Raw genomic sequence first — 144,179 nt, forward strand, 5'->3', positions numbered from 1 at the left:
AGAGATTAGTGCATGGCAGCCTTTTTTGTACACATATGAAATTTTAAGCATGAGACAAAAACTTTGTATTTCGGGTCAAGACAATGTACTAATTACTTGTGGTGAACCCCCCTGGCCAGCAGGGAAGAACGACTACCTACCGAGTCGAGGATGCTTCTCAAATCTCGCTTTATTGGAGCCTCTTGGTTGAAGGGAGAGCAGAAAGCGAAGGGCCCAGAGCACTAAACGGCAGCTGCTTATATAGGGAGAGCAGACAAGGGTCGTGCCTGGATTGGCTACTCGCTAGTCTTTCGATGCCCCCGCCACGGGATTGGCCAAGATTACTGTGCACTACTGCGCATGCGAGAGGTTCCGTCTATAGCCTTGCCATATATGGAGTTGTTTATTTGGTGGTGCAGGGGCTCCACGCCATCTTGTAATGCCAGCCAGCAAATCGGCTCCCTACAATTACTCTGCTCTTAAGTAAACTAGGCAGTGACTATATGTAATTGCTGTGAAGAGACACTATGACTGAAGCAATTTACAAAGAAAACTTTTGATTGGGGGAGTGGGGAAGTGCTTACAGTTTCAGAGCGTGAATGCAAAACCATCATGGCAGGGAACATGGAAACAACCAAGTAGACACCGTGTTGGAGAAATAACTGAGAACTTACATCTGATTCAAAACAATAGATGGAGAGAGAGAGAGAGAGAGAGAGGGAGGGAGGAGAGAGGAGGGAGGGAGGGAGGGAGGGAGGGGGAGAGGGAGGGAGGGAAGAAAGGAGAGAGAGAGAGAGAGAGAGAGAGAGAGAGAAAGAGAGAGAGAGAGAGAGAGAGAGAGCATAACTCTGCCTAGTGTGGGTTGTTGAAACCTCAGAGCCCACTCCCAGTGACACACACAATTCTACTAACAAGGCCATACCTTCCAATCCTTCCAAAAGAGTCCTACAAACTAAGGACCAAGTATTCATTTATACTACTACAGCCTACTTGAGAGTAGGTACAATGGTAGTAAAGGGTGACAAAGATTAGTTTGGGCTGTTGCAGGAGGTGATTGAAATACTGCGTTGTTGTAAGTTAGTGTTATGAGCTTAGGTATCTGACTGTCATACTTTTCTCTACCATCCAATGTTGAACAGTTCTGCAGCAACTGAGCTACATTCTTGCAGTCAGGAAGAGTCATTGTTTCACTCACGTATTTTTGAGTGGGTGTTTGCTTGCAATATACATTTTTGTGTACACAACCCCCACATTTGCTTGCACATGTTGGTGTCAGAACTTTAGGCTGGCATTTCCTTTTTGCGACACGATATCTTTCTGAACTTGAAGCTCGCTGATTGTTTAGATTGGCTAACAGTGAGCCACTGGAATCAGCTGTCTCAGAGGATCTGGTTTCTATCCCTTCATTGCTACGGTTATATGCCTTCTCAGCTTCCCCTAGCTTTTTGTGAAGCTGCTACTCATCCAACCTTAGTTCTCATAGTTGTAAAGCAAGCAGCTTACCCATGAGCCATTTTTCCAATCTGCTATGCCATAATTTTATGGTGATGAATTCCTGTGGAATGTAAGCACTGTGATTTTCATTTCATATAAGCATATGGCCTATGAAGGACTGGTACAATTCAAGGTAATTTCCTCCTACAAGATTTTACACATAACAATTTCAAATAGTATTATGCATCAAATGATGAACATTTGAACAAAATCAGATAGTATATGTTGTAGGAGGCTGCTTGTTTGTTCCTGGCTGTTCATCCCCAAAATACTCACACAGAAACTATATTATTTGCAAATATCTTAAGCATATTGCTAGCTAGCTCTTACATCTAGAATTAACCCATCTCCATTATTTTATATTTTACCATGAGGCTTGTGGCCTATCAGCAAGGTTAAATGTTTATTACACAACTTAAACCACTGATTGAACACATTCTAATTAGCTGAAGAATGGCACAGAGTTCTAATGGACAATCGTTCAGTTCTGGCTTCAAAAAAAACAAAGAATTATGGCAGTGGGTGCTGCCTGTGAATCATAAGTGCTTAGGATTCTGTGATTATTTCTTTCAGGAAGGTGAGGATCTACAGATTAGTAAACCTGGGATAGATTGTCTCAGTAGCACCAAAGACATACTAAAACCAATATTCATCGAAGTACAAAGGTGTAATTTATAGCTGTAGTGTTTTTTATAGCTGTGTGAACACAGGCATCTATGCATTACTAGCAAACATTTATTTTATTATTAGCTGGGTTTCTTTTTCCAAAAAATAGAAAATATACTTGATGTGGTATTCCCTTCTGTATGCTGTGAATATCATTGATTAATAAAGAGCTGCTTTGAACCTTTAGCAGGGCAGAACAGAACTAGGTGGGGAATACTAAACTGAATGCTGGAAGCTAGCGTCTTTCCTCTTTGGCATCTCTATGGCTTAACTTTAATTATATCTATGAAGTTCTGAGTTAAAGTTCCCAGATTTGGCTTATGCAGTTAGATAGATCTATTTTTTCAAGGTGTGTTTGGCTGTTTCTTTTGGTAAAGTAATCATTTCCCAGCCACGCCTTTAATCCAACATCTCATCTATCTTACCGAACACCAGGCAGGAACTTCATCCATGCTAATGTCATTGCAATTTTCAGAACATCTGGAGACTGTAAAATCTCATTAGGAAAGCCTATTGTGTGATTCTCTACGCTGAAGGGTACCTGAGTCAGCAACTAGGATTCTAAAATCTAGCTGGAGATTACTTTAAATGCATGTGATGAAAAGCTGCAGGTTTTACATGAATTTTCTGTCTGTAGAGTCTTATGGAAATAGATGATTCTCTAAATATTAGACCCATATGCTGTAATTTGTCCCCAAATTTAAAATTACTTAATACTGCAATTATTATTTTGTTCGTAAGTCTTTACAGCATTAGTGTTAATTGCTAAATATATGTCCTAAAAATGTATCATGGGGGTGAGATGGTACAGCAGGTAAGCTTACATGACATACAAGCCTGATGACCTCACATGGATAATTGAAGACCATAGTAGAAGGAGAGAACTCAGACCTCAAATTATATTGCAACCTCCACATGTGTACCATAGCAAATAGGAGGACACACATCTGGACACTCACAAAATAGAATAAATAAATTTTAACTTTAAAAATTGTGCTTTTTTATTTTTAGGAAAAAGAAAGTTTTCCTTTAATATGGTAATACAAATTCCCCAAATTAAACTGATAATAGAAAATTCCATAATTTGTGGCTAATTATATTAAGCAATCTCTGTTTCTTTTTTGCTAGCAGTAAGAGAAATTCTCTCAAATAAGTTTTCTTGGCCTTCTTGCATCCATTGCACTCCATACTGGTTTTGGAGAACACCATGTGTATGTAACCATGCTTGAGCTAGGATTTAATCAGATCACCTGCCCCTGTCCACAGTTAGAATGAAAAAAAAAAAAAAAACCAGACAAGATTTAATGATATAATTCCATCATCTTGGAATAGTGGTGAGTGAATCACTGTTATATTTAGACACCTATGAAAATTCTCAGGAAACCTTAACTTAAATGAAAGAACCAGCTGGTAAATATACAGAAACAAGAAATATTTCTCAAAGTGCATTTCTTTAGGACAGCAGGTCTCCTTTATATACTCTAAGGATTCTTTTCTCATTTATAGAAGAAATGGAAGACAAAATATGGGTCTCAAATTTATTATCACCTCATATGAATGTAGTAGGTCTATATAGCTAGAGATATAGAAAAGATGAATAAATTAACATTATAATCTCCTTTACATTTTTTATAAAGAGGACACTGATATATTTATGGTTGGGGTTTCTTTATCCATGAAAAATCAGACAGGAGATATTTTGTTTGCAATGAAAAGCATACTAATAAGGTAGGAACTCACAGATTCTGTAAATGTGCATGTGACTGTACCTAGTGAATTCCGTTCTATATACTGTTTTAGAAACCAAATTACTCACTCAAGGACAGGGATAGTCTTGTGGTTAGATACTGACTGACTGACTGTGCTGTGCTTTGTTCTGCTTTTGTATATAAACACGTTCTGAAATAATCTCTGGGCTGTTTGGCTTCTTTTGGCATGACCCCCATTAAAAAAAAAAAGAAAAAAAAACAAATTAACTTATTCAGTCTCTAGCTGTTTTATCCCAATCTAATTTTTTATCAACCTTCACCAGATTTCCTATGTTCTGGCAATACAAAAACATATATTCTTTTTATTTTTATTTTAATTTTGTTCTATTATTTTCTTCTTACTTAATTTAAACAAAATAATTATAAATTTCTTAGGTGAATGTATTTTATTTTTATCAAACTCATCCCCCACCCTCTAAATCCTCTTATATCCCTCACTAGTTTCCCCTCCCAAACTCATGTACTATCTGTGAAATCCACCATATCAACTAAGTACTGTCAGTATGTACATGGTTTAAATATATGTGTTTGAACATGTGCAGTCTATCAGAATCAGCATCCAAATAACTGTGACTCTCCCTCCCCCAAAACGCCATCAATTGTCCACATTTCCTCTGTTAGTTTATCACTTACAGATTTCCTCCCTGATCCATGCTGGAATCTTAACTGGTTTCATTTAGTACAGTTCTTATGTATGCAGCCACAGTCAATATGAGTTCATGTGTCCATGTGAACTACAGCAATGACCAATGTGGCATGATAACCCTAAAGAAGCAGCCATCTCTACTTCCCCTCAAAAACATACTTCTAATAGCACATATTTGAGAGACTTGGACTTAGAAACATTACATATTATGTACATTATTTCATTTATATATATTATGTAATAAACATAAAGAAAACTGAAATACATACCAAAATCATGCCAGCTTACAACCTTTTAAAGTGTGTGATATGCTGCTAAATTAGGTCATCAAAGCAATATTTAGAAAAATATATAAATATTAGAGAAAGATCACAATCAAGAAAACAAACTTCTATTGTGAGAAAAATATCTGAAATGACAGCATAAACATTAAAACATAACAAAAAGGGCCATGAGAAAAGCCTACTCCAATTTCTGGTGACCATGCCAACTAACAAAATTATTATTATTTTAAATTATTTACTTATTTATCTATTTATTCATTTATTTTACATCTCTACCAGAGTTTCCCATCTCTCCTTCCCCCTTCTACCATCTCAATTCTGCCTCCCCTCCCTCACTGCATCCACTTCTACATTTCTATTCTGAAAATTGCTGCCCCCCCCCCCCATGGATATCTACAAAACAAGACATAGCAAGTTGTAGGAAGACTAAGCACTTTGCCTTGAATTAAGGAAGGTCAAGGCAACTCAGTATGAGGAGTAGAGTCCCCAAATCCAGTAGACGTGTCAGACAGGCCCTGCTCCCACTATTAGGACTTCCATAATAGGATTAAGCTGCACAATTGTTAAACATATGCATAGGGTCTAGGTCAGTCTCTTGTGGGCTCTTCGAATATAGGTTCAGTCTCTGAACTTCTATGACCCCAGGTTAACAGTTTCGATGGGTTTCCTTGTGATGTTCTTGAACTCTCCATTCTTTTGTAATTCTTTTTCCTTATCTTCAGCAGGAGCTCAGACCAATGTTTTGCTGTGGCTCTCTACATCTGTTTTCACCAATTGCTTAATGAAGTTTCTCTAATGACTGTTGGGCTAGACACCAATCTATGAAATAGTCTCTCTCTGCCTTTTAGTTAGTTTGGATAAAGATTTTTCTATCTTGTTGATTTTCTCAAAGAACCAACCCTTTTTCATTGATTCTTTGTACTTTTCTTTTTTAGTCTATTTTATTGATTTAAGCTCTGAGTTTGATTATTTCCTGCAGTCTGCTCCTCTTGGGTGTGTCTGCTTGCTTTTTTTTCCCAGATCATTCATGTGTGCTGTTAAGTTACTGGTATGATAATTCTCTAATTTGTTTATGCAGGCATTTATTGCTATGAAATTTCCTCTTAGCATTGCTTTCCTCCTGTCCCATAAGTTTGGGTATGTTGTATATTCATTTCCATTTAATTCTAAGAAGTATTTAATTTCTTCTTTTATCCAGTGGTAATTCAATAGAGTTGTTCAGTATTCATGACTTTGTTATTTATTTGTATGTTATTTGGCCTTTCTCCCCCAGCTTTTAATATTCCTTCTCTGTTCTGTATAGAGTTTTGATTATTTTGTGATGCTGAGACTTTCCTTTCTGATCCAGTTTGTTGGTGTTTTATATGATTTTTGTATCTTTATAGGCATGTCCTTCTTTAGGTTAAGAAAATCTCTTCTATGATTTTGTTAAATATTTTATGGGTTTTAAAGCTGAAATTCTTTTCCTTTTTCTATTCCTTTTATTCTTAGATTTGATTTTTTTTCATTGTGTCCCAGATTTCCTGAGTGTTTTGTGTTAGGACTTTTTTTTAGTTCTAACATACTCTTTGATCAATGAATCTGTTTCTTCAATTGTATCTTCAATGCCTGAGGTTATCCTTTCCTTCTCCTGTATTCTGTTGGTTATGCTTGCATCTGTAGTTCCTGTGCAACTACCCAGATTTTCCTGAATTCATGCATTGTGTGTTTTCTTTATTGCTTCTATTTTGATTTTCATGTTTTCAATATGCATAGAAACTACTAACCTGGGCTCATAGGAACTCACAGAGTCTTGACTAACCAGTGAGTCTGCATGGGATTGACCTAGGCACAGCTGCTTTGGACATTCCTATCGTGGGAATAGCAGCTGCCCCTAAAGCTTTGTCTGGATCTTGGAACCGTGTTGCTCATACTGGGTTGCCTTCCTTAGTCTTAATACAAGTGGGGAGAGGGTTCGTGAGTATTTAGTCTCACTGTAACCTGATAAGCCATGCTTTTTTGATATCCATGAGAGGCCTGTCCTTTTCTGAACAGAAACAAAGAAGAAGATGATGTGAGGCAGAGAGGAATTGGGAGAAGGGAAGGGAAGGAGTGGAAGGAGGGGAAACTGTGGTTGAGATGCAAAATAAATAAATAACCTTAATTAAAAATAAAAATCAAATCCTCATCTGAAAAAATCTTCTTTTCCTATGCATGATCAAAATGATAAGACAGGTTTGAAAAGTCAATAGTTGAAAAGTGATCAACTCATGGAAGGCCAAAAGGCTAAAGAGTTGGAGAAAGTAAATTGTTCTAATTTCTCATTTATGTTTAATATATATACACTATTTATCCTGATATTATAATAGCTGTGTATGACACTATTTAAGCTTTCAGAATATTATAGCACAAATCATACAAATTGAAAATTGAACACAAGAAAGACTACAGACATCATGAACAGCAAGCAGATTGTGGTAACACTTTGGAAGCTGCACTACATATGTCTGGAACAACTTCCTGGAAGCATCAGCTCAATGGTACTGACCTTTATTAGTCATTCTAACTGTGATAAAATATGCAATGAAAGAAAGTTAAGGAAGGGTTTGCTTGGATTCACAGAGAAGAGTGAGTCAGTCTTGGCGGGGAAGGCATAAACCAAGTGCATGTAGTAGTGTTTGGCTACGTTGAATGTGAAGTCAGGAAGCACTGAAACAAATCTTGGTTCTCTGCTCAAAGTCTCTTAAAAAACCTTTCTATGTGCATGCGTTGGATATGTAGGTATGTGTATGTGAGAGTGTGTATGCTTGTGTGTACTTGCTTCTCAGAGTGCGTTTGCTGTGATCAGATGGCCAACATGTGATTCAGTGCTTGCCTTTTACCTTGCTTTACACAAGGTCTGCTGCTCTGCATAGCCCATGATGGGATAGCTGGCCTGAGAAATTCTAGAGAGTCTCATGTTTCTACATTTCATCTAGCTGCAGGAGTTCTACTATTAAAGCATGTTCTACTCTATGTGAGTTTGTTTGGCACTGGGATTTGAACTCATATCTTCATGCTAGTATGTCAAGCTCTTAATCCACTGAGCCAACTCATCAACTCTCTTTATCCTTTGTATTCAGTCTCAGATCCAATGGAATAATAATATTGTAAATATCCATGTCAGGTTCCAACATCAATTTAAACTTTCTGTAAACTCCATACAAAGATGTGCAAGAGTTTGTTTCTTTTTTTTTTTTTTTTCGAATGGTGATAGTGCATGCCTTTAATCCCAGCACGTGGGAGTCAGAGGTAGGCAGATCTATGTGAGTTTGAGGCCAACCTGGTTTACAGAGTGAGTTCCAGGACAGCCAGAGCTACACAGTGAAACCCTGTCTCAAAAAAACAAAAATAATAAATAAATAAATAAATAAATAAATAAATATAAAAATAAAAAAGAGAAAAGACAAGAAGCCTAGAATACTATTCTCTCTCTCTCTCTCTCTCTCTCTCTCTCTCTCTCTCTCTCTCTCTCTCTCTCTCTCTCTCTCTGTTTTTCTTTTTTTTCTCTTTTTTATTAAAAATTTCCATCTCCTCCCCTCCTGCTCCCCCTTCCCTCAACTCCCTTCCACCCATACCCCCATTCTACCCCTCTCCAAGACGAAGAGCCATCAGGGTTCCCTTCACTATGTTAAGTCCAAGGTCCTCCCAGCTCCCCCTAAGTCCAGGAAGGTGAGCAACCAAACTGACAAGGCTCACAGCGAGCCCGTCCATGCTGTAGAGTTCATGTTCATTGCCGTTGTCCTTGGTTTCTCAGTCCTCCTCCACCGTCAGCCACATTCAGAGAGTCCGGTTTGGTCCCCTGTTCCATCAGTCCCATTCCAACTGGACTTGGTGGTCTCCCGTTATCTCTGTCCCACCGTCTCAATGGGTAAACGCACTCCTCACGGTCCTGACTTCCTTGCTCATGAACTCCCTCCTCTTGCTCCTCATCAGGACCTTGGGAGCTCAGACCGGTGCTCCTATGTTGGGCTCTGTCATTTTCTCCATCCAATGCCAGGTGAAGATTCTATGGTGATATGCAAGATATTCATGAGTATGGCAAAAGGATCTGGACATTTCTGGCACCCTCTCCTCAGCTGCCCAAGGAACTAGCTGGGGGAGTCTTCCTGGACACCTGGGAACCCCTCTAGAGTCAAGTCTCTGCCAACCCTAGAATGGCTCCCTTAAGTAAGATATATAATTCCTTGTTCCCATATCCACCCTTCCTATATCCCAACCATCCTATTCCCCCAAGCTCTTCCCATCCTCCACTTCACACTTTTCTCTCCCCATCCCCCAATCCCCCCATCCCACCCCAACCCCATGTTCCCATTTTTTGTCCGGCAATCTTGTCTACTTCCAGTATCCAGGAGGATAACTATATGTTTTTCTTTGGGTTCACCTTCTTATATAGCTTCTCTAGGATTTTTTATGAATTATAGGCTCGATGTCCTTTATTTATGGCTAGAAACCAATTATGAATGAGTACATCCCATGTTCATCTTTTTGGGCCTGGGTTACCTCACTCAGGATGGTGTTTTCTATTTCCATCCATTTGCATGCAAAATTCCAGATGTCATTGTTTTTTTTTTTTACCGCCGAGTAGTAAGTACTCTAATATGTATATATTCCACACTTTCTTCATCCATCAAGATGTCATTGTTTTTTACCGCTGAGTAGTATTCTAGCATGTATTTATTCCACACTTTCTTCATCCATCTTCCACTGATGGTCATCTAGGTTGTTTCCAGGTCTGGCTATTACAAATAATGCTGCTATAAACATAGTTGAACAAATGCTTTTGTAATATGATTGGGCATCTCTTGGGTAAATTCCCAAGAGTGGGATTGCTGGGTCCTGGGGTAGGTTGATCCCAAATGTCCTGAGAAACCTCCACACTGCTTTCCAAAGTGGTTGCACAAGTTTGCATTCCCACCAGCAATGGATGAGTGTACCCCTTACTCCACATCCTCTCCAGCAAAGGCTATCATTGGTGTTTTTGATTTTAACTAATCTGACAGGTGTAAGATGGTATCTCAACGTTGTTTTGATTTGCATTTCCCTGATTGCTAAGGAGGTTGAGCATGCCCTTAAGTGTCTTTTGGCCATTCGAACTTCTTCTGTTGAGAATTCTCTGTTCAGTTCAGTGCCCCATTTTTTAATTGGATTCATTAGCATTTTAAAGTCTAGTCTCTTGAGTTCCTTATATATTTTGGAGGTCAGACCTTTGTCTGTTGTGGGGTTGGTGAAGATCTTTTCCCAGTCAGTAGGCTGCCTTTTTGTCTTAGTGACAGTGTCCTTTCCTTTACAGAAGCTGCTCAGCTTCAGGAGGTCCTATTTATTCAATATTGCCCTTAATGTCTGTGCTGCTGGGGCTATACGTAGGAAGCAGTCTCCTGTGCCCAAATGTTGTAGAGTACTTCCTACTTTCTCCTCTAACAGGTTCAGTATGTTCAGACTGATATTGAGGTCTTTAATCCATTTGGACTTGAGTTTTGTGCATGGTGATAGACACGGATCTACTTTCATTCTTCTACAGGTTGACATCCAGTTATGCCAGCACCATTTGTTGAAGATGCTTTCTTTCTTCCATTGTGTGCTTTTAGCTCCTTTACCAAATATCAAATATAGGTTTGTGTGCTAAGATCTGGGTCTTCTATTTGATTCCATTGGTTGACTTCTCTATTTTTATGCCAATACCAAGCCGTTTTCAATACTGTAGCTCTGTAATAGAGTTTGAAGTCAGGGATGGTAATGCCTCCAGAAGTTCCTTTATTGTATAAGATCGTTTTGGCTATCCTGGGTTTCTTGTTCTTCCATATAAAGTTGATTATTGTCCTCTCAAGATGTGAAGAATTTTGATGGGATCTTTAAGGGGATTGCATTAAATCTATAGATTGCCTTTGGCAGCATTGCCATTTTTACTATGTTGATCCTCCCAATCCAAGAGCAAGGGAGATCCTTCCATTTTCTGGTATCCTCTTCAATTTCTTTCTTCAAAGACTTAAAGTTCTTTTCAAATAGGTCTTTCACTTCCTTGGCAGTATTAACCATCTCATGATCTAAGTGACATTATGGATGGGTGTAGACTATAAGTCTGAGAATAATGAGCCATTTATATGCAATGCATTCTATTTGATAAGGACACTGCTTTTCGGAGGCTGAATTAAATGCTCTGATGATTCTGTAGGTAGATTCAAAAATTGGGCTATTTAGCAAATGCAAGAAATGACTGCAAGTAGTTTTCTCAATCTTGAAATGTACAACTAAGTAAGTTTGGGGCAAAAGTTATAGTGAATCACATAGTTTCAATTAGAGCCGTTTTCCCTAATATTCCATAATCATAGCCTCATGGGAAAAGACAGCAGGTAAATCCTATTTAATAAATAGTCTACAAACCACCTGTTCTTTACTCAAAAACATAAAGTGATAAATTGTCATAACATAAACATGCGTATAAGAGAATGTGATGATTAAATATAGCTGGTGTCCTGTATAATCATGAATGTGGGTGGTTTGAATAAAAGCAGAGATTTAAATTAATAATGCATCAGTACAGTCTTATTAATAATTTCAAGTACAGAATTATAATTAAAGATTTCACTACTCAGTTAACGTGATATATAGAGTTTGAAGAAATCTGTCCTGTCTTCAGAATTTTTCTTTTCATCTGAAAACTTTTAGAAATAAACACTAGACTTTCTAAAATCACTGTCACACAGAGAGAACTGGAAGCAAAGAATTTATATACATCTGTTAAATTGTATCAAATCTATTCTTTACCTATTTATTTATTTACCCAACTTGTAGAAACAAAATGATAATCCAGAACTTGCTGCAAGTCTAATGCATTAAAATTATAATGCCCACAACAATGTTTTTAGCATGCAAGCACTATTCTTTGCCAAATATTATCTGTACCAGCTTTTTAATGATTCCAGTTCATGCTGACATTTGGGGCATGTAAATAATTCCAGCAGTTCAGGTGGTACAAACAAGAGAATCTACAATTCCACATCAGCCTGCAGTAGATAAAAGGAGTCTATGCATAAAATGAACAAACAATAACAAAATAAGTATATCAAGAAGACTGCCTGACAGCAGCTCATATCATATTCTGTCCTGCATGTCCTGGTAATTTTGTAGAAATTTATGCAGCACAATTAACAAAGCAGAATTTCCCCATTATTAATGTAATGCCAAACACAAAGTCCTTTGTTTCTAGAAGAACAGCTCATTGATAGTTTTAATTTCTGCTATTGATTATATTCTGCAGTCTATTTGTAATTAAAAATAAAAAGTAATTGAGCAATGGCAAAAGTAAGAAAAATTAGACTTACTAGAATATAGAGTAAATATTTTGGTATGTAACTAATTATCTTTTCACGTTGGTAAATTTAAGTTACAGACACAAATTAACACTTTCATTTTGCATTTTCACACATATGTGACTATATAATGTGATTTGTATAATCGCACCTCCTCATCTTTTACTTATCCACTTCATACTCATAACTACCCTCCTTTCTGCTTTCATATCTGCCCTCTATGCCATTCCTTCCCATTTCTTACAACTAAAATTTTGCCTCTCTTCTAATGATTCTTATCTCTTTCTGTCTGTCTGTCTGTCTGTCTCTCTCTCTCTCTCTCTCTCTCTCTCTCTCTCTGTGTGTGTGTGTGTGTGTGTGTGTGTGTGTGTGTGTTTCTCTCCATCTCATTGTTTCTCTCTATGCACCCTGGAATCATAATCCCTCATACAAGGAAAAATACATAGTACATTTTTTTGAGTCTAGATTATTTAACTGGACTTATGATCTCCAATTCCTCCATTTTCAGCTAATGCCATCACTTTATTTTTCTTATCAGTGAAATAGCCACTGTGCCTATGTACAGTGTTTTTACTCCATTTATTTATTGACGACTATAAAAAAATAGCATACCTATCATTGAGTTTTGTTTCTGAGAAAAATGGAATTACAGAATTGAACCAAGACGATGGTGAAAAAAGAATCTAACAGTGTTTTGTGATCTATGACATCTAATATCGCAAGCAAGTGATGTGGGATTCACCTCTCTATGCTGTGAATAAAATTGGTAATTAATAAAGAAGCTGCTTTGGACCTATAGCAGGGCAGAACTTAGGTAGGCAGGGAAAAATAAACTGTTGGGAGAAAGGAGGTGATTCAGAGAAAAGCTATGTAGCCTCTCCAGAGTCAGATGGAACTTTAGCTGGTAAGCCACAGCCACATGGTGATACACAGAATGAAAGACATGGGTTATATTAATATGTAAGAATCAGCCAATAAGAAGCTAGAGATAATGGGCCAATTTAATTAATATGAATTCTGTGTATTATTTCAGTTCTGAGTGGCCGGGACAAACAAGTGGCCTACAGCAACATGCAAGCAATTAATACCAATGCCATATGTCATAGTTAATGTTGTCAACTTGAAAAGATCTAGAATCACCTATGAGATAAACTCCTTCAAGTGTGTTTATTTTGAGTTTTGGAGAGGGAAGTTCACACCTCAATTTTAGTAGGGAATTGGACTGAATAAAGAGAAAAATCAGTGTCCATCTCTGATTAGCTTATCACTCTGGTTATAATCTGGTCATCTACATCAAACCCCTCTTCCTATAACCTCCATGCCATGTTAGACCATACCCTCCACCGTGGTTCAAAATAAACACTTTTCGTTAAGTGGCTTCCTGTTGGATATTTTGTCACAAAAATGAGAAAATTAATTAATAAAAGCTACTATTATTTTATTACAAGCATAGGTCAGATTGGACCATTCTAGGAAATACTGCAGGAATTTTACCCATTTATTTCCAGACATCAGCCTAACCCCGCTAATCATATGAATTAAGCTTGTAAGTTAAATTACATCTTGGCCATTGTGTAAGATTTACTTGTGACTCCTGTATGTCTGGAATTAGCCCACAAGGATGCATGGAGGGTTGGTAGAGTTGAAGACCCTATTGAACTAATTCATCCACTGAAATTCACACCCAGATTCTATCCTAATGCTGGCAAGTATGAGTTTATCTTTAAAATGTCACTTCTACTCTGCTGCATTTTCCTCTGGTTTCACACCCTGTCTCCTAAAATAATGACCATTTGAACATGATATTTTTTTACCCACCACAACTTTATAACATTCTTTGTTACTACTGTTATTCTTTGAGATTATAATAGAATTACCTAATTACCCCCTTTCCCTTTTTCCATCCAAATCCTATCATAAACCCTTTGCTTTGCTCTCATCCTCATAATATGCATACACAGCTTGTACCTTTCTGTTTTAGAAAATAAATTCATTCCACATTTGAATTTATTTTATAATCTTCAAGACTGTTCCTTTATACTTATTCTTTCTGTATTTTATTTTACATACAAACCACAGTTTTCCCTTCACTCCTCCCATTTACTTCTTCCTGCCTCCCTTCTAACCCAATCCTATCTATCACCCTCCACTTCCATTCAGATGGGGTAAGGCCTCTCTTGCAAATTAACAAAGCAGGGGCATATCAAATTGATGTTGGACCAGGCTCCTCTCCCCTGCATCAGGGTTAAACAAGGCATTCTTTCATAGGTAATAGGTTCCAAAGAGCCAACTCAAGCATCAGCGACAGGTTCTGGTCCCACTACTAGGGGTCCCATAAAAGATCAAGCTACAAAATTGCCACCCTCATACAGAGGGCCTAGGTCAGTCCCATGCAGAAATGTTTGTGGTCTGTCCAGAACCTGTGAGCTCCCACAAGCTCAGGTGAGATGTCTCGATGGGTTTTCCTGTCATGATCTTGGCCTCCGTCCTCCTTGTTCATATGATCCCTTCACACTATTTTTATCTGTAGTACTAGAGCTCAGCCCAGTCCTTGGCTGTGGATCTCTGCATCTGTTTCCATCAGGTACTGGATGAAAGCTTGTTTGTTTTCCTGGGTCTGGATTACCTCATTCAGGATGATTTTCTTTTACAGTTCCATCCATTTGCCCACAAATTTCAAGATGTCTTTTTTTAACAGCTTATTCATACTCCATTATGTAAATGTACAACATTTTCTTTATTCATTCTTCTGTTGAGGGGCATCTAGGTTGTTTCCAAGGTCTGGCTAGTACAACTAATGCTGCTATGAACATAGTTAAGTAAGAATCCTTACGGTATGGTTGAGCATCCTTTGGTTATATACCCAAAAGTAGTATCACTGGGTTTTGAGGTACATTGGTTCCAAATTTTTTGAGAAACCACTATACTGATTTCTTTTTTTTTTTTTTTTTTTTCCTTGAAGGGCAACATCTGATCCCTCATTTATTCTCCAAACAGTTTTTATAGCATCACAGCAATTGAGCGGGGGTGGGGGACACATTGGGCCGTCTCCTAGGTAACCAAGTGAATGGCATTTTGTCGGGTCTGCACCCACCTGTCTGCTAGCCGTCTGCTAACCTGTCTGCTGGCTAGTCTGCTGGCTGTCCCCTAGGCCATGAATTAGCATCTCTATAAGACGACAGCCTCCAAATTACCAAAGGGAGGAGCCCCAAACGTCCCTGGTCAGCTTCAGCCAACCCCTCCCCTCAGGCGATCTCCGTTAATAACAAAAGAAAAAAGGAGCAGCACAACCAGGCTGTCGTCGTTAGGCTGAGCCGGCTCAGTCGGCAAAGCTACCTGACCACCTCAGACCCGGGCCAGTGGCTCTCCTGCCATCCCGAGAACTTTGGGGGCCTATGATCCACTCTCTCTTTTGGTGGAAAAGTTTGCGTTCCCACCAATGATGGAGGAATTTTCTCCTTACCCAAATGTTTGTTCAACAAACTTCTTTTCTTAGATAGAAATTTCAAAAATAATATAAAATACATGTTGAATCGACTCAAGTTTATGGTAGTCAATATAGGAGTCATTCAATATTTTCAAAGCATGCAATCATCTCTGACTTCTGAGAACAGTATCCGTATATAAAGAACAGATTTATAAGCAAAAAGGATATCCTTAATGTATAAAAAAGATTAATAAATTTATAGTTTACTCATTTATAAGACCATAAGTTATTAATTTTGTATATATTCTTTAAATCTGAGAGTATATTAATTTAAAGATTGACTAAATGCTAGATTTTAATTTTTGTTTTAAATGAATTATGTAGCTCTAAAGGTCCAAGCCTCAACTACTCACTGAAATCACATCTGGTCCATTTAAAATGAAATATTTGTCCATTTTATAAAAGCCAAGATTAATAAAGGTTAGGTACAACCTATGCAATTGTATTAATGCAAAATATATTAGATCTTCCCTAAGGATATTCTGATGATTAGCTAAGTTAAATAAGTTTAAATGCAAATACATCATCAGGTAGTTTGATATAAAATGTTCTGCCTAAACAATCATTAATGAGCTAGTGTTCTCTAATCATGGGAATGACAGTTTATCTTTTATAATTAACCCCCAAATAATTAAAGGTCATACAATACTATTTCATATATCACTATTTGAAAAATCAAAGCAATATTTAATGTTTTTAGAGGTATTTTCCTATTTCAGGTTAATTTTTCTTTAGTATGTTAACTAGAAATTTTCACCCAGATCTTTCTGTAATGCTCAGAAGGGCTTATTTCTGAACATTTAAAAGTGTTACTTCTAATTTAATTTTGAAAAACAAATAAAAAAATAGATGTTTCATCAAATGATTGTGTAAGAACTATTAGTATAGATGAGTGGATAGGTAAAAGTTTCTGTTAAAGTTGCCATAATTTCAACTCTATTTTCAGTGTCTAGTATTCATATAAATTAAAAGAAGCTGCTGCTCTCGTCAATATTTTATCTAATGAAGCAGAATATTTGACTATGGATTTGTAGCATTCCAATGCTTCTGCTCAGTTATTTTTGTATAATCGTTTTTAAGAACTTTATACAATGTAAAGTGAAGATCTTCAGAGAATACATTTTTACTCCTAATGCAGTTACAATTTTTCAATAAGAACTGTCAACTAGAACTTTTCTGGAATAAGAAATACATGTGAAGTTGAAATACTTATAATCTAAGGAGCTCAAAAATGTATAAGCATGCATATGACTAACTAAACATTTTTCTGGAAGTGATGAGAGTTTATTTTGGAATTCTTTTATCCCCTTTCCCTTGAGAAATGAAAAAGGAAGATATATAGAAGATGACAATGCAAATATAAAAAATGCAAATATAAAAATGTAGTCGAAGATAGAGAGCCATGATACAAACTTCTTATCTGGACTCTCCTTAGCCTAATATCACCCATGCTCATGGAGGGCATTTTTTGAATCAGTTAGATGACAGAAATTTCTAGAAGGAGAGGCTTATTTCTAGTCTACTCAAACTGTGCATTCCTCTTCTCCATGAGGATGCATTTGTGGAGTTATGATATGAATGTAGGGGACCTAAAACTGTACAAACTGGAAATACTCTTAATATGAAAATAGCCAAGTATACTGTTTTTTGAATTTGTATAATTCTCATTATTGCCACTGTATTTCAAGTCTGTGTCTTAGTCTGCATTGAGTATAAGAGTGTTTGAAAAACTTCAAAGTGAGTTTCCCTTTTTTTCTTTAGTATAAGCTGTTTTAATATTAAATATATTTTTTCATTTATTTTACATGCTACAAACAGTTTTCCCTCCCTCCACTTCTTCCAAGACCCCTCTACCTCCCACCTACATCCTCCATCCACCTCTCAGTCTCCATTCTAAAAGGAGCAAGACAAACATGAATATCAACTAAACATGACACACCACAAGTTGAGACATAACAAGCTTCTCCCTTTCATCAAGGCTGGGTGAGGTAATCCAGCATGGGTAACAGCTTTCAAAAGCCCTAGGAATGATATTTGTAGAGCTTGTAAACATGAACATTACTGTTGTTCAGGTGTTTCTTTTGTAAGAAAAGTTCAGTGTTCATTGTCCCTGATAAAATTAAACAAGTCGTAACATTATTTTCTTAAGTCATGTTAATTTCTGAAATTTCAATTCAAAAAACTTAGGTTAACAAAGTTGCAAGAATATAAAAACAGAACAAAGTAACAGAGGGGAGAAAGTTGGATTTGAGAATATAAAATGTTAACAAGATATATTACTTTTTCTACTTTTGCTATTTGAACTTTTGTTTTGCAGAAGAACAGGTAAAGTTATCACATAAAAACTAGGCATACAAAAATTGTGTTACAACTCTCTGCCATTCTTTAGGGAGTCTCTCAAAATTGTTAAAACCATGAAATTAAAGTTTAACATTTTTATTTCTATATGTATAAATTTTCATTGGTGATGTTTTCAGATAAGCTTAATTAACATATTTCACTCCTCAGAAAACAACCAAAATTGGTGAAAAACACTTACCTCTTCTTTTCTAATAGATGTCAAATTATTTGATGGACAAGGAAGAGAATGTCTTGTCCAAAACTTTTCATGTATTATTTATTTGATTTTCTGTACAAAGAATCACATTCCAGTCTACTTATCTCAACAAGCTATTACTCTGGAATGTAATAATTAACAAGGGTATATGGGCCTACTTTCTTATTTTATTATGTTGTATGAGTATAGTTACTTCGAACACTAAAGAAAAGAATTATTTGGTTGTTGAAATATACCTTCTATTATTGGAAGTAGTTAGCATGGGAAAGGATAAAAAAGCAGATGCTTCTTTAGTAAAGGAATTCACCAATAGAGTCACTTTTCATTTACTTTTGCCATGCTTTCTTTTTTTATTGTAGACCAGAAAAAGAGTAATAACTATTGGCACATGACAGAGTCAATATTATGCTGTCTTGAAATCTCCTCAGCCATATATATTAGTTTAAAACTCTTCATTTTTCTTTGAAGGTTATTGAAGCCACATTCTTTGCATAAATATCACAAGAATTATCTTTATTGCAGTTCTTAATAGCATTCCCCTCTGTAACCATTTTAAGCTACTACTATCCAAATAGCTCTCAGTATTACAATCTTTTATGCTTCTGATAGGATAGCCCATAAATCTATTATTTCTGTATTCAACTGCTTTCCTACTACAAAGTTCCAAAGTCTTCCATGGAATCCCCCAAATTCCAGCATGGTTAGGCCTGTCATAGCCATAACCCACTTACTGGTCCTGATGTGGACCAATAATTAAAACAGATGAGAAAAAAATGTAATTCTCATTAAAAACCAACACAGGTAATTTATTCATTTATTCACAATTTCCACTTCTTGTGTATTTTTTAATCATTTTTTACTTAAGTTGCAGAGAGTTCAACCAACAATGAAGTGTTTGCCTTTGTAGAACTGGTGCAGTTTTTAACTTGCTGTAACTGCACCGTTCCAATGGAATTCTAGAAAGATTCTTTCAGTAAGATGCCATGTCATATTTAATTTCAAAAGTCATATTCATTCAATTAAGGGGATACTAGATACTTGATAAATCATTCATATTGAATATCTCTGTGAGGTTCTGTGGTGGGGGGGAATTCATCTAATTCATTGGTCTGAGTAAGAAAGATTTGCTGTAGGAATTCCTTCATCCAGTAGCCTTTAAGATACCAGTTCATTTGGGTGTGGCCTCTAATACTGTCAATGATGATGCACAGTGTGTGCTCTCTTTTCAGTCTTCTGGTTCCTGTTCCTTGTTCATTCAGAGGGCTGTGATCTGTGAGTCTAGCTGTAAATAAATAACCCCTTTATTATACTCAATTCTGACCTAGTGTGAAATTATTTTTATCTTCATCAGACATCCAGGTGAATCACAAATCCACACCTATAGTGACAGGCCAAAAAAGATACAAAAAGTTCACTACCCACAAGGTCTCCCAGGCCTGCCCACTTGGTTTGATTTCACCTACTAAATAACATTTTTTTCCAAATGCCACCACAGCCACCGCAAAGTTACCATGCAGTAACTTGGAAATTTTCCAGGTTCGTCCGTGCTCCCCTACCACTTGGTGCTTTACTTGCTGCACAACGACTTACACAACTTCCAGTCTGTGTTCTCTGCTTGTGAAATCTGGGCTCCTTATTCTGTGTATGGAGCTGATTTAAGTGCTCTTAATTTGCCAAGCACAGCATATTTGCCAGTATTTAACCAGGTACCAGTGCATGGAACCAAAGTGGTGTGAACAGTCCCTCACAGCCACTGGTAGCATCTCCCTGCCACATGACTGCAACCATGACACCTGCTGGTCAGTATAGATTACCACACCTAAAACAATTTACTGAAATCTAATGGTGGTATGTAAATTAATACATTTGAAAGTTATATGATAACAGCTGGGAGGGCAAACTCCACAGGAGCAAGACTGAGCCAGCGACCTGAGCTTGAGTGGGCCTGGGATGGTCAACTTCACAGGAGCAGGGTGGAGCCAGTGGCCTAGACCAGAGCAGACCCGTTGCAGCAAGCTCCAAGGAAGTAGAATGAGCTGGCGACCTAAGCTGGAGCAAGCCTGAGACAGCAATCTCCTTGGGAGCAGCTCCAGACCAGGAAAATTTATTGTAACAGGACTGAGCCTGTGACCTAGGCCAGAGCAGACCTGAGACAGCGAACTCCATAGAAGCAGGTACAGGGGAGCAACTGCTGAGGGAGTGGACTGGAACCAGAGACCTCTGCAAGTCAGGCGTGATTCTTGGACCTACAAGTGTGTAGGTAAGAACTAGAGAATTCTGTGTCTCCTGACATGAGTCTGGGACCTCCAAAAGACTAGGCCTGAGCCAGGACAACTGAGGGCCCAGGTATGAGTCTGGAACATCTGAGGGAATGGGCAAGAACCAGAGACTTCTGCAGGTCTGGGCATGAGTCTGGGGCCTCTGAGGGAACAGGCTTGATTCAGGACATATGTGGGACCAACCCTAAGCCAGGGACCTACTCAAGACCAACCAGGGACATTTATAGAAACAGTTCTGAGCTGGCAATCTAGGTCAGAGCAGGCCTGAGACAGTGAAATCCATAGTAGTAGAGCAAACCAAAGAGCACTGAGCAACCTCCAGGAACATGGTGGAAACCTGGAGGTACACCGATTAATGGAAATGGGTTAAATTAATATGTAAGTGCTAGTCAACAAGAAACTAGAGCTAATTGGCGAAACATTTATTCAAATAATATAGTTTCTGTGTGATTATTTGGGCACTGAGCAGCCGGAAACCAACAAGCAGCTTTCCTTGCAACAAGGAAGCACTATTTCAACAATTAGTAATTTTCCATTGTACACTCAGAGATCAGTTACAATTAGGAGTTAAAATCATTATGAATTCAACTTATCTGTTGCTATGACACACTTATTTGTAAACTGAATACATAAATTATCCATTCGTTACTAATCTCTTAGAAGTCCTGTAATCTTTATTTATATGAAGGATTACAATAACACAAAATGATGCTATTTAGATTTCAAGAATATGTAGCAGCTTCCAAATGGGTCTGAAAAATCAATGTCTTACTTTTCATATATAATACAACCTTGCAAACCACTTTAATATATATACATTATCTCCACTAAGCTATTGGAAAAATAGAAAGGTGGAAAAGTTATGAAACTCTAATTTTGTTTCATAATTGCTTATTGTTTAATGAAAATATTTTAATCTAGTCTGTCAATACTCAAAGCAATTAGAAAAATTATTCATTTGAATATGTGTAAACAGTCTATGTTTTAGTTTTGTCTTTTGCTAAATAAGTAACTTAGTAAACCGATGAATGCATGAGTAATTTATTTTATGGAATGAAAAAATCTTTATTTATGGTATGTTATTTGTATACAAAGTTGAGATCATCATACCATTTTTCCCTGTGTTTCATTGCTCTTGCTATATAGAGGCACCCCAACAACCAAGTTCATGAATTCCTATGAACTCATGTGTTAACTCCAACAAGTACCTAAAAAAACTATTTGAAAATAATAAATATTTCCAAGAAAGTTCAGAGACATTTTGCTTTAATTCAAGTGTTTCTTAACATGGTACTTCATGTGGCTAGTTTATAACATTTAACACAGTTTCTCTCAATTTTATTTATGTTTCTAAAATAACAGTAATATATTCCTTGTTATATTTGAAAGATATTAAATATATAATATATTAAATTTATATATTAATTTAGTCTATATATCATTGACTAATTATAGGAATATAAGTAATTAATATGCCCATATATTAATAAATATATTAAATTTGATGCGTTAGTGTTTACATATAATTATATTATAGAATTACATAAAAATATTTATACACACAAGATTTATCTCTTCTTATCTATGAATGCATTATAGTTTCCATACTTTCAAAATTAAAGTGTCTTCTGTCATTCTAAGTGCCTCGATTTATTTATTCATATATCTATCTATTGTTGTGTCTATGTAAGTATGTATGTATGTATGTATTTATCTATCAATATCTATCTATCAATATCTATCTATCAATATCTATCTATCTATCTATCTATCTATCTATCTATCTATCTATGTATCTATCTATATCAAACATTAATCTATCCAGATGTCCACCTAGGTTTGTGTAGAAATATGATTATTAAATTTTTTTGGTAATTTTAAATTGCTATTCCCACCTCTAATTTCTCTGTTTTCTAGTTGAGTTTTTTTTCAATTCCTTCATTATTTTATTTTTGTTATAAATTTAGGAGACTAGATTCTGGGAATAAGAATGAAAATCATATTTATATCATATATATACATATAAATTATATATATGTATATTTTTTATTTTCATATTATTATGTATATATATACATATAAATTATATGTATATATATGTATATTTTTATTTTCATAGCATGCAGCATAATCATCAGAATCATTAACCAACATAAGAACTTAAGACAAAGGAACTCAGGGAATTGGCCTGCATCTGAAGATCCTTCATGATCTTTCCATAAATGTAAGTTTCTACCTTGTCTGTACTATAGAAACACAGGATGTCAGACAGCCGTTATCAAGCTACTCACTTCAGGTAATCTGTGAAGTTTCCAGATCGTGCTGACAAAAGGCTTGTCTATTGCCTTAGGGTTCCATTGCGATAACATTTGCTTCATTTTTGCCAGGGTTGTGGTATCCTTTGTTTTTAGTTCCCTGTCTGTACTTTGTGATCTAGATTAATTTACTGACTCATAATTATTTCTATATTTCCTATGCTGTCTCTTTCATTCTCCCTCCATACCCAAATGTTCCGAATTGTCTGGAGTAAAGATTGCATTTTCTGTTTCCTACAGTACTGGGGCTTTTCTGCCAGTGAAGTTACTTCTAGTGCTCAGCTTCACTCCAGGGCCTGGCCCATTAGTATAACCACATCTATTACTGAAATCTACCTTAGGATCAGAGTGAACTGCAAGTTGAAGAAGCAACAAACATAAAGACGTTGTTGGTAGCTGTCTCTGGGCTTCTGGTGTTCCCTGATTTTAGTAGCAAAAAGCCTTCTTTATCATATAAACACTTAATTCCATGCTTCTGCTTTTATAGCACACTGAGCATCATGTGTTAGAAGTTGATCTCTACTGTGACAGGGAGTATAAAGAATAAACATGTTTACAGTTTCCATGCATTGTTTTCAAATCACTACTTCTCTATTTGCAAAGTTCTTTACCTATAACGTCATGATAATGATGGTCATGGTCGTTTATATTCATGAGGACTTTGCAAAATGAAAGTCTTACAGGAACTGGAATGCCAAAGAAATTCAGATATGCAGAGTGGAAATCCAGAGACGGGAAGAACGGTGAGTGGAGGAGAAATAAGAGAGAGGAGCGAGGCTGCAGCTGTAGTCAGCTTTCAGATGCACAGGTAAGGAATCCAGTTTCCTCAGGGCCAAGATTCTCATGCTTTTTTTTTCTTTCATTCAAGTGCTCACATATTTCTGCCCCTGGGTTTCACGCAGTTTTTAAATTCAAACAATTTTTATTTTCACTCTCGGGTTATTAGAATATTCATCCTTCACGGTTAAACTCAAATACCAACACTGCTGGGATGCCAGTTTCAATCTCTCAAGCCCAAATTAATCATCTTCCATTGACATTCTCTCAGAATGGCATTATTAATTTATTAAAGATTAATTTCACTCTACTGTAATCATTTAGTAATAAATCAGTCATGTCTCTACTGTAAGTTTCTATTAAGATAGTGATCAGGTCTGGTATAATGTGCGTGTACTAAAAGTCTTGTGTTTTATTACAAAAACAAAATAAAAGTTTTAAATCTTGAGCTTTTAGTAATATGTCAGATCTATAGGAAAGAAAAATATTAAATTTTCTACTGTAACCACCTTAAGAAATATCTAATTCAGATTTTTAAAATAAGAAAACAAAACTGGAAATATTTTTATATTTACTAGTTAATTGTGGAGTCAAACTTCAAATCACAACCTTTTTAAAGCCAAGTAACATTCAATTCAATGATTCTGAAGAAAACTTTTATTTCTATTTTGTTATTTGTTTGATCACCTAACCAAGATGAAAGGCTGACCTTGGATCACAAAACTTTGTTTACATTAACAGGAGGTGAACTAAGCCACGGTGTTATTGACAGTCATTAACAAGACTTTGATAGTGTCTGTAATCTTTCTTCTTCAGCATCCTGGGAAATCTTAGCTGCAAACACTTCAAAGAAAATCAGGCTGCCTCATCTCATAATGATTCTCTGTATATCTATCAGAGAGAAAAGAAAACCAAGCTTATAAATGAGAGAGTGGAAGTAAAAAGTCTTACAAAAACCTTTTGCTCGCTTTCTCTCTCTCTGTGGGATTCTCTCTGTCAATGTCCACAGAGGAAAGCAAAACAGTTAATTTATGCCTCGATTAAATAAAGAACTAAGATTTTGCTAATGTGAAAAGCATTAAGTTTCAAGCACAGGCTAATTGAAACTCTCCAGCTTAATAGTATAAAAAAATGAAACTTAATAAGGCAAACAAGATTCTAAACCATAGTGAATTTTCAGGAGAATGTTGTTACAGAAAGCTCAATGTGTTTCAACAAGGTTTAACAATCCATGTTTAAATACAGGCAGCATGCATTCATGGTGTCTATTCTTTGTCATTGTTGCTGTTGTTACTGTTAAATAAAACTTAGTTTTTATTACTATTAAAACTTAACTTTCCAAGTGCAACACAGACTTCTACTCTTCACTACCAATTTTGGAAGGTACAAGCCCAATAAAGTGTTCTGCAATTACATTTCCTTCTTATGAATTTTAAAATTACCATACCATGTTTCAAATTTTCACGTAATATTTGCTTCTCTTATATAAAATGAAGTGAATTAATTAAAATAGTACCTTGAGCCTAGAACTGATTTACACACACACACACACACACACACACACACAATTTTTATTTAGTTAGCAAAATTTCATTATACTTTTCAAACAAACTTTGTTTCTATTGCTTCTCCTCTAAATTTTTCCCTATTCCCTGAATGAATTTGATTCATCCATGTAACATCTATAATCCTCCTACTAATTTTATATCTCATGAATCTTAACTGGCCTCCCCATCTTCCCCCAAAACATATTTTACCTCTATGTTTAATGCTTAACTCCACTTACAAGTATGTGTACAAGTATGTGTCAAAATCTAGGGTCTGTATACAGAGAAAAATTTTGAGACTACTTTCTAGATTCAGCAATTTGCCTTTAAGTCTCAGTATTTCACACTCAGTCACAAACACACACACACACACACACACACACACACACACACACAATATTTAGATAACCGAGCTGAATTTAAAATCTTGGTCTAAATTCAAATGTTATATACTTAAATTGTGTCACTCTTTGCTTTGTTCTGTACCCTAGAAGAATGTATAAATATTTTCTGTCTTACGTGGAATACAACATGATACAAGTCAGAAGTGAAAGCAGGACTAAATATTGAAACATACTAGAGTAATCAAAAAACATTAGATGTTTTCTGTACTCTGAAATGTAGTTTCACCCTCTCCATCTGAAAATCAGAGTTGATTTTTCATTGTACTTTATCAACAATTCACTGGGTTACTCAGTTGTAAAGAAAAATAAAGTAACATACCTCCCTAAACAAAATCTCTATTTAAATATTTTAAGATAGTTAATAATTCAAACATTTTATTACTCCAACACAGTTACCTCTTAAGACACAATTATTCCAAATTAGTGAGGTTAGTTTTATCAGTACTTGTGGCCAGTGAGTAAAGACAGTTGTTTGTGATCACGGTGAGTCTATTCAACATCCCATCAATACATATGTAAGCAACAAAAACAATGGGCAACCTGGTGAATAGCATCGGTTCCTTTATATCATAGACTTGGGGAGGATGCAAAAACAGTTAAAATCAGTCACAGCAGATACCGAAATATCAGAGATGTCCCCAAATAGTATGACCTTGTCACAATGCTAAAAATGACAAAGACCTTTGGAATTGTAAAAGCCACTAATACTGTTGAACACAGCTTGGAAGTCAAGTCATGGTGTCAAAAAATGATGAACATATTGAGGAGTCAAGGAAAGTCCATGACTGGTCTGAAATTTTTAAAATGATGAGTCTCAAGGCTTCCAGAACACAAGTATTTTGTAGTTGTCATTTTCTAGAATCTTAAGAAGAAAACATAAGGTTTCCTCTAACCCTGACATGTTCTACTCACTGCTACTTACATGCATGATTGCCAAGTTAGTTGGGAGAGCAATCCCCAGATCATTGGGAATCACTGGAAATGAAGGAGTGTAAGTGTCAAAAGGAGCCTTAATTAAGGTTCATTGAAAAGTAAACTAAATCAAACCTGGCAACGCTGAAATTATTCTTAGGTTTTCAGTAGTATTGAAAGAGAAAAATCAAATATTGGAAAGTGCAGAATGCAGGCCTGGCACAGAGCAGGGTGCTCAATAACTGTTCAATAAAGAAACAGAGCACAGAATAGTGTGTGCAGGCCTGAATACAGATCCCTTGCCTGGCTTGATTTTGTGTTTCTTGGTCTCATGGACACACTATCCTCTATTCTAGAATTTCTGCTCAAGTTGAAAAGAAATGGCTAGTACTTTTGCTAGGGATGTTTATTTGCTAATTGTTTCTTGAACTGTGTAGTTGAGTTACTCTATGTCAACATAAGTAATTAACAGGAGTTAATTTTTGATGTATAAATGTAAAACTATTTTATTTCTTAAATCTTCATTTATGAGAGATTATTAAACAATAGCAATCCACCCTATACCATGAACACACTAATTTTAAGTGCTCTGAAGAGGAGTAATATATATGAGAAGTTTCACTTTCATAGATGATTTATGACTGCTAACTCCTTTGCCACAGGTCAGCTATGGGCAGCACATATTTAATGTTCGTTTTCCATAAAGGCTTCAAAGACATGGTCATGTATTTTTAATTCATCTCTAAATATGACAGGTGTAGTGCAAAACACCCCATCTGTTCCAGGTTGCAAAGAGAGAGAATAAAAATAAGTGAATTCCACCTCTGTACAAGAGAAAATCACTTCATAACAATTTCCTTTTGATCCTAGGAATTATTGAGTCTCAGAGAAGATGGTTCAGTTGATAAAGTGCTTTCCCTGCAAGGATAAGGAGAGAGTTCAGATTGCCAGACCGACCTATAAACATGAGTAGATATGGCAGTCACTTGTATTCCTAGGACCAGAGATGGGGGTACAGAAGATCTAATTTGGGGTAACCTGGATAGCTAGACTATCCAGGATTAGTGACTCCTAATTCAGTAAGAGATTATCTCTCTATTAATAAGGAGGAAATATTTAGGAAATCATTTAGCATTAACTACAGTCCTCCACAGGCAAGTCAACATAAGTGTACATGCAACTGCAAACATGTGTAAAAATGCATATATAGGCATTCATATTACCATAAGCACACACACTTACATGTACTTGCACACACACCAATACACACACACACACACACACACACACACACACACACACACGCATGAGAGGAAATGAACTAATGAGAAAAAAAAACAAGCTGAAGGATGGAGTCTTTTCTCATGATTATCATATGGCTTATCAAAACTCTGCTGTTGACACTGAGAAAGGACAATATAAAAACTCCCACAAATTTCTTGTTCACCATTTCAATATGCAAGTTTTGCTCTCCATTACAAATTTTTGTCATCTCCAAGGAAAACATTCCATAGGTGGCATTCTTCTCTTGGGCCAATGATAATGATCATCTGATAAAACATTGCTATTTTTATTGTTCTTACTTTGTTCATAATAGGTTTGTAAGTTTTTCTACTTTTATGCCTACAATTAAAAGTACATTATTCAGTCAAGCTACAAAGTTGTCAATCAAGATTTAAGATGAAATAACAATTAGTAATGCAAGTATAAAATTATTTTACAAGCACAGAAACAAACAATAAAGTTCTCATCAAATCCCTAGCCTGGTCTCATATAATCGCTATCAAAATTTCTCATTTTCCCAGAAAAGAACTGAGTGTCAGTCAAGGAGAATACAGTTTCTAAACATTTGAAATAGCTGATCTCCCATCAAAAAGTACATATAACCTTTATTAAGTGAAATACATAGAAGACAGTGGTGTAGGAATCAACTGTAAATAAGCTCTCTTAACTACTGACTTCTACACTTACTTTGGTGCTGACATATTCAGTACCTTGGGATAATTAGGCAAGCTCTCTGGGACATCTTTCTCTACCTGGAAAGTCAGGGGTATGAATGGGGTTCCTAAGGGTCTTTTTAGCTATAACTTTCTACTCAAACATGGATTTTGTTGTCACTTTCAATGAAGTAAAATGATCTTCAAAAGTCAATCTTCTCACCACTGAAATTTGATTCATTTTATAGGTCTTAAATTTATATATGTACTTCACAGTCTCAATATTTTCAAATCCTTATCTCCCATAAAGTCAGCAAAGGTTCTATTTTTAGAAAACCCCCAAAGGAATTGGAAGAGAGTCTCATCTGTGGCTTATTGCCTTTAAAAGTTGGATCACTGGTTCCTGCTGTTTTTAACATTTCATGCCCAAATCTTGCTTGTAACTCTTACTGAAGTCAACACAAAGTCATAACCTCTGTCAAAAAGGAAAATCAAAATGAGTTTTCTCATGTTAAAAGCTGACATGCTTAGGTTCCTACATCTTGAAATCACTCAACATCAACTATCTAAGGATATGACCAATAATCAGCTTTAAAAAAGAATATACAAACAGCAGCCTTGGCAGTTCCATCTTTATGTTCATGCTTTCCAAATTGCATTCATAGAACATGGTTGCTTGAGATATAGGAATTTATAATACTTGTAAATGTCACATAAAACCAAAGGACTACTTTTTTTAGTAATGGACATTATTTTCTCTGCATGTCAAATTGCATTCCTAAAGTTTCTATTGGAAGCTCAATTATGCAAAATTGTCATAAATGAGAATTTGTTCGAGTTGTGTATTTGAGTGATATGTTTAGAAGTTTATTCAGCAGTCAAAACACAGCAGTTTTTGCTCCTAATTCCATACATATAAGGGCATCAACCCATTATATGTTCAATATAATTACAAAACAAGTATTATCTGGGTATGTTATAAACACATTGCTTATATGAGCAGTCACGAGGATCACTCTCTTCATCTATATTTTCCTATCTTGGTGCATCAAAAATATGTTGATTTTTGACATGTACTTCTGAGTTGAGGATACTTTGTTTGCACATTTAATATTAGTTTAACTTTTCTCAATAGATACTCTTGAATTTGGTAGTGGATAGACATGTCCTGCAAAATCTGTTTATTTATACATGAGTTTAGACATATTGATAATAAGCATTTTAGGTTGTTTTAATCCTCCTATAACATATTAGATTAGATAGAGGATATGGAGTGGATATAAGCTCAAGACAATACAAAAACAATTTGTAATCAGTTAATGTGCATTAAGTTTGGTAGCTCCTTCAACAGTCAAGATAAAGCAGTCTTTACTTTGTTCTGACTATCCCCTTCACCATCAGTAATGAGAAGCTGCCTTATCACGCAGCTGCTTACAGAATAATTTTTGATTTATAAATCCAAACCCAAATATTTCTCGAGTAATTTTGTGTGATCCTTCTTTGTACAAAGATAAAAGACATGTGTATTTGCACATGCCCACAGATAGGCAATAGCTAGTATTTTCTTCAGTCTTCACATACAAAAAAGTCGTGAGCTTGTCCAACAAGGGATAAAATTCAATATTCAGAGAGATCAAATATGGATAGCTAATCATAAAGTAATTATTTATAATTGAATTAAAATTTGGCTTAAAGGTTGGGATTGTATTGAGTGTTGTGGCAAATTACTTTAATCCCAGACTTTGGGAGGCAGAGGTAGGCAGATCTTTATGAGTTCAAGGCCAGCCTGGTGTACAAAGTTAGTTCTAGTTTAGCCAGGGATGTTACCCAGAGAAACCATCTTGATTTGAAAAAAAAAAAATGTTGGGATTGCTCCATCAGCCTACTTATGAAGATTATAATTTTCTTTGTGTTTCTGTCTAATAAAAACAAAACTTTTTTTTTTTTTTTTTTTTTTTTTTTTTTTTTTTTACTAAAAGAACTAGAGATGTGCCCTGTGCTTGCTCTTCCTACCTACCTGCTCTTGTTCAAAATTTTCTGGATTTCTTTTCACTTTGTCCTGATCTGTGTTGGTGACAAATGTGACGCTTAGGGTGATGTAATTGTCTTTTCACAAGTATATGAAGTAACATTGCATCATTGAGATGAAGTACTATGAAATTCATCTTATGGAAGAGCCAAAACTTTAATTTATTAGATTGTTGCTCATTTTAGTATGTGGAAAACTAGTTGTTGAAAAATTTTGAATGTTGCTAGAAAATTCCCTGTCCATTTATTGTTACTTATCTTTGGTATCATTTGAGATGTTTGTCTCTAGATCACGCTAGCTAGAAAATCAGAATAGTTCTCTTGCTTCAGCTTCCCAAGTGCTAGGACTTGACGACAAATGCCAATATTCTTGGATCCTATTTATTTGACTTGTTGTTGTTGTCTTCTGTTTTTGTTTTGTTTTTTTTTGTACTAAATTTTCTCTTTATCTTAAGCTTGTCAACTTTTTATATTATTTTTTATATTATTTTAGTCGTTTTCTTTGGAAAACTGAGAACTGAGGCTGTTATTCAGTTGTATATTATCAAATAGAAATATCATTTTGAGAAGAAAATTTATACGTTTCACTCCTATTTTATCTGAGTTGAACTGCAAAGGGCAGAAAATTGAATCTTATGTTACTATTCAGTCAACAAATGTGCCCATGCTAGCAATGCTTTATGATAGTCAGAGCTGTAGCAAGTCCAATTCATGATTAAATACAAACTTTAACCTTCTTGCTTCTCACAGAAAATGAGATTTGTACTAAAAACTTTTTCCTGAGATGGTGAGGCCAGCAGAAAGTCTCATTTTGCTATCCAGATCTTCTTTCTACCACTTTTATTTGCATTCTATTAGCATAATATTGAAAAATGAAAGAAACCCAATATATTTTTTTTCTAACTGAGCAGTGAGCAAAATGGAATATCTATCACTATTTTCAAGTTCCTATGACTTTGGGGGAGGAGAGTGTGCCAAATGAAACGATAACAGATTGTTTGTTTTTTTTCCTTTGAGCCTATAGTCTCTCCATATACCATACTTTGAAATATATATTATAGAAAGATTAAAACAGCCTGAAATGTTTATTATCAATCTATTCAACTCACATATCCTTTAAATGCACATTCTGGCCATCTAAAAGTACCTCGTCAAACCTGTTTCAGAATTATCCCTATCTAAGTTTCTATTTAGGTATGTTTTCTTGTCATAATTCATATATCATTGGGCTTGATTTTGTAACAGTATTAAAGCAATTTTCTCTTTTCTGATAAGACATGTTGGTAGAAGAAAAGACATTTCAGAAATAGCATCCTTAAATAGTTAATATAAGCTCTAAAACACCCACTCTTATTGGGTAAAATGTTGCTCCTTTGGTCTTTAGAGGTCTAAAGTGTAGTCACACTTGTGTTGGCTTAAAGTATTCAGGTTGCCCTAATTTGAGGAATTTGTCATTGTGAACTACTCCCATATGAAAGACATAATAACTACATGCATTTTGTGGGTAGTGGTACTGTGGAACAGGCTAAATAGTGTCATGTCAGGCTTGCCAATGTATATTTTTGCTCCAAATGCACATTCAAATTGGATGTTTCAGTGATAGAGCCTGTGTACTTTGATTGGCATGCAGGTGGAGACAGTGGTTAATTTGTATGAAATGACCCAATGTATGTGCTCAATTTTCTTTAAAACAAAATGAAAATGGCCATGCATTTACCATTCATCCCAGCTGCCAACCTGTGATCAGTACATCATTAGATGCTTCAATCATGAATACATTTAGTTACTGAATTATCCCTGCAGGACTCTAGGTTGTTAACTTACGGTGAAATAGACTTGACTGAGCCTACAAAGAAAGCAAGCTACAGCTTACCTTGGAAGATTTTGTTTCAGCAGTCTGGCTTCAAGTCAGTTGTGGTTTTTGTCTTTCTTTTATGTCTAAACAAATATACTGGGATATAGAAAATATACATGAATCTTCATGAAATAAATCTGACAGTATTTCATCCTGGAATTGGCTCTCACAAACATAGGTACATAGGGTGGTCTACTGCTACAAAAGTGCAGGCATTTTACCTGAGACAGCTTGAATTAAAAAGATGGTAAATTAAAGGCCTTTATCAAGATAATAAAAAGAGGTTATACAGTAAATGTAAGGGGGCTTGAAATAGCATGGGGTAGACATGAAGCAGAAATGGACTTGGGGAGCCAACAGGGTCTGACGAGTACAATTGTTTTTTCCCTAGATTATCCTGTTCACTTTCCACATTACTCAAGCACCTGACTGAGAATAACAGGACATAAGCAAATGCAGTCTGTCTAGCCCAGTGCTCCATCCTGGGGGTGCTGAGGCTGGTTTACACAGGTGATATCTAGAATGCATTTTTTCCAGCCTTGTTTGTGTACTCTGTAGAACTCAAGGGGAACACCCGACCATTTTTTTCTCTTGGCTGCTTCCTGTGGTTTCTAGAATCTTTCTAAAGTGAATTGATTGTTTTTCTGCTTTCTACTCACTTTCCAGTCCATTGACAGCTTCCAAGACATTGGATAATTGCCTCTGAAATCGAGTCACCTTTGCTTCCAAATGTTGTACTGTGGTGATGCCTCCATGGCTAACTTCTAATAATGTCTCACAGATACTTAAGCATTAATACGCATGTTCAGTTATGTCTTATCATAATCAGAGACTGGCAAAGGATCCCTGAATGGCTGGTGTATGTTAAAGAAAGAGTAACAGGATGAACTACTAGGTCTAAGAGAATTGGAACGGCTGGAATAGGAAGAATAAAATAAAATAAGAGTGAAATTTCATGTAAATTTTCTGAGAAAGCATATCTCCTAGCAGAGCTTTAATGAAGAAATTATACCCGAATTTATCCTATTCAAGCAAATGACTTGGATTTTTGAAATTAATTTATTTTTTGAATTTTATTTTATTTTTCCACTAACCCCTCCTATCACCCCTCCCTCATCTACCCTGATTCCACCTCCCAATAAATGGCTCCCATGGGAAGTCAACAATTTTTTTTTCGCTTTTGCACCAGTAGTTGTGTTTGGGTTTGTATTGACAGAGGTATCTGGTCTGCCTGGTCCCACAGCCATTCAGCCCCCCCCCCCACCCCCCCGCAAAAAAAACACACACGGGCCTGCATTAATTATAAACTGGTTGGCCTATTAGCTCAAGCATCTTATTAACTCTTACATCTTAAATTAACCCATAATTGTTGTCTATGTCAACCACATGACTTGATACCTCTTATGTTGTGTTTAAATAAAAAGGAAGGTTTTAACTTATAGTGAAATTGCACATAACAAAACAGGTGTCAAGCAAGATTTAGAGTTACCTATTTAGTCCATTTATTAAGGAAATTAAGGAAAATACACTATCATCAATCCTATTTTGGGGAGTCTAAAATTTTATATCTACTTCATCCTTTATTATTATAACTATCTTTCTTCGACTTGATCAAAGACTCCAGAAGGATATAATATTACCTAAGTAAAGTAGAAGTGCGTTATAAGCAACTTCCAAAACTCTAAAATTGACAGAGACATCTCATTGCCTGGACAGTCACCCAAAGTTCTTCTGTAACATTTGCACATCCATCTTCAGGCCTATAGTATCTAGCAGACATTTCCATGAAGGAAGAACTTTCAGACTTTTGTCTCTATTGGGTGTCCATCACTTTCTTCTGTATCCTACAGAATGTCTGGTAGACTCTTTCATGAAACAGGAACCCGGAAGGAATTTCTTTAGGCAAGTTCAGTATTCATTTTTCTGTAAGTACTAAATGTCCAGTTCATACAGCATAATATCAGGCAGTCCAGGCAAGAGCAGTGTCTTGCCCAAATGGCTAACAAACTCCATAAGTACCCTCTCCAATGTCTATCATCCTTTTGAAATAGATTGGTACTTCAAGGAGCAGATGTGTCTCATTGTCATGAAAAGTTCTAAGTTTTTAAAAAATTTAAAATGACAAGTTTGACTACTATAGATATCTATCTATTAATCTATATTTCATAAATATACACTATATTTTGAAATGAACCGCACAAACACAAGGACTTAATCAAGAGAAGATATATACATATAACAAAATTAACCTTAAATTTGTATCAATAAACCAAGATTTGTATCAATAAACCATGCATTTATCTTTATAGCAGGAGCCTGTCCTGGAACTAGTTCTTGTAGACCAGGGTGTCCTCTAACTCACAGAGATCCACCAGCCTTTGCCTTACTTGTGCCAGGATAGAAGGCATGCACCACCATCACTAGACTTTTAAAACTATTTATTTCTTTTTATAATTACCTTTACTCTTTTTCCTCACTCTTAAAAGTCTATGTATATTTTTGTCTGAATCTGTTGCCATTGTACATCTGTGATTATTTTCTGACCAGGAGCCCTTTTAAAATGGTATGCTCAGTACTGTGTCAGGATCCAGCATCAATGGGTTTGCATGTTGCAGAGAAGAGGCATGGGGATTAGAAATGTTAGGTATACAAAATAAAGATAGAAAAAAATAGACAGAGACAGTGAATAGAGTTGGGAGGGCAACTGAATTCACCTGCATCATTCATTTATTTATCAATTCATCCACATGCTTATATATCACAATGCAAAAGGGGGGGAAGAAGGTAAAAGACTGATTTACCATTATGCAGAGAAGTAACAGTACAATTACCTCTTCAATACTTGAAACATCAAGTAACTATATTTTGAGTTAACTATTCTGATTTTTAGGCAGAACAAGCAGTGACCACATCTTATGCCGAGCATCTTGTACACAGCCACTCTCTGGGTCAAACCTCCTGTCTTAACTTTGAAAGATCAAGAATAGATCTAAAGTATCTGACCTTTGGTCAGGGTGGAATGGATTCACATCCATGAGGCTCAACAGTACTGAAAAAGTCCCCCAAAATCTGTGATCTTAATGAAGAGATGAATGTAAACTGCGAGAACCAGAGAATTCAGCAAACATTGAAATATAAGCTATCATTTTGCATTCTGACAGTTGAAAACATTAAGAGCCTAAAAATTAACTATTCTACCAAAAGGCTAAACTGATTTAAAAATAAATTAATGTTACACCTCTCTGTTCCTTTTTAGAGACAAATAAAAAAGTAATGCTAAATTCAAGAGGTAAAAAAATGAACTTTTACAGCTTCTGTGACTATTCCAACTCTATTTTGACCTGTTGATAACATCTACTCAAATCTATCTTAAAACTGACATCAGCAAGCATATGTTCCTTTGAAAATAAAATTCTTCTAGAAACAGCACAGCCCACAATTTTATCTGCCATGAACACCAATGTCTATCTCCAAATATTGCTAAATTATTTTCTAAATTGGAAAGCAGTAGTTGGGTTTTATTATCAGTTCTCTTAGAACTGCTGAATAAATTGTGGATCTTTGAAAACTGTTAACTGTCAGTTTTCATCAAATGATCAGATATAAGCAGGTTCTTTGATTAAATAAGATTAAATTGAATTTGTGGCTGTCAGATTTTCAGTTAGCTTTTTCAATCATGATTTAGATCATAGTTCTATACGCAGTACAATAAGTAAATTTATCAGACCATGTATACAGAAGTTATTTATGTTGCATTTAGAATTTGGTTAAGAAGTGGATATTTTATCTTGCATTTTCTGAAATGAAGCGTGAGGTTTGTAGTTGTGTCCCCTCATATTTATTGACCTAATTGTGCTTTATAAGGTCTGTGCTTTATAAGGTCTGATTGCCAATGATTTGTGATAGTATATATTCTTATAACCAAAAGAAGATTCATTTATTGTAACTCATAAAATTTATTTTATCATCAGTATCAAACATCACAGTTCCATTAGCAAGGAATTTTTTCCTTCTACGTGTAAAAGCCTCTTCCTGATTAACCCTGTGCACTTTAGCTGAAGGATGTATCTTTCTCTGTACTGACAGTTGTTTTTCCTCTATTAGAATTTTAATTGGGAATGTTCCCCCATAGGTCTCTTTGTTAAAAGTGTGAAACTCAGCTTTTTATTCTGGGAAAACACTAAAACTTGCAACACATTAGGTCATTCAGGAAGTCTTGCTTATTGGAGCTCTTCCCTCAGGAGGGACTTGGTGACAATTTTTTTTTTTTGCTGTTCACTGTCAGTGTTGATGGACCCAAGCAAGCTTCCATAGCTGTGCAGATCTCCCATGTACCCCTTACTTTGACATGTTCACATGAAGTCACAGTTCCCGAAGTATTGTGGCCATCAATAATGGACTTGAAAAACACCAAACTTTTCTCCTTTTGAAGTAGACTTTATTTCTTGTAACTTTGAAAATACTGGAAAGCTCATATATGCTCCCCTACATTCAACAGTGTTTCAGAATTTAATAAAATTATTCAGTAGGCTATATCTTGTCACCTTTATGCAATCATACAGAAACTAGGATTGCAATTCTGTGAAGTTTTGATCATCGATTAAAGAGTAAAAATAAGTAATGTAGCTTGAATAGTTGCTTCTTTCCCTTCTGCTGTCATGTGTACAGAAGGCAATGCATGTGTATTTTGTAGACTTGTTAGTGTTCCAAGCAGAAAAACATGGTAGGAGTACAGTTAAGGCAGCACTATAGAGTTTATGGTGTAGTACATGGATCTAGGTCACCAAGAATTTTCTAAGTTACTAGGGAGTTTTATGGCTTTATAAATGGTCCTAGCATTACCCACTAACCAAAAATATATTAGAATACATATTTCCCCAAAGAATTCACTTCTTATAAGTCAAAATTGAAATGAAGCAACAAAACCTGACTATTATAAGTGACCTAAAAAGCTTAGTGGGCCACTTATAAAACACTGCAATACCAGAAAACTTCACAAACTTAGATAGACAAATCTATTAATGATATAATAATTTTATCTAATAACATTATCTTAAAAATAATATTGACAGTGGATTTATTTCAATTTCCAAATTTTTATAACAAAGCAAAAAAAAACAACCATGAGCATAAATATATCTGTAAATATGTGACTATAAATACTCAGTATAATATAACGTTGACAGTTACACATTTGGTGTCAGATATTGTGGGTGAAATATTTAAGAAAAGTTGTTTAAATAGGTATTAAATAAGAAAATGTCACTTTGCCTCTCTTTGATTGATTTTCATAATCTATACTTCTTTTATGGTTTTTCGAGACAGGGTTTCACTGTAGCTGTCAAACCTGTCCTGGAACTAGCCTTTGTAGACCAGGCTGGCCTTGAACTCACAGGGATCTTCCTGCTTCTGCCTCCTGAGTACTAGGACTAAAGGTGTTTGCCATTACTGCTCAGCCATAATCTATACTTTTAAAATTTTCTATAACCTATATTGAAGATTCCTAGTCCAGATGATGGGGTGTCATAGAGCATACAAGCTGTGAGGAAGCAAACCTGTAGAAGAAAAGCATGTAGTAAACAGTTAAACTACACATCATAGATTGAGATTAGAAGTGTATTTAATGAATGGATCTGGCCATGTTTGTATTTAGGAAATAAAATTATATTATTTTCTTTTATATTCCTTTTATATTCTGGTGTTACTAACTCTAATCAGTATACCTTATAAAATGGAAAAACACTGACTTAAAATGGCCCTATCATGTCATTTTTTGGCTCTACTAATCACTGGGAGAGTTCTCATTGATTTCTGTTAGAACTCTGGAGGAACAGCTGAAATGTTTTCTGACAATAATAAGATATAATGTCCTCCAAAATAAAACGCAAGCTGTATCACTATGGGCTAAAGGGGACTTGTTAGCAAGCGTCAGTCCAAATTTAAATAAAAAGAGAAACTCAAGTTCTTATTTTACTTAGTAGGCACTGGATGCAACAATGACATCAGAAGACTGGGTGCCCTACAGAGAATATTACCATGAAATATATAGCAATATGTCTGCGCAGGGCAATCTCATTTTACTGAGGGGAAATGTCTTAATGAACTCAACTTTTAAAGAAAGCATGGGTCAGTTAATGTCACCAAGCAGAATGATCTTGCACTATAAATCAATAAAGCAGATATTCATTGAGTGAGAATGTGTCCTTTAGACAACCCCAGAGAAAGATTACTAAACTGCACAATATGTAAAGCTTTATTCCACTTGTTGTAGTGAGAAGGCCACTAGTTTGTTCCCTGCAGCTCAGCCCCGAAATAATCAAGCAGAAACTATATTATTTAAATCACTCCTTTGCCCATTAGCTCTAGTTTCTTATTGGCTAACTCTGACATCTTAATTTAACCCATATGCATTAATCTGTGTATCACCACATGACTGTGGCTTATTGGGTAAAGTTCCCAGTGTCTTTCTTCAGCAGGAGCGACGTGGGTTCTCTCTGACTCCACCCTTCTTTCTCTCAGCTTTCAGTTTAGTTTTCCCCCAACTAGCTCTGTTCCCCTATAACTCTGCTATAGGCCCAAAGCAGTTTCTTTATTAACCAATGATATTCATGGCATAAAGAGGGAAATCCCACATCAACTTGTAAAACAGTCTGTGTTGTTGAAACACTTAGGCTTCTATTTTTAATCCACTTCTTCCCAAAGTAGTGTACAATTTACCCAGTCTGCTGTGCTTTACCCCTATGGGAATATGCATGCAAATTGGACAACATATGGTCAGGGCTAAGTGAGCAGTATTCTTTCTTCAGCACAGGACATACAGAGTATCAAGAAAAGTCTGGTGGTCATGCAGCATCAGTAACAGTGACCTCAGTTTTAAGGTAAACTAACAAGGTGAACAATTTTGTTCCATTTCTTTCCATTTTTCTTTTATTTCTTTGCTTTTCCTTATCATTTTTCTCTCTTTCTGTCCCTTCATTCATATTTATTTCTCCCTTTCACATATACCTTCATTCATAAAAGACTGGTCTCATGTGGTCCAGACTGCCCTTGAACTTGCTCTATAGCTGATGAAAAACTTTAACTTCTAATTATCGTATTAATTAAAAAAATTATTGAATCCTAGTGATTTTATAGGAACCTCCTGAAATAATTCTACTTATAGAATAATTTGGAATAATCCCATGTATTTTATTGCTGTGATTTAGCCTTCGTAACTGCTTGCTTTCTGTTTATACATTTATAAACTAGTCTAACAAAATTTCTCCTTGTTTTAAGTTAAGCTATTTTCTATCTAAATGTTTATCTTCAAAATAATAATAAGTAAACTGCAGCAACATTAGTAATTATGTTCTTACTCTTTATTAATTTGAGTTACCTTAGTTCATTTTAAGTGCTGAGATAATAATTTTGTAACAGCAAAATAAGTTCAGAATTCTGTCACTTATGCAAGAAATTATTAGAGTGAACATTCATTCAGATGTTAGCAAATGTCTTGTCTATAACATAATAATCCTTTTTTGGGAGATAGCTTTGTACATAGGTATGTACGGTCATGTGTGTAATTTTTATTTAAATTTTATGTTACTAAAATGTAGAGAAACAATGTGGTTTCTAATGTCAAGGTGATTCAGATTTCTAAGAAAATTAACTGGGCATAGTGGCACATGCCTCTAATCCCAACACTTGGGAGGCAGAGGCAGGCAGTTCTCTGTGAATTCAATGCCAACCTGCTCTACAAATCAAGTTCCAGGACTTCCAAAGATACACAGAGAAAACCTATCTTGAAAAAAAAATACAAATTAATTGCCCAAAGTGAATTCATTGTTTCCTCAAATTAAATGATTTCATCTCTTAAAAAAGATGATGTCTTTGCTTAAAATATTACCTGTGAAACTCATTAATGTCATACTGCTTTGATGTTTTGTTTGTCTTTTAAATCCCATCATCCTGTTTATTAAGGGATTTATTTGGTAGTGTTTAAGAAGAAATACATAGGTATGAAAAACTGCTTTGAGTCCTTTCTCAGGATCTCAAACTGATCCCATGTTTACAGGGTCTGGGACTATATACTTAAATCTTCACATTGACAGGTTTCAAAATTGAGCCATAGGGCCTACTGTTTCATTTGTAATGGCCTAGTGGTTTGTAACTTTTGAACCAATGTACTAAAGCCATCTTCTTCTTGCTTTGCTCTCTCACATCTGTCTTCCTTTTCACTTTAATTCATATTAAATGGTTTATATTAGATAGGAAAATGTGTTTTATGAGTATAACATTAAACAAAAATTTTACCCGATTTCCTCTTCTCAGAATATCAGTAAGCATTGGCATAGCTGCTTTCCTGCAATGAAAGGAATGCTATGCTTGCTAATGTGCAGGGCAGGACATTAGCTGAACACATTCTCTTAATTTTGTAACTAATCCTTGTTGACAGGTGGCATGCCCTCCAATTTACGGAGAAGCAGCCTGTCCCAGAGATTTAGAAAGTGACAGCTCAGCTCCAAAAACATATCTCTTTGGACCTGAAGCATTTCTATGGCTTCACACTTTATCTCTCTGTATAAAAGTAGTTACACCATGTGTATGAGGGGGGGTTGTTATTTTTGAGAAAAAGTATCACTCAGAATGAGAGTCGACCTTGAGATAGTCTCCTTGGGTTGTTGGCTCCCATGTGCCAGTATCATTAGTGTGCTGAATTTAAAGTCCTATCTGTATTTTTTTCAACTGCTAGACACAAGCATGTGTTTATATATAAAATTATTCCAGGTTTATATTGAGTGGAAACATGGTACTTTTGTAACTAGTCTCACTGACATTATACCTTCTGTAAGATAAGTAGTCAACATTTATGAACTATTGTTGTGGGAGGCTGCTTCTTTGCTCCTGGCTGCCCAGAGCATGAAATAATCACACAGAAATTATATTATTTGAAATAGTGTTTGACCAATATCTTAAGAACATTTCTGGATAACTCTTAAATGTTAAATTACCCCCTTTGTAGTAATCTGTGCATCGCCATGTGCTGTGGCTTACCTGCAAGGTTCCGGAGCAATTGTCTCTGGTGGAGGCTACATGGATTCTCACTAACTCTGCCTACTCTCTCCATTTATGTTTGCTTGGAGATCCCACCTTTCACTATTCTGCTAACTCACTGGCCCAAACAGATTTATTCATTAAACAATAATAAGCAACACATAGACAGAAAAACTTTCCACACCAAGCTACTCTTCATTATTCAGTTTATTCTTTGACAGTTTCATAGTGGTGTAGTGTATCCCTTATTTACTTTTCTTTGCACATCTATTACCTGCTCTGTCTTAGCTATCAACTGTTACATATTAATGGCACATTGTTGTTATTGTTATCCCTTGTAGACTCACTGAATTTAATTAGAATCATCAGTGTGATTATGGGTTTAGAATGATTGATCCATTGGACTCTAATGGTCACCTCAGTAGGCACCCAACAGAGGACAACTACTACTCTTTTCCCAATAGCCTATAGTTCAGCGGGGAGAAGGAGGGTCCTGTGAGTACCTTTTTGATCCTTGATCTATGACTGAATGTTGATACTCATAGCCACTGTAAAATAATGACTGTATTTTCTGTGCTATACCTAAAAGAAAATATTTCACAGCACTTTTCCTTATATTCTGGGACTTACCTTCTTTCTATTTCCTCTTCCATGATTTTATGTGAGCCTTAGATGCTAGTCTATAAATTACTGGGGGAGGAGGTTAAGCATATAGCCATTGCTTTTCCCAGCATGTTGAGTAGTCATGAATCTTTGTTTTCATTACCCTTTATCTCAAAACAAAGCTTGTCTGATTAAGGCTAAGGCTGGATGTACAATTTTCCTATGAATATAAACATCAATATTTAGATCCAACTTGTTGCTATTTGAGATAGTCAACATTGTTAAATGCATTCCTAAATCTGAAGATTTTCTCAGCTCTGGGTTTTAACCAGATCTATAGTGCCAGGTACAAATTCCTTCTTGTAGAACATCCTTAAGTTCAAACATAGAGTAGTTGATTCCTTCCAAATGACTGTAATGTTATTGTTCCAGTAGGTACATGTTACCCAGCAGGTTGGTACTGTAGATCATAAAGTTCACAACTGCATGAAGTTGCTGCTCCTTTTGCTTCCTTTATATAATCACTTTACAGTGCTACAAAATATAGCCAGTAGAAAAAAAAATGTTTCAACCCACTCTCACTTTGATTTGTCTGTACTTAGCGAACATTGTGGGATATTTTCAGCAATAGTTTCTTAGCATTTTCTCCTGGTGGGCAACCAAATGGAATTTCTTTGTCTTTTTGCTAGTTTGTTTGATAGGTTTTATTATATATTTTCTTTTGTCTACAAATAGATTAAAACCAATTAAAGAAACAAACAAACCAGTAAAAAGACAAAGAGTCTCCATTTGTTTGCCTACCTGGTATGAAAAGACTGAGCTACAACACATGGGAAGGATTCACAAGGATTTTAACATTGTAATAAAGAATAAGAACCTCAAGCAAACAGCCAACTTTGTCTATCTGGGAGGAAACCTCAGTTCAAAGAAGGGAACTATTTCAGACATCAAGAAGAAGATAGGGACAGTGCAGGTTGCATTCCAGGCACTAGGAAAGGTTTAGTCAGCAAGAGACATAAAAACAAAACAAAAATTACAAGTATATGAGACACTTGCCTTGAGCTGCCTTCTTTTCAACTGCAAAACCTGAACAATGAAAGTCTCCTTTGAAAAGCGACTGGATATGTTCCTGATGTCATGTCACAGGAGGATTCTAGCCATCACACGAAGAGATAGGCTGTTATACAATAACATTAAGAAACATATTCACCTACAATAGGAAATAAACTACAGGATATGGCAACTTTGCTTGAGATAAATTGGTCATGTTATGAGAATGAATGACTGCAGATACTCAAGAGAGCACTGCTTGGAGGAGTGCATGGGATAAGGTGAAGAGGAAGGCCCAAAAAATGTGGGATAGACATCAAAAGGAAGACTGCAGAACCTTGGGTTTGAGGATAACACAAACATCTAGGACTGCCCAGAAGAAAAACAACTAGAGAACCTCCATGAAACGGATGCCCATACATGCTCAAGTATTGCTGGGGAATAAATGAAGAAATGATGATGATTCTTTGGGGACATATATCTCTGGTTGATCTGAAACTAGTTAGGCAAACAGGTTAATCGTGAAACTTGAACAGTCCTCCTTTCTTTGCTTCTCTGACACCAAATTTATATGTGTGTGTAGGGGCGTGGTCGATCGGCAATTATGATTAGCCAGACTAGCTTTAATATATAATATTCAGCTTTAATAAAGGAAAGAAAAGGGAACTTACAAAAGCCAAGGTTCCAGCAAGGAGCGCAGGGAAACAAAGAGGGTAAAAACAAACAAATACGAATCTTTTAAAGGTATTTAGAGCCCCAGAGGGGTCATGCCCCTCAGACAAGGGATTGGTCAGCTCCCCCATCATGTGTGCATGATGTGCATTTTTTTTAAATTCAATAATCAATTTTATTCATTTTCATGAAATATTTCTGGTGCCACCATGTAGAGATATAGTGACCATATTTAATCCAAGACCAAAGGGTTAAACTTTTTAAAAAGTAAAAATAGCCTCCCATTGACTAAAAATAACTGATGAAGAAATTGCTTTTTATACTTTATTTACTATGCTGTTATTAAAATTATTTATTTATTTATTTATTTATTTATTTATTTTTGGATTTACCCCCACTGCTTGTACTGACTTTTTGGAACCTATTCTTTTTGAAGGGATACTTTGCTCAGCCAAGGCATAGTGGGAGGGCCTTGATCCTGCCTCAAAGCGATGTGCTAGACTCTGTTGACTCCCCATGGGAAGTCTTACCCTCTCTGAGAAGTGAATGGGTGGTGGGGAAGGTGGGGGGAGTGAGAAGAGGGCAGGGAGTGGGAACCAGTATTGACATGTAAAATGAGAAAAGACTGTTTTTACCACAGTGCTTTTTAAAGCTCTTAACATGCCTTTCAGAAGAACTTTCAGCTCTTTCACCATCTTTTCTTGCTTCTTTTAATACAAGAATACTTAAAGAGCAAGTGATATACATCTGGAATCCATATTACTTCAAAGAGGACCAATAGTCACTCTAATTGCAAAATATTATTTCATTTTTACCATAGTCTCTATTCATTGTTTTCAAATTTCCAAACATCATTTGTCCCTGCTGTAATTGTTTGTTGAATCAAATCCCTTTTCTTTCCCAGTACTCATTAGCAAATGCAGTCCTGACTTTTCACCTCGGTGGCACTCACAGTATACTGGTGCTAAAGATGTTAATCAATTGCATAAGTGTAAAATTCAACGGGAAAGTGCTGTGGAGTAGACTCATGCTGTTGTGACTATTTTTAGAAAGAGGGCTTGCACCTATTTCTAAGTTCAAAGAATCAGTGATGGAATCCACTGAATAAGATTTAGCAAAGTTACCTCATGGGAGAATGGAGGCAAGGAAACAATGTCCAGTGTGTGGGAAGAGAATGAAAAATGTGCCTGTAGGAGGGGGAAGCATGGTGAATTAAATGACAGAGAGAGGGTGGAAGGGAAATCATGGTTGAAGTGGTGCCCTGTGACAGGAAGGCCTCTGTTTTTAGATCAAGAAAAGGCTGATTTGCAGAAAAAACATTTAAAATGAGAAGTTGTATTTAATGATTCCTTTCTCTTGTGTTACGATAAAAAAATGTCAGAATGAAACTAAAAGCAACTACAACAGAGTGTGTGTAAGCAACAGAGTGTGTATAAAGGGGGAAAAGTTACAGGGACAATGTAATAAAGTCTTTGTAGACTCCCAAAATATTTTGATTCAATTCAAACCTCTCATATTTAACTAGAAATATGCAGTTGTAGATCCCTCAGAACAAAAGTGGAAGGAGAGAGAGGGAGACAGAGGAAAGAGAGAGAGAGAGAGAGAGAGAGAGAGAGAGAGAGAGAGAGAGAGAGAGAGAGAGAGAGAGAGAATGAGAAATGAGAACTTGGAAATCTTGACTGGTGTTATGTGTTTTTTTCAAGGTAATACTGATATTGCAGATACTACAGATCTTTGTATACATATATACTTCTCAAAGTGTGCACAATAAATTCATGGAGTTTTTGTATGCCATATATATATATATATATATATATATATATATATATATATCACTGTTGGAGTGCTTGAGTTATATATACTACTATACTTGTTTGGATTTACCTGAATTTTGGGGATTCAAAGTAAAGTTTTCATGCTTGTGTTTTACCAGCTCAGTCAGATCATGTGTGACTGTTAGAATAACTACTGAACTAAATATAAAAAAATGAACAAAACAGAATTAGAGAAAGAAAAATGATAAAGGTCGTTAAAGAGTGCCCAGAGTTTGCAGATGGAGCTTCCAATATGCCCCATAGGTGGCCTGCTGATGTCAGCACTGCTGCTGCAGAGCACACAGACAGGAAATGAATGGGGTTATCCTTACCTCTACTTTACAATAGAAAACTTATGAGAAAATGCTACTTTTAAAGAGATTTAAAGGAAACCACTAATGAAAACTAGATACATCCCAATTTGGGGATGCTTCATCAGTGTATTTCTTAGTGAGTCAGGTTTGTCTCCTATTAAAATAGCTTTCACTATGCAAATACAGCCCTGTGTCTCTCATTGTATAGTATTGTCCCTTTTCTTAAAGTTAACCATGCTGCGAAAATACACAGATGTTTTTAAAACCATCTGATACTAACTAAATGAGTGCAAACATTTTATTTGACAGCCAAATTCTAACAGTAAAAAAAAAAAAAATACTAATTGTTGGTTCTTGGTATAGTAAGTAGTTCTGAAATACTTCTCAGGGAAAAATACAGAGGTGCTATCTTCAGAGAGATATTAAGCCTAAAGTTCAATTTACTAAATTTTCTTTCTAACATGAAATAGGAAGCAATCACAAAAGACACAGCAGGGATACTCTGTTACACAAAGCCATTCTCATTGCTAAAAAACAAAATACAACATCCAACTAAAGGCTTTGTAAAATCAAGAGACCAGTCTGATTCTATTCTACTAAGGATGAAGATTCATCATATACTCCTTGAAGTTAAAACAGTTGAATTCATCTGCTTACCTTGGTTAAGGTTTTTTCCAGGCCATAGTAGAAGTCTGGGATAAAATGTAGGTTTTATCACGATTTGCTCCACCAGAGATTTCTTTTCAGATGCACTTTTGGGACTTAAAGTCTATTAAGAAATGATGAAGCTGGTACCTGAAAACTCTCTCATTTACAATGCTTGTTGTGCAAGACTCTCAACTTAAAACTTGATAATATATCATCTGTGTCATCCCAGCGTTCCTGTAGGAGGATGGAAGACAAAGATAGTGAGATCTCATTCCAGGCATATAAGCATATCCAGTAGTGTGTCACCAGAGACTGCCTCAAAAACTAGGTGGAAAGTGAATAAAGGAAACCCAGGATTCTTTTGACTCTAACCATTGCTCTACTCCATATATGTACCCACACTCACATGTATATACACGCAGATATACATAGAGAGAAGACACAGACAGAGACAAGGACAGAAAGAAAACAGATGAAGGGGAACAGGATGAGTATAGGGTAGGGTAGGATAAGGGTAAAACAAGATGAGAAGAGTAACGGGGAAAGAGAGGAGAGGAAAGAAGGCAACGTTTGCTGCTCTGCATTTTATATGTAATATGTATTAACTCTTTGCAGAAGTATTTACCTCTTTAAAAGTCAAGACAATGACAAACATTTTACAAAGAAAATGCCATTTTTATTAGTGTTTCTACTCTTTCAAACAATTGTACCCTGAACATCTGCTGTTTCTCATGACTGCGATAAAATAAATTATATTTTATTTATTTAGGAAAGGTTTGGTTGTAGTCTTTAACATTGGGGATATTTTTGTTACAGATCAAGAACTAATTTCAGGGGAGGTTGTCATCTGCCCCTTGTTTTTCTGGAAATCTTGTCTTATCAAACATCTGAAAAATAATTTCCTCCCCATTTAGTCTCTGACTCAAAGCCACCTTGCTCACCACAGTGTTGCATGTTTAGAATCATATGAACTTTGTATCTCTTGCGAGTTTCTTCTTATAAATTATTTTGTAGAGATACAAATTAGACTATATTTGTATTTCTAGATAAACAGTACCATGGCAAATGATGAAATAATGAATCCTGGTCTGTAGTTGGTATCACTGCAGAAAGGAATATGGAATATTTCTATGTCATTCATGTAATTTTTTGAGTTGTATATGTATGCTGTTTGGAATTTGTGTTAAGGTACCATGGGTATTTATATCTATTTATAAGACTATGTTTTTAAAGTACTTTTTTATTTTTTATTATTAAAAATTTCTGCCTCCTCCCCACCTTCCATTTCCCTCCCCCCTTCTCCCACTTCGCTCCCCCTCCTTCTCCAGTCCAAAGAGCAGTCAGGGTTCCCTGCCCTGTGGGAAGTCCAAGCTCCTCCCTGCTCCATCCAGGTCCAGAAAGGTGCTCATCTAAACAGACTAGGCTCCCTCAAAGCCAGTACAAGTAGGATCAAAACCCAGTGTCATTGTCCTTGGCTTCTCAGTCAGCCCTCGTTGCCCGCCACGTTCAGAGAGTCCGGTTTGTTCCCATGCTTTTTCAGTCCCAGTCGAGCTGACCTTGGTGAGCTCCCATTAGATCAGCCCCACCATCTCAGTGGGTGGGCGCACCCCTCATATTCCTGACTTCCTTGCTCATTTTCTCCCTCCTTCAGCTCCTCATTTGGGCCCTGGGAGCTCAGTCCAGCGCCCCAATGTGGGTCTCTATAAATTTAAAGTATTTTTTAAGATTCCTAAACTTTCCTATGGAGACTATAATCATACACAATCCCCTGAGTTTTATACTCTTTGCTTGTAAGAAGCATAAGGGCTTAAAGAATGGCTGCTGCCTGCTGTAAGCAGGACACTGAATGTGCAGCATTTGTAATAACTGGGTAACACACACCTGTCTGTCGTCAAGCACTGCATCACTTGATTATATAAGTAATGAACACCATAATTATCGGTGGAATAAAATAATATACTGACACTTTGGTCTAAGTGATATAAGACATGCATGCTTAATCTTTAAGGCTTAAAGTAGCATTTCTTTCTATGATAATTACCTTGACACCTTTTTCCAAGTGTGTCATTTTAATTACCCCAAATCCATAAAATATCAGGCAACTGATGAAAACTGGGAATGAAAAATATCCTCCCCAGGGAAGAGCACATTAACTGGTTGTATATTGTCATAGGATCAGCCCTGAAAACACACACACACACACACACACACACACACACACGTTATATGGACTGAAAAGGTTATATTTAGTAATATATATGCATATGAACATATACATGCAATAACAATTATTGAGAAAAGAGGCAAAGATTTGAAGGAGCCAATAGACAGGTAGATTGGAGAGTTTATAGGCAAAAAAAAAAAGGAAGGGGGAACTTCACAATTACACTATAATCTCAAAACTACAATTAATTAAAACTTTGATATTTCAACAAAAATCAGTTAACAGAAGTGAAAGACAGAGGAATATCATGCATTTGATAAGGGATTTATCTGGAATACAGAAAAAAATCACATGAGACAATATTGGGAAATTAAAGGAGCAAACATCTCAGTAAAGTTTTTTCTAAAAAGATATACAAGAAGTCAAGCTCATTTAAATATTGTCAACATTATTAGCCAGAAGGAAAATATAAATCAAAATCAAAATGAGATTCTACTGCATATCAACTAGAATGATTATAAACAAAAATATGCATAATAATAAGTGTTAAAAAGAATATATAGAGGCAGGTTACTCTATGCTTGTTGATAAGAATGTAAACTGTTGAGGGTTTTCTGGAAATAGTGTGGAAGTTTCTCACGTGCCTACAACAAAACTGCAGTATGATACAGCAATTCTCTTCTAAGATACATATCCAAAAAAATAGAATATGCATTCATAAAATAGTCTCATCAATGCATGTAGCAGCATTGTTTATTATAGATATGAAGTAGAAACTACCTGAAGTCTATCATTATCAAGTGAAAATATAAATATAGTTTCCATAGAATAAAATACTCTAAGAAATACCAGTAATGTCCTAGTTCATATTACAACATTATGTAACCTTGAAAACACTATAAGGGGTGGATTGTATAGGTTGATTACATCAAATATTCAAATGAGGAAATCAAGTCACAGTGGTGCATGCCCTGAATCCCAGCATCTGATGGGCAGAGGTAGGAAGTTCTCTGTGACATTAAAGCTAAACCTTGTCTACAGGACTACATAGTGAGTTTCAGGCCAAGATCTCCACAGTGAAAAACATCTCTCTCTGGCTCTGGCTCTCTCTCTCTCTCTTTCTCTCTTTCTCTCTCTCACACACACATGCCATGCACATACACACACACGTATGCACACACACATGCAAATCTACAGGAATAGAAAGTAAATAAGTAATGCATAGTTTTGGAGAAACTATGGGAAATGAGGGAGGACTGTAAACATACCAAGATGTTCTTTGGAAGAGGAATTATAAAACTGTTCAAAAACTAATTTTGTTGCTAATTTGGCAAATGTTAATATTGTAAAACCATTGAATTTTATATTTCAAGTGGGTGAAATATATGATATTCAAGTTGCTTCTCAATAAAATTGTTATCTAAAAAGAAAAAAGTCAGTCCAGAAACATATAATCTTAAAGCTTTCCCAACATTTTGTTCTCTTGGCTTTTCTGCTCCTCTCTCCCACAGACATGGTAAAGTCTTTTTATTTCAACCCCCTTGCATTCTGCCTCATGACTTCATTCTCTGAAAGAGAAAATTGTACTAATAAGCCTTCTAAAAGCCTTACATTTTGCCAACAAAGAACTCCTTGCTCGCCTCATGCTTTCATGCGTTTTGGTATTGTCCGATTTAATCTGGAACTCATAGAGAGGCAGAGTAGAAGCCATCTTCTTGTCTTTATTTCTCATATTAAACTGCACAGTGTGTATATAAAACAAACCATGCACCTCAATAAACGGAATAGATACCCAGTTCATGAAGGTGTCAGGATTTGCCAGAGAATGTAGCTGCAGTGACATTTGCTGGCTGGCATTTATTAGCTTTTAAGCACCGGAAAAGGAGGAGATATCTGGTTTAGTGTTATTGTTATGTGAGCTCTCTTAAGAATTACTTATCTGCTTAGCAAGCCAGGCATTCACTCCTTCTTGCATCACTATTATACATGCCCAGATTAATTTCTGTCTGGAGCCTGGGAGTTCTATTAGATTGTTTTTGATGACTAACCTATCAAAACCTGGAAGACCTTTGAACAGGATTTCTCAAACAGTCAGAGGACTTGCCAAGAGGATTTTTGAACAGAAGCCAAGGCTTTTTATTGTACTGATGATTTCACACATGATCTATAGAGAGGGGACCTTTAATTCCTTACTTTGCAGAAGCCACCAAATAACAAATTGGAATATGAGCCTCTTGAGGTTTCTAAACTCTTCAGGTTTCTAAAACTTGTTCTTTGTGCTGTATTAGGTTGAGCTCTGTGCTGGGAAGTGGGACCCAAAGCCTGTTTTGCTATGTTGGTGACATCTCTCAGATTTTTGTTATTTCTCTTGTGGATTTTTCTTATTTATTGTTATTTCTTTTGCTTTGATGTTTAATAGTTTATATCAAGTGCCTAACATGAGATAATTATTTTGCTGTGACTATTTATAACTTCCTCTTAACTTAATATCATTCCTAAAAGTGATAACATGATTTTACAAAAAAGAAATAGTCTACTAGAGTGATCTGAATAATGAGACTGGCACTGACATACCTGATTATGAATTACCTGTGGGAATTTCTAAAGTACATGTCTGAATGTTCATGGCAAAATTTAACTAATATTGCTAAAATGAATAGTAGATATTAGATTATTTAATGATTACATTTGATGACAAATTTCTTTGAATAGTAGCGAAGACAAAATTCAAAAACTATATATACACTTTTGTCAACATATTATAAGATCATCAAAAATGTCTTATCATTCACTCACTGTTTTGTAAGGCTTAAAGGGAAAATATGAGGTATAATATCTTAGTAAATGACATGCACTTCACTCAACAAATTCAAATGTCAGTGACCATAGCTTTTTTTTATATATATATATATATATTTTTATTTTCATGGTTTATTTTTTTTTATATTTAAAAATTTCCATCTCCTTCCCTCCTCCTCCCCCCTCCCTCCCCTCCTCCTCACCCTTCCCTCCCCTCCCCTTCACCCATACCTCCCCTCCCTCCCTCTCAAGGCCAAGGAGCCATCGGGGTTCCCCACTCTATGACAGACCATAGCTTTTTGTGTTTGGTGTGTTGTTTTTTATTGTGATATCAGTGGGAAAAATTAGGACCATATGGGAACAAGCCAAGTTTTCTGCCACTCAGCTGTAGTATAAGAATCCTTTGAATTTGTTTGTTTTGGTGCAGTATCAGTTTGTAATAATCCCCAGCAATGTTACGTAAGCTTCTGTGAGTTGTGGAGCACAATCAAAGATTCAGTTGTAAACCCACCATGAGCCAGTAGTCCATGTTAACCTATTCCATTTGGTTACAGTCAGTATGAGTGAAGAGACAGAATATTGATGGAGGACTCTCGTTGGTTAATAAAGAAACTGCTTTGGCTTTTTGATAGGGCAGGATTTAGATAGATGGAGTAGACTGAAGAGAATGCTGGGAAAGAGGGAAGTTAGTCAGATGCCTCAAGCAGTCACTATGCCTCTTCTCTCCGAGACTGATGCAGGTTAAGATCTCTCCTGGTAAGCCACCCCTCCTGGTGCTACACATATTACTAAATATGGGTTAATAAGAATGTGAGAGTTAGCCAGTAAAAGTCTGGAGCTAATGGGCCAAGCAGTGTTTAAATGAATATTATTTGTGTGTTGTTATTTCGGGTGTAAAGCTAGCTGTGTAGGAACTGGGCAGGACGAAAAACAGACCTGCCCGCAATTCAACACTACAGAATATGGAGTTAATGCTTCCAGATTTATAGCCTCCACATGAAGCTAGATGTCATACTGCTCACAAAATTCTTTTACATAGTCAGCCTTATCTGTGTGTCCAACCTCTGCAGTGACAGTACTTACGACAAGTAGGAAACAGTCTTTTCTTATCTGATTCTAGGTCCAATCCAGATTATTCATCACTGACAGGGTCTCAGTAAGTTTCCTAGGTAGCAAATGAATTATCACTGTAGACAATGTAGGTCTAAAATTTTATGTCTGCCTGCCATAATCATCCTAGTAACTGGGTTCGCAAGTTTGCAGCACCAGGCCCGGATACAATAGTCTATTAACCATAAGCAACTGTAGAAACAATATACTTCACTGTTGACTATGGTACATGACTGTACATCATGAGGTAAGATCAGCCGCACCACTACCCTCACTCTCTAGCAAAGATTAGACACTATGAAGAGAGATTTCATTACATGTATCCAGGAACGTACTAATTATATTACTTTATTGTCTTGTAATGAACCCATGTAACATCTAACACAATGTCATATTGAGAAGACAGAATATGCAACAAAGACGACAGGCAATCAGTCTTAGTTAGGGTTTCTATTATTATGAGAATGTGTCATAATCAAAAGCATCTTGTGTAGGCAAGTATTTACCTCATCTTTCCCACATAACAGTCCATCCCTGAAGGGTGTCAAGACAGGAACTTAAGATAGTGAACCAGTGGCAAAAATTAAAGTAGAAGTTACAGAAGAGAGTTGTATACTGGCTTGTGCCCCAACCTTTCTTTCTTATACACCCCAGGACCAACATCCCAGAGATGCCAAGCTTACAAAGTAGATTAATCAGGCCATAATGAAAGACATTAATAAAAACTAACAACAATATAAGTGAAGTTATATGTTAGTGAACATTTCAACTTAATGAGTTGAAGTAGCATGGAAAGGATAGCAAGAAATGACAAAATGTGCATATTACCTGATTAAAGTGTTCATTATACCACAAAAATATTTAAAGATTGTTGTAAAAGGTTATTAAATATAAACAAGCAGTTGGTGCTTGCATGCATTAACACCAAGGATAACTATTAGACACACTTTTGGGAATAGCTGTGATAGTGCTTCCAGAAAGAAGTGATTGAGGAATGTAAGAGTAAGGAATGTGTTACAGATGTTCCTATGCATAGTGCAGAGTCATGGATAAACCACTGAAGTAGTTTGGATCCTTTCATCAGCCAGATTAAGAGCTTAACTATGCCAATGCCATTCTACTGCCTCTAGCAATACTATAAAAACCTTAGGTAGTGACCACAGACCAAGACTTCGGGTGCAAGATGAAGAATTAAGTAGCAATCAGAAAACTGTATATGAACTCAATAACAGCCTAGTGAAACCTGACACCAGGATGCTACTAAGAGAACTTGTTCCCAAACCAGTATCAACAAGGTGAACAACTAGAAAACACAATGACAGGAGGAAGCACCCTTCCTTAGAATATTGAACACGTGTTCCCACCATCATCCATCATCTCCATCGTTGTGTGTGCTTGATTTCCAGTGCCAACCTTGGTATAAATAGTTCATATCAGTGTGAGCCTTGGTCTTGCTGCAATGCTACATGATTTGGCCATCTGTGGCCTTAAGGTATTTTCGCATGATAAATAAAACCTGTTGCCAGAGGTTTTTGTCTCACCTGGTCCCACAATAAACACACAGAAACTATATTATTTGTAGTACTGTTTGGACAATAGCTTAAGCACATTGGTAGCTAACTCTTACATCTTAAACTAACCCATCTCTATTATTCTGTGTATTACCACAGGTTTGTGGCTTACTGGATAAAGTTTCATCTGGCTTCTATCTCTGGCGAGGCTAGATGTCTTTCCTCTGACTTCATCTATTCTCTCTCTCTCTCTCTCTCTCTCTCTCTCTCTTTCTCTCCATATATATGTGTGTGATCTTTCAAGGGGTCTTGGTCCATTAAATCACATTAGTCTGGAAGGAATTCACAGGTTCTCATCTTCTGTGGAGAGAAAAGGAGAACCTCTTTTATAAAGCCACATATCCATAGACCCATATTTTGAAGTCAAGATACCTTTAAAAGACACGTTATTTTTGCTTAGCAGCCCATACAATTAAATATCTCTCTGTATTTAGCTCCTTCACAGTCAAAAAATTAACATAAAACACACTAATCCGCATAATCCAGATACTCTATGTGTATTCCATCCTATGTGGCTTATTTTTTCTTTACTACTTTTATCTTTTACTGTCTGTACTCTGTCTTTTTAAAGACTTTGTTTTATTTTTTAAAAGATTTACTTATTTTTAAAACTCTACACTCTTTTTCTTCTCACTCCCAAGTCAACTTACAGTTTTTAAGCACACTGTGAGGCATTTAGAGTTCTTTCTCATCATGAATTTATTGCATGTCTGTAATTATTTTTTTTTAGCGGGAGCATCTTTTTAAATTCTAAGCAGGCATGGCTAAGACCAACTCCATGGTCCTGCCTGCTTGCTCTGTCCAGTCCAACATGGCAGAGGTATGTTCACTGCCTTTGAGAGCCATTCTCTCAGTCCCAGATCCAGAGTCTTAGTGGGTCTGTGTCACCATTAAGAAATTTGTAACACGCTCACAGATCTCTTTTAAGTGTTCAACCTCCTGAAAGAGCCACAGCTTTTTCTGCAACTAGCATGAACCAGGAAACCACCATTTGGAAACTCTGTGTGTGTGTGTGTGTGTGTTTGTGTGTGTGTGTGTGAGAGTTTCTGCTATCATTGAATCATGAAGACCTGTCTTAAAGGAACCATGAGCAATCAGAGCCCATCTGAAAAAAAAATGCCAGCTAACCAAGAAGCCATGCTTAACTCTGCTTGTGTGTGTGTGTGTGTGTGTGTGTCTAGAATTACTTACCTAGCTTTCTGATGTTTTATGTGGATGTAGTCAACCATGTTATCAATTTATTGGTAGAGGTTTTTGTCCTACCCGGTCTCACAATAAACACAAATGCATATACTGTTTGACCAATAGATTAAGTATATTGCTAGCTAGCTCTTATAACCTAAACTAACCCATTTCTATTAATCTGTGTATTGACATATATCTATAGCTTAGTTGGTAATGTTCTGTCTGGCTTCTGTCTCTGTTGGGGCTACATGGCTTGGCAATAGATAGTTCATATCAGTGTGAGCCTTGGCCTTGCCACAATGCTACATAAATAGGATATCTGAGGCCATAAAGTATTATAACACAAATAATTAAAATCCAAAGTCAAATATAGGGGTTCAAACTAAAAGATCAAAAATAAAACAGCCAATCACTAGAGGGCTCTTACCTGTAAATCTTCAGAGAGAAAAATGAGTAAGTTCCTTTCTCATTCTGCTTTATATTCCTTCTTGGTGCTGGTATTAAAGGCATGCAACACCACCACCCATCTTCAATGACTACCTAATGCGGTTGTTGGGATTAAAGGTGTGTGCTACCACGCCTGGGCTGTGTGTCTGACTAGGGTGGCTAGCTTTGCACTCTGATTTTCAAGAAAACTTTATTTATTAAAACACAAATAAAATATCACTATAGGGTATAATACAAATCTGTGTGGTTTGTAGTCAAAATTCTAGCAAAAAATTTGGGCAAACTTTACTTATGTAATTATTAAAATGTAAGATTTCCTGAACATAATCCAATGATTAGAGTTGACATACATGTATCTCCTTCCAGTAAGAGGAAGAAGAAAGAACAACTATTCATAAAGATCCTTAGTTCTTACTGAAGAAAATACAACCTGAGAATTTGGAACAAACATGGGCTTGGATCACATTCTAGTACTCAAACTAGGAAAACAACACACTAAAACTGTTTTACAGTCTACCTATATTTATAGTGTCCATGATGTTCAAATACTATAAGTGACTATAAGATCGGATAAAATACGATGACAAAATCAAGGTTTAAAACAAGACACAAACAAACAAGAATTTGAGAACTGGAATAAATGCTTAATTCTTCTGTGACTGTATAATATACACGGTTTTGTTGGTTTCTAGAATATTCCACAAAGACCAATGTTTTAAAAGTTTTTCTGCTGGGTGGTGCTATTAGGAGTTTGCTAATTCTTTAAGATGTAGGATTTGGCGAATCGATGTCAGGTTACTAGGGATTTGCCCTTTGATGGGACAGCTGTTGTTGACTACTATCAGGTGAGTGATTTTCTTTGTCACTTGGTTCTTTGTATATTGGTTCATTGTGCCACTAAGTGTTCAAAGTAGCATAATATATTGAAACTTATAATGCTTTGACATGAATAAACTTTCTAAATTGTTTGTCCCAAGAATTATTTTTAGTGACAAATCATGACTAACACAAACAGATGATTTCCAAGAACTTTCATGGAACCATGACTTCACTCACTGAATGACCATTACCAAGCACCGAAAACAGACTATAAAGTAAGAATGCTGAATAAACACTTCCATGGATAAAAACATGTTTTACAGAAACGCAATAAGCTTCAAGACATAAAAAAATATTGAAATTCAATTGAAACATGAAAACAATTAAAAACGAGATGATAAAAACCTACTTAAAATATATAAACAACAAAACTGTAATTAGTAGGATATATGAAGCAGAAGAAAGCACCACATTTATAGTTTTAAAATACATTCAGAAGAGAAAATTGAAAAGAGAATGGCAACAATCAGTAGAAAAAACATGTGAGTTACTGTGTTTCAGAAAGGACTTATCCACAGGGATAGAGGTAGAATTGAGAATTAATTCAAAGCAAGTACCAAAGTTTGTAGATTGTAAACATTAAGGTACAGATAAGTCAAATTACAAATAAAATCTATTACAAATAGACACATCCCAACCTTACTATAATCAAGCTTTCAAAGACTAAGTAAAATTTCTGAAGGAAAGACAATAGAAATCAGTATTGTGTGTGTACGTCCTATAGTATTTTACAGACACTTCTAAATTAAACTTAGACCAATAGAAATGAAATCAACTGTTGTCATAGATGTTGGAATAAAAAAAAGCCACACAAAGTATTGTAACCAGCAAAGTATGCAAGAGTTCAGAAATGATGAAGAGATAAAGGCTATCACACATAAAAGTTATGAGAAATTGTAACCACCAGATTTTCTCTACAAGAAATAGTAAACTAGGTTCTTCAAACCAAAAGAAAAATATATTAAATAGCAAAGAGAAAATAAGTAAAATTTACTGATAAAAACATCATTGGATAAATTCATAATTGCGAAACAATAATTGTGCATCAATTATTTGAATTTTTAATGATAATTAAATATTAAAACATTAAACATAGTAAATTTTGATGTATTAAGACATAGTCAATACAGAAAAATAAAACATGGTTTAAAGATCAATTATTACAAGCAAATGAAGCATGTATTCTGGGTCTTTTTACTATATTCTGTCTTCTTTTCATCTCTTTTATAATAATGGTAACATTATATTGTTAATACAAAGCACATATTATATGTAATTAGTTTATTTGGATGGCCTCCCTCACAGTAACCACAAAAGCAAAAATGTCTTAATCAAAAAGTGAAAACAGAAAGCAAGATATCCAAAGACATATCTAAAGAAATTCATTGAGACGGTGGGACAGATCTAACGGGAGACCACCAAGTCCAGTTGGAATGGGACTGATGGAACAGGGGACCAAACCGGACTCTCTGAATGCGGCTGACGGTGGAGGAGGACTGAGAAACCAAGGACAACGGCAATGAACGTGAACTCTACAGCATGGACGGGCTCACTGTGAGCCTTGTCAGTTTGGTTGCTCACCTTCCTGGACTTAGGGGGAGCTGGGAGGACCTTGGACTTAACATAGTGAAGGGAACCCTGATGGCTCTTTGTCTTGGAGAGGGGTGGAGTGGGGGTATGGGTGGAAGGGAGGGGAGGGAAGGGGGAGGAGGAGGAAAGGAGATGGAAATCTTTAATAAAAAAATGAGGAAAAAAAAGAATAGAAAAAAAAAAAGAAATTCATTTAGGGGGCTGGAGAGATGGCTCAGTGGTTAAGAGCATTGCCTGCTTTTCCAAAGGTCCTGAGTTTAATTTCCGGCAATCACATGGTGGCTCACAACCATCTGTAAAGAGGTCTGGTGCCCTCTTCTGGCCTGCAGACATGCACACAGACAGAATATTGTATACATAATAAATAAATAAATATTTAAAAAAGAAAGAAATTCATTTAGAAAGTTTTTTTGTAAAGAAAGACAACAGACGGGCAGTGTTCTTTAATTCTTTAATTCCAGCACTCTAGGGCAGAGGCAGGTGCATCTCTGTGAGTTAAATGCCAAGTGGGTCTACAGGAGCTAGTCCTAGGACAGCTAGGGCTGTTACACAGAGAAACCCTGTCTCAAAAAAAAAAAAAAAAAAAAGTAAAACAAAACAAAAAAAGACCCCCCCCCAAAACCAAAACCAGCTAAAAAAGAAAACAAGTTACAAAATGCTAGAATTTTAATGAAAATCACCATACATGTAAATACACTATATTTTCTGTTCAAAAAACTCAGACTATGCAATTTATAGAAAAGAAGATTCTAAGAAACTGTTCTTTAAAAGAAGTTCAGTTACTCTTATAGGAAGAAATAAAGACTGAATTGTAGTTATGAGAAAATATTCTATACTAATGAAACACAAAGGAAAGCTACAGTAACCAATATAAAATAAAAAGGAAGGATCATGTCTAATGATAAAGGATAAACTCATTTGAAGAAAATGACATATCACAAAAATTAAAAAAATTTATATATCGATATAAAATTTTCTCCTATAGAAATCAGGAAAGAAAGATACAGAGTGATAACTCAATTGATAGAATACTTGATTAACTTTCAGAAAACTGGGTTCAAGATCACCTACCACACTACATATAGACCTGGTGTAAAATAGAAACACCATATAGGTTATTAACATATAACATAAAATAAAATATATATTATACAAACAATAGTCACTAAAAAGCCTAGGAATAAAGATTTAGCCCAAGAAGTAAAAATGTATATAGTAAAAATGTTAAGTTATTGACAAAATATTGAAGAAGATACATAAATGTTTGCTAATATAAATATTGTTCCTGAGCTGGGAGAATTAATAGTAAAAATGTCCACATATTTAAAAAATGATCTGTTGTGGAAATTCAATCAGCCAATAGCCTTTTAGATATTAGTCCATTAGGGTGTGGTCTGAGGTACTATAAGCACAGACAGAAAGTGTGCTCAGCCCTTTTCTCATTTCTTCTGGTTTGTGATTGGAGTTTGGTTTGCAGCTCCCTGTACCCACAGGGCACAGCAACGCAGTGGCTCTCTTATTGTGAGTATCCACCAATAAACATTTGTTATCCTTTATTACATGCTCCTGTTGACATCCTTTAATTATGCAACAAAGATCTATTGAGGGAATCACTCTCCATTTAAATACTGATGACATTCTTTATAGAACTAGCAAAATTATCCTTTAAAAACTTGGGTACTCACTAAAAATTTCCTAAAGAAAAACTACCTGGAGAAATTATATTTACAGTCTTCAGAGTACACTACAAAGTTGTAGTGACAAAGACAGAATGATATTAGAGAAAAACACACCCATTAATCTTACTATACAAAAGAACATAGAAGTAATTAATTAATCTAAAAATGATTTTTAACAATGTTACAAACGCTAAGAGCATTCATTGGGGAGAGATATTTCTAACTAATGCAGTCAGGGATATAGTATGTCTAGATGAAAGAGAATAAAACCAACTTCCCATTTAATCAATATTAACAAACACTAATCCCAAATAAATTAAACATTTAAATAAATAAAACCTGAAACTAGGAAAAATACATAGGAGATCTCCTTTAGAAGATTATAATGAGCTATAATGTTGAGATTATAACATTGTAAGGGTGGAAACATGAATAGTTATAAACTAAGGAAATTATATTAAACTAAAAATTAAAATTAATAAATAATAATCATCCAACAGAATGGGATAAAGATATTGATGTGATGCAACATTATATCCAAAGCAACTTGGAGAGGAAAGGTTTATTTGCCACATATTTCTACATCACTATTCATTATCAAAGGAATTTAGGACAGGAAGTAAGACAGGTCATGAGCCTGGAGGGAGGAACCGATACAAAGGCCATGGAGGAGTTCTGGTTAATAGCTTGCTCCTTATGGCTTGCTCAGTCTGCCATTTTATAGAATCCAGGATCAATAGCCCAGAATGGCATTACCCAAAATGTGTTCAGCCCTCCCATAGCTATCATAATTTAAGAAACCTATATCGCTGTGCCACCAATGCTCTCAATTAATGACTCATAGGCTTAATATTAATTACAAATGATCAGTCAGTAGCTCAGGCTTATTACTAACTACCTCTTAAAGTCTAAGTTAATCCATATTCCTTATTTATGCTGTGCCACACAGTGGTACCTTTATTAGCACAGCATGTTTATCTACTGCTCCTTCTGCATCTGGCTGGTGACTGCAGGACACACACATACAAATTTTACCATTCTCTGCTTAGCTTTCCCACCTAACTTTATCCTGCTCAGCTTTTGTCCAGTCAACTACTTTATTAATCTAATCATAGTGGTATATATCCAAACAATGTACAGAGGATTATTCCACAGAATTTCCCCATTTTTATCTAATTAAAAAGGAAGTTTTTAATGTTAACATAGTAAAATTATATACAACAAAATCAGTTATCAAAAAAGAATTATAGTTACAATATTTAGTTTATTTGCTTTAGGCAAAATTAGACAAAATATTTTATTATCTATCTTACCTTGGAGAGTTTGAAATTTTATATCTAATTTTTATTTATCATAACAGAGGACAACTATAAGTTTAACAATCTGTCTTTAACTCCATCAAATACCCTAGAAAGATGAAATTTTACCTAATGACAGGGATATCAGGCTCTGTAACTGGGTGATCCAGCTATGGCCTACAGGCCTAGCACATTTGACGGATTTTTCTGTGAAACAAGGAATTTTGAAGGACTGTCCTACTTTGTAATGGCAAATTTGACAGTTGCTGATTTTCATCCTGCTGAACCAGTTTGGACAGAATTTTGTCAACAACTGAGACAAAGTAAGTTTCTTTGCCCACATGACTAGTTTTGTCATAAAGAAAACAAACTCCATATGGAGTTTTTTGATGCCCATAATTTTTCCTGAAAGATTGGTGCTGTTAGGAGCAGATGTGTATCCCTGTCATGAAAAGCCTTAGGTTATTAAACATCTTAAATGTGAAATTCTGTAGGTTTTTAAAGTATTATAAGACCATAAATCTATCTAAGTATATCTGTATATGAGCTTGAAAACATTCCAAGCATGTCTATAATTTTGACTATTATAGACAAATATCAATCTCTCTTAATTATACATTAAAACCTTTAATAAGATGCATAAACACAATATGTTAAACAGGAGTAGAAATATACATACATATAACAAATTTGACATTGACTTTGTATCAATAAACCAAAATTCTTACCAATGTAAAATCTTTCAGATTGTTAGTTGTTTGGTAGATTGGGGTAGATTCAATAATCTACCTCTTTTTCTATAATTTCTATGTCCCCTTTGTCTTTTTAGAATGAGATCCCTAATCTGATCTCCTTTATTCAGCTTTTTTTCCTGACGATTACCAAGAACAACTTTTAACCAATCCCTTTTAAATGATAATAAATATCCATAACCCATCTTTTGAGAATGTGGGCATTGTTCTCCAGACTCTTTCCTGTTATTTGTGGGCTTTGTTGTCTTTGTGGGACCCTGACATAATTTAAGATTATAGTCATTTCCTGACTGGGGTATTTCCTAAAACTTTCTATTATCTATCAACAACCTTGAAACTGTTCTGAATGCAGAATTTTGAGGAGACAGAAACAGAGGCATTTTTAAGTGCTGGATCACATAGGGGATCCATTTTTTTTTTTTTTTTTTTGGTTTTTCGAGACAGGGTTTCTCTGCAGCTTTTTTAGAGCCTGTCCTGGAGCTAGCTCTTGTAGACCAGGCTGTCCTCGAACTCACAGAGATCCGCCTGCCTCTGCCTCCCGAGTGCTGGGATTAAAGGCGTGTGCCACCGCCGCCCAGCTGGGGGATCCATTTTTATGGGTGTTTGGTCCCCTTGCTCTGACAATATATAAACTTTTAGGTAACATAGTTATCTACATTAATACAAATATAGATTGTGTATTGTATGTGAATCAGCCATAGATGATTTTTTATTTTATGTTTATGCTGGTAAAATACACATTACATGTCTTAAAGTTCTTCGAGGTTTATTTATTTATATTTGTTGTCAGATTTCTCAGGACATCTTCCTTGATTAAACATGATTTCCTTAACCTGGAGAAAATCCATAGCCTCTCATTTCCTGTGAAAATAAAAGCATAAACTCTCCTCCAAAGTAATCTACTTTTTTACTTAAATTTTAAAGTCAAGATATTTTTAAAATATGTAATTTGGTTGAACCTAGCAGTTTTTAATATTTAGTGTCTGGTATCAGCCAAAAAATTCAAAGGCAATAGAGTAACATGCAGGATCCAGACTCTCTGTGTATTTCCCAATTTCAGGTGACTTATTATTTTATTACTCTATTCCGTTTTAAGGATATTCTCTACCATTTTTTATTTTTCTCCCAAGTGTATGTAAGTTTTTAAACACAGTAACCTATTTAAAGTTTTTTTTTTTCCATCTGCATCTGTCTTTGCTGTATATCTATAACCTCTTTTGTTTGAATGAGCAAAAACTCTAAACTTGCCATATAGTGTACAGGTCAAGCTTGTGCTGGTTTCCTTGCTCTCAAACAATGACTCAGAGACTTAATATTAATTGAGAATTACAGGCTAATAGCTCAGACTTATTACTGACTAACTCTTATATTTTAAGTTCACCCATATTCCATAAATATGTTCTGCCACACAGCAGTACCTTTATTAGCATGGCACACATATCTCCTGCTCCCTCTGTATTCGATGGCAACTACAGACTCCACTCCTTCTCATCGCATCGTTCTCAGTTTGGCTTTCTCACCTAACTTTCTCCTGTTTAACTATTGGTTATTTAGTTTGTTTATTGAATCATTCATAGTTATATACATCCACACAGTGTACAGAAGGATATTTCCACATCAAAAGTGCTCAACAGGCTTGCCTACAGCCAGAGCTTATGGAGACATATTATTATTATTATTATTATTATTATTATTATTATTACAAATTATCACCTCCTCCCCTCCTCCCATTTCTCTCCCCCTCCCACCATTACCGCTTCCCCTCCCTCTCCAGTCCAAAGAGCAGTCAGTGTTCCCTGCCCTGTGGGAAGTCATCCAAGGTCCTCCCCGCTCCATCCAGGTCTAGGAAGGTGAGCATCCTAACATACTAGGTTCCCACAAAGCCAGTACATGGAGTAGAATCAAATCCCAGTGCCATTGTCCTTGGCTTCTCAGTCAGCCCTCCATGTAAGCCACGTTCAGAGAGTCCAGTTTGATCATATGCTCCCTCAGACCCAGTCCAGCTGTCCTTGGTGAGTTCCCATTAGATTGGCCCCACATTCACAGTGGGTGGGCGCACCCCTCGTGGCCCTGACTTCCTTGCTCATGTTCTCTCTCCTTCTGCTCCTTATTTGGACCTTGGGAGCTCAATCCAGTGCTCCAGTGTGGGTCTCTGTCTCTATCTCCAACCATCGCCAGATGAAGGCTCTATGGTGGTATGCAAGTTATTCATCAGAGTGGCTATAGTATAGGGCCAGTTCAGGCGCCCTCTCCTCAGTAGCTCAAGGAACAAGACTTCAAACTCTATTACAGAGTAATGAAAACAGCTTGGTACTGGAATAAAAACAGAGAAGTCGACAAATGGAGTCGAATAGAAGACCCGGATATTAACCCACAAACCTATGAACACATGATTTTTGACAAAGGAGCTAAAAGGATACAATGGAAGAAAGAAAGCATCTTCAACAAATGGTGCTGGCAGAATTGGATGTCAACCTATAGAAGAATGAAAATAAATCCATATCTATCACCATGCACAAAACTCAAGTCCAAATGTATTAAAGATCTCAATATCAATCTGATCACACTGAACCTGATAGAAGAGAAAGTGGGAAATAGTCTACAACATATGGGCAGAGGAGACCACATCCTTCATATAAGCCCTGTAGCACAGACAATAAGGGCAACATTGAATAAATGGGACCTCCTAAAACTGAGAAGCTTCTGTAAAGCAAAGGACACTGTCATTAAGACAAAAAAGGCAACCTACTAATTGGGAGAAGATCTTCAACAACCCAGCAACAGACAAAGGTCTGGGGTTTTTTTTGTTTGTTTTTTTAAGAATATAGACTCTGGTGAGTGGATAACACTCCACTGGAGGCCCATTCATTCAAGAATATTTGATCAGCACAATTGGCTTTGATTTTAGTGTTTAGCTGCGGGCTGCATTCCTGCCGCCCTGCTCCTGGTCACCCGGCTAGCTTTACCCCGAAATAATTACATACAAACTGTATTCTTTTAAATACTGCCTGGCCCATTATTTTCTGCCTCTTACTCATATCTTGATTAACCCATATCTAATAATCTGTGTAGCACCACAAAGTGGTGCCTTACCGGGAAATTTCTAGCGTACATCCATCTTGGGCTGGAGCTTCATTGCATCTGGCATCTCTCTGAGGAGAGGCACGGCAGTCTGACTAACTTAGGAGAGGCGTGGCATCTGACTGAGGCATCTACCTCACTTCCTTCTTCCTGTTCTGTCTACTCCGCCCACCTAAGGGCTGGCCCAGGCAGTTTCTTTATTAAAACAGAAGACCCTCCCACATAATTTCCCGTTTTTCTGTTTAAACAAAAAAGAAGGCTTTAACTTTAACAACAGAATTACATATAACAAAACAGTTATCAAGCAAGAATTACAGTTACAATATTTATATCTACTTTATCTTTTATCATAACTAAGGAAAACTATAACTATCTATCTATTCTTCAACTCCATCAAAGACTGCAGAAGGATATACTATTACCTAAGTAAATGAGAAGTAAGCAACTTACAAAATTCTAGAAATCACAGAGACATTTTGCTGCCTGGACAGTCACCCAAAGTTCCTCTGTATGGTTGGGGCATCCATCTTTGGCCTTCAGGCCCATAGTTTCAAACAGACATTTCCATGAAGCAGAAAATTTCAAAGGCAGTTCAGTCAGTATCTGCTGTGTCCTTCAGAATGTCTCGCAGACTTTTTCTTGAATCAGGAACCCCAAAAGATCATCTCATCTATAGGCAAGTTCAGCAGTCCTCTCTCTGAGGGTTCTCTGTGTCCAGTTTATGCAATAGTCCAGGCAAGAGCAGTTTCTTTCCCAAATGGCTATCAAACTCCATAAGTAGCCTCTTCGATGCCCATCTTCCTCTTGAGGTAGCTGGTGCTGCCAGGAGCAGATGTGTCTCATTGTCATGAAAAGCCCTAAGTTATTATTAAAACATTTTAAATGCCATATTCTATAGTCTTTGAAAGATATGAAGAATGCCTATTTAACTTAAATATATCTCTATATATCTAGAAAATCTAACTTACATGACTATAAGCTTTACTATTATCGATGATTATCCATTAACAACCTATATTTCTTAATTACACATTACATTTTTAAATGAACAACACAATCATACCTTAATCAGTATCAGAAATACATATACATATAACAAAATTAACCTTAATTTTAAATCACTAAAGCAAAATCCATATCCATGCAAATTATTCATATCTATATCATATCCCCCTTTAAATGTAAAAGAACATTTCTAAGCAATATTTGGGAATATGGGCGCAGTTATTTCTCTCCAAACTGCTTCCTGCTGAATGGGGACGCAGTTAATCAGATCTTTCATGGTGTAACCTGTGTGCCAGGTTCATCTCAGTCATCAGTTGAGTGATGTAATTTTCTGATGTTGTTCACAGCAACCTTTCAGGAGGCCGTGGTCTATCATACCATATTGGGATAGATGCAATCCATAGGGTCTCATTTTCTGTAAAAATAAAAGAAGAATCTCTTTTCCAAAGTATCATATCCTTAGATTCAAATTCTGAAGTCAAGGTATTTTCAAGATATCTTTCTTGGATTAGTTCAGCAGCATTTACAAACAAATATCTTTGAGCAGCTGTTGCTCCTTCCTCAGCATTCAAACAATTCAAAGAGAGCATAATAGCATACAGTATCAAGGTTCTCGGTGTATTTTCCATCTTTGTGCAGCTTTGTTTTAACCTCTATTTCTTTTATTTTTACTTTTACTTTTTGAGACAGGTTCTCTGTATATCTTTGTCCTGGGATAACTCTGTAGACCAGGCTGTCCTTTAACTCACAGAGATCTGTCTGCCTCTGCCTCCCCAGTGCTGGGATTAAAGGTGTGTGCTACAACACCTTGAACTCACAGAGATCCTTCTGTCTCTGCCTCCCAGGCATTGGGATTAAAGGCCTGTGCTACCACACCTTGAAGTCACAGAGGTCAATCTACCTCTGCCTCCCAAGTGTTGGGATTAAAGGTGTGTTCCACCACAACAAACTACTTCCTTTTTATTCTTTTTCTTTTGCTTTTAAGAACTTTAACCTTTAGCCTGCATATATTTTTAACACAGTGTAAACTTCAACTTTGAATTTTTCTTTTACTGTATATCTCTCTTTCTGACTACATGAGTCTTTACCAAACAATATCGGTAGGACTAAAGCCGTGACTTTGGCGGCTAGATCCAGCCCATTCCCTAGCTTTCCAGCCTCATGGCAGAGGTACCAGCTGTAGCCATGTTTATCACAACTCTGTGGTGGTTCAAGGTCCCTGACAGCAAGCAAGCTGCAACAGTGTTAAACAACACTCAAAAGCTCCATAGTCAGGACCTGCTGCTTGAAAGAGTCAGAGTTTGCCCTGGCAGAACGGCCCAGAAAGCTGGCATTTTAAAACGACACAGCTTTTTTCCTGCTACGGCTGAAAACCGAAAAGCATGCAGTTAATTTTCATCAAGTGTTTCGTAGCCGAACCTCTTAAAAGAGCTGCAATGTTTTGCAGTTGAAGCTGAGTCAGGAAGCCTTTCTTAGATGAGAGTGTTTGCTTGCCAGACCCGAAAAATAGAGCTTTACTCTATTCTTTCCCAAGCTTTCTCAAGCTTTCTGTGGATTCGGTTATCCACGTGGGCGCCATTCTGTAGTGTTTAGCTGCGGGCTGCATTCCTGCCGCCCTGCTCCTGGTCACCCGGCTAGCTTTACCCCGAAATAATTACACACAAACTGTATTCTTTTAAATACTGCCTGGCCCATTATTTTCTGCCTCTTACTCATATCTTGATTAACCCATATCTAATAATCTGTGTAGCACCACAAAGTGGTGCCTTACCGGGAAATTTCTAGCGTACATCCATCTTGGGCTGGAGCTTCATTGCATCTGGCATCTCTCTGAGGAGAGGCACGGCAGTCTGACTAACTTAGGAGAGGCGTGGCATCTGACTGAGGCATCTACCTCACTTCCTTCTTCCTGTTCTGTCTACTCCGCCCACCTAAGGGCTGGCCCAGGCAGTTTCTTTATTAAAACAGAAGACCCTCCCATATAATTTGATGGTAGAAAAAAAGTGAATGAGACAATAAAGGGAGGATGATTCAGATACCAGTGTGGGAAGGGAGAATGAATAAGATTAAAACACGGTGTATCAGATTCTAAAAGAATTAATAAAAATGTTTTAAGTCTTAATGAGAAAAAAGATTAGCCAATTAAAAGTGGGCAGTAGACTTAAATATACATTTTTCCAAAACAGATGGACTCTGTCCACATGCAAATCAACACATGAATAAAAAATACATGCACATACAATTGAGTTGTACTTGGTCATAATTATAAAAGAAATGGCATAATTTCTGGAAAAATGGAGTTTGAGATTAATCTGTTAAGATAATAGGGATGACAGACAGAAACAATGACCGAATTATTTGTTTCTTATGCACAGTGTGGGTTTCAAAAAATAGTAAGGATAATACATGAAAGTAGATGGTGGACTTCCAAGGAATGGAGCAGAACCAGAAAGAAGGGTAACAAGATATAATAATAGGTTGAATATAACAAAGTCATATTGCATGTATTTTGAAATGGCAAAATGAAACTTCTTGTTTTGTAAGATTAATAAAGGCTAACAAGGTGAATGAGAACATGTAGACCACAAACAATGGATGTTATTCAGGCTAAAAGAGAATAGAAACCTTTCATTGATTTTGACGTGGGTGGAACAATAAACAGTTTGATGTGTTAAATCAACCAGTCCTATCAAATCCAATCATGTCTGATCACATTTATACATAGGACATGAAAGATGTGATCTACAAAGACTTGAGAGTATAGTTGTTTTATCAGAACCTGATGAAATTAGAGAATGGTAGAGTGAAGATAGTGATTAGTAGGATTCTTTAAATATTCAGAGTTATATTTCCACAGTGCAGCAAACATAATGGTTACTAGATTTCATAATTTTAAAAAATGGTTTTTATGTTTTCTCTTTAAAGAAATGATATATATATATATAGTCATATATTAAAATAACATTTTGTATCTCATAGACATGTTCAATTTTATGTTTACTTTTACCTATCCGTCTTAAATAAATATAATTGTAACTAAAGTTTTATGCATAAATGTTTACAGTAGATTCTTTTCTTGTTGCTAGAATGCAACATAATTATAAGATATCTTTCAATGTTTATGGGAATTAGAAAGCAGTAGTAAGCTACAATAGTGGTATACTTGGAATATTATTCAGAAAAAAGAAATGAACTGTCCAGGTAGGAAAAAATATTGAGGAAATAATTCAACATTATTTAAAGCAAGCTGTTAAACTGGAAAAGCTACAAGATATGTGATTGCTCTATGATAATGCATAACTCTCATGATTTTTGTTGTATGTGGACACATAGCTTAGAATGACTACTTGGGTTGTTAGTATTCCATTCTTTACATATGGTGACTGTAGAAAGAAACGGCAGGGCTGTGTCCGGCCACCCGGCTAGCTTTACCCGAAATAATTACACGGAAACTGTATTCTTTTAAATACTGCCTGGCCCATAGTTTCAGCCTCTTATTGGTTAATTCTCACATCTTCCTTTAACCCATATTTAGTAATCTGTGTAGCACCACGAGGTGTGGCTTACCAGGAGAGATCTTAACCTGCATCCATCTCGGAGAGGAGAATCATGGCGACTCACTATGGCGACTGAAGCGTCTCCCCACTCCTGCTACCCAGCATTCTGTTCTATCTACTCCGCCTACCTAATTTTCTGTTCTCTTAAAGGGCCAAGGCAGTTTTTTATTAATAATGAAAGTAACACATAGACACTCCTCCATCAGGTGACATATTTAGTACAATATGATCAAGGTTTTACATTCAGCTCAATGGGATATTTGCCATTTTATAGAAGTAAATTAGGGTACAACATATATTACTTACAGTAAAATGTATTTATTTGGGTACATTCTACATATGCTTGCACAAGGTTGATGAAGAACATTTACTGAGATTTCCATGTAAACAGTGTATTAAAATGGTCCGGCCCCATGTTTTCTTCTATAAAAGGATACTTGGGAAGCATCATTATGTCTATGTAAACATACATAGATATAATATAGTAAATTCTAGAAGATAAACTGAGCATGTTGTATTTATATATTAAGGCACGTGTATGTGTATGCTTGGGTGTGTTTGTATGTATCAATAACAGTTAAAGTAAAAGAATACATGCTTTTGTTGAGATAAAGGTGGAGTACACCTGGAAGGTGTTGGGGAAAGGGGAAAATGGTAAAATTACATTTTAATTAATTTTTAAAAGATTTAGAACATGAGCACAGATAATTATTTGACAAGGGTTCTATAAATATGAGAAACATTATTTGAAACACATTCTGCCTCAAAACTGTTTTATGTCTCCAACATGAAATAATTATCAGAAGAAAAGAAAAACTAGTGAAAGCCCACAGGAGGAAGAAAGCATTGCTGCTGCTTTGGGATCTAGAAATTAATCACACATATTTACGTTTACAATTATTTTTAATTTGCCCCTAGAAGTCAATACATTAAACTGTTTTCACTTACTCAGAGAATTCTCTAAGTTGAAGAAATGAACACTATTCTGAATGTCAAAAAGAAGTTGGGCTGGACAGATGGCTCAGTGGTCAAAAGCACCTGGTGTTCTTGCTGAGAATCCAGGTTGGTTCCCAACTACCTGTATTCCAGCTCCAGACCTGGCAACGTCTGGCCTCCTAAAGCATATGTGTGCACAGGTATATATAAAGTCACACAGGTACACACACACACACACACACACATATACATACATATATATATATATGTATGTATATATATATATATTCTCATAAGTAAATTATTTTGTAAAGATTTTAAAAAAGTTTTTTAGAAAAAAATTTTCCAAATATTCTTGATTTAAATAATGATTAATTAATCATCAGTAAGGTCTACTTGTTGCAATTGTTTGTCAGTTTTAAGTAGGTCAGCATTTTACTGAGGACAATGCTTTATACCTAAATAAAAATCTACCTATGTAACCTGATGAGAATTCACATCTTCCCTTGAGGATGATTTTGTTTAATTCTTTTTATGGTGACAAGAATGCCATACTCAGCCGGGCGGTGGTGGCGCACGCCTTTAATCCCAGCACTCGGGAGGCAGAGGCAGGAGGATCTCTGTGAGTTCGAGACCAGCCTGGTCTACAAGAGCTAGTTCCAGGACAGGCTCCAAAGCCACAGAGAAACCCTGTCTCGAAAAACCAAAAAAAAAAAGAAAAAAAAAAAAAAAAAAAGAATGCCATACTCTATTTTTTCCTCAATCAGACATCTGGCCTTGGTGTAAAAAAATCAATTCCCAGCAGCCATGGAACCCTGGTGCACTGAGAGTCATGTCCAAACTATGCTTCTCTCAATATCTGTAGCACAAGTGACCTTTTGTTCTTGCAGAAGTAGGCTCAATTGGAACAAGAAGGAACCTGCCAAGCCATTTCCCTGCTACAATATTCATTAGTTGGGGGCCATGATCTTCGGAGACTCTCTAGAAGATTCTTGTTAACAAGTTTCAAGTCACCAATCTCTGCTTTTCCCCAGCCTCAGTAATGTTTTAGCAGGGTAACTAGTTCTTAAATGAGTGTGTTCCAGTATCATAATCTCTTAATGCTTTTGGACACTGTTCCCTGAGAAGCTCTCTTCTACACTTCATAGTCTGACATAAAACCCCCAAATCCAGTGCTGTCCCAATATCCCTGCTGCAAATATCTTCTTAATTCATCCTTTACCACAAATGATTACTTAGTCATCAGAAATTTGTACAGCTCTGTATTTGATGTCTTTATCTACACATATAAAGGTGAATGAGGTCACTTCATATTGGAAACTTCTATGCCATTCATACAAACACTTTGTATTTTCACACTCATAAATTTTTGAAAAACAGCTTCATGGTTTTACAAATATATAGAAGAGAATATTAAAGAACAAATTTCAATACAATATATACTTTAATGAAGAATGTATTTGAGAATAGTAGTATCAAATCATGCCTTGCTTACTGACCATGATGCATCTAAAATACACATTGGTGGGCAATGCCGACATTTGCACACTGTAGAGCATATGTACTGAGACAAATGTAGAGGGAAAGGAGTAAGTCCTCTGTTGGGCACACATGCATAAACTGTCTGGCTCCCACTCACAAAGCACAGCATGTCTTTTACAGCAAAATTTTAAAACAATAGGAAATCATGCAATTTGGAATATTGATACTAAGCACATATTTTAACTACAGTGTATTTAAGAGTAAGTCTAATGCAATCAAGTTTTATACACTCTGATTATACCTATCATGCTTTTTTTCAGTAGATTATTTACGCTAATGTCACAAACAACATGGATAAATGACATTATATATGATGACAGGAGGTTACAAAGTTACTGAGTTATCTGAATTTCTTAGATTCAGCATAACATTACAGTAATCCTGTTATATGTCTAGATGTATCATTTATTGGAATGTATTGTAAGGAACCCATTGCCTGTTGTACTATATTTTTGATTTATAGATTTCTTTATATTATGTTCATATGTACTGAAAGAAGTGAGTAGGGAGACATAGGGAATAATGAAAAATCGCCATTTAAAATAGTTGATAAAACTTTTCTGGTAACCTTGCACACGCCCAAGGGAACCTTGTTCTGATATTTGAAGTAGGAAATTATTTATAAAGCAATGCACTTTCACAACTCTGGGAAACTCATACTTGGAGTGTGTCAGGGTAGCCGTTTTGAAGTAAATTTATAGGCTTTAATGTCATGTTTCAATAAATGTAGCAAAATCACATTTTTCTCTGAACTTTTCCTTTATTTTTTGAAATAATAATAAAATTATGGCATTTCCTCTTTTCTTCTCCTTCCTTAGAATCATTCTACATATACCTCCTTGTTTTTTTTTTCAAATTTCAAATGGCCTTTTTCTCCCATTTATTTCCCCTCCATGGTATATCTACATACATATTTCTAAGTATACACTGCTTAGTTTGTACAATATTATTTTTATGTTTACTTTCTGGCCTGATCATTTGGTATTGAATAACTACTTTGTATGCTCTTTCTTAGAGAAGACTATTTTTCCCACTCTCAGCATTCCTTAGTTGACTATAGTTCTTTTTGTAGTATTGAGGCCTCTTGGGATTTTTCTTATCTATTTTGGTATGGTGCTCATACTTAGGTAGTCATGTTGGTGAGACTTTATGGGCATAGCTGTTGACATCACTAGGAGACAGAATCTCTCAACACAGTTTCTGATCATCTGGTATATAAGATCATTCTTTCCTATAAACCCTTGCCCACATACTCTATGTGGAGGTCAATTTATAATGGTGATTGCATGGAAACAGATAAAGACTAAAATCATTAAAAATATTTTTAATAGCTTATATTTTCAGATACAAGAAAGATATTGTCATGCCATTAAGAATCTTGAGAAAAGCAGATAGTTTATGGTAAGACAAAAAGTCAGAGTGAGGGAATTCCACCACAGCAGCCATAGGAGAAATAAGAAAGGACTGTAAGAGAATTAAAGCACTGGTTGTTTATAACAGGATCATCATCCTCAGAGAAATAGAGGTGCTATCAATGTGTAGGTGGCCCTGAATTTAGTAAAGACAAGAGAAACACTGGTTTGATATGTGATAATGAAATAAATAGGATAGTTGCATTTATGGAATAAGGGCTAGGTGATTTGCCTGTAAAGTATGACCTCTTAACAACTAAATGTCTGATTTATTTTTATTTTCTTTTCTTTTTACATCCTAATCAAACCTTTCACTGCCTTGTCTCTTCCTTGGCCTTCAGCCTCCTTTAGTCCCCACTCCACCCTTTTCACTCTTCCTTCAATGATTCTCATTGGATACAGACAAGCATCCCATGGATTTAAGCCAGCCATGTCATAGCAAGCCAATTGCCTACTCTTTTAAAAGCTGGGTCCCCTTTGGCACAGAAGTCACAATGTCTTATAGCATTGGGTTATAGACATAAGGGCAAAACTTAATAAAACTAACTCTGCCATGAAAAGATGACCGATATCTGTACACAAAATCCCACAAATTGTAATTAAAATATTTTGTGTTTTGGAATGTATATACATGATTTAGAAATAGTATTAATTAATTAATTAAGTAAGTAATTTTAGCTATTACCATTTGGAATATGTCTATGTTAATGAAGTACCAGTGCCAATAAATCGAGAGCAATGATCCATCTTGTCTACTGTCCATGAAAAAAAAAAAGAACATCTGAAAACTTTCCAGAAATTTCTAACTTACTTAAGAGTAGGAAGCAATAAAGGAGAGGAGAACAGAAAAATGGACCAAAAAATGAGCATTTGAACTTTCATCTAAGTTGATGAATTCACTCAAAGATTGGAGCAATGTTTAATCCCAGGAACCTTGAATTATCAGGATGACATGAGAGAAAAAGTGTAGTCATCATCTTATTGTTGCTGTGTCTGCAGATACCTTTCCATAAAGCCCACTACCCTACACAGATGAGGAAAGAGAGACATTAACAGATACTAGATTTTTATCTGTGGTCGTATAGATCAAAAAACTCATAGGAACACCAAGAAATTTGCTTTTATTGCTCAGAAGTTTGTTTTCATAGGGAGCAGTACTGATCTCAATATGAAGCTCTCTCTTATTCAATTTCATAGCCTCTCTGATATTGTTGTTATGCAGATATGTCCATAAGTGTATACTTACATATTCTTCAATAGAACTTGCTCAGTGTGTATAGTGTGATTCATATACGTACTTTCAATTGTAGCTATTTGATATTGGATAACAAATCAGAGAGCTCTTCCCTGAGAAAGACTACTTCTCCCACTCTCAGCATTCCTTAACTGCCTATAGATTTTTGAGGAGTGTTTGAGACCTTGTTGTCTTGTCATTGTCCACTTAAACATTTTTTTTCAACTCATAAAACTAGCCAATCAGCCATGGCTAGTAAAGTAATGAAACTTGGATGGAACTTCTATTTCCATCATTTTACTGAACCAACATAATCCCTGGTTATATTATATATATATTATCCTTTATACCAACATACAAATGTAATTGTTCTGCTACTCAAAGAAACTCTCTTCACAATAGATAAAGACCATTAGAGAAAACCATAACTAATAAAATTCACACGATGGAAAACAGTCCTGATACCAGAAAATGGAAGGATCTCCCTTGCTCTTGGATTGGGAGGATCAACATAGTAAAAATGGCAATACCACCAAAGGCAATCTATAGATTTAATGCAATCCCCTTAAAGATCCCATCAAAATTCTTCACAGATCTTGAGAGGACAATAATCAACTTTATATGGAAGAACAAGAAACCCAGGATAGCCAAAACAATCTTATACAATAAAGGAACTTCTGGAGGCATTACCATCCCTGACTTCAAACTCTATTACAGAGCTACAGTATTGAAAACAGCTTGGTATTGGCATAAAAATAGATAAGTCGACCAAGGGAATCGAATAGAAGACCCAGATCTTAACCCACAAACCTATGAACACGGGATTTTTGATAAAGGAGCTAAAAGGATACAATGGAAGAAAGAAAGCATCTTCAACAAATGGTGCTGGCATAACTGGATGTCAACCTGTAGAAGAATGAAAGTAGATCCGTGTCTATCACCATGCACAAAACTCAAGTCCAAATGGATTAAAGACCTCAATATCAATCTGAACACACTGAACCTGTTAGAGGAGAAAGTGGGAAGTACTCTACAACATTTGGGCACAGGAGACAGCTTCCTACGTATAGCCCCAGCAGCACAGACATTAAGGGCAACATTGAATAAATGGGACCTCCTGAAGCTGAGCAGCTTCTGTAAAGCAAAGGACACTGTCACTAAGACAAAAAGGCAGCCTACTGACTGGGAAAAGATCTTCACCAACCCCACAACAGACAAAGGTCTGATCTCCAAAATATATAAGGAACTCAAGAGACTAGACTTTAAAATGCTAATTAACCCAATTAAAAACTGGGGCACTGAACTGAACAGAGAATTCTCAACAGAAGAAGTTCGAATGACCAAAAGACACTTAAGGGCATGCTCAACCTCCTTAGCAATCAGGGAAATGCAAATCAAAACAACATTGAGATACCATCTTACACCTGTCAGACTGGCTAAAATCAAAAACACCAATGATAGCCTTTGCTGGAGAGGATGTGGAGTAAGGGGTATACTCGTCCATTGCTGGTGGGAATGCAAATTTGTGCAACTGCTTTGGAATGCAGTGTGGAGGTTTCTCAGGAAATTTGGGATCAACCTACCCCAGGACCCAGCAATCCCACTCTTGGGAATTTGCCCAAGAGATGCCCAATCATACTACAAAAGCATGTGTTCAACTATGTTTATAGCAGCATTATTTGTAATAGCCAGAACCTGGAAACAACCTATATGCCCTTCAGTGGAAGATGGATGAAGAAAGTGTGGAATATATACATGCTAGAATACTACTCAGCGGTAAAAAACAATGACATCTTGAATTTTGCATGCAAATGGATGGAAATAGAAAACACCATCCTGAGTGAGGTAACCCAGGCCCAAAAAGATGAACATGGGATGTACTCACTCATAATTGGTTTCTAGCCATAAATAAAGGACATCGAGCCTATAATTCATAAAAAATCCTAGAGAAGATATATAAGAAGTTGAACCCAAAGAAAAACAAATAGTTATCCTCCTGGATAATGAAAGTAGACAAGATTGCTGGAAAAAAAATGGGAACATGGGGTTGGGGTGGGATGGGGGATGGGGGGATGGGGAGAGAAAATTGTGAAGTGGAGGATGGGAAGAGCTTGGGGGAATAGGATGGTTGGGATATAGGAAGGGTGGATATAGGAACAAGGAATTATATATCTTACTTAAGGGAGCCATTCTAGGGTTGGCAGAAACTTGACTCTAGAGGGGTTCCCAGGTGTCCAGGAAGACGCCCCCAGCTAGTTCCTTGGGCAGCTGAGGAGAGGGTGCCAGAAATGTCCAGATCCTATTGCCATACTCATGAATTTCTTGCATATCACCATAGAACCTCCACCTGGCGATAGATGGAGAAAATGACAGAGCCCCACATTGGAGCACCGGACTGAGCTCCCAATGTCCTGATGAGGAGCAGAAGGAGAGAGAACATGAGAAAGAAAGTCAGGACCGTGAGGGGTGTGGTCACCCATGGAGACGGTGGGACAGAACTAAACGGGAGATCACCAACTCCAGTTGGATTGGGACTGATGGAACATGAGACCAAACCAGACTCTCTGAATGTGGCTGACGGTGGAGGCTGATGGAGAAGCCAAGGACAAAGGCGCTGATCTTTGACTATTCTTCATGAACAGGCTCTGTGGAAGCCTTCTCAGCTTGGTTGATCACCTTCCTGGACCAGGGGGGAGTTGGGAGGACCTTGGTCTTAACATAGAGTAGGGAACCCCGATGGCTCCTTGGCCTGAAAAGGGAGGGAGGGAGGGTATGGGGGGAGGGTAGGGGAGGGAAGGGGGAGGAAGAGGGGAGGAGATGGAAATTTTTTAAATAAAAAAAAAGAAAATTCAGGGCCGGGCGGTGGTGGTGCACGCCTTTAATCCCAGCACTCGGGAGGCAGAGGCAGGCGGATCTCTGTGAGTTCGAGACCAGCCTGGTCTACAAGAGCTAGTTCCAGGACAGGCTCCAAAGCTACAGAGAAACCCTGTCTCGAAAAAACCAAAAAAAAAAAAAAAAAAAAGAAAAAAAAAGAAAATTCAAGGTTAATAAGGCATTATGCAATCTATTTCTGGGGGTATTTTCCATACCTTTCTGTTTATTTAACATATCCTTTATAGTTCAATTTGATCTTTCTATAACTACCTGACCTGTAAGATTGTTTGGTATAGCTGTAATATGCTTTATATTATAATAAAAAAAAAACTGTTTCATTTTCTTAAAAAAAATGGTACGGTAGTAAGTAAACTTTTTTTTTTTTTCCGATATAAGAACTATTAGCAATTGATGTAAATTTTTGGCTGAAAATACTTGGATATTTTTCTAATGCTATATAATAACTATAATTTTACCTGATGGAAGGTAGTTTTGTGTGCTCACAAAATTTTAGCCTAGAAGTAAAACCTAGATGTAGGAAAGAATCCAAAATACAGCTACCAGCTACCTGCTGCTAAAGCAAAATTATACCTAGGAAGACATTTTATTCAGCCCACAAATTACATGCAAGAGATTTGGGTCAGACACTTCCAGTCTGGATTAAGTACTTGAATATGACAGACCATATTTGAGCAAAATATTGTTCTATTTGAAACATAACAATAATGCTATTTAAATATCTGTAGCTTAGAACTCAATGCAGCAGCACAGGTGGAAAACGAAGTAGAAAGATGGCTTTTCCATAATGCTATTTATATTTTTATGTCCATCATTTTTCAAAATTTTGTGCTCGCAGTTACCCGAAAGAATATAGAAAAGTGTAAGGAAATAGCATGCAATCATTGCACCATTTATTTAAAGAAGAACACCTAAGTCCCGGGTATTTTAGCAATGCATTACCTCGGTTAAAATTCACACCTTGAATAGTAGCTGCTAACCATCCTCTGCTGAGGATGAAATGGACTTAGAAGTTAACCTGCAAGATCAAGGTCACAAAGTTAGTATGGTTTATCCAAGATTTAAACAAAGGTCTGCTAGGCCTCAGATTTCTACAATTGCTAATGAGTTTCTATGAATCCTTCTTTCAAAGAAAAAGATTTAATAGGAATGAAAGAGAGAGGTCAGAGAAGAAAAAGATGTGAGCAGATTACAACCTTGTGACCTTGCAAACTATTTCTCAGCTGGCATCAAACCTCTCAGCAATTCTAAAACAATTATTCTGCAGTTAACTGCAGTTAATGACTAAGTTTAAGACCATTCTGCTGGTAATTATTTTTATTTTAGTCTCTTTGGTCCCTTCTTAAACATAATGGGGATTTTAAGCCTCTATTCATGGAATGGCCCTGTTGAAAATCACTTTCTAACCCTAGACTACTTCATATACTTTTAAAAAGAGCTATAATTGAAAAATAAGGTAGATATCATTAATTTTTTGTTTCCTATTCCAGCATAATGTCTAGCTTTAAAAGCTTGCTTTTGTTCTGAGCAAAGGTTTAGTGAAATACACCTCAAGGGTCTGAATGACTTTGTCTCTGCTTGCATCAGCTCACGTCTGAAGAGACATTATCCTACATCCCTATCACTACCGTGATAATTTTTCTGCAGGAAAGATACTATTAGACATTTATAGAAAGAATCAGGACAATCTCTATATGCTGCCTTTCCACTGTTGAAAATATTTGCAGTGTTGGAGACTGAGCATTAGGAGATTAAAGCCTGGTAGATTGACACAGGCATTCGCAAGAAAAAGTTTGTGCCCTCTTTTTCCCCATACACAGGCTTAGTGAAGTAGTTTATTATACTGAAGCATGACATAATAAGGTTTGTAAACTTTAAAACAATGCTTTATATTTAAGTCTGCAAGCATGATTTTTATGATTTTACACATTAGAAAAAAGTCCCAGGAATGAAAATCTGTATCTCATTCTTAGAGTTGGCAAGATATTTCACTCTGGTCTAAGCCCTTAGATCTTGAGACATCCTTTGGAGCTTTCTTGGTAAGATTTCTGCTGATGCTGTTTCCTCCTTTAGGGAAACGTGATCCTACCTTTCCAAGATTCTTATTTTTACCATCCACACTTCAGTTCAAGAGCCTTTTAATGAAGAAAAACTTTCTTGACCTCCAAGAAAAAGCCAAAGTAGCTCGTGCCTTATTAAACACTTCATTTCTGCTCCCTAAAAGCTAGAGGTAGACATTAGCCACTATTGCTCTTTTGGCTATGGTAATACCTCCACCCTTCTTCTTCTGTTTCAATAAACACAAAATGGATCGAAGATCTTAGTGTGAAATCCAAAACATTGAATCTGATGGATAAAAAGTAGGAAAATACACTATAACATTCAGGCATCAGTAAAGACTTTCTCAAGTTGATTCGGCCATTTACAAATAAGACCAATAACTGACAAATGGAACCTCAGGAAAAAAGTTCTGTATAACAAAAGAAACAATAGATTAAAGTGATAATCCAAAGAATGCCAGAAAAGCTTTTCCAGCTACGCACTCAAATGTAGATTTATATCTAGATTTGTTTTAAATAGCCAAGTAAGTAATTAATCCATTTTTTGGCTATAATCTGACAGAGAATTCTCAAAATGCATGTAAATGGATATCAAACATTTCAAAAGTATTGAACATTATTACCCATTAGTATTGAATGCCACCTATCCCTAGTCAGAATGGCTATCATCAGGAAAATAAAAAACAAAAATTTTAGTGAGTTTTTTGAGAAAAAGGGGATCAGTCACACAGTGTGTGTTCTGACAACTGATGCAGCCACTGTGAGAAACAGTACGGAGCCCCGGAAAGCCAGGAATAGAACTACCATATGATCCAGCTGTACTACTTCTGGACATCTGCCCAAAGAATTCAAACTACAGAGGGATTTACTTATCCATGTTCCTTATCACTCTATTCATAATCTTTTGCACATAAAAGAAGACTAGATACCCACCAACTGTGCTATTAATGAAAATAATCTTCTACACACAGTATAATTTTATTCTTCCATAAAGAAACAAGAAATTATGATTTTATGTTAAGGGAGTAGAACCGTAAATTAAATGATACTGATTGATGCAATCTGAGCTACAGAACAAGGAACACAGCTTTTCTCTCCTACGTCATAGCTTCTTCTCTCTACTTTTATGTACTCTATTTGGTATACTTGTAAAGTAAGGAAAATAGGAGGTTACTTATTGCCTTAATGATGCCTTAAGTTAGGGACAAAATAGAAAACAGGTTTTGTAAAAGTAGAAGTGGGTATGTGTGAGGAGAGAAAGATTAAGGAGTCAAGGATTCAGGATAAGGGAAATAAATATGTGCAGGATAGTTAACCAAAAAAAATGGGGAGAGAAAATACCTTTTTTTTTCTTTGTTTGTTTGTTTGTTTGTTTTGAGACAGGGGTTCTCTGTGTAACAGCCCTAGCTGTCTTGGAACTAGCTCTTACAGACAAGGTTGACCCTGAACTTTCAGAGATCCACCTACCTCAGCCTCCCAAGTGCTGGGATTAAGGGCATGTGCCAACATCACCAAGCTACGAAAGACCTTTATGGAACCCTACTATCAAATAAGATATTTAAGCAAAATTTATACTGAAAACAGTGTTTGAAAGACATACCCTTCATAGAAAATGTGCTCTTAGAAACTGTGTGTGATTAAATAGAGACTTCTATGCCAGGGATAACTTAAATCTTTATGAGTTGTTGATCATAGAGCCTCCAGAGGCTCCACAAACTGTACAGGCTCTTGTCATTCTTTCACTGTTATATAGATAGAAAGAAATCTTAGAAGAAGACTGAGTCATTTTCCTAGTTCCAAAGATCTGAGAATATGAATGGTAGTTCATAAAGAGTTATTATTAAGCAAAATCTTTGCCATAAGGTGGATATAGTCATTGAGGTTCTCAATACTAAAACTTAATTAGGTCAGTTGTTAGTTGTTACTTGGTATATAATAAAAGATATGGAAAAAATTAAAAATGTTTTAAAGAGTAACCAAATTGTCCTGTTAACCTTGAGAAGAAAGAATAAAGTAGATTTATTTTTTCACAGAACCAGAGAAGACTGTCACTGTGCTACTTACTCAATCAAAGGAGAACGTTGAGCCTTGTGCTCTTTCACTCTCAGCCAAGTTCCTTGCATTATCCTAACATGGTTTTCTTCCTAGAGTGCTCTAAGGAGCGACAGAAAGTGCTTCAGAACTGCCATTTGGGTTTAACAAATTTCCTATTTGGGAATCAACAAGAGAGCATCAAAATGTCTGGAAGGAATAATAGGAAAGAGGGAGAATGTGTAAGTGGAGCAATGCGATGTGCCAATCTTCATTCTGCAAAACAAAATCTCATTGCTTTTCTTCTTGTTACCGTTTTCCAACTCAGAACACTGGTAGGTGAAAATAAGACTTGAAAGGACTCTCTGAATGTGGCTGACGGTGGAGGCTGACTGAGAAGCCAAGGACAATGGCGCTGGGCTTTGATTCTTCTGCATGGACAGGCTCTGTGGGAGCCTTGTCAGCTTGGTTGATTACCTTCCTGGACCTGGGGGGAGTTGGGAGGACCTTGGTCTTAACATAGAGTAGGGAAGCCTGATAGCTCCTTGGCCTGGAGAGGAAGGGAGGGGGTTATGGGTGGAGGGGAGGGGAGGGAAGGGGTTGGAGGAGGGGAGGAGATGGAAATTTTTAAATTAAAAAAAAAACATAAAAAAGACTTGAAAGGAAAGATTCAGAATCTCAAGCATAGAGGAATCTAGAATAATCACAACAAATATCAGTCACAACAAAAAGTATTTTCTTTTTTGATAAATGAGCTTAAAAGAATAATACATATGCAGTATGTGTTGTGACTTAGATGCCTTCTGGCTACAAGTATGGAATTTGAATGTCAGGGCTAGTCAAACCTTTAGAAGTGCATTACCAACCCAAGAGAATCAGCATTGTGTGTGTGTGTGTGTGTGTGTGTGTGTGTGTGTGTGGTGTTGTGTGATGCCAATATCATTCCTGATGTTAGATATCCTATTTTCTTTTTCTCATGCTATATTTTCTCCCCATCGTCTTTCAGGTATGTTATTCAGCATTATGTGAGAGGAGGATATGAGTGCCCCAAAACAATGAGTTTTGCTTGTCTGCCTTGCTCAATGACAAACTGTCCCATGGTAGCAGTGTACCCAGCACATGGTAAACCTTTAAATTCTGAAACATAGATGGATGAATGCAATCACTGCCCCATGTCCATATGTTCACTCAACCAAAAGTGAAAAATTTGTTGAAATCTTTGTGTTCACTTTTCTTCATAAGGTGCTTCCCTTGTTATTACATTAGCAGCAGATTACAACAATATGTTCATAAAATTTACATTGTATTAAGTATGTCAGATACTGTGTAGATGGAACAATTATATTGGAGAGTGTTAATATAGAGCATGCTGTATTTTATAGAAAGGATTATAGCTTCCATAGATTTTGTCATTCAAGGGTGGCTAGAGAAGCTGGCCCTCACAGACACTGATTAACAATATTATGTATGAAAAGAAGACTTCATGTGGAGAGAGAGCACTTTTATTATTCTTTTCAAATTTCAAAGATTATTTTCTCAATTCATGTAAAATTCTCCATTAGCCATTTGAATTAGTACACTATTCTCCTTAAATGTCAACTGAGTAAATTTAAACTCAAGAGGAGTCAACTTGTCTGAGGTCAACAGGAAAATAGGAAAGGAAGCTTTCAGGTTCCAAACCCTGTGATCTGTCTATGGGATTGCAAATGCTGCAAAATATTAAGTTGCTGGGTCTATTCTGGATATGAGATGATAAAATCTGGAGAAGTCTGTGGCCCTCTTCATGTTACAATACTGAATTCAATTTCACTCTCATCCTGTCAATCCCATGCACTCTGCAGTTTCCTTACTACATGCATCCCAGTAATGCTATGAATGTAGCCCAACATGAAATGTTCAACTTTCCTCTCACATGTGGGTTGTGTTGTTGCCACTTGATTTCACGGTTCCATTGGCAAAACTGTATATATAATATCTTGTCACAATGTCAAAAGTGTACACATATTTTACTTCCAATTCATCCATGTGTCATATGTATGCCATGCTTTAGGCAATTGTATTTGCTGTGCCTAACTTACTAAACGCTGTTAGGTTACTCATGTTGATGCCTTTTAAAGTCTGTCCCATGTATTTCTAGAGTCTCCCAGAGCTCACCATTTCAGCTCTTCCCTCCCATCCCCAAGTCCACTATGACTGGTATCTACACATGGTATTGCATCTTCATCCTTCATTTGAGTTTTTCCCTTGGGACTCTCTTTGCTCTCACCTTCATAGCATCCATTGTTCCATTGCACAAAAATGATTAAGCACACACACACGCACACACACACAAAGGTCAAAAAACTGATTTTTGTGTAAATTTTTTTTCTCATTTTTTTATTAAAAATTTCCATCTCCTCCCCTCCTCCTCCCCCTTCCCTCCCCTCCCTTCCACCCATACCCCCACTCCCTCCCTCTCCAAGCCAAAGAGCCATCAGGGTTCCCTTCACTATGTTAAGTCCATTTTTTAAGTATATAGAGTGTATAGGAATCTTCCTCAGCAATGAAAAAATGAAATCTACCACCTCCACATAGAATAACAGAAAAAAATCCTGTGTGTTGTTAATGGGGAAATATGTAGGAGGTAAGGCAGTAATTACCTCTTTATACAATGCCCAACAGCGATCTTCTACCAATGTCAGGAAATTTGCAAATAAAGAGGAAGTTTAGAACATAAAGGAAGAAAGATTGATCTCTTGAAAACTCCATTTCACAAACACCTTTGGGCATTGCCAATCAACACAGGTTGTTATGAGTGTTCCATTTGTCAAGTCTCGTTTTCCAAAAATAGCAATATCTATGAAAACACTGTTGAAAAAATGGAAGAACGTATTTATATCTCTTTATTTTAAGGAACATTACAAGGGAAGACTTGTTTATTGTAGTTAAAACTTAAACTCATAGATGGGAAAATTGGTGTGGAATCACAGAGGAAAGAGTATTTAAGATGTGATAGCAGGGAAAATATTTTGAGTTCATGGGAATTCACAGCACAGAGAGGAAGGAAAAGAGAAAGACATAAAATCATATTTGGTTGAATGATATATCATGCCACCTGGGTCAAAACAATACTTAGAACTCACACAAACAACTTGATTCTGTAAATTTCTTTCTAAATTGAAGAGCAGATTCCTGTGGGCTTTGAAAGGGAATTCTTTTCTAAATTACTGGGTAATTTTCTCCACTCCAGTTGAGCTTTATAATCAGACATGGTCAAAACATTGTGCTAGGAGCACAATGGAACATGGCTGTAAGGAAAGCATGACCTGCAGCTGGAAAAAGTGCTCAGAAATGAGAATGGCTTATACATGAGCAAGACTTGATTGATTTTATTTTAAACAGGATTTCTGCACTTGTACTTTATTCCTGGAGCCTGTAATGATTAAAATTTAAAATGTTAAGTTAAATGGTGCACTTTTTTTTTACCTTATTAGAGATATTAAATCTTTGATTACATGGATTTCATATGGTCTTATTTTGTACTCCCTAGTGATAATTCCGATAAAAAAAAACAAGGCCTAGAAAACTGTACTTATACATAGAAATATTTTTTTCTTCATAGGACAAGACTTAATATTGTTTCTTATCCAAACTGAAACTTAAGCAATTTTTTCCATACTTGTTCATTTCAAAAGCTTTAGAAAATAAAACAGGAAGCACTCCTCAAAAAAAAAAAAACTATCAAGAAAAGCCTTTTATTTATTCCATGAAAATCAAGCACACATTTTTGTTGTTGTTGTTGTTGTTATAAAAAGTTACTATTTGTCCCCAAACCCTCTTGTCAATGAATTTTGGTAGAGATCCTCTTCTGGCCTCTGTAAGTGGAAAAGATGTTTAAAACTGAGCTCCTATACAAAGTCTTGGCACTCTGATAATCTATTCTTGGCTTTGAAAAAATGATTTTCAAAAAAGGTCAGCTACTTAGCAACATCAGTATTTTAAAAATGTACTATAAAATATTTTTTTCCTAAGTGAACTGATATGCCTAAGATAACAAGACATTGAATAAGGACTTCAGTGACTGAAATGCTTAGTGTGTGTGACTTTACATAAGGAAGCCTTCATTTATTCATGTATAGACCTAAAGCTATTGTTTTTCTAGAACCAAATATATGTAAGACAATACTGTAAATGCTATTTTCTCAAAGGTGAAATATATATAGCCTCTTGCTCTCAGGAAATTAATTTTTAATTGGTTAGGAAATTTATTCGAAGTATGTAGACTGTGTTTACCTTTCTTTCCTCTTCTCCATGACACTTGCAGAAACTTATTACTAGGGTGAGTAATTTACATTCCTGAGAAGGACAAAGTTAGGCTGATACCAGAAGGACGAGACGAAACTGAAGCGAAGATGAAGGTGGGATGCTGGAGTGAGCTATCTAAGAAGAATCAATGTAAAAAACCAGGCTGATTTTCCAGAACAAACATTCTCTACCTCAAATCCTGAGCATTCATGGTACAGATTTAAGTTCATTGTATGCCTTTTGTACAGATATGTTTATTTATAGGTACATAGCATTTTCTTTGGTTTTACTGGCTAGAAATTTTCACTATTGACTGCCTTGTTTCTAAAATTTAGTTAATATCCACTCCTTCATTTTAGATTAGAGCTTGGTTGCCAAAAATGTGGAATGCTCCTGCAAACTTTGAGTATAGCTTTTATGAGTATTTTGTTTTTGAGACAAAATATCATTCTGTAGCCCAGGCTAGCTGAGAAAAAACAATCCTGCCGCCTCAGTCTTATGAGTGGTAGGATTACAGAAGTAAGTTGCCATGCCCTAATATGTCTTTTTAAAAGAATGAATGTTTTGCAAATATGTATGTATATATGTACATATGCATGGCATATATATGTATAAAACCTCTGTACTTCATACATATGTACATATATATATATGTATACTCATGTTAAATAAGTAAAGAACAATTTATAAGAATGCTAGGGAAAGAACTTTATTTGTTTTGGTTGAGTACAAATCCTGTCAGGAGCTGGCAAGGGTTGCTATATATGGTCATACAACTAATAAGGTGCTAAAGTATTCATAATACCACATAACACATGTCTTAATGATCTCAGGAGAACACATATCGTTCTTGTTAATGTTTCATTTTAATTGGAATGGTACAGCTACCCCTATGTTCATAATAAAAATATGCATAGAAAGCATCACAAAATGAGCAATAATGATAATTTATATCATGACTAGTCATTGTAGGATTGGTAGGCTTGTACACATGAGTTCTGCTGAGAGTCTAGCAGTAACGAAAGGGACGTCCTCATCCAGTCCTTTGCAGTGCAGTCAGTGTGGCACTGGGTCTCTGCTGTTTGATGTGGTTCATCAAATGAAGAGTGGAAGATGATCAACAAAATGGAATACTTGGAGAAACTGCATTTCAGCCACCATGGAAACCAATACAGAAGCAAGTAAAAACATGGCCCTTGTAATACACCTATGACTTAGGTGTTACTATCCTATTCACATCAAAGTGCTTCTAAAACAGGCGGAGGTAGGAAACTTGTCTAATATCATGGAAGTAGTTAATCAATCACAGAGTTCAGTTAAAACTTTGGCAGACTGTTGCTGAATCCAAGTTCCCAAAATTTCTCTTAGTATTTAAACAAGGAATGAAAGAACCAACCAATATTTTGGAAAAAATACATGGAACATGTATAAATGGTTATTAACCACACAAAGTAGCATAATCTAAAAGAGATGTTGCATCTACATTAATGACTCTCAATAGCAAGAGTATTTGAAATTGTGTGAAAGTATTATAGTGGATATCTGGATGCATATTTAGTTTCTGCGTCTGAAGGCAAAAACACAATCCTGGCAGAGTGTGGGAGATGAGGCATTCTGTAAGTAGTTTTGCACTTGAAAAAATAGCCATAACCAAGAATTATCCATTTTAAAATGCCAAGAAAGTTTCTATTAAAGCATACCACTATAGGCAGCATAAGAGTTTACGTAAACCCTACTGAAATTCAGATCCCTTTTTCACTTAAAGGGAGTGTCATATATGATTTATGACAATCAAAAACAATATTGATTGTATCATACTTTAAGGTGAGCTTGCTTATGGAAGAATGCCCACAGTTTAAGGTGATGCAGATAGGTGCCATGCTTATCATGGTTTTTTTATATATACTGTGAATTTAGAATTCCTTCTTTGATGGGACTAATGCGAGGAATAGATGTGATTAAACTTTATCGAGGGTAATCGATTAGGAAGTTGGGGCAGTTATATGTACATCTGCATCAGAGTCTGCTCAGGGAGTTTGAGTAATACCCAGATGACATTGATCAGAACCTGAGAATTTTGGTTTTGTGTTTACCTTTTTTGGGTTGCTTTGCTTTTGCAGATTGATCTATCATTATAAAGCTGTGGGTAATGCAAATTTAATCCTTCCTCACCATTACAGTGTTCTATTTCTTATCCCCAAAAGCCCCTTAATTTACAAAATGAATTATCTGTTCACAAATCAGACTGTCATCTTCAGGTAAGCTGTGCCTTCACACACACACACACACACACACACACACACACAAATATAAATTCAATTTGCAGTTGTGAATTATTATTTGAAACGTGTAGGTTTCATATGAAAAATTTCGTCGTCTGAAATTACATTGTTATTGAGGATAATAAGAACTGAATTTAGCTACTGAAAGGAACAAGAACAAATATTGAAAGACGGGGGACTTTTCTAATCCACTGCAGAACTGGAAAGTCTTCTGTGAGATTAAGTTGAGACACCATTTGCAGAAATCAGTAACTGTTTCAGTTTATTAAAAGCTTAAGAGTAAATCTATTTGGGTAATATGTGGTTCACAATAAAAGAAATTTCTTCAGCATCAATTCTTTCTCTGTTTTCATTTCCTCTCAATTCACCAAGAAGTAATCAGCATGGGAGTTACTCTGATCACACTAAGAGAACATTCTGATCTTCATTAGTGCAGGGTCGATGCCAGAAGTTTTATTTCACTTCGAAAATGTAAAAACAGTTCCCCTAGAATGAAAGCCCTCTTCTGTTTTAACACCCAAGCTATAGGGGTTCATAATCCCTGTAATTAGTAAACTACTGAGCACACAGCTTTCTAAACAGGGCTTTAAAAGTTGCAAAAAGAAGATTCATGTTTGAAAACCAATAAACTGCGATCACCATCTTCCTTTACGGGTGTGTTCTCCAGATTTTCTGAGGTTAGTCAGGAGTGAGATATGAATGATGAGAGAAATTTTCAGAGCAGATGACCCTGATGAACTTTTCCTAATACTCAGGGTCTTTCTCCTATGCAGCGAGCTACACGTGGAATGAGATATGAGTTGTATTGTAGTGATCTTTACATGCATAGTTATTAACACTTTATTAAATCCATTCTTTGTGCACCCTGTCAGTGTGATGTTTCATGATACAGCCTTTATTGTGCTGGTCCAAGATGACAAGGGCATAGTGTACTCTCCAAGGTCACAAGCTCTTAGAAGGATGTGAGTTGTAAAACAAAACATATTAGTAACGATGAGAAAACCTCCATGACGGAAATAAGTACACTGTGGACGTTGACAGTTGGTGTTTGTCGAGGGTCTTTGAAAAAAAAATGTTACGGAGGAAATGGCCAGTGTTGAATTAAGTGCAATCAAAGAAATGGGATCAATTTAATGATTGCTTATATTTATATTTTATGTAGATGGAGGGGTGATTAAGTGGAATTAGCATTTCAGTGTATTTCCAGAAATTTTTGAATTTCAGGTTAAGAAACAAAAAGCTAATGCCAATGATGTTTAAGTTTCTAATTTTCTGGTTATCATTTTCTAGCACTCTGCTTATATGTCTCCCTGTGAATTTAGACACATGGCCTCCTTGAACTTTTCTGCCTCAGTTCCGTCTCATAGTGTTCCTATTTCTTTGTTCCCTCATGGTTACACAGCAGACTGCAGAAGGACTTTTCACAGCCTGATAAACCTCCTCATGTTCATGAGGATAATTGCTGACCAGTCAACGTTAACAGTCATTGGCTCGTTGCCAACTATCAAGACCCAATTTTATTAATTTATTTTCTCGATATAATTCGTATCATTGAACTTTTCCTCCACACAGAGACATTTATCTTGTTTCCACTTGTTTTCTTGTGCATAAAAAACAATGTATCAGTAAGTATATACATTTATATACAGAAACAGTCTAATAGATGAAATACAGATGAAATATACAAAATTGCAAGGTAACAATAAATCTCTATTTAGTATATCAGAAGTAATGTTTGTTATTGCATGTGTTGAAACTCTCTTCAGCATATACGGATCTTCATGTGGAAATATTTGTATAAACACTTAGGGTTTTGTCTACCGAACTATTACACTTGGACATGTTGTAAATGTACTTCTTTCATTAATGCCACCTCAAACATTTATTTTATCCACTAAAATTCTTCTTTTATTAAATAACTATTGCTTTCTCCAATGTCCATTTGATGGTTTACTTCTCACTGAATCATAAAGTTCTTATATATTAGCTGAATCAAATGAATTGCGAAAGGCTAATGTTGTCCTGTAAAATATTTCTTTTAAATCATTTTATTGTACTATCACAGAAATATGTGAAAATTTATCAAAATTATTATTACAGGGATATATGGCAATATACATGCATAAAACAAAGGAACAGCAGTAAAAATACATCAGGGGGATCCATCAGATTTCTAGAATGATTTTAGTCCTGGGTTGGGCGACTAACGCTGGGGCAGCACATGGGGCTTGTGGAAGGATGAGCCTGGCATCCTCTTAAAGTGTCATATAGATTACTATCATGTCTTTTAATGAAGCCCATGAGGTAAAATGTTCTAAATGACATTATATTAATTTTTTACTAAATATGCTTTGCAGATTCTTCTAATATTACCATCTAGTATGTCTAACAAACCAGAAACTGTAGCTATATACCAAAATATGTTTTGATTTAAAAGAATGTATTTAACATTTTAGTAATGAATGTAAGTTACCTTTATTTGTATTTTTCAGTATTTGGATCTGAAGTAGACATTTAAGATTTTTATGGAGGACCTGAGAATTGGTGAAATCCTGTGCAATTTCAAAATAGTTTTCATTTATCTTAGTGTTTTAATGAATTTTCAATAAGCACGTTTATTTTAGAGCTACCTTGACTAAGACTTCAGGAGCAGAGTCTTCCTGTCTTTAACCATAACTTTGAGGACTTGATCAAGTTCAACTTCATTTCCTCCTCTACAACATATCAGGTGCCATTGTATAATCTCATCAGCACCCTTCCTTCACATGGTAGTGATAGTTGTACTTAGAAATGTGAAGAAACCTATTCTTTGGGGAAATAGATACATCTGGCATCTTTGACTACTGTCATGAATCAAAGTGCACCTTGTACAGCTTACTTTATTTGTAATATATTTTGGCTAATGCTCTCTGTAATGGGTTGTTATTCAGAAAACCAGAGAGAAGATGAATCTCATACAGCAATTCACATAATTGATGGTTGTTTAGAATTTGTTTTTTAAATTCTTTCATACTCTGTCATTTTCCATTGAGAATTTGAACTTCAGTTTTTGTTTGTTTCTTTGTTTTATATTTTTTGCTTTCTCACTGATGCCATCAAACTCAGGGCCCTGTGCATTCTAGGCTAGCAATGAGATACATTTGTAGCCGTTTAAACTGTCTGTTTATGTAGAAGGAGTGGCGGGGCTGTGTCCCGCCACCCGGCTAGCTTTACCCAAAATAATTACATGGAAACTGTATTCATTTAAACACTGCCTGGCCCCTGGCCTGTTATCTGTAGCTTCTTATTGGTTGATTCTCATATCTTGCTTTAACCCATATTTAGTAATTTATATAGCACCACGAGGGGTGGCTTACCAGGAGATATCTTAACCTGCATCCATCTCAGAGAGGAGAAGCATGGCGACTGCATATGGCGACTGCCTGAAGTGTCTCCCCACTGCCTGCTACCCAGCATTCTGTTCTGTCTACTCCGCCTACCTAATTTTCTGTTCTCTTAAAGGGCCAAGGCAGTATCTTTATTAATAATGAAAGTAACACATAGACACTCCTCCATCATGTTTATTAATAATATGCTTGCTAGTATAGCTGATGCCTATTTCTAATTTATTAATTACTGACAAAATTCCAGCCTTATACAAGCATTCTGTACATTTTTCTTCTATATAAGGCTGTGAAATAATCCGCGAATGTAAAAGTGTCTAGGCCTTCTAAAACATCTATGGTAAGCACAAGTTCTTCAATAGAGGATCTGATCATGTAGCTCAATGTTGGCTAACTGTATCATCTATCCTATCTATCATCTATCTATCTATCTATCTATCTATCTATCTATCTATCTATCTATCATCTATCTATCTATCTATCTATCTATCTATCTATCTATCATCTATCATCTATCTATCTAGACACACATACCACACACACACACACATATATATACTTAAATATAAATGCTTCATAAATAAAACAAAACATTTTGCTTAAAATTTTAAAATAGAATACAAGAAATTATTCTGCTTTTGCTTTTTCATTTTGTGTGGTAAGTCAATAATTACACCAAACTGTTATCTCTAGGAAGTCTAAATAGAACGTCAATACACAGAGAAAAATAACTCATGCTTTTGTGAGTTGGTGGTGGCACATGCCTTTAATCCCAGCAGGCTGATCTCTGTGAGTTTGAGGTCAGCTTGGTCTACAAGAGTTAGTTCCATGACAGTCTAAATAACTATAGTGAAATGAAACACTGTCTCGAAAATCCAAAAAAAAAAAAAAAAACCCAAAAAACAAAGAAACAAACCATTTACGGTTTCTTGAAAGCATACTGGAGGTACATAACAAGGGAACAAGATGTCTCTTCTTTACAGTTCTTCTTAGAATGTGAGGAATTTACCTCTATTTTTCCAAGTACATGAGCTCTACATTTATACCATGTAACTTGAATTAAACCTACTCAAACTGGAAAATATTTCAGCTATTTATAAAATATTTTCCAAATTATGCACGATTATTTAAATTCATTTATTTACCCACTCATGTGAAACTATTGCATGTCACTTCAAATTTTTTGACAATTTTAGAAACCAGAAATTCAAATGAGAAGAAAACTGCAAGATCCCTGCCCTTTTGGACAATGAATCATGGAGGATGCATGATGTGTCTCATCTACCCATCCAAAGAATACAGTTCTCTAGACAACTGTATTTCCCCTTTTGGCAAGGAATAGAACATCTTAAAGCAATTATGATATCTTCTATTTAAGCCTTAAAATGGCACAGAGTTAGGAATATCAGAATGCAGACATTCTACACTTATTACATCAACTTCAAGTCCAAATTCCATCACTGCAAATAGGAACTATTATTAGTTCATATGAAGCTGACATTGACAGTAATGAGCCAATTCTATCTGTATCTGGCAATTAGATGTTAATCATGATGTTTATATATAATACTATTTATATAATTATAAAATTGTTGGTAAATAGTTCTTTAGTCTGAGAACTATAAATGAGATTTGTATGCTTTGTCTAATTGCTAAACATGTTTACTTTACATGGAGAAATGTCACTGATCACTCAAATTTCAAAAATCGAAAGCCTATCTTATAATACTTTATAAACCAAAATTCGATTCCTTTAGAATGTTTAACAGTGCTGCTTCATAGACATAATTAAAGCTTACCTTTAATTAATATAAAAAAGGAAGGAAAGAGAGAGAGAGAGAGAGAGAGAGAGAGAGAGAGAGAGATAAGGAGAGACAGTGAAGGACATGATGAAATAAAAGAAAGAAACAGAGACAAGGAAACATGAGACAGAGAACAAGAGACAAAGAAAAAGAAATTTCATTCAAGTGAAAACTCAATAGGAAAGTTAATATGAAAGACAAACAAAAATATTCTCAAAATAAAGACATTATATGCATGAACGAAACTCAGAAACACACACACACATGAGTAGGGTAGGAACTTAACTAAGTGGGAAATATTTTGGCCATACATAGATAAATATGATTTTACTATTCCCAGACTTTGTCTATTATATATTTGACTATATATGTATCATATATACATCCAATTCTTAATGACTCATATAAGATTGTTTATGAACTATCCATGAATTTTTGACAACAATAATTATTACTTATAAGTAATTATTAGCTATTATTGAAACAATCTTAAACATTTAAAAAGTGTCATGTATTGGCATATTGCTACATGAAAATTGTTGTTGACTTAAGCACTGTTAGTACTTATAATTAAATGTACTGTCTTGGATTTCAACCACACTGTAGAGTAGTTAGTTGGTCCTTGACTGTAGTTCCCATATGAAAATACAACCTACCCATCAATAGAAAAGAATGCCTTTGAAAATGTTAGCACCTGAGGATGGTGGTAGAATACTCCCTGCAATTCCTAAAAAAGAAAGCCACTAATCCATAACAATACATTTCACCCCACAGGAAGGATTTTCTAGGCGTCTAGTTTTTATAAGAGAAAAAGATTAATAAATAATCATACAAATTTCCCAGCATTAAAAACACTTTCTGGACAACTCATTGGGTCTCATAAATGGTACCCGTACCTTCAGAAAGATTATTCAATGTAGGTTAGCAATCACAGTGACCATAATACACCTGCGTTAATGACTTCAAATGGCCAGAGAAGTGAGACAATAGTTTTTGTCTCATTTGGAATCTATTTCTGATTTCCTATAGAAAATGGCCAGAAAGTCTTCCCACCAAAAATTACTGGCTATTGTTTCTGTCTTGGTAGTGAACAAAGAAGGTGATTCTGCTGAGGAGAGGAACGAGTCAAAAACTCAGTTGCACTTATAAAGCTCAACTTCATCCACTCCAGGATAAGTGTCTAGCATATGGAACTAAACCAGTGAAGCACAAACAGTGAACATGAGCAGCTGATGATCACAGACCACAGACATGGTCATCTATAGGACCTCGCTAGCAGTATCATTCTACTGCAGGACATAGCCTGCAAACCTCCCTGAGTTCAGCATGTAAGTCACTCCATGCCTCGCCAGTTGTACTGCTTGGAAACAGTCACTGAGAATACCAATCCTTAAAGAGCACAGGCTTCAAACCCACCCCAGGCAAGGCACTTGTGACGCCCAGACTGAAGCTATGTCTAATGTAGGAATCTAAAAATGTATAGGCTGTTCTCAGAGTGTGGAAAAAAAACTTAGCCTAATCAACCTGAGCAGGAAGACGACTCATATCTCTATGAAGACTACTGGATTGATCATTTAAAATCCCAGGCTGTATGGCTGGAATACCTCATTATCTGCCAAACCAAATATCTGAGGTTTAGAATACATACAAGAATAAAAGAACTTAAGAGTCAGTAGGAGTTAAGAAAAAAAGTCACCACAAGTGAATAGATAATGTTACAGCATGTTCCACTGATGGATCAACAAGGGTTCTGTTCTTTAGTGCAGACCTCATCTTGGCTTTTCTTTGTCTTCAAGGATCTTGAGGTTTGAGAGAACAGACCTTTGTATTGAAATTAGTTCTGAATTGGACTATCAGTCCATTTGTCTTAAGTCACTTGCATATAGGAGGGCTACTGATTTTTGTGTTTAATTTTTTTCCTGCTAGGCTTTTCAAAGTGTTTATTTTTCACTGAAGCTTCCTAGTGGATTTTTTTCTGATCAGTAAAATTGGACAACAGAAAACAGCCCCTTTAAAGAATGGGGTTCAGACCTAAATACAGAATTCTCAAAAGAAGGAAAACAAGTATCTGAGAGTCACTCCCTTAGTTACCACAGGAATACAATTCAAAACAATTCTGAGATTTCATCTAACATCTTTCAGGAAGGCCAAGATCAATAAAACAAATTATAGCTCTTGCTACTAGGATGAGTGGTGACACTCATCCATTGTTGTTGGTGTGACAAATTTGTCCAGTCACTAAGGATATCAGAGTGAAGGTACCTCAAGATGCTGGGGATAAATTTCAAGTTCCAGCTATACTACTATTGGGCAAATACTGAAAATGTTCTTTATTCTATCATAGAGACAATGACATGAACACTTCATTGATGCTGTACTCATAATAATGAGATTGCAAGCACCATTAGATATCTGTCAATTTATGAACAGATAAGAAAATTTACAGAATGAATTATTACTCAGCTGTTTAAAAATGAAATTGAAAAGTAAATGGATAGAACTTTAAAAATATATATATCCTAAATTAGGTAGCCAGAGCCCAAAAGGCCAATGTTGGGAATTGTGAAGCCTAGTCTTAGGTTAGCATATGATTACCCATCCAATGGGTTTCTGAAGCACAAGGCACCTGTGGAAATGGACTGTCACTTGACAAGGACCAGTAATCCAAGGGACAGTGTCGAAATTTGCAAAATTTGTGCAGCTTGCAGGCTCTTTTCTCATTATATTGGTGATTCTTTGGGAGGTTTTCCAGTTTAACTGTGTTAGTGACACAGGCAACAGCTGTAATTTTTGCTGAAAATTCTACTCCTATTCAAATCTTATTTCCCCTAAGATTCAACACAGGGCCAGTGTTCTTTAAATCTCTTATCTGGAATTACTAACTACAACTCTTAATCCTGGGAGCTTTGCAGACTTGATCAACATAGGTACATATGAAAAACACAACACTTGGAGCACTAACCACGTCTCACAGTTCTGAAAAGGAGAGTAAGGCCGACATACCCAGAACAGGGAAAAGGCCTCAGGAATGCACACTGCCAACTGTTGAGAGTAATTTCACTAACACCAATCATAGAATCAATGATAAGATCTAGTATATTCTAATGGGAATAATGTAATGTAAAATATAGGATGGAGAGATCAATCTTTACCATACACAGGAGCTTATATAGGAAGAAGAAGTATGGGAGAGTAAGATGAGAAGAAAGAGGTTTGTCACAGTCTGTCTTTTATCAAGAGATTAAGACATGCGACCATCTTGTAGAAAAGGGAACTGTATAAAAATATATCTTGCAGACATGAAATAATTGTCTGGATCGGAATGTTGCTGTCTTTAAAGCATGGTGCACATGTCGCCTTCTTTCCAGGTTCTAACCACAAGTAGCTGCCAGCTGACATAAGTACTGTGAGAGCAGGATGTGTCTGCCTCAATTTAGTTAAGCCTGAAAAATTTTTGAACTCTTTGTCTAGAGGAAGGTTATGCAGGGGGTGGAAAGGCATATTGAGGAAGCATAATGAGAACAATGGAGCCTTTACAATGATCATGATGTATTCCTTAAATTGTGATGTATTTCTTAAAGTCAAAAATAGGAGCCCACAATAAAGCTGTTCGTGTAACACTGCTAAGAAAAAAAGCTCTGTTTAAACATAAAGACTGTCGGAGCTATTCAGGGCCACTTGAGTGCAATCCACTTGGTGGATGTAAGTTTTCTTTGCATCAAGTTTTTCTTCACTGCCTCAGCACCTAAAACCTAGCTGAGGCTGGACCCTGGCAGCAAAATATGCTGTGTATCAGTTTAGATATGAACATAAACGATTAAGACTTTGAGAAACAATTCACAGAACCGCAGAGATTAGGTATAGAAAAGGGGAATGTGGGTGGTAGTAGATCTTCTTGGAAAGAAGGATTAGAATATATAATTATGGATGGGAGACCGAGTCAAATGGGGAGGTGGAAGGAAGAGGGGCAATGTGGTAGTTTGGAAAAAAGGCTCCAAAATTGAGTGGCACTGTTATGAGGTGAGGCATAGGTGGAGGCAGTGTGTGACTGGTGGGGTGAGCAGGAGGTCTCTTTTCTCAAGGTTCACTCAGTGTAGCAGTCAGCTGACTTTCTGTTACCTTTCAGTCGAGATGTGAGGACTGTCAGCTCTAACACACTGTCTGCCTACAGGAGACCCTGAAGGTATCAGTCAAAATTAAGACATCATCAAGGGTATTGAAGACCCCAAGGAGACAACCCCCTCATTGGAATGGTGAGTAGGAATGAATAACCCTTCCCTTTAGTTATCCATAAGGTCTTTCATTGAACCCTGAGAGGGATTCTTAAGGGTGAAAACCTTTAAGCCTCTTTAAATCTAATTAAAACATATAGGAAAAATAAATAAAAGTATAAACTTCAAGGTAAAAAAAAAAAAACAAGTACTATATGAAGCCAAATTTAGTAAAAATTACACATAGTTTTTCAACAGAGACTATAAAAGCAAAAAGGGCCTAGACAGATATTCTACAGTGATGGAGGAGAGTTATCTGTCTATGTTACTTTCATTGGTTAATTAATAAAGAAAACTGCCTTGGCACTTTAAGAGAACAGAAAATTAGGTAGGCGGAGTAGACAGAACAGAATGCTGGGTAGCAGGAGTGGGGAGACACTTCAGGCAGTCGCCATAATGAGTCACCATGCTTCTCCTCTCTGAGATGGACGCAGGTTAAGATCTCTCCTGGTAAGCCACACCTCGTGGTGCTACACGGATTACTAAATATGGGTTAAAGGAAGATGTGAGAATTAACCAATAAGAGGCTACAGATAATGGGCCAGGCAATGTTTAAAAGAATACAGTTTCTGTGTAATTATTTTGGGTGTAAAGCTAGCCGGCGGCCAGGTGGCGGGACACAGCCCCGCCGCTCCTTCTACACTACAGGATTTAAGAAAGCCTTGGAAAAAAAGATATTGCAACTAAATGGAACTAAGAAGCAAGCTAGTATAGCCAATGTAATGTATAATAAAATAGACTTAAAACCAAAATTAATCAGAAAAGATTCAAGAATGTATTCATTAAAGGAAGAATCCATCAAGATGGCATTTCCAATTTAACATCTGTGTCTAAATATGTGAACACCAATGTTTCAAACAAGCACAATGAAACACTATTAAAGTGTACATCTCATATTACTATACTACACACTGAGAGCAACGGAATATAACAAAGCACCCTCACTAATGGACAAATCATCAAGACAAATCGAAATAGAGAAATAGACAGACTGACAGTAGCAGATCTTATAAAGCAAATGGACAGAACAGATATTTACAGAACATTTCACCCAAACATACACACACATGCACATGCACATGCATGCACGCGCACACGCATGCGCACATGCACACGCACACGCACACACACACACACACTCAGACAAACCACCCTTCTTCTAAGCACTTTAGGAAACATTCCCCACAACTGACCACATTTTCAGTCAAAGAGCAAGTCTAATCAGATAGAAAAAAATTGAAATAACTCTAAGTATCATATCTGAATCTCATGGATTTGAGCTGGATATCAACAACAGAAACAAAAGAAATCTTATGAAATTATGGAAACTAAACAGCTCTCTTTTGAATAAGAACTATGTCAAGATAAAAATAAGGAAATTAAAATTTCCTAGCACTTAATGTACAACATGCCCAAACTTATGGGACACAATAAAAATGATGCTAAGAGGAAAGGTCATTGCACTAAATACCTACATAAAGAAAAAAAAAGAAAAAAAACCCCACCTATCCTGTTGCAACCTCAGTGGAACTCTGAAACACAGCTTGCTCCAATACTGAGGGAAATTAAGAGGTGAGTGTCACATTGCAGAAAGCCCAACTCTCTAGGACCTCCCAGGTAGGGAAAACCCCAAGCCCTTTCCCCAACTCCCTTGGCTTTTCTAGCCAGCCAGCAGGGAGTTTTCTGCAGCTAGGAAGCCCCCCAACCCAAACCCATCCAGCTGCCATCCAAACTACTAGGCACACCCAGCCCACAAACCTGCCTGCCCTCCTGCAACCTCTGTGAAACTCTGAAACACAGCTTTTCCCAATATTGAGGAGAATTAAGAGGTGAGTGAACAGCTACAAGGTGGAATGCCCCAGTAGGACTTAACCCTGCCCCTCCCCCAACTAGCTTGGCTTTTTTTAAGCCATCCAGCTGTGAGTTTACTGTGGCTAGCCCCCCACCCCAAACCCAAACCCATTCAGCTGCCATCCAAACTACTAGCAACACTCCACCCTCAAAACCTCCTATCCTCCTGCAATCTCACTGGAACTCTGAAATAGCTTGCTCCAATTCTGAGGGGATTTAAGAGGGACTAAGAGCTTGCTACAATACTGAGGGGATTAAAAGAAAGTACCAAAAGAACAAGCTAGGAGAGAAGACGAAGATAACAGGCATATAGAGCTCTCAGAGACTTTCTGAGACAGATATTGACAGTACAGAGCAGACCAAGAAAAACTCCCAAACACTAAGAAAGCCACAACAAATATTGGACCAAGACACAAAGACACTGCCAGCTTCATTTGAAGGAAGAGATGGGTATGCACCAATGCAAGAATTCCTCCAACAACCTAAAAAGCAACATGGTAACACCAGAATCCAGTAGTCACACAACAAGAAGACTTGATTATCCTAACCCAGAAGAAGTAAGAGAAAATGACTTTAAATATACCTTTATGAAAATGATGGAGAGCTAAAAAGAGGAAATGAAAAACTCCCTTAAAGAAATGTAGAAGATAAACAAAAAATGGAAGAAATTAATAAATCCATCAAAGAAAACCAAGAAAACCAAGAAAAAATAAACAATCAAACAGGTGAAGAAAACAGTTCAAGACTTTTAGACTGAAATAAAGATAATAAAGAAAACACAAACCAAGGCAATTCTGGATATGGAAAATCTGAGAAAAATGAACAGCAACTACAGAGACAAGTAGAAGTAACAGAATACAAGAGATAGAAGACATAATCTCAGGTGCTGAAGATACTATAGATGAAATAGACTTATTGGTCAAAGAAAACATTAAATCCAACAAATTCTTAATACAAAACATTCAGGAAATCTGGGACACCATGAAAAGACCAAACATAAGGATAATATGGGTTAATTTAAGATATAAGAGTTAGCCAGAAATACACTTAAGCTATTGGCCAAACAGTATTGCAAATAAATAGTTTCTGAGTGATTATTTCAGGTCTAAGTATTTGGGAACAAATGAGAAGCCTTTCCCCAAAAGATTGGTGGACTAAAATATGCATCTAAATCCACATAAAATCTGAGGAAGCTTAAAAAAGAATTCTAGACACAAAAGAACAGAGTTAAGCATGGTATTTTGGTAGCAGCATTTTCTCAGGTGAGCTCTCTTTTCTTTTCTGTGTATATTCCATCTTTATGTGGTTTATTTTTCCTTTTTTTCTCTCATTTTTTTATTAAAAATTTCCATCTCCTCCCTTCCTCCCCCTTCCTTCCCCTCCCTTCCACCCATACCCCCACTCTGCCCCTCTCCAAGCCAAAGAGCCATCAGGGTTCCCTTCACTATGTTAAGTCCAAGGTCCTCCCAGCTCCCCCTAAGTCCAGGAAGGTGAGCAACCAAACTGACAAGGCTCACAGTGAGCCTGTCCATGCTGTAGAGTTCATGCTCATCACCATTGTCCTTGGTTTCTCAGTCCTCCTCCACCGTCAGCCACATTCAGAGAGTCCGGTTTAGTCCCCTGTTCCATCCGTCCCATTCCAACTGGACTTGGTGGTCTCCCGTTAGATCTGTCCCACCGTCTCAATGGGTAAACTCACTCCTCACGGTCCTGACTTCCTTGTTCATGATCTCCCTCCTTTTGCTCCTCATCAGGACCTTCGGAGCTCAATCTGGTGCTTCTATGTGGGGCTCTGTCATTTTCTCCATCCAATGCCAGGTGAAGGTTCTATGGTGATATGCAAGATATTCATGAGTATGGCAATAGGATCTGGACATTTCTGGCACCCTCTCCTCAGCTGCCCAAGGACCTAGCTGGGGGCGTCTTCCTGGACACCTGGGGACCCCTCTAGAGTCAAGTCTCTTTGCTTAGAAGCAAGCAGAGACACATTTTAAAAGAAGGCTTTCTGATTCAGCTTCAGCAGTAAAACCTGTGTGACTTCTTTAAAACAGCGGCTTAGTGTTTCACAAGCAGCTCTGACTACTTGAAGAGGTCTTGCTATAGAGCATTTAAATAGGGTTTGTGAGCAGTGTGTTACCAACTGCTTAATAGAATGAAATAGACCCACTGTATACCCGAAAATAGGATGGTATGCAAAGCTCGCAGAGGCAGTGAGTATGCTTCCACCATGCCGGACTAGTGGGAACGAAAAGGCAAAGAAACCTTCGTCCTAGCCATGCCTACTTAGCATTTTCAGAAGCTTTCCTGGTCAGATAAGATTACAGATACAGAATAAAGATAGATTCAGATGTTGCCGTTTTGGCAAGAACTACTCTTATCTGAACTGCTTGACTGGACGTGCAGAACACACAGAAAAAATGACTGCTGAAGCTGCCTCAAAAAGGTGACACAGTTCTTCAGAGTTTCTGCTTCATAAAAATGTCTGCCAGCCATTCTGCAGGACACAGGAGAAAGTGACTGACAAACTGCCAATATGGGTGGAACTGTCTTTGAAATTTCCTGCTTCATGAAAATGTCTGCTGGAAACCGTGGAGTAGGCTGAAGATGGGTGCCTGCAACTTTACAGGTATTTCCATAGAAAGAATTTCTGTTTAGTTTGTATAAATAATCATAAAATATTATTTTTGAATTATATTTTTTATTCAAGTCAAATATCACCCTCTCTTGAAAAGAATTGATTCCTTGATTCTTTTAGTTTCATTTTGTAGTTTTAGCTATTTAATAGTTTATTTAGTTTTTGTTTTAGTTTTATTAGTCTGATTATGTTTATTTCTAAATTTTTACATAAAATGGGAGTAATTTGTGTCTCAGATATTTAGTAGTTTTAAATGGGTTACAGATATAGAAGAATTTGAAAAATTATATAAAAATTTCTTAATTTTTAAAACTTTTCTTAATTAATAACTTATTTTTTAGAAATTTTGTATACGAGTATTTTATTTAGATTATTTCTATCTCTGTCTTTACTTTGACCAACTACTCCTTTTTATTCTCTTCCCTTCCTGTCTTAGGGTTTCCATTGCTGTGAAGCAACACCATGACAACAGCAACACTTATCAATGAATGCATTTAATTGGGGCTGGCTTATAGTTCAGAGGTTTAATTTATTGTCATCATGGCAGAAAGCCTTTTGGGATGCAAACAGATTGGTGCTGGAGGAGTAGCTCAAAGTTTTACATCTAGATTGGCAGAGAGAAGGAAGAGTGTCAGTGTGCCAGGCATGAGCACTTGAAACCTCAAAACCCACCCCCACTGACATATTTCCTCCAACAAGGCCACACCTTCCAATTGTGTCACTCCCTGTTATCCTATGGGAGCTGTTTTTATTTAAACAACCACACTCTATAATTTATGTACCTTCCTTTTTAAGTGTTAATTACACACACACACACACACACACACACACACACAGAGAGAGAGAGAGAGAGAGAGAGAGAGAGAGAGAGATCCTACTGAGTCCATTGTTTGAATATACAGGGCTGACCACTGGTGTTGGATGACTTATCATCAAGTTTATATTTGAAGAAAGCTGATTGTCTTCCTCTTATCGGGCATTGCTTGCCTCTAACTCTCCATGTAGAAGTGGAACCTTGTGAAATTAACCACTGTACACATTGCTATGCCAGTAATGCTGATCTTTCTTATGTACCTAAATTGTTGAGAGTTCCTGGGTTCAATTACCTGTTTTGTTTTATACTTTTTTTTACTTTGATAATATTCTACATGAGTACACTCTTGCATCCTGTTCATCTCTCATTTCAACTGCTTCCTCCCTGCCACTCCTGTTGTATAAATCCAATTACTGAACCCAAAACTACTGAAGTATTGCCCAATTTTGGTTCGTTTTGGTTTTTCAAGAAAGGGTTTCTCCATATAGTCCTAGTTGTCCTAAAACTTACTCTGTATAGCAGGCTGGCCTGGAACTCACAGAGATCTGTCTGTCTGCCTCCAAAATGCTGGGATTATGAGTGTGAGTCACCACTGCCCAACTAGCATTGCCCTTCTTTGCAAGTGATTAATTTTGTCCTCTTAGTGGTCTTGTCCCTGAAAATAAAAAGGGAAAAGGAAAAAGAAAATAAAAAAAAGAACTCATTTATTCTTCCTCAAAGGATCATTGACGCCTGCATGTATTCATCTATATGGGAAAATTTCCTTCATCCATGTATGTCTGTGGTTTACTCTAGGTTTTGTTCATTACTTACAAGCTATACTGTTAAGAATTTGTGGGAACAACATTCCTGCCCTATCCAGGAAAAAATAACATGTTTTAGTCAACATGGACCATAGTATTTTATCTCCTTTTTTTTACAAGGTTCTCTGAGCCTTAGGTTTTGGGTTGTGTTATAAATGTCCCATTAGGGACTGGGCATCCTAATGGTCACTTACATTCAGTGTTTTAATTAGTTTTTCATCTCTCTATTACTCTGTGTCTGCTTCCAAAATAGGATTCTCAGTTGGGCAGTGGTGGCACATGCCTTTAATCCCAGCACTTGGGAGGCAGAGGCAGGCAGATCTCTGTGAGTTCAAGGCTAGCCTGGTCTATAAGAACTAGTTCCACTACAGTCTCCAAAGCTACAGAGAAATCCTGTCTTGAAAATAACAAAAAGAGCAAATAAATAAAAAAGATTCTTTGTTAAGACACAAGAGTTGTACTTATCTATGGTTCTGTAGAAGGCAGTTGGAAACTATATTACTTTAATAAGATTGCATTAATTGGATAATTTCTAGGGTGTATGATCTCTCTTACCATCATTTATGATGAAGTTTACACTACCATGAATGAATTTCCTACAACTGAAGGGGTCTTTATTTCTGATGACACCCTCTCTAAATATAAGTACAAACAGATCTTCATATTTTTGACCATTCTAGGCCTTGGTAGGAGTGCAGGACACTTGATATCCTGTCCCTTTTGTCTGCTTGTATTATCTAATTAGGTTGTAAATGATAGGATATGCTGTGGAAGCTGGATTCCAGGTCAATATGAACTGGATGTTTTTGAAGACTATTCCTGAAATATTGGATGTCTTCAAAAATGAGATATTACTTTCACATTTTGGAATATATTCAATATATATATTATTACTAACATTATATATTATATAATATATTATATATTATATTATATATAGTCTATTATCATATATATACATTTATATATATGATAATATATATATACATTTATATATGATAATAGACTATATTGTTTTGAAGGTTGTTTAGTCTCCATTGTAAAAATTTGAAGGAAAGTATCACTTGCATGATATGAGGGTTTGGATTTGCTATATAGTCTAGATCTCCTGGGGAAAGCATTATTTTACTGTGTAGAAGAATAAATACATACATACACACTTACATACAGCACACATTGTAAATATATACATATATACATATATAGAGTATACACACATATACATTCTACATAGAATATATATTTAAAGATAATATGTATATACGTATGTCTGTGAGTGTCTGTGTGTGTATGATATATGTTTTTAAGCAAGATTAAAAAATGTTTCCCTATGGAGTGTACAAATATCCCTAATGTTGTTTACCTATCTCTCTCCCTTTCAATCTGAATTACCCTCTTCACTCCCCAATTAAGTCCTTTCTAATTTCCTCTCCCCCTCAAAACAGTTCTTGTGTTTTTGTTTCACTCTATCTAGAGCACCTAGCTGCTTCTGCCCCACCATCATAGCCATATTTTATTTTCCTGGATTTTACTGTCACTCCAAAATGTATGCTGATACCTAAACCTCTAAATATAAGCACACCAATTAGGAACAACAAACATTTGTCTGTTTATCTGAGATTCTTTACTCAGTAAAATGTTTTCCTGTTCCATACATTTCTCTGAATTTTATATCACTTTTCTTTGGAACACAGGCCCAGATAGGAAACAGAGTGAGCAAAAATTCTTTAGTTGTTGAAAGCCTATGTGATTAATTATATTTCCTGTGAAAATCTTTGTTGAAATTATTTGTATACAATGTTTGTATGTACTTAAAAACTTACCAATAACAAATGATTACTTTCCAACTCTCTGTGAAGTGAAGCATCTGTACTAATGCCTGCTTTCACAGCAATTACATAGCATTTGAAATTCTTAACAAATTTGATTGCAAAAGAATGTCATTACTGTTTCTTTGACAAACATCCAGACAAATTTTGAAAGTAGTAATACTGGGAACACTTGGGTTTATCTTGAATTTTATGTTTCTTTTCTCAGATTTACAGAAAAATTCTTTTATTCTGTCTCTAACTTCTGTTCCTAAAATAGCACCTTCTCTTTTTAATAACATGATTATATATTTTAAATATTCTTAAAAGATCTCGATGAAAACAACTTATTTGTATTACTGTCTTCAAAATATAACTTTTAAATGAATTTTCTGTGTTTATTTTTTTAATTTTAAATAATGATTTGTAAATATCAAAAATAAGCTAATATTAGTTTTACTTTTATCCTCAAGTTCAGAATTACATTGTTGACAGTCTTAAGTCTTTGAACTTTTAAAGAATTACATAATACTTAGATTCATTACCAAATTTTTGTAAAGGTTCAGAAAATGCTTGAATAAAAAAAAAAAAAAAAAAAAAAAAAAAAAAAAAAAAAAAAAAAAAAAAAAAAAAACATTGACTGGCTGGTTACCAGATGCATGTTCTATGAAGATCATTACTAAAAATATCCAAAATGTGGTATTTATTCCAGAACCACCTGGTTCCATTACAGAAGTGGCTATAAGATAACAAGTAATCAAATAAAGAAACATTAGACCTACGATTGCACACATTGTACCTTTCAGGGTAACAGTGACAAAAATATGGTCTGTATTGCACTAAGACCATGACAGTCCCCACCGTATCAACTGGAACAAAAAGAGAGATGACATTTAAAGCACTAGAATGTATTGCATTTAATTTTTAGCTAATATCAACAAGACAGATGCAAAATTTGTACCAGCATTCTATTTCAAAGCCCATAAATCAGGAATAATTTGCTCTATTTGCAAATTCCTGGGAAAACATGTAAAGAAATTAACTAGGACTTGTTTTCATTTGAAATGGAAGTTCTGATTCAAGATGCTTATAGGCAGGAGAAGTTTATTCACACACATTCAGTTTCGTAAATGATTCTTAAGATTTCTTTTTAATTTTTAATGCTTTCTAAAGTAAATATATATCCATTGGGCTTTGAATTTTACTCTTTTTATTTCTGAAAGTCATTTGGTATATTTGGTTTTATGCTAATTCAAAAATAGAAAAATTATCTTTGACAAATTAGGGTTATCTGTATGACTAAAAAGGTGTTTGCTTTAAATTCTACCTTTCTGCAGAGATAGCTAGATAATAGATAGAAGATAGATAGATAGATAGATAGATAGATAGATAGATAAAGTGAAGTTGATTAATTCTGTGACATAGTCTTCCTCTTCAGTTTTTTTCTCAAAAAACATTTTCTTGTAATATTTCTTTTTTATTGTTTTTGTTGTTTGCTTATATTTTTGTTATTATTGTTTGTATGGTATTGCTTGGTTTTGGTATTTGTTGTTGCATTTCAAGGTACCCAGATGGAGGATAACTTGTTTAGAAAGCTATGGTTCTTTTCCCTAAGCACCTAATAATATCTAGGGTAATATATGCCTGGTTTTACCTTCAATCTAGATTAAGATTTCCAGAACTCTCTAACACCAAGTTTATGTTTTCTCATGATAGAGAAACACAGCATTTAAAAGAGAAGACATGTTTGCACGGACAGTTCTCAGCCCCACTGAGAGCATAACTTTTAAGAGCACAGCTCCTTGCAGGCTCACCAGTATCAACTCTGTTCAAAACTCAGTCCACCCTCTGACATGAGTCACAGGAGAAGAACAGTGATGATTGTGATAAAACAGTTCACAGTGTAGTTTACTTTGCTGTTATGATATCATGCTTACAAATCCGGTTATAAGAATTTCTCAGAAAATGGATTTCACAAGTCAACAGTATCCCCCCTCCCAGATTTGAATTTCGTTTGGGTATTTCAATGACTATTTTTAACACTTAATTTGATTTGATACATAGTATTTTCAGGTGTGGTTGTATTCTGAGCTGATCTTCCATGTACTACCATAAACTAAACTACTCTCACACATATTTCCCAGTTCTGCTTGGTAATTCCTGTTCTTTTAAAGTCACTCATGTGGAAGTAACTTGTAATTTTATATAATAGCAACTCCCTGACTTCAATGCCTTCTTGTATTTATAACCAAGAAAAGAAAAAGGAAATAAAGAAAGCAGATCCTATAAAGGAGGCGTAAATTAAAGGAGGACCAGAAACATTGAACATTGAGTTGCCATAGAGAAAGGCCACGAACAAATCTGGACTAAATTAGAGTCCCTGGCCTCTAGTGTTTTAGTTCTGCACACTGATCTTCATGCAAGCTTCATTTGTTTAAACTCAAACAAAATACACTTAACTACACCAGGCCATTACATATGAAAAATGGCTCCAGAGAAGTTGAGTAATTTACTTAATTTGATGAAATGAATCAATATATAATGCAATGTCTGATATATTTACAGTTTTTATTTATTTGTTGGCAGAATTAAAATGTTCAGTTTTAGCTGCAAATTACCCAATGTATGTGAGATAAAATTTAGTGGTCAGCTTCTAAATTTTTTATTTGATGATTATAATTTGCTTAAGAAAAAAGAGACCTTTAAAAGTCTTAAAAAGATATTTAAAGCAACATTTGTAGAAACTTTATACATTTATATTTACGTTGTCTGTGTATAGGCAAAAGCATATATCTCTTGATGAAAGTTTGTCAATGTTTATCTTTTTATCACCTGAGGCTTAAACATATGAATTAACACTTAATGTGATTTCTGCTAAGTGAAGACTAAGCTCTCTCTAGGAAACCTCCTTATGGTTCATGGAAATGCTAAGCTCTTCAAACAGGGAGTGAACTCAAGAGCAGCACCACCACGTGTGTGCATGTCTGTGTTTAATAGTCTTCAAAGCCATATGCAGTCCAATTCAGCAGCACTGTCCTTGTTCTAAGACTCGCCATTTGAAGAAACAGAGGTGGCTGTGGCACATGATTGTCGCTTTCTGCTCCATGTTTATTCACCTGTCTTCCTGGCATGTTGAATGCCATCGGTGGCTAAGCAGAGGACTAGTTTTCTAGGGTGTATTGGTGGATTGCTTTGATTTGGCTTGTTGAGAGAATGAGGAGACTGAATGGACATTAAGTGAGTTGGTATCTCAGGTTGTGTTTCCAGAATTTGTTTTTTCTCTTGGGACTGTTTTCTGAGACATCTCTTTTCCTGTCACTCAGTTCTTGGTGGACCCTCCTTCTTCTTAAGTGTCAGGAAATTAACTCTCAACTCCTGCCACTCTTAGAGTTGTCTTTTTAAATGTTTCTCTGTGATTATATTAACTGGAGTTACATATTTGTTGTCTGCTGCTACTTAATAAAAGAGATATTTGTGGAAAAAGAGAATCAAAAACTAAAAGTTTCCGGGTTTTAAAGAGCCACAGTGTATGGCCGAAATTATTTAGTTATTACTGGAGAAGCAAAAACCCATTGCCAATGTTCTTAAGAAGTTTTAGGTCACTGTTTCCCACATTTACTATTCAAAATAAATATTACCGTACATGATATCATAAAACTGGGAAAACAAATTTTTGAATTTTTTTTTGCTTTTTTTTAAAATCACTTCACTGCATTGTCCTAATCCTTCTGAACTCCACGTATTTTATTAAAAAGGGAAATGATGATGCATTAGTGATTATATGGCATAGCACAGATAAATCTCACTATGTATAAATGTATAAATCTCACTATGTATCACGGATGTTGTTATCAGGATTGACTCTATAGCTATTATCCCTCCTCTTCTAGATCATCATGTTACGATTTTAGGTCTGTATACTCCCTACACATTTAACTAAGTAGAAAAAAATACTATTTCTTCAATATTATAAAAAATTCTTAGGCTTAGGCTCTGTTTAAATTCTTTAATCAGCATCATTTCATGCGGAGCTCAATAAGGAAAAATTTCTCATTTTGCTTACATGTAAGAGTAACTTCATAATTCAAAAATGTCAAAGGATTCTAGGCTGGGATATCAATAGCTGGCTTCTGTAGGGTGCTTATGTGTAAAGTACCCTCAATGTTTACCATTAGCTCCATTTTGTATTCCAATAGTAATGGTATATGCTCCTGAGTCCAATTCCCTCTTTTATTCTTCTGAGCAACGTAGCACTTATGTTCCTCGATATTATGGAGGAAAGGTTAAGGGATTTCTGAGGCATAACATAAAAGAAATCTCATTCCTTTCATTAAGTCTAATTCAAAATTTGTTCACACTCATTAAACCTGTGATGGGCCAATAATAATTTATTATTTTCTAAGCCAGCAGTCCAGATATTTCTTGTTTCTGCTATAAAATTTAGAAAGTTAAAAATTATCCACTACCATACTTAAAACATGAAAAACCGTATCTGCTAAATAATTAAATTTACCTCAATTGATTACACAGTTGAGAATGGAAAAAAAAGTTGACAGCCTTCCCATGTGATCAACTTACAGGTGTATATACTGATCAGTTAGACTGCTGGAGCCTGAGCGTGAAGCAGAGTGAGATTGAACATGTCCTAAGAGAATCATGGCATAGTTCCCTAGTTTGGGTAGAAGCTTCTTCCAGCAATGCATATTGAAGAGCCAAAACAATAGCCTGTAAATATCACCAAAGAAGAACATTGTGAAATATTCCCATGATACCCACAACCAAGCTTGAGACTTTACTAGAGGCCTGTATCAGAGAAATTAATTTTTTTTTAGTTGTTGGTTTTGTTTTTTGTTTTAACACAAAAGCCACTATTACCTTTCCTGTCTTACAAGTGGGAAATAACAAAGTGAAGAAACTAGGACAATTTCCTGCATAGTGTACAATTTCACAAACAATCAGATTCAATCATATCATGGAATCATCTTTCTATAAGATTCAACATCATGTTCTGAGATTACCCTACAACTGAAATATTTATATGATGTAACTTGGGTCTTAGAAAGAGTCATAAGAGAAAACCAAGCCAGGAAGCTATACAAAACAAAACACTGGGTATTTGGAGACTCTGAGACCTGGAGACACATGAACCCACATGGAGAAGTGGATAAAACTTTAGTAACTCTTTTGAAAATACATACTAACAGCTAAACGTTTTAGTCCTATTACCACGTGCACAGTGTCTGACTATACATACATGAAGCATAAAGTCATGCTAAATGCTAGACATATACATTCTGAAAAGACAGTGGTATCAAAGCAGACATGACTATGACTTCATAGAATTACCATATTAAGTGTTAAAAATAACTATGATTAATATACTAATGTAATGGCTTGATGGTTAACCTTAACAACAAACAATAACAAGTGATAAATATACAGAGATCTTAAAATTTAATAACGCAAAGGAAATTGTAAGCACTTTAACAAAAGTAAAGGATGTTGGGAGGATTCAACGATAATGTGCACAGCCAAGAAAGTGACAATGCACATCAGTAGAATCAGCAGAAGTGACACAGAGCAGTAGAGTCTTTCCCACTGGAAATTCAGTGAAATTAAAACACTTAGGTAGCTCAGTCCGGTGCTCCTATGTGGGGCTCTGTCATTTTCTCCATCCAATGCCAGGTGAAGGTTCTATGGTGATATGCAAGATATTCATGAGTATGGCAATAGGATCTGGACATTTCTGGCACCCTCTCCTCAGCTGCCCAAGGACCTAGCTGGGGGCGTCTTCCTGGACACCTGGGAACCCCTCTAGAGTCAAGTCTCTGCCAACCCTAGAATGGCTCCCTTAAGTAAGATATATAATTCCTTGTTCCCATATCCACCCTTCCTATATCCCAACCATCCTATTCCCCCAAGCTCTTCCCATCCTCCACTTCACACTTTTCTCGCCCCATCCTCCCGAGCCCCACATAGGAGCACCGGACTGAGCTACCAAGGTCCCGTTGAGGAGCAAAAGGAGGGAGATCATGAGCAAGGAAGCCAGGACCGCGAGGAGTGCTTTTACCCATTGAGACGGAGGGACAGATCTAACGGGAGACCACCAAGTCCAGTTGGAATGGGACTGATGGAACAGGGGACCAAACCGGACTCTCTGAATGTGGCTGACGGTGGAGGAGGACTGAGAAACCAAGGACAACGGTAATGAACGTGAACTCTACAGCATGGACAGGCTCACAGTGAGCCTTGTCAGTTTGGTTGCTCACCTTACTGGACTTAGGGGGAGCTGGGAGGACCTTGGACTTAACATAGTGAAGGGAACCCTGATGGCTCTTTGTCTTGGAGAGGGGTGGAGTGGGGATATGGGTGGAAGGGAGGGGAGGGAAGGGGGAGGAGGAAGGAAGGAGATGGAAATCTTTAATAAAAAAAATGAGGAAAAAAAACACTTAGGGGTTAAAAAGAACATAACTTTAAGAAATTCAGAAAATTTCTGAAGCTATGGACTGTCTTACTGGATTTTAGAAGTATAAGAAACAATAAACTGAGTAAAAACAATATTTAAAAATAATCATATAGCCGGGCGGTGGTGGCGCACACCTTTAATCCCAGCACTCGGAAGGCAGAGGCAGGCGGATCTATGTGAGTTCGAGGCCAGCCTGGTCTATAAGAGCTAGGTCCAGGACAGGCTCTAAAAAAAAAAGCTGCAGAGAAACCCTGTCTCGAAAAACCAAAAAAAGCATAATCATATATAATAATTTTCCAAAATGAACGACAGATCCAGAAACAAGGATGAGCCTGAAGAAATCAAAATACAGACAACCATGGGTTGACAAACTTCAAAAAAGCAAAGGAATGGCAAACACATAGAGAATCTTAGACTGTGGGAAAGTGTTCACATTGTCTGAATTGGAAAAAATAAGAAAATTTACAGCAGATGACCACAAAGGGAAAGAGACAGATATTCCTGTGAACAGTAGAAAATCAATTTTGAAGAATACGTTCTGTCATATGTATCAGAAAATCAAAGAACTTTGGATCAGAAAATGATGTCAGGAGAAGTACAGCTAGAGACAATATTAGTCTATATTTTATAATTATTTTATTAATCAAATCTATATAAATAATACTTTTCAGCTCTACAGGCATGGCTCTGAGGGTATAACTACGTACTGCTAAGGCTGATAGTCTAAGTTCTATTCTCAGAACCCAAACAGTGGAAGGAGGGAACCGATTCCCACTCTTTGTCCTCTAACCTCCCATACATATGTCCTCGTAAAGGGTCCTATGTTCACCCATGCTCTCGCTTTCTCTCTCCCTCTCTCTCTCTCTCTCTGATAACTAAATAGTACAATAATTATTTTTATAATAATTTTAAAACACACACAATTTTATGTAAAATGTTTCAATGAAAACTCTGCTCATTTTCATGCGTTCACATTTTCAGTAGAAAGCTATTTAATGCTGATTAACACACAGATTAATATTCCTGAGACTTTCTTTGATCCATATTTTATAATAATTCTCCCTTTATTCACATCATAATGACTGTTTCATATAATTCATGATCTTAGTGTTTACTCCTTTGTTATGGGCAAATAAAATCATACTTTTTTTTATCAAGTAAGGACATTAAAGCATGCTTTGGGACTGAGCACGTACTGTATGTTGGTGAAATTTCTGTGAAAAAGGATTTAGTGGTCCTGTTCTGTTTGGGGATGGTGAATTTTGTAACTGCCGATTAGATTAATGACAGAGCTACTGGGTTCAACTACCCAGTATTTGTCTAGCTTGATTTTCAATTACAACCCGAGGGCAGCTAAAATCTTCCACTGAGATACTCATTTTCCATTTCTTTTCCATTTCTATCTCTTTTTCTCCTCATTTTATTGCCATGTTATTGGTTGCATTATCTTTAGGCTTATATCTTCCTGGAAAATAGACCGCTTCATCATTTTGTAAGTCTTCCTCACCCAAAGCTGACTTGGTCATAAATTAATATTGCAGTTCCAGATTTGTTTTGAGTCGTGATTCATCTCCACATTTTTAAGGCTTACTTATATGCCAGTGTTTGGCCTTAGATTATTTTTTAACAAATATTCCTGGGTTGTGTTTTTACCTACTCAATAAAAGGCTTGCTTGTATCAGTTTCACTCTTTGAATTGATACATTTTTAAAAATTAATAAGGTAGCCAAAATTCATACCTGTTTAGCCATGACAAATAGATGAGAGAGAAGACAAACTTTAACTATTGATATTCTTCTGATACTCTTCATAGTAACCCAAATTCAAGTGTAAGATTCACTCTAACATTTGGTAAGTAACATGAAATAAATTAATTATTAAAATATGGAATGCAAGACGTAAAAGGAAAAATGTAATTTTATTATGTCTAGGCCTTTATAATGATTGTATAAATTGTAGTTATTAACCCTATGAAAATACTGCATATATGTATGAAGAAATAATATACTTCATGTTTAAGCCTATGCAGAAAAAGGCGACAAATGCCTCTTAACTTTTTTTATAAGTCTGGTAGAGTTAAATGGTAAGTAACAGATCATGCAAGCTGATAATTTTGCAATTTTAAAAATATTGGAAAGCAAATATATTAGTATTTAAAAATTATTTCATGTTACAAACAACTAGAAGACTGGTTTAATACTCAAATATATAGTAAGTAATTCACCATATGAACAGGCTAAAGCAAAACTCTTGGTGTCTAAGGGTAAAATTTATTATTAACTTATATATGAAAATTAAGTTTGTGAAATGGTAGAGATCATTATTATTAAGGATTATTAACAATATTATTAACTTATTAAGGAGCTCCTTAATATCCAAGTTACAACAGTATTGAAAACCTGGGTATTTTACTCCTAAGATAGAGACAAAGTCAAGAAATGTTCTATATCGTTATTTTTAATAATGTCACATTAGAATTCATAGTTAAGGCAAGAAACTGCAAGAAGGAAATAATGGCATATTAATTGGAAAGCGATGGATCAAATTATCATACCCCAAAACTCTTTACTGTCCATCTTGAAAGACTCACAGGATCCGTCAGCCCTCATGGCCATGCCATAGGACCAAAGTGCATGCACAGCCGTTGCTTTCTTTCCTGCTTCAAAATGAACTTCAGGACCTGAAACTGGTGTTTTTATATCACTGTAGCAATAATACCAAAACACAATAATTAAGTAAAAATATGACAAAATATTGGCATGATATAGTTGTGTAAAGCTACATTTCCCTGATAGAAATTAGCTTAAAATAAGTGTATTTCATTTTCAAAAATTTTAATACGGTATTTTAAAAATGTAAATGCTTTCAAACTTATATAACCAATAGGATCTTAGTAAAAATTTGAAGATTGTTTTGTAAATAGATTCAAAATATGGAGACAACTTAGTCAATAAATTTCTTGCCATGTAAAAGTGAGAATCTGAAGTTCAATATAATAGACCCACAATACATGTGGTAAAATTAAAATTTTACATATATAAACACATTTAAAAGTATATAGAGAGTTGTTGGTATAAAAAATCAATAATTTGAATGTGTATGTGGGTTTAATCTCAAAAGAAATGGTGAAGGAGAAGGAGAAAAGTTGAGAAAGAAGGCCAATTGGTAAAATATTATTTGGTATTCATATTACAGTAATAGCTTTGATTTTGGCAGATAATAACACACTATTAAACTGGAAGTAGAAAATGTCTTCTTAATTGTATACAATTGAGGCAAATCATGAAGATATTAGCAAAGAAGTTTAAAGTGAAATAATATTTATACAAACAGAAGAATTAAAGAACAGCATTAAAATTTAAATAACTATGAAAATATATTAGACACGTTTATTTTACACTCTTATTTCACTAAAATCTTCTGTAATAGTGAGTCCAAAGCATACAATAAATTTTATTAAAAAAGTCTGTTATCCAAAATAATATCAAAGTTGATATAACTGGAAAGAAAGCAGATGCCTTAGGAGAACAAGTGAGCTAGTTAACACGCACATTTCCCTCCATATTCCTGCATTAAATGAAATGAACCCATATTGATCAATGAGATCTTTATCCTGTCTATTTTCCCAATGCACTAAAAATCTTTACAATATTCCTACCAGCTAAATGGAGGCAAAAGACATATTTTTTTTCTGCTGATCAAATGTTGTAAGAGCAAAACAAGTTGAAGTAAATTTCCATAATAAACACAAAACCAAAAACAACAAAAAGATAAATGGAATAGACTTAGAAAGCTACTAAATGACGTGACATGACTAGCTTCATGTCAACGATCCATGCTTAAGTCATTTTAGAAGAAGGAATTTCAATCAAGACAATGCTGCAACCAGATTGGCCTGTGGAGAAGCCTGGGGTTTATTTTCTTGATTGATCATCAATGTGGAAGGTTCACTATGGGCAGCTCACTATGGGCAGCGCCATGCGTTCAAGGAGTTTTGGGTTACTTTACTGGAAGAAAGCAAGTTAAGTGAACCAAGAGATTATCAGCCAGTAAGCAACCCTCTTGCAAGGCCTCCTGCACCAGCTCCTTCCTTCAGATTCCTGTCCTGTGTGAGTTACTGGCCTGACTTCTCGGGATTGATGGACTACAAGTTATGAGAGAAAATAAAACCTTTCCTCTTCTGGATGATTTTGTTTATGTGCTTATCACAGTAATAGAAATCATAACTAGGTCAGGCAGTGATGGCACATGACTTTAATTCCAGCACTCAGAAGGCAGAGGTAGGTGGATTCCTGTGATTTCAAGGCCAGCCTGGTCTACAGAGCCAGTTCCAGGACAGTCTGCAGTCTGCAAAGCTACACAGAGAAATTCTATCTCTCAAAAACAAAAACAGAAGAAAAGACAGAAAGAACGAAATCCTAACTTAAAAAAATGCATCTGATAATCTTTCTGTCTAAAGACGAGGGCATCAAAAAACTCATTGAATACATTATATTAGGGCATGTGATATGCTCTCTTTAATTTTAATCTTTGGCTAAGGTAAGAATTGTACTTTCATGAATAGTTCCTACTAATATATGAAACAAGAAATTATATAAAATGAAAATAACATTGGTCTCAGAGGACAACAGTAACTATCTTTCAATTTGCACTTGGCATCATGTGTTTGAGTAACAAAACTACCAGCCATCTCCATGACTAAGGAAACAACAACAATAAATATGTGTTTGTTTACAGAGTGTCTTCTCCAGCCAAGCTGTGTGCCAAACACTATGAGCACAAGAATTTGTGATTCGAATACCCAATTCCATATTGTATCTACATTACTTGATTAATGAAAACTCACAATCTTTGCCATAACCTGACTTAGAATTTGAGCTAAATTTGGACAGATTTAAACATGCTCATTGTGGTTTTCATAGATCAGGAAATAACTTTCTGAATCTCTTCATCCAGTAAATAAAAAAGTTCAGCTCTGACACAGAAGGATGTGTGAGGGTTATACATCATATAAAAGATCAACTACAGGACTTGGAACACTATATGAACACCATGAACATCTGCTGTAGTCACATTTTTTTCCAGAAAGACACAATTATTCACTTTATAGGCAATATGTGTAGATTCTGCTCAACAAATAAGAAGACCCATGAAGGGTCAAACACTTCATTGAGACTTTTTAACAGCAAGAAGAAAAATAGCTAGAGCATTTTTGAGATCCTCTGCTGAGAAACTATACCTGGGCACTTCATCTTCAAAAAAATTTTTAGAGCATTATGTAAGCAGCATAGTAAGAATCCAAGAGTTGTACCCACTGTATATAGATAAAATGACCAGTAAAGGATTCTAAAACAATGTGGAGAGAGATACAAAGGTGGAAGATAAATTCCAGATTAGCTTTGTAAACTTATTTTTGTAATAAAACTGCCAAGATATAACTTAAAGTGTAATTTTAAATATTGATTTCTTCTCATGGAACTGTTTTGCAAGAGAACATTCAAGCAAATAATATTATCAATAGACTTCCAACTATTTAGTAGACAGTCTATTTGAGTTTTACACTTAGCTTTGTCAAATAAATGGATGACATTAGGTTCTTGCTTCATTTCCTTGCCCCAATAGTTATTCAATAAAAATAAATAATTTAACTAAATTGTCACAGGCTGAGATTCAGGATCTTTGCTCACTCACAGAAATGAATTTAAGCATTAACTGCATAATTATCTTCTAATTGTTCTGTGATTACATTTACGTTAAGCTGTCACAACTTTAAAAGGTACCCTAATTGTAGCTCAAATGATGGCACTCTTCCTTCCCAATCATGTTATCTCCAGCTTAATTTCAATGCAAAATAAAGATGTTTAAATTTCTTTGAAACATGATCTTCACATCTGGACACTAAATAATTTTAAACACAGTGATTATTAATGAGACAGGTTCATGTACTTTGAACAGGCCCAAGAGGGATATTTATCAGAAGGCACAAGTAATGTGTTAATATAAAAAGATAACTTAAAATTACAAGGTTGTTTTGAATTTGTTCTATAAAGTCCAAATGACAACTGAAATCTTGTTACAGAAAAGGCAATTTGGGCCAGAGTGCATCACTGACAAGCACATCTAAGATTACTATGGCTACTGAAACACTAAAGACAACAAATTGGATCTACTTTTAGTCGGAAGAAGAAAATTTTGGTTAATTGAATGAGGGGACAGAAATGGGTGGGTTGTTCTTTAAGTGTTTTATGTGTCTCTTTGCTTTTTAAAACTTAAATCACTTACTTATTTTTGTTGTTAACCTATGAATTTGTCTGATTTGCATCCCTCTGAAAAAATATGTGAGAAAAGCAACTCATTGGGGGAGATTTCTTTATTCTTTTTGAGAGATTTCAGTTCATGATCACTTAGTATCACTGTTAATCTGTGGTGAGACAGCATCATATGGATGCGGAGAACATTGTGATGGGTTGGCAAACTGGACCAGAGATGTTTACTGTATGCAGCTGAACACAGACAGACACACACACACACACACACACACACACACACACACACACACACACCACAAGAAGTTAGCTTTGCCAATTGAAATATTACACCAGAAAATAGCAATTTCTCATCACTCCAATGCTTAGTTCTAGTTACTTGGTGAGAGACCTGATTTAACTAAACATTTTGAAAGTTCTTAGTTCTTTTAAACAGAGGTGAGTGGGAGATTTGGGCATAAGTGTGTTGAAGAAATAGTGGTAACACCTCAGGCAAATCTTCCTGGTATTAGCTGCTGATAGTAGCAATGAATGTCTGAGACTTGTGATTTTGGAACTGTGCAATTGTTCTGATACCTCTGCTTCGAAGTAGTCAATATTCCATTCTAGGAACTTGGTGGTATGTGCGCATTCATATATATATATATATATATATATATATATATATATGTGTGTGTGTGTGTGTGTGTGTGTGTGTGTGTGTGTGTATGTATGTATATGTGTATATATGTATGTATATGTGTGTATATGTGTATATATGTGTATATGTGTATATATGTGTATATATGTATGTATATGTGTATATATGTGTATATGTGTATATATGTGTATATATGTATATGTGTATATGTATATGTGCATATGTTATCTGTATATCTGTATCTCTGTATCTCTGTATATATGCATATATGTTTATATGTTTATATGTATATATGTGTATGTATGTATACATGTATATATGTATATATGTATATGTGTATATGTGCATATGTGTATATGTGTATATGTGTATATGTGTATATATGTATGCATAAGTATATGTGTATATGTGTGTATGTATGTATATGTTTATATATGTATATATGTATACATGTATACATGTATACATGTATATATGTATATGTGTATATATGTATATATGTGTATGTGTGTATATGTGTATATGTGTGTATGTGTTTATATATGTATATATATTCATTATATATATAATATATATAATATATAATCACTTTCACTGATTAAATTTTGCCAGTTTGTAATTTGATTGATACATGGCACTGAAGGAATACATTTTGAATATTTAGTTCTTATATTTTAGTAACTCTCTGTGAAGATAATATTTACTCATGATTCTTCTTCTTTTGGATGATTCTAAAGTAATCTTTGTAATAAATTCGTACATCACTATAACCTATTGTTCAAACATTTCCTTGACCTCATCTTTTCTCATATTCATTTGCATGTCAATTCTACTCTACTGTCAAGCAATCACTAGTTTTATAAATGATCTTTTGTCTTTCAGAAATTGATTCTCAATAGAACTACAGCATGTTTTGTCTTTGAGTGATTTCATATGCATGGGTTTTAGAAAACTAGATGTTGATGCCATCTTTAGTTTGTTCTATTGAATTGACCAATGCTACCCTATAGTTATTCAATAAGTTTTATGTAAGCATTTTTATATGAATCAATAACAACAAATTTAAGTTTTAAAAATAAAATTATTGCTTTATTGGAGTCAAAGAAACAGTCTCACAGAAAGGGCTTTTAATACAAACTAAGCAAATAAATATGATTTTGGCAAAAATTTTATTCTGACAACATTTTAAAGAGATAAACAAGGCTTATGAGAAATCTACCAAAATGTTATAAATATAAAGTAATTTAAGATCAATATTAAATTTCTAATTATAACCAGTTTTTGGTTGTTAAGAGAATAGATTATAGATATTTTCACTAGATAAAAATATTATCTTTGTTTTGCCGAGTCCCACAGTATACAATGTGCCACAAATATCTGGCTATACACCATAAATAATACTTATTTGTTCATTAAAAAGTACTTTTATGACGTGTGTAAGCTGCAATTATCTGTGGTTCTAGAGATAGGAATTCAGAAGCAATTTGATACTATATACATTTACAAAAACAATGATTGTAGGTTCATGCTAGGTACAATGAGCTCTCCACAAATGGATTGTAGTCCAGATATTCATTACCCAGCATGTTTTTCCTTCTATAGACCAGGCCTTAAATACAATCAGAAATCAATTGGTTACCTCCATAACATTTGAGTCACTATTGCCCCCATAAGCATATTGTACCATGCTGGTTTCTATTGATTGATATGTAAAGAATAGATGATTGTGGATTTCTCAGACACAAATGTAACATCTCCCTCATTCCCCTGTAAATGGTTTAATGACTACTGAAGAATGGGGAAAGATTGATATAGAACTCTGAGAACTAATAAAACATGACTTTCTTACATAATGGACTAATGCAACCATGAACACCGTTTCTTTACAAGTTCAAGTCAGTCAACATTCTACATACAGGAAGAAGGGTCATTAACCTCTGCCGTAATGGAGCTATGAATAATTGAGGGAAAGAATAGGTCAGTTTTCTATAAGATCAGATCTCTTGATAGCTTCCCAGGATTCTCATGTCTCTACCTCCCTTCCTGCCATATAAATAGTAGGATTATGTAGGTAGGCCACCACACCTGGTTGTACATGGTTTCAATTGATTTGAACTCATATTTTTTTTGCTTTCACAGCAAGGAATTTACCCATGCATAAGAATATTACCCCAACCTTAGTTTGTAACTATTTTAGATAATATGAAGTGTAAAATTTGGATGAATTAAAGCTTTGATTTGATCTTTTTATAACTCCTGACCTGTAGGATTATTGGTATACCTGTAAAATGTTTTATATTATAATAAGCAAAAGACTGTTTCATTTTCTTAGAAACATATGCTGGAACATTATCTGTCATTATTTGTACAGGTATACACATGATGGCCATTACTTCTAATAAATGTATGACTACTAAAACAGCCTTTTCTGAGTTCAAAGCAGTGGCTCTTTGAAAAACTTAAAAGTATCCATGGTGTGCTGTATATATTTTAATTTTCCAAAATATGCAATGTTGAACACTTCCATCTGACAGATTTCATACCCTTGAGTAACAGTGTTTGGTTATAGAAAGGGCAAGTAGGATATCTTTTTATAATCTCCATAGCTTGTTGTCATTTAATAGTAAACTTTTTTAACTATTGCGATGGAAATGATTTTTTTTTATGAAATTCTGAGGCACTTTATCATACTTCTGATCAGAAATTGGTTAATTTCTGATTACCTTTTGCTTGAAGTCCTGGCAGACCCATATGGGATTGAATGTGTGTTATGTATATGAGACAAAGCCAATTTCTGATTATATCTTGAACCTGAATGAATAATGAAGTCAGTTCTTTAACATCTGGTATAAATTCAGTGGCTTCAATATGCAAAACAACTTTGCATATTGCAAATCAGTAATCGTATTGAGAGATTCTTTAAAATCCCTTAGTACCATGAGAATAGCATATAATTCTGCCTTTTTGACAGAATTATAAGGGCTTTGTTATACCTTACTTAAATCTTACAATTTGTTACCTGCCTTTCTTGTTTTATTTACATCACTATAGAATGCATGGGCTCCAGTTATTGGTGTGTTGTGTACAATGCAGGAAAGGATCCAAGGAGTTCTTATAAGGTTATTTCTGTCAGTTTGAAGATATTTGCTATTAATCTCTCCTAAAAAATTATCACAAGTTCTTTGCCAGGGTTCATCGTTTTCCCAAAAGTTTTTAATTTCATCAGTACTAAAAGGCACTGTAATCTCTGCTGAGTGTATTCCTGCTAGTTGACAAAGTGTTATTTGTCTTTTATAATTAATTCAGAGAAATTCTGAACATAAGTTTTTAATTTTTTACTTGGCTTATGTGGTTAAATGATGCATTCTAAGATAATGTCTTCCTTCTGCATTAAAATTCCTGTAGGAGAACTTCTGGAAGGCAATATGACTAGAATGCAATTAAGATTTGGCTTTACTTGATCCACTGTGCCTCCTATAATTTCTCTTCAATGACTATGAATTGTTTTTCCACTTCTGCTATTATTTCTCTGGGATATTTAAGTCTTTGTCACTATCTAAGATTTTGTTGCAATGAATTATTAGATCAGGTGTTATCCCAACAGTAGATCATAGACTAGAAATGCCTCTTGAAAATCTTTGAAAGTCATTAAGAGTCTGCAATTGCTCTCTTCTAATTTGTGCCTTTTGTGTTCTAATTTTCAGTAAATCTATTTGTAACCTAGGTAATTTACAGAATCTCCTCCTTGTATATTTTCAGGAGCAATTTGTAATCCCCATTTAGGCAGAACTTTATTTCTTCAAGTATTCTTTTTAAATTTCCTGCATTTGAATCAGAAAGCAAACATCATTCATGTAATGATAAATTATAGACTTAAAAAATTATATATTATTTCCAATGGCTGATTTACAAAGTGTTGCCACAAGGTGGTGCTATTGAGCATTTTCTGTGGGAGGACTGTCCACTGGTACCTCCTAGTAAGCTGAGAATTATTATATGTAGGCACAGTGAGGGCAAATCTTCTCTGTACTTTTCCTGTAAAAGTATTGTGAAGAAACAATCTTTTAAATCGATGACTATAAGAGGCCATCCTTTAGGTAATAGAGAAAACAAAAAAAAAAAAATCCAGATTGTAGAGACCCATAGGTTAAATTACCTTGTTGACATCTCTTAGATCTGTCACCATTCTTCATTTTCCAGATTTCTTTTTAACAACAAATACAGAAGAATTCCAAGGGCCGGTTGATTCTTCAATTTGGCGAGCTTCTATTTGTACCAGCTATTCTAAAGCCTTCAGTTTGTCTTCTGTTAAATGCCATTGTTTAACTCATATTGGTGTCTCAGTTAACCATTTTAATGGTAGAGCTGTTAGTACCTCTAAAGACTGACTAGTTGTTTCATTTTCTGTACAGCCTCATTGGTTGGTGAACTTTGTGTATAGTACCTTATAATATCCTTCCCAGAAACATGAGTTTTTAAAACTTCAGGAATGTTAATCAGGAATGTTAATTCCATTGCTACAGCAGGTCATGACCCCATAAATTCATTGCAATATTAGCCACAAATGGCCTCATCCTTCCTTCTGTCATTCTATCCCTATGCATTCAATCCATTTTGTGCTTTGTTTCACTTGAGATAGGGTTCTAATTCTGAGGAACTGAACATCTTCCTCTTGATGAAGCCAATTTGATTGCCAAGATTCTGGAGTAATGATAGTCACGTATGCATACCTGCCTGATAGTCCCTCAATTGCAATGTTATTTTTATGTCCACTTAGCTTTGGTCTTTGATCTTTTATAGAAGTTTGTCAAAATATACACTTTCTATATGCTATCAGAATTTTTGATTCATCCTCCATCTTTATTCCATCATTGAGAACCGTATTTTTTTTACAGCTTGCTATGGATGTTCTAATTTTCCTAGCAAGACATGTCCTCCACAGTGACTGGGAATGACTGGACCATGTTTGATTTATGGGCTTGTGAGAGGCCTCCCAAAGAGTTTCCCAGCAGTATCAGGCTTCCTTGTCTGTCTCTTGTTTACTTACAATCATTGGTACAATGTTGGCCTTTGCCACATTTTCTACATATTCCAGAAGACTGAGGCTTTCTATTTGGCCATTTCAAGAGGAGGCATTATTTCTAGTAATTCCTTGTCTAAAATCCCTTCTCAGATATTCTATTTTACCACAATTAAAACATTTGGCATTATGATGTCTCATCATACTTTTGGATATTGCTTCTCCTATCCAAGCCTCATTATTATAGTCAAAAGTCTCAATGTTCATTGTATGTAGGATCCATTTATCCATTTGTGATGATCTAATCTTTAAAGACCCAAGTGTGTTTTTGCATTGTAAGTTGGCATTTTCAAAAGGCAGAGATAGCATAAGTGCTCAACTAGCATCTGGGTCTGTTACTCCTATTTGTACAGTCATAGGTAATCTTTATAAAGTGTCACTAGTGGGTTCTTTCTGGCACTGTTCAACCCTGGTATGTGATTCAATTGTTTTCTTAGTTCATGAGTCTCATACCAAACATTTAAGGCTTCTTTAGCATAGGGACAAGATTTGTTCATTAAGAGCTTAATCCTATGTGTCAGTATAAATGCCCTCAAAAAGATTTTGATCTTGGGAAGTCTCAAGGTTTTTGATTTCCATGTTGTTCTAAAGGTTTTTTTTCTTCTTCTCTTCAATACCATTTTGATAGTAGTTGTGGCCCATCTCCCAGGATCACTGAAACTAATTGAAAACAATCATGTAGAGTAGCCTTATTGCTACAAGTCCATGTATTTACCATCTTCCTAACAAATGATGAATTCAAGCCACAAGATTTACTGCTTGCTTAATTTCTTTTAGATCATTCTTACCTATAGGTATCTATCTGCATTCTTTGGATCATTTTGGGCACTTATAACTTGATTATTTTTCAGTGTTGATTACTGGGAAGGAACCTAAAACCCTGGGTAATTCTCTGACTCTTACAGGTATTTGCAATTTTAAAACCGGTCTTTGTATAAATATCTTTTCAAGGCTCTGTTTTCTTCAGAATATAGCTATGAACGTAATTTTTGAATCAAAGGAATATAATAATATAAAGTGAATCTTTCTTGTTGGTATTAAACTTCCTATTATTTTCTGTTGGAAATACAGTCTTTGATCAAGAACTTGGTCATTTATCAAAGTTTGCTTCTGAGTTAGTCTGTCTTATTGGTTCGTGTATGCCTATGTATATGTTACTGCCACACAGTTGCCAGTAACATAGGTTTTTGTAATTTATAACATCAGAATGTTTGTATAATGTCACCATCAGCTCTTATTTTCATTTACAGCTCCCTTGATGCTAACCTTGCGAAAAAATCTGGACTTTTATGTGAAAGAACATATTTGAATTAAATTTTGTCTATAATAACATGACTTTGTGACATATTATTCCCTTTAGAGAATTAATTATCTGTCCTGTTGTTGATTTTGATTCAAAGTTTTTATTTTAATCATTCTTGTTCCGCTGAATAAATTTATTGGAGAGATCTAGTGGTACACTTCAGGATTACAGGTAATTACTAGACAGGTGTGTGATCTAAGTTTTATCAAAATGCTGAAGAGTGAATAGACACTATTATACCCCCGCCCTGATGTTTTGATGTTTTGATATTTACTCTATTTGGGTTTGCTTAAGATTAACTTGTGCATATTCATGCTGCAGCTTTGTATCTACAAGACATTGGAAATACAGTTAGATTGGAAATAACTTTGCATTCAAATACGGATTATAGGGTTCTACTGAAGGTCAAAGGAGTTTCTTAATGATGAAGAACAATATAAGGGAAGAAGTAAATTTGACATATAAATTTCAAAACAAAAGTTTAAAACTGTTAGAAAACAATCTGTGAGACATTGGTAGATAGTAACGGGTTTTACAATTAAAGTCTTAGATCTGTCTCTCTGGTAGTGGTACTTTTGTTTTTAATGCTTTTATTCTTCTCTTGAAGAGACAGGGCAATAAGGATTTTTCACTCCAGATGTTTCTCTTATATAATAAACTCTTATAAACATTCCATGAGTTCATGCTTGGCACATCTTTTTACTTTATGTTATCTTGAAGGACCTTCTGTTGTCACGAAAATATTACATAATTATCCTTTTAATTAGGGAGCAGTTAAATTTGAAAGTTGATTTGGCAGCTAGTTGTTATCCAGGTTCTGCGTTATCTTGGCAGTCTTATCACAGATGACTCATGTTCAGCATTAGGAGCCACAGATATGCCAGAATCCCATGAACATGCATATGGGAGCAAGAGCTTCTGCTTCTGATTGATTATCCTTGGACACATCAGCACACACTTAGTGCCCACAGTTAGAAAAGGGGAGATCAAACATTAAACCCATTACAGGTATAACAATAGTTCTGAATAGAAGCTCCTGTCAGGATGGGACCTTTTTGTAATTTTTACAACAAAATGGTAACTTTTAAATATTAACCTGAGAATAAATAGAAATTGAGAAGAAAAAAATATAAGAAAAATAGCTGTAAGTTGAATTATACATTATAATTGAAAATCACAAAATGTAATTTAAAGAAAGGTCTGAAACTCAGAGACACTCTTCACATTTGAATAATTCTATTCATGTGAACTGAATTTTATCATCACTTTGTCTCTTCAGTTTTATGCCAAACCTCCTATAAATCACTTATTTAAAGTTAATTGACAAAATAACATAAATTGACATATTTTCTTACTTATTATTTCATACAAAATAGCTAATCCTACAGAAATGCAGGATTTATGATTGATACCCTCCTTTCTTTTTTAGAATCTGTTTATTCCCTGTCTTTCCATATCAAGTAAAGGAACAATTGCTGAATTGGCTTCTGATATAATTTCCTTTAAATTTTTTTCTATTCATACCTCATACCCAGTCTTGTTTTCCCTGCATATCTACCCCGTGATACCCAGCAATGCGACATGCCTGCCTTAGAACACTTACAACTTTTCTGCTATCTATTACTTCTTCTCTTATAAGTAGTTCACTCTGCTGTTTTTAGGACTCCTAGTTCATTTTAAAGAAATGTAATGAAAACACAGTCCTCCTTTGCTTAGAAGAGAACAATGATTCCTGTGACAAAAATAGAATAAAACAAAATTTGTCTTTCTGGTTCATAGATCTTGCTTTTTTAACCATAACATTATACTCTAATTTGCAATTATTCTGAAATTATGTTCACTTTATTTTCCTCACAGATACCATACTTAACTTTTATATTTATTAGAGATCTTCATTTTGTTAAAATCTCCTTTATTAGAACCTGGAATGATAGTACTTCTGAAAAGTTACCTTTCTGCATGCTACTCTTTTAGAGAGAGAGTCTTGCACTCTCATGTAGGATATCATTTATCTCAGCATGGTGTAGTGGTATTTCATTTTTTGTCCTTTAATAAATAAACCTTGCTTGAAGATCATAGAGTAAACCACCCCACTGGTCAGCCTTACAGACAAGGAAGTGGTAATGCACAACTTTAATCCCAGTAGCCACACTCATTGCCATTGAAACCAGTCAGTGTGTGCCTTTCATTGCAGTGATGAACACCTTTAACCCTAGAGAGGATTATAAAATGGGAAGAGACAGTTCTCAGATACAGTCACATTCAGAGATTCCTGGAGGCAGGATTGCCATTTTCAGACTGAGGTTGAGGTAAGAGCCAGTGGCCGGGAAAGATTCTAACTAGCATCTGTCTCAGGCAGGAAAATCATGGCATCTGCCACACTGTCCTTCTTCCCAGAATTCTGTTCTGTCTTCCCCGCCTACCTGAGATCTGCTCCTATCAACTAGGCCAAGGCAGTTTCTTTATTTAACCAATAAAAGCAACATATAGACAGAAAAACCTCCTACACCACACTACCTAAATTATGTTATGACAGTTGTCATTGGTTACATATTATTTATTTTATATAATATTTTTATATTACTGGACACAGATGAAAACAAAACACATTCTTTTCTGCTGATATTCCAATTCTAGATTTTTATCTTCATTGCAAGTAAAAATATGGTCTCATGCTAAATCTCTAAAACCTACATTTCCTAACTTCTAATAGCTTTTAATATAGCATATGTTGAATGCATATATAGTCAATGTGTGATGGATCATGGTAAAATTTGCTTTCAGTTTTGGCTATTATGTACTCTCATTATCATGAGATACTGAGTTCCTGATAAAAAATTTACAATATTTAAATATTTTCACTAAAATGTAAATATGGAAAAATATAAAAGTAAATAATGGCAAAATCCAATTGGGAATAGCAAGATCTTTCTTGAGGAGACAGTCATATACTAGATCCATAACTGGGAAGAAGACATAGAAAAAGTATTAGATGTGGGGAAGTTGGTTAAGAGTGCTGGCATTCAAGGGAAAAGAAGTGTTTATAGAATATCTGTGATGAATGGTAGCAGGAATGTATGTAAGAAAGAGAATGAATGCTAGCAACATTTCAACACTTAAGAAGATAAGAAAAGATGCTTCAATGAAGAGAGGTAGCTATGGCATGGGAATATGTAAAAGTCTTTCTATCTGGCTTAAAAATATAAGAGCAGCCCAATGCCGTGGTAACCCAGGGCCTGATAAGAAAAGATGCTTCAATGAAGAGAGGTAGCTACGGCATGGGAATATGTAAAAGTCTTTCTATATGGCTTTAAAAATATAAGAGCAGCCCAATGCCATGGTAACCCAGGGCCTGAACTACATCTGAGGGACTTTTCTGGGTCCATGGTTCCACTGCAGCCGAGGTCTGTGTCAATGTCCATGGCCCATGTTACATGGGTGTAAGAGAGAGGCCTCAATAACTCTGGGAGAACTGGCCCCATCCCCCTGCATTGTCAGCCACAGCAACAATAAAGTTGCACCCAAAGAATGAGAGTTATCCCCAATCCTCATCATACACATAGGAGAGCTGGCCCTGAGTCTTTTCCTGAGGTGTGGTCCCAATAGATGCCTGGACTGATCCACTCAGCTACCATACAGGCCCATATCCAGGGCTTTGAGTTGGCCTACCACATCTACCCCATCTACCCCATCTATGACCTGCTGAAGCAGATGAACAGACATGTCCTGCTGAACCATAGCCACAGGATCCCTGAAACTCGGGGCAGCAGCAGGATATCTGAGAGAAGTTTTAGTGAGTATACAGTATTGATGGTGTACCAGAAGCCAGAAAGCCTTGAACCCAATGAACAATTCATTGCAATGACTGTTTTCAAGAAAATCTGTTTGGGCAAAAGTATATACTGCATGACACACCATAGATCCCAAGGCCACAATAACAAAGGAATATGTGATAAAGAGGGGAGAAAGACAGAAGAGCCAAGTGTTTGTGTTTATTTTCCAAAAATGTAAATAAAGATTATGCTAATAAATGACATCATAAATAGGACTAAACAGACGCCCACAAAATGGGAAACAATCTTCACCAACCTCACACCTTACAGAGGGCTAATTTACAAAATATATAAAAAACTCAAAAATTGAAACCTCAAAACAAAACCAAATAATTCACATATAAAGAGCTGTACATATCTAAGCAGAGAATTCTCAATAAAGGAATCTTGAATGGCCAAGAAACATTTTAAACAATGTTCAACATCTTTATCCATCAGACAAATAAAAATAAAAATATTTATATGTGTTTGAATGGCTAACGCCAAAAACATCACTGACATGCTGGCAAGAATGTGGACCATGGGGAACACTTCTCTATTGCTGGTGGGAATAGAAACTTGTACAGCCTCTTTGGAAATCAATATGCTAGTTTCTCAGAAAATTTGGAATCAGTCTACCTCAAGGCTAACTATACCACTCCTGGGTATATACCCAAAGGATTTTCCACCCTATCACAAAGATAATTTGCTCAACTATATTCACAGCAGCTATATTCATAACCAGAAACTAGAAACAATTTAGATGTTCCTCGTTCAAAAAAATGGATAAAAAAAATCTGATAGGTTCACACAATGGAGTATTACTCAGCTGTTAAAAACAATGACATTAGGAAATTTGCTAGAAAATGGATAGAACTAGAAAAGATCATCCTGTGTAGAACAGGTGAAACAAACCCAGAAAGACAAACATTGTACATATTCACCTCTACGTGAATATTAGCCATAAAGTAAAAGATAACCATGCTATAATCCACAGACCCAGAGAAACTAAGTAGAAAAAAAAGTATCAAGCACCAGGATGCATGAATCTCATTGTGAAAGATAAATAGAATATATGATTTGTAGCCGGGCGATGGTGGCGCACGCCTTTAATCCCAGCACTCGGGAGGCAGAGGCAGGTGGATCTCTGTGAGTTCGAGACCAGCCTGGTCTACAAGAGCTAGTTCCAGGACAGGCTCTAAAGCCACAGAGAACACAGAGAAACCCTGTCTCGAAAAACCAAAAAAAAAAAAAAAGAATATATGATTTGTAAGGATTCTGAATGAGGGTTGTGGTGAGGATGATAACAGGAGGGATCAAATTGTGGAAGGGTGGAGGGTGATAGTCCTGGAAAAGACAATTAGAATAGGTGTGGAATCTCTGAGTCCAGCTAGAAACCTACTGCCACAGAAAGGAATCTATAAGGGTAACCCTAGCTAAGATTTTAAGCAATAGAGATTGGGGATTCTGAACCAGATGTCACCTGTAACTAGTTAAAACCTCTAGTGGATGGTTTGGAACAACAACCCATTAAATCTTTGATCTATGATACGTGCTGTGTACAATATGTTTGGGTAAAGGTGACACAGAAATTGTGGGAATAGTCAACTATTGCCTGGTCCAGTTTAAGACCTATGTCATGAGAAGGTGCTTTCTCTGGAACTGTCTGGAACTGAAGGGCCAGGATCGAAATGCTGAATAAACCAGAAACCTAAGACAGAATAAAAAATGACTGGGGGCAAATCAATAAAATGATTCCAAATGATATTTTGTTATATTCAAAGACTAGTGCCTAGCAAAATTGTCATTAGAGACGCTTCAACCAGCCACTGATGGAAACAGATGCAGAGGCCAAACACTAGATAGAATCAGGCAGAGTTTGGGCAATTCTGTGGAAGAGATGGGTAGGGACGTTTATAGGAGTCAGAGGGATCAAAGGCAACTGTAATGAAACCCACAGAATCAACTAATTTGGCATCATTAAGGGCTCTCAGAGACTGAACCAACAATCAGGGATTCTGCATGGTATTGACCTAGGCCCTCTGTGTATGTGTTACAGTAGTTTGGTCTTCTAGTGGTATTCCTAACAGTCTCTGACTCTGTTACCTGATTTGGTATTGTTTCATCCTATGGATTTGCCTAGTCCACTCTTAATAGGAGAGGAGGTGCCTAGTCTCATAACTTGATATGCCATGGCTGGTTGACATTAATGGGAGGTCTGCTCTTTTCTAAAGAGTAATGGGTAAGGAGGAGTGGAAGTAGGGAGGGTGCAAGTGGGGAGGACTAGAAAAGGAAGAGGGAGGGGTAACTGTGGTCAGGATATAAAACACAAAAATAAATAAATAAAATAAATAAGAGCAATGGAAACTGATAGACTGTTTGAACTAAACGTTTGGCTTTTGACAAATCAAAGAGATAAAGGATTCTTGAAAACATAAACTGTTGGTGATGATAATATACAGATTATATTGTAGCCACAGTACCTTTAAGAAAGGAGTGGTGGTTAATTTTAGTTAAGACTTTCAGACAAAGGCCGGGCGGTGGTAGCACACGCCTTTAATCCTAGCACTCGGGAGGCCTAGGTAGGCGGATCTCTGAGTTCGAAGCCAGCCTGGTTTACAAGAGATAGTTCCAGGACAGGCTCTAGAAACTACAAGGAAACCCTGTCTCGAAAAACCAAAATAATAAATAAATAAATAAATAAATAAATAAATAAATAAATAAATACTTTCAGACAAGATGTAAGAGAGATAAAACCTTTCTCTCTGGGTTGTTTGCTAGTATTCCCCAGATCCAACTCCACCAATCTTACACCTGTCTCTTGAGGCTAGGGTCTTTTTTAATTGTTTCCTACTTGGGAAAGTGAAACTCCTCTCTAACCGAGTGTTTGTTCAATAATGGTCAGTTTGACCCAACCTTGAATCAGCTGGAAAGAGTCCTAACTGGGAATTATTTATTTTAATCAGAAGAGTCTATAACCATGTCTAGACTGGGAAATTTTTCTGATTGTTAATTCATGCAAGAAGATCCAGTCCACTATGGGTAGCATCATTCTATAGGTGTGAGTTTCTGACCTATGTAAGACATAAGAAACTTGATGAGAGCAAACAACCAAAGACATATTTATCTTGTTGCTCTAGAGTATAGATATGATGCTACTAGCTGCTTGAATTCTAGGTTTACTTACTCAAAATTTTGGACAGAAACTTGAAATTGTAAGACAAATAAAACCTCTCTGTCCTCTGCATTATTTTCTGACAGGTTATTTGGCAGTAGAAATGAAACTGGAAACAGTAGAAATGTCAGCTTTCATTAACCAGTCATACAAAGCAGCTCACTTCACAGCTTTCCTTAGAAAAGTAAAGTCATAATTTTTCTTCTTATCTTTTGAGATTCAAGTCTTCTGATTCATATAATACCTCAGGGATGCCTTTATTATGACATGAGCATCATCCTCTTGAAATATAAATAACAAGGAAGATAGCGCCCCAACTTTCTATCACTGTGACAAAGTAGGAAACTCATTTCCCTAAGCAAGCTCTCAATGAAGAATATGATGCACTTATGAAATATATTAATATTTGAAATAACAGGGCTGAAAAAAGATGCTCTTTACACTGCTAAAACAGTTTCCATGAAAGCAGTCATATGTTCTGTAACTCAGAATTTTCAAAAACAGATATAGCAAGAATTGTAATGGTGAACAATGCACATCATAGGATGACTCTCCGGGATGCAGAGAGAAGCTAAATTGATTGTCACTAAGTTTCACATTTGGTTATCCCTAGTAAAAGTTGAGCTAGAAGTCATTCCCTCAGTGACTATAGATAGGCTCCAAAAAGCAAGAAATAAACTGTCTTTTCAGAAAATACTAGGTTATTATACTCTAGGATAAACATTTGTATGGATATTGTATTTCAACCTACATTTATTTTTATTATTACTTACAAGTTATTGTTCCATAGGGGAAAAATACCATCCCTCAAAAGGAAATTACTTATTATGCCCCAGCAAACCAAAAATACCATGTGGCAGCTGAGCCTGAAGAGCACATCATTGCTTGATATCTTTAAAACTAGAGAAACTTGAGCCTCGTTCACAAACTAACAACTGAATCTATTAAAAGCAAGGGCACAAATACATAATGCAAAAGAAATGAATGAGAAAGATAGGCTACTAATGAACCCAGACGCCCTTGCTTTTTGCTCCTTTGAGGGCCTGAAGATTACAGCCTTGGTGCATGATAGGGTTCACTTGGTTTACATTAGATGATATAATGAAGTTTGACCTTGTTTATAGGTTATCTGCACAGTGATTTGGATCTTTCTTGTTTTAACCAATGTTTATGAAGAGAAACTTATGACTTCCAATGGTCTGCTCTTAAAGGCAAACACAGGGTTGACTAAGAGGCAGGCCAAGTTGTATGGATATAGTACTTGGAAACTGGAAAATATAGTTTCCAAATATTTAGAAAATCAATCCCATGTTTTTCTTCTTTACTGCAGTACCTGTGAGATCACTTTGTGATCTGGTGACTGTGTCTCCTACAGAAAGACATAATTTCAGGACAGCTAGCTACTAGGGACTAATGCTTAGTGGCAGTAAGAAAAATCAGACTGGTGGAGAATGTAGAGGACAGATTAAAGAGTGTAAATAAATGGGCACCTGATAAATATTTGCTGAAGTGCCTGCTCTGCTAACTCTCATGATAGCCCAGTTCATTCAGTCATGTGCATACTCACTGGTATAGCATAGCCTGGTTCAAATATTTCCTCTTGAGAAGTAAACACAGGGCTTAGAGCTAAATCACATTGAATCACATGTCATGCAATCAAATTCACCACCGACTGACTGACCTCCAACTCTACGAGTTCCAGCAGTATAAAAAAATATTTTCAACCCCATATTTATCCTAATGTTTGAGCTAACAAATACCTATCTAATCATAGCAAGGCTAGTAATGAATGGAGGTGTTTCTTGTAATGTCCATATGGGAATATTGAAATTCATTTTAGAGATTCTTTATCCAATATAAACTAATCTTTCCAGGATTCAAAATTTCAGTTAAGATGCTATACTGATAAATGTTAGAAGTATGCAAGGAGGGAGAGATGCCTGCAAGCAACTCAGTTTTCTCTTGCCTGAACTCAGTCACTGAATTCACCACCAAATAAAGGCTTTGTCAACTTGTAGATATGTTTAAATTCCTAGAGCTCTTTACCCCAATGACAATTTTCTTTTAGTTTTTGTTTAAGTTGATTTTATGTATTTTGACTACATGGATGTGTGTTCATCACATGGGCATCTTGTGATCGCAGATAGAAAAAAAGTGCATAATCTTGTTTGAAATTGGAGTTACAAGTGGTGGTGATCCATCATTTGACTTTTGGAGCTGAATCCCAGGCTTTTGCAAACGTTAAAGATGCTCTTAAGAATTCAGCTCTCTCTCCAGCTCTCAAAGGTAATTTTCTTTATAATCACTTTGAAAGCCCTCAGTCAGCCTTAGAATAAATTGAATATATATGTGTGTGTGTGTGTGTGTGTGTGTGTACTACATATACTACATGTATACACACACATACATATATATTTACATATATATTTAGTGCTTTTGAATGTTTTCTTTTTCTCCCCACCACTAGAAATGTGAAAATAAAGATAGCTCTCTGGAACAAGGAGATCAGGTTTCTTCTCTGCCTTGGGATTTTCCTGGGTACATTCCTATAATAGGTCCTCTCCTTAATATTGAATGTATTTCGCTTCTTTGCATTATAATCCCTCACTTTTCCAGAAATGGCTTTCTCAAGGTTATGAGGCTCATTCCTTTGAAATTTAGGCAAAGAAAAATGGCAAATTAGCAAACAAAATTGGCTTCCACTTCTAAAATCATGAGGGAATTATTCATTGATCACATTTGCCTTAAAATCTGTTCTATTGTATGTTTCAAGGGAAGTTGGACTTGATCTTTTCACTCTATTACAATAATTCTGAATAACATATTCCTTGTCTTATAACTCTGTCTGCTCAAAATTGCCTTTGAAAATTGTTCATTCATCTCAGAACTGTTGAAATTCTGACATTTCATTTAATAGTGCAACTCCTAAATACACCGATGTTTACGAGCTTGCAGACAGAAGTGAAAAATTAGTGAATATCCATTCTTATTCACAAAGTCAAGTCATTTATGGAGGATACTTGGGTAGTTAGACAAGCAGCAATCTCAGGAGCTACATTCCCCCTTATTTTTTAACTGTGAGTTCTTTCAGTGTACCTAGATTATTTTCTCTATATGAACACATAAAAGAAAAGGAAGAATAAAGTCTTTCTTAATATTGATACTGTGGGAATATAATGAAAATATCTATGAAAATTTGTATTTTCTCCTCAGAGTCTCAGAAGGAAGAATTTATATGTAACACTTTTTTATTGACAGTTAATAAAAACTACCTTTTGCCATAATCCAGAGAGGCAGAGAAGTTAAAGTTCAAAGACACTTTTCTTAACATAACAATGGTAAGGCTAAAATTATTTGTCCTTATGAAATTTAATACTAGTGCAAACTTCATGAATTTCTTATATAGACTTAATACAAATGTAGGAAGAAAATTATTTCACACTTCAGTAAGACATGATTTTAGAAACCCTAAGAAATAAACAGCTGAAGACAGGAGAAAATGTTTCAATATACTGTGGAGTCTCTCACACAATGCATGCCCCACATTGTCTTTAACTATAGGAAAATAATTTACTATATGAGTTTCCCACGTAGAGAATTAAATGTATTTCTGTCTTTCACATGGCATGATCCTCTTGTTACTTGCTAATAATTCAGATTTTGAAATTATTAAGGCAGAAAGGAAAAATCCTCCTTATTTTGTAATTTTGTTGATAGACAGTCTAAGAAACGGGAAAACAAGAATTTAGAAAAAATATGAAAGAAGGAAAAAGAGCTGGAGATATATCTGTGTAGTGAAATACTTATCTACCATACATAGATTCCTGGGTTGTAGTCGTTACAAGGAAAGTAACCAATGAATTTAATAACATTCAATATATTCCACAAAACATGCATTCTCTCAAAAGTAGTACTGAAAGATACTGGTTCAATAGTTCACAGTTTTTTGAAGAGTTATTAACAATATCAGGGAGTTTGAACCTAAAAGATTACATAGAAAACATACCTTATATATAGGACATAAATATAATACATATCTCAACATACACTACAGGAAAAAATGAGAAGATATAAAAGTACAAAGTTAGGGGGAATTTACAATTTTTTACAACAGAAAACAAAGGTTTATATTTCTAGAAAGGAAATGAAATGGTGTTCACTAAAAAATAATAAATAAATTAGAGAAATATCACATATTTGGTTGCAAGGATTTAATTTGAGTTTTGTTCACTTGCTCTGTTAGTATTAAGTGCCTGTTTTGTAGCACACTATTCAAGGCTCCAGGGGGTTCTACCATGAATGTATCGCAGATAATCTTTGGATCTAGGTTCTTCTGTTCTAGTTATAGTTAGGTAAAGTAATTAAAGGTAAACAATCATATCAATTTAGTGAGTGTCCTGTGTCATTATTTATGTTTGTTTGTTTGATTTTTTTAGTTTCTAAATAAGTAACCAGTGTAGTTAAATTACACACACACACACACACACACACACACACACACACACACACACACCTATAGGAAATAAAACCAGAAACTGATACATTCTAGAATGATCCTTTTGACCTTATAGATGAAAATCCTATGAGGAATATTAACAAAAATATACAGAACAGTACCATAATAAGGGCTGAGAATTTTATGAAGAGAAACAGTCAAAAGCAAAGAAAGGCTTAAGCCAAAGCCAGTGTGATTTGACGATGGATTACATGTAAGGATAATATAATGAGACAGAGCAGGCATGATGCAAGCAGTTAATAACAAGAGGAAGAAGGGAGAATTTGGAGATGAAATCAGATATTCATCTTTAAGCCATGGTAGGGAGTTGTTTCAATATTTTTCAGACTAGGAATCATGTTGCAACAGAAAAAAAAGATGAAATCAATGCAGACAGTAATTGAGTAATTATACTAACTAAGATAGTCTTAATCTGAATGAGTACAGGTGAAAATAGAGAAATTTTGTGGATTTGTTTATTTGTTTAGTTTTGTTTTGTTTGAATGATAGTAATTGAAAGAGTCACTTAGATGGCAGCAAAAACCATGAAAGTATAAAAGAACCATATATGGAAAACTGTTGAAGAGTTGCAGGAAATGGACAAATAGCTCTAATAGTTTAAGAAAATGAGTATTTATACTTTCCTCTTGAGTATAGAAAATAGTAAACTTCATGGGGTCTTTACAAGGACAGTTTTTATGGATCTGGTAGACAAGGAGGTAAATTCTTGATTGGGTTCAAGAGAACATTGATGCTATAAAGTAAAGTAAACAAAATGGGGTGAATTTGAAAGTATATATTAAATGGAAGTTTATATGGGAAATAATAAGACCAGTCTTTTACACTGATAACTGTGATAATTTCTGTAAGGAAAAATGATGGCATTAGTGAGAAGAATGATTTAAGTTATAGGGAATGTAAAATAATATATAGACAGAAAAAATGATATTAACTGAAAATCCAGATAATTCATCCTAATATATAGTAGGGAAGATAGAGTACACACATGTACAGAGATTTTTTTTATCAAGATTGAATAATTCAAGTTTATGAATCTTATATTCTAGTCAACTAATGTGTGAGCTTTCTGTTCTGCCTGATTCCCATAGTCATTAAGTCCCAAAGAAATCACATGGTAGTCTACATTAATTATAAACTGACTGACACATTAGCTCAGACTTCTTATAAAATGTTAGCCATGTGGCATGGTTCGGTACCTTATTCAGAGAGCTTTCACATCATGCTTCTTCTGTGACTGGGTCACAACTGCAGACGGCACTTCCCTCTTCCCAGAATTCTCATTTCCACCTCTACCTCCTGCCTAGCTAATCAGCATTTACTTAAAATATAAGTGGCAGGGTACAGTCCATTGTCCCACAGCACTTCCTCATTTAAAATAAAGTGAAACCAAGAACTCTGAATCTAATATCCTTTGTTAAGACTTTTCTCCTGACCATTATCCATAACAACTTATAACCAACATTCTAAACAGAGGAAATATCCATAGTCCATTTTTTTGGAAATGTGGGTATAGTTTCCCAGGCTACTCCTTGCTGGTTGGAGGCACTGATAATCTTTTGGGGCCCTAAATAAAATGTAGAATTATGATCAGGTCATGACTGGAGTATCCTGTGAGGTTTCATCAGCTCAGACAGAAGTCTTGAATCTGTTCTGGATGTAGAACTCAGACATATGGGCCATCTGTTCCTACTGGAGATTTCTCAGGTGGTCTTCCTTGATCAAACATGATTTTTCTTAACTAAGAATGAAGCCAAAGTCTCTCATTTCCTGTGGAAACAAAACCAGAACCTCTTCTCCAAAGTAGCATAGCTTTTGACTTCAATTTTGAAGTCAAAGTATTTTCCAAATATCTATCTTGGATTAATTCAGCAGCATTTATAAACAAATATCTTTTAGCAATTGTTGCTCCTTCCTGAGCATTCAAATGATTCAAAGAGAAGATAATAATGTACAGTATCCAGATTCTCTGTGTGTTTTCCATCTTTATGTGGCTTTATTTCTTTTATTTATAATTTTTGGCTTTTTGAGACAGGGTTTCTCTGTGTATCTTTGTTCTGGAACTCACTCTGTGGGCCAGGTTGTACTTGAACTCCAGTTTTAGGATTTGCAATCCCTCCTCAATTCTGTTTTGTTTTGTTCATGATGTAGTTTAGATCTTCAGTCAAGGGAGGCAGTGCTAGCACTTGAGTAAACTCGATTAGACCTGCTAGTTGATTCTATAAATGCCAAGGAAGACCAATGAGATTGATTGGACTAAATTGTTTTTGAGGCACACCAAGAGCCTGGATCTGTGAGTTCCAGCCTAGAGTCAGGAGGTTTCTCAGACCAGTTGATCAAGTATAGCTCTGATGTTGCTTTGAAGTTCAGTCGTAAACTCTTGTGCTGAGAGGCTTAACCAGACACTAATTTTACTCATAATCTTGATTGTTCTTGGGCCCTAAATGTGTAGGGGCTACACATTTTTGGGCAGTGTGTATATGGTGTCCAGAGTAAGCCTTGAAACTCAATTCGTTAAAACTGACTCTGTAGAATCCAGATCCATCCAGACATTCTCAGTTTGTGGAGTTGGATATTTAAATCACGATTTTCAATGAGGTTCACAAAGGTTCTTTCTTATAGGGGATTCTGAGACAGAGGAAGTCCTAAAGTTACAGCACATCGTGCCCTCTGCCTACTCTGTCTTTTACTTTCTGTACTCTCTTTGAGTCACCTGGTACAAATAAGTTCTACCACTGCACAGCACTTTCTACTTAAGCATCCTTTGGTACCAGATTTAAATCTGTCTCTTTACTACTGCCCACACATTAGTTCAAAATAAGATCTCATTGACAGTTTTACAATATGCATAGTGCTCAACATTCTCTGAGATGCTTATAAACTCTGAAACACAGAGAAAATCTGGATGAAAGCTGTCACTGAGGGATCTTTAAAACAAGAGAGACCCCCAGTGCCACACAAAAGAGGAATCTCTGTTATTTACTGAGAAAAAAATAAAGGAATCAGCTAGTTCATTTTTCTAGATTGTTTACCTTTAAATTATCCTTATCTTTTTATTGTTCAACATTATTAAAATGTATACATTTATTATTATTATTATTTTTAAATTTTCTTTTTTTCCTTTTGCACTCCTGTCTCCTGCACAACCATCACCATGTTCTAGAATCCTTCAAGGGAGATTTTCTACTTTTGAATAGCTAAGCAATCTATTCCTAACTGTGCACTTTGGTAGCCACTCTCCCCACTCATTATACATCATGTTTTCCTAAGGAGTATTAGCATACTATATGCTTTACTGCATGTTCTCATTCTCTATTTTCTCCTTGATTCTTTTTTAGAGATGCTATAGTGAACTGTTGTTTCACATATAGATAGCAGACATCAGTTTCACAGGATTTTAATTACCAATCTGACCCACATAAGGCCTAGGTCAACTTAATATGAAGTAGCTCAGGCTGCACATAAGTTATAAAATAGGTTTGGAATAAGTATAGCTTTCTGTCATGTGTCCTCTAATTTATGATTCTTACATTTCTGTGATGCTAAATATTGTCTATTCCTCTATTATTCCCTTATGTCTTATGGCTCTAAACTGTCAGGAGTATTGCACTGTTAAAAATACACTATGAATTGAACGTGTTTTTTCCTAAACTTACGACAGGCCATGTTTTGATTAAATCATAATATGCCAAAAATATAAGTAGAAATGTATATATTTTTAGGTAATTAACAGTTGGAATTAGAGATGAATGGCACTTCCTCCCCCTTACCAGTTGCTTGGTGATTATAACTGATATTTTTGTCCAGACCAATTTTTATCATCAGCCTTTCTTTCCGACACTTAAAGCCACTTCATCGCTTCAGCTGCTGCAATTCATCTGACTTTATATAGGAACTATACAAGACTGAGTTGAAGTCAGACAAGAAAAACGCTTCCACCCAGGACTACCAGGCCTGGGTGGCATTAATGAAACTAGTATAATTCACATATTTTAACAGTAATTGGTCCCAAAGATTAAATAAATGTTGTACCTCTCTTGCTGGCAAAATTCTTCTAAATGTGTTGCTTTTGATAGTCCTCATATTTCTATCATGCCTTCTTTAATTCCTTAATATGACACTAAGTTTACATTCACCTGTACATCCTCTAAAACGAAAACAACATAATCCATATCATGGTGATTGAAACCTGAACTTCTCTGGTTTGATACAACTCTGAAATAAAAAAAAAAATCCACCTCTCTAAAAGCATGCAAACACTGAAGAGATTATCTATATTCTCCTTATACAGACACTGCTTGAAGAGTTGACAAATCATGGTCTCTAGAATTAGAGAAAAGAACATTTGGAAAATAAAAAGACTACTTATCGAGTTGTGTCTATTCAAATCAGAGCACCACAAAACCAAGATTAGAGGACATGTGCAAGTAAAATAAATTCTTTGGGAAGTGATTACAGGATACTCAACAGGGAGTAGAAAGTCAAAAGAAAAAAGTGAGGAAACACAACATGCGTAAGAGTGAATGCTACTAATCTAGGAACCTGAGGATCAATTTCATAAAAAAAAAAAAAAAAAAAAAACCCTGGATCAGAATGTGCCTCAGTTGAACCTCTAAGGTAGGGAACCTATTATAAATGAATACTCCTTTAGCTGCTGGTAGGAAGCAGTTCAGAGAACAGGAGCTTGAATAGTGTTTGCAGATATGCCTTGCTATGCTTCTGCACAAGTTTATGGCTTTTATTCTTCATTCAAGTCCAAGGCTTGACCATATATACTGTTTCAGGATGGGCAGGTTCATCATGTCTGTCTGCCTGCCTGTCTGTCAGTCTCTCTCCCTCCCTCTCCCACCTTTACTTTTCTTGGCTTGAAATTGCTTTAAGTAGCCAGAATATTGAATGGAGGCTTTACAAAGATTTCTATTATAAGTAGAGTCACCTGTTTAAGATTATCTAAGGAAACACATATTGATACCCTACTCCCATCCTGACTATCATGTCATGACACAATACTTCACAAACTTGTCTTGCTTGGAGATTCACCTGCTCCATACAAAACAAAAACAGAGCGAGGCAACTGAGCTAGTATTACTGTCCAGATATAAAAGTTCCTTCCCCTTCTGTGTTTTGTGATCACAATGAAATGTCAGTGCCTACAGCAGAGAACTCTTAAGTGACTGTAAGGTGAAAGGCTTGAATCTACAGATAAGATCGTCCCTTATATTCTGTTTTAATTATATCTAAGGTTGCTTGAGGATCAAAGATTTTAGAACTTTTTTTTTGTTCTGTCCTATCTTCAATCTAAAATTATCCAACTTTCATATGTCCTAAATATTACTACTGTACCTTAAAAAATAAATAAAAATAAGGATGATCCCCTTTAGGAATGAGTGCAAGTCCATAACTCCAAATCTGAGCATGTCAGCCACTGTTTTCCTTGACCGCTGGGACACATTTGAGGAGTTCTGAAGCACCAGAAATTCCATAGTAATCTTAATGAATACAGAGACAGAGCTGGCCCACAGCTTCCAGTTGCTACTGAGGATGAGGGAAGGATTAGAAGTAGCCTCATGACTCCTGCATGGCATTCTTCCCATTGCTCAGGTCCCAGTACACCTAATTACATCGCACATAGCTCCCTGAAGATGACCACCCCATAAATCTCTTTGGTGGGCTTTCACAACACAAATCACTCTCAGTTAGAATTGCTCCTGTAGGATTTAGAGGCTAGAGCAAACCATGTTCCCTAACACTACTAGGGAGATAAATTGCTTCCCGAAGAGGTGTGCTGCCTTAGATAGGCCATATCACATTACTCAGCCTGGGAAGAGAGAACATTACAAAGGCAGACCACCAAAACAAGCAGAATAGGGGTGGTAAAAATCAAAGAAATGAGAACTAATAAACAAGGAGTGTAAAATTAAAAAAAAAATTTTATGTATTTAACCGGACTTAGTTTTAGCTTAACTAAGGAGACCCTCACCAGTAATAAAATTGTGTATTAACATTCCTAAATACTATTCTCAGACATGCCACTATTCGGGTAAGATTATCTAAGTTATTTTATGTATCTGTATAGCTGTCCTCTATTCGCAAAATGCTTAGGCAGGCCAACTTCACAGTGATGTGAGAGTTAGATCTTACATTGTATGTGAAGGCATTTAATGGTGACCATAAATTGTCTGTCTATGCACCATCAGGAAAGAATATCAAATTGAAGAGCAAGTAAACTCCACCTTGAGGGTTTCTCTATAGTATCGCTTTAAGCTCTAAGGGGATGTGTCTCCTCTTCTCTCCAGTTTGTTATCCATGCAATGCGTAGAGGCCCTGCTGAATTGGAGAATTATTACCTTTGCATAAAATGCTTCCACTTTGTACAATGCCAGTTCCCATCCTATATTGCCAGTTTTTAGTACTTTTTCTCATTCTTCAAAATCAGTTTCCTTTCTTTTAATGAATAGCTTGTATTATCCTCACCCATTCAAATATTATTTGGAAATAATTTTTGTAGACATCATAGCATTGTTAACTAATAGCTAATTTCAAGGTTTTGTCCTTGGTTAGAGACCAAGTTTATATAGTCTTTAATTAAAGACCTCTCTCTCTCTCTCTCTCTCTCTCTCTCTCTCTCTCTCTCTCTCTCTCACACACACACACACACACACACACACACACACACACACCAGGAGAGAGAGAGACAGACAGAGAGAAAGTCTTATAACAGACATTAAATACAGATTAAATACATGCTATGCTGATTAATTCTCAATTGGATTTCCTTTTTCTCTGTCAGAAAGCTTTCTAAATGCTTATAATATCATTGTAATTGTTTAATTTCCTTGAAAACAGTGATCAAAAGTATCTCCTACTTATTTTTGGTGACAGTAACTCTCATTGAATTTCTTCTAATTCCAATCTAGTATTTTTATGCATGATAAGATAGTTAAAAGTAATTTTATGGATAGAAGTAGAAATAAATCATCCTGAGAAGGTAACTCAGACTCAGAAAGATAAACATGGTATGTACTCATAAGTGGATATTAGCTGTAAAGCAAAGATAATCATGTTATGGTCCACAGACCCAGAGAAGTTGGGCAAAAAGAGGAACTCAAAGGGAGACTCTCTCCTATCTTTAAGAAGGGGAATTGGCCGAGTGTGGTGGTTGGGGATGAGAACATGAGGGATCAGATTGGAGAATGGTTGATTGCCATCAGTGATAGTCACTCCAATTAATTCAAACTTTCATCATTAGTTTCTTGCCATCTTGCTAGCTTCTTATTTTCTTCTGAATCCTAGGTCAACCAAAGTTTTGTTGACTGTGCAGATTTTTGAATTCTTGCAGACTAGACATAGATATTGACAAGCCCTTGAG

Source organism: Arvicola amphibius, chromosome 15, assembly GCF_903992535.2.
Source record: "Arvicola amphibius chromosome 15, mArvAmp1.2, whole genome shotgun sequence".
Lineage (NCBI taxonomy): Eukaryota > Metazoa > Chordata > Mammalia > Rodentia > Cricetidae > Arvicola > Arvicola amphibius.